Source organism: Panthera pardus, unplaced genomic scaffold (genome assembly GCF_024362965.1).
Source record: "Panthera pardus isolate Hobbes unplaced genomic scaffold, ASM2436296v1 HiC_scaffold_17, whole genome shotgun sequence".
In the NCBI taxonomy this organism is placed as follows: Eukaryota; Metazoa; Chordata; class Mammalia; order Carnivora; family Felidae; genus Panthera; species Panthera pardus.
This window is the reverse complement of record NW_026526732.1, coordinates 131,467,355-131,603,829: the sequence shown is the minus strand read 5'-3', so window position 1 is coordinate 131,603,829 and position 136,475 is coordinate 131,467,355. Positions and strand designations below refer to the sequence as shown.

At 41.6% G+C, this 136,475-nt stretch overlaps 4 protein-coding genes, 2 long non-coding RNA genes, 1 other non-coding gene and 1 pseudogene across 12 annotated transcripts; 6 read left to right on the top strand and 2 right to left on the bottom strand.

Annotated features, from left to right (window-relative positions):
- Nucleotides 1-25,246: 25,246 nt before the first annotated feature.
- On the top strand, nt 25,247-66,458 carry RIPK1 (receptor interacting serine/threonine kinase 1). 5 transcript variants are annotated; one of them, XM_019419887.2, is made up of 11 exons: nt 25,247-25,354; nt 39,047-39,267; nt 40,308-40,464; nt 43,792-43,929; nt 45,282-45,513; nt 47,544-47,693; nt 58,294-58,370; nt 59,740-59,830; nt 60,692-61,258; nt 62,665-62,817; nt 64,414-66,458. In XM_019419887.2, the coding sequence occupies exons 2-11, from the start codon at nt 39,116-39,118 to the stop codon at nt 64,698-64,700; spliced, it is 2,004 nt and encodes a 667-aa protein (XP_019275432.1). In that variant the 5' UTR covers nt 25,247-25,354; nt 39,047-39,115; the 3' UTR covers nt 64,701-66,458. The 5 variants fall into 5 exon arrangements, with proteins under 5 accessions (XP_019275432.1, XP_019275435.1, XP_019275433.1 ...); XM_019419890.2 differs by having other exon boundaries at nt 25,349-25,635; XM_019419888.2 differs by having other exon boundaries at nt 25,349-25,650.
- LOC109249467 (40S ribosomal protein S6-like) lies at nt 25,258-30,153 on the top strand (annotated as a pseudogene).
- A 3,452-nt stretch (nt 66,459-69,910) lies between the features above and the next one.
- On the top strand, nt 69,911-108,422 carry BPHL (biphenyl hydrolase like). 2 transcript variants are annotated; one of them, XM_019419886.2, is made up of 7 exons: nt 69,911-70,053; nt 77,733-77,836; nt 81,162-81,328; nt 82,636-82,789; nt 93,417-93,548; nt 97,047-97,170; nt 107,885-108,422. In XM_019419886.2, the coding sequence occupies exons 1-7, from the start codon at nt 69,947-69,949 to the stop codon at nt 107,970-107,972; spliced, it is 876 nt and encodes a 291-aa protein (XP_019275431.1). In that variant the 5' UTR covers nt 69,911-69,946; the 3' UTR covers nt 107,973-108,422. The 2 variants fall into 2 exon arrangements, with proteins under 2 accessions (XP_019275431.1, XP_053760917.1); XM_053904942.1 differs by lacking the exon at nt 69,911-70,053 and adding an exon at nt 70,217-70,383.
- On the top strand, nt 70,390-74,936 carry LOC128777728 (uncharacterized). Its single transcript, XR_008423065.1, has 2 exons — nt 70,390-73,352; nt 74,555-74,936. It is a non-coding gene; the product is annotated as an uncharacterized LOC128777728 (long non-coding RNA).
- On the top strand, nt 73,922-74,028 carry LOC128777853 (U6 spliceosomal RNA). Its single transcript, XR_008423171.1, has one exon. It is a non-coding gene; the product is annotated as a U6 spliceosomal RNA (small nuclear RNA).
- Nucleotides 108,423-109,095: 673 nt separating the features above from the next.
- Nucleotides 109,096-113,045, bottom strand: TUBB2A (tubulin beta 2A class IIa). The gene is made up of 4 exons (XM_019419883.2): nt 112,898-113,045; nt 111,505-111,613; nt 111,039-111,149; nt 109,096-110,352 (listed from the first exon to the last, which is right to left on the bottom strand). Exons 1-4 carry the CDS (start codon nt 112,952-112,954, stop codon nt 109,292-109,294), a joined length of 1,338 nt encoding a protein of 445 aa, XP_019275428.1. The 5' UTR covers nt 112,955-113,045; the 3' UTR covers nt 109,096-109,291.
- A 139-nt stretch (nt 113,046-113,184) lies between these two features.
- LOC109249463 (uncharacterized) lies at nt 113,185-116,642 on the top strand. Its single transcript, XR_002072591.2, has 3 exons — nt 113,185-113,447; nt 114,263-114,348; nt 114,918-116,642. It is a non-coding gene; the product is annotated as an uncharacterized LOC109249463 (long non-coding RNA).
- Nucleotides 116,643-124,497: 7,855 nt separating this feature from the next.
- On the bottom strand, nt 124,498-125,876 carry LOC109249396 (tubulin beta-4B chain-like). The gene is made up of 4 exons (XM_053905330.1): nt 125,774-125,876; nt 125,238-125,269; nt 124,987-125,134; nt 124,498-124,631 (listed from the first exon to the last, which is right to left on the bottom strand). Exons 1-4 carry the CDS (start codon nt 125,874-125,876, stop codon nt 124,513-124,515), a joined length of 402 nt encoding a protein of 133 aa, XP_053761305.1. The 3' UTR covers nt 124,498-124,512.
- Nucleotides 125,877-136,475: the final 10,599 nt, after the last annotated feature.

Below are 136,475 nucleotides of genomic sequence, written 5' to 3'. Positions count from 1 at the left end.
ACTGGTGTGAGGTGGTATCTCAATGTGGTTTTGATTTGTATTTCCCTGATAATGAGCAATATTGAGCATCTTTTCATGTGCCTGTTGGCCATCTGGATGTCTTCTTTGGAAAAGTGTCTATTCATGTTGACAGGGTCCTTGAGCAAACAGCTAAGAAAGAATTCTTGAGATGTCTTTGGTGCAAAAAGGTGATTTTATTAAAACTTGGGGACAGGACCCATGGGCAGAAAGAGCTGCACTGAGGTTGTGAGGAGTGACTGATTATATACTTTTACGTTAGTGGTGGTTAGGGATAGGGTAAGTCTCTAAGGAATTTGAAAGCAAGGCTTTTAGAACCTTAAGGGGCTAGATACTGTTAAGATAAGGTTACTTTTAGTCTTTAATGAAACAAAAACATTAAGGAAGTAAGGCAGCCATGAGTTTTTGAAGAAGGTCATGCTCTGCATGTTTCAGGTGTGTATCAGTGGGCTGCAAGCTGTAAAGAGATTTAATTTAAGCTACATTTCTCTTCCCTTTGTTTCCCTCATCAATATCGTCTGCCCATTTTTTACTGGATCATTTGTTTTTCGGGTGTTGAGTTTGGTAAGTTCTTTATAGATTTTTGATACTAACCCTTTATTTGATATGTCATTTGCAAATATCTTCTCCCATTCCATCAGTTGCCTTTTAGTTTTGTTGATTGTTTCTTTTGCCATGCAGAATCTTTTTTATCTTGATGAGGTCCTAATAGTTCATTTTTGCTTTTATTTCCCTTGCTTTCAGAGACAGGTCAAGTAAGAAGTTGCTGCAGCTGAGATAAAAGAGATTGCTGCCTGTTTTCTCCGGTAGCATTTTGATGGCTTCCTGTCTTAAATTTAGGCCTTTCATCCGTTTTTAACTTATTTTTGTGTATTGGGTATAAAAGCAGTCCGGTTTCATTCTTCTGCATGTTACCGTCCAGCTCTCTGCACCATTTTCTAAAGAGACTATTTTTTTCCATTGGATAATCTTTTCTGCTTTGACAAAAATTAGTTGGCCATATATATTTTTGGGTCCATTTCTGGGTTCTCTATTCTACTCTATTGGTCTATGTGTCTGTTTTTGTGCCAGTACCATACTGTTCTGATGATTACAACTTTGTAATACAGGCTAAAGTCCAGGATTGGGATGTCCCCAGCTTTGGTTTTCTTTTTCAACATTACTTTGGCTATTCAGGGTCTTAAATATAGATTTTAGGATTGTTTGTTCTAGCTCTATAAAGAATGCTGGCGCTATTTTGATTGGGACTGCACTGAATGTGTAGATTGCTTTAGGTAGTATTAACTTTTTAACAATATTTATTCTTCCAGTCCATGAGCATGGAATGTTTTTCCAATTCTTTGTGTCTTCTTCAATTTCTTTCATAGGCTTTTTATAGTTTTCAGCATATAGATCTTTTACCTCTTCGGTTAGGTATTCCTAGATATCTTATGTTTTTGGTGCAATTGTAAATGGGATCGATTCCTTGATTTCTATTTTTTCTGTTTCATTATTGGTGTATAGATATGCAACCGATTTCTGTACATTGATTTTATATCTTGCAACTTTGCTGAATTCATGGGTCAGTTCTAGTAGTTTTTTTGGTGGAGCCTTTTGGGTTTTCCATGTATTGTATCATGCCATCTTCAAAGAGTGAAAGTTTGACTTCTTCCTTGTCAATTTGGATGCCTTTTATTTCATTTTGTTTTCTGATTGCTGGGGCTATGACTTCCAATACCATGTTAAACAACAGTGATGAGAGTGGACATCCCTGTTGTGATCTCAGGGGAAAAAACTCTCAGTTTTTCCCCATTGAGTATGATCATTAAGTGTGGGCCTTTCAAATATGGCTCTTATGATGCTAAGTTATGTTCCTTCTATCCCAACTTTTTTGAGGGTTTTTATTAAGAAAGATGCTATATCTTGTCAAATACTTTTTCTGCATCCATTGACAGGATCATGTGGTTCTTATCCTTTCTTCTACTAATGTGATGTATCATGTTGATTGATTTGAACCAGGCCTACAGCCCTGTAATGAATCCCCTTGATCATGGTGAGTAATTCTTTTAATATACTGTTGAGTTAGATTTGCTAGTAACTTGTTGATAATTTTTGCATCCATGTTCATCAGGGATATTGGTCTGTAATTCCCCTTTTAAGTGGGGTCTTTGTCTTGTTTGGGAATCAAGGTAATGCTGGCTTCATAGAATAAGTCTGGAAGCTTTCCTTCCATTTCTGTTGTTTGGAACAGTCTGAGAAAAATGTTAACTGTGCTTTAAATGTCTGGTAGAATTCCCCTAGGAAGGCATCTTTCCCAGTACTCTTATTTGTTGAGAGATTTTTAATAAATGATTCAATTTCTTTGCTGGTTATGGGTCTGTTCAAATTTTCTATTTCTTCCCGTTTGAGTTTTGGTAGTGTCTGAGTGTCTAAGAATTTGTCCATTTCTTCCATATTGTCCAGTTTGTAGACATATAATTTTTCATAGCATTCTTTTTTTAAAAATTTTTAATGTTTATTTATTTTTTTGAGAGACAGTGAGTAAGTGGAGAGGGGCAGAAAGAGGGGGAGACACAGAATCTGAAGCAGCCTCCAGGCTCTGAGCTGTCATCACAGAGCCCGACGTGGGGCTTGAACTCAAAAACTGCAAGATCATGACCTGAGCCAAAGTCGGATGCTTAACTGACTGAGAAACCCAGGTGCCTCAATTTTTCATAGTATTCTTAATAACCATTTGTATTTCTGGTATTTCTATGGTGTTGGTTGTGACCTCTCTTTCATTTGCGATTTTATCTAATTGGGTCCTCTCTCTTTTCTTTTTGAGAAATCTGGCTAGGGGTTTATCAATTTGATTTACTCTTTCAAAAAACCGGCTCTTAGTTTCATTGATCTGTTCTACTATTTTTTGGATTCTATATTATTTATTTGTGCTCTAATCATTAATATTTCTCTTCTTCTCCTGGCTTTGGGCTTTCTTTGCTGCTGCCTTTCTAGTTCCTTTAGGTGTGGGGTTAGGTTGTGTATTTGGGATCTTTCTTGCTTCTTGAGATAGACCTGAATTGCAATGTATTTTCCTCTTAGGACTGCCTTTGCTGCATCCCAAAGGGCTTGGACTGTCATGTTTTCATTTTTATTTGCTTCAATATATTTTTTAATTTCTTCTTTAATTTCCTGGTTGACCCATTTATTCTTTAGTAGGATGTTCTTTCACCTCCATGTATTTGGGGGCTTTCCAAATTTTTTCTTGTGGTTGATTTCAAGATTCATAGCATTGTGATCTGAAAGTATGCATGCTATGATCTCAAACTTTTTATATTTGTCAAGGGCTGTTTTGTGACTTAGTATGTGATCTATTTTGGAGAATGTTCTATGTGCACTCAAGAATGTGTATTCTGCTACTTTTGGATGAAATGTTCTGAATATATCTGTTAAGTCCACCTGGTCCAATGTGTCATTCAGAGCCATTGTTTCCTTATTGATTTTCTGCCTAGATGATCTGTCCATTCCTGTAAGTGGAATATTAAAGTCCCCTACAATCACAGTATTATTAACTATATATTTATTTATGTTTGTGATTAATTCATTTACATATTTGGGTGCTCCACATTGGGGGCATAAACATTTACAATTGTTAGCACTTCTTGATGGATAGACCCCTAATTATATAATACCCTTCTTCATCTCTTCTTACAGTCTTTGTTTAAAAATGTAGTTTGTCTAATGTAAGTATGGCTACCCAGCTTTCTTTTGACATCTAGTAGCATGATAGATGGTTATCCATCCCCTCACTTTCAATCTTAAGGTTTCCTCAGGCTGTCTCTTGGAGGCAGCATACAGATGGATCTGTTTTTTTATCCATCCTGATACCCTATGTCTTTTGATTGGGGCATTTGGTCCATTTACATTCAGAGTGATTACTGAAAGATATGGATTTAGTGTCATTGTGTTAACTGTAGGTTTTGTGCTTGTGGTGATGTTCTTTGGTCCTTTGTAGTCTTTGCTGCTTTCCACTCAGAGTCCCCCTTAGGATCTTCTGCAGGGCTTGTTTAGTGGTCATTAACTCCTTTAGTTTTTGTTTGTCTCAGAAAGCCTTTAGCTCTCCTTCTATTCTGAATGACAGCCTTGCTGGATAAAGGATTCTTGGCTACACATTTTTCCTATTCAGCCCATTGAATATTTCCTTCCACTCCCTTCTGACCTGCCAAGTTTCAGTGGACATGTCTTTTATTGCTCTTATGTGTCTACCCTTGTAGGTTAAGGTCTGTTTGTACCTAGCTGCTTTCAGAATTCTCCCTTTATCTTTGTATTTTTCCGGTTTCACTATGATATGTCATGGTGTTAATCTGTTTTTGTTGATTCTGAAGGGACTTCTCTATGCCTCTTGGACTTGGATGCCTGTTTCCTTGCCCAGATTAAGGAAGTTCTCAGCTATAATTGTTCAAATAAAGCTTCTTCCCCTTTCTCTCCCTTCTTCTTCTTCTGGAACTCGTATGATATGCATATTATTTTGATTCATTGAATCTCTTAGGTCTCTAATTCTCCCCTCATGGTCTAGTAATTTCCTTTCCCACTTTTTTCAGCTTCATCATTTTCCATAATTTTGTCTTCTATTTCACCTATTCTCTCCTCTGCTTCTTCCATCCTCACTGTCACTGTATCTCGTTTATTTTGCACTCATTTATAACATTTCTTTATTCATTGTGACTATTTCTTAGGTCTTTGATCTCTGCAGCAATAGATTCTCTGCTGTCCTCTATGCTTTTTTCAAGCTCAGCTATTTGTCTTATGACTGTTATTCTAAATTTGTGTTCAGATATATTGTTTATATCTGTTTTGACCAATTCTCTGGCTGTAATTTCTTCATGGATTTTCTTTTGACGAGAATTCTTCTATTTCATCATTTTGGCTAGGTTTCTGTCTTTTATGTGTTTTAATAGCTTGTTATGTGTCCTTCACCTGCAAGAACTACTATACTAAAAAGCAGTCATATAATGTCCAGGGCCTGGCACATCAGGAAGTGTTTTTTGGAGTGTGTTGTAGGCACTCTGTTGTTGCATATTTGGCTGCACTAGCCCACTGGTTAGTGTTCTACAAAGCTTCTCCTTGCTCATATTGGTGGATTCTTTGGACCTTCCACCAAGAGTACTTTGACTTGTTTGTTGAAGTAACCCTGGAAAAAAAGGAAAGGGCAGGGCACCTGACACCATACAAAGAGAAAAATGAAAGGGGTGGGGAAAAAATGACCAAATAGAGAATCAAAGAAACTATAAGGATTAATCCAGAGAGACAGAGAGAGTGAAATGAAAATAAAGAAGAGGGAGATACAGAAAAGGTGTAAAAAGAATAGAGTAAAAATGCCTGATTAAACCAATAAACAAACAAAACAGAGAAAGAAAAACATATATACCAAAAATCAAATCAGAATCTATGAGCCTGATTCCAAAGGGGGAAGGAAAAAAAAGGAGGATAGAAAGAAAAAGAAGGGAAAAGAGAAGACAAGGAAAGGAGAGAGAGAGAGAGAGAGAGACACTAATATATAAAAAAACAAAACAAAACAAAACAAAACAAAAAACCACAGGACAGTTGTCTCTTGGTGCCTGGGACTGGTGGCTGTGCTGGTCTGGAGGAGAGGCTGTCTGGTTGGGTCAGTGACAGTCCCACTCCGGTAGATAAGCAGTTACCAGGCACAGAGGGGCTGGGGTTGGTGTAAGCGGTCCTGCCTCCACTGGGAGCTGCTGTCCTGTTCCCTGAACCCTGCCTTCTGTGTTGGTGATGGGGAGAAAATGGCGACAGCCCTATCTCTCCTCCCCTGACAAGTGTCTCAAACCATGTTGTTCAGGCCACCCTCACAGAATAGTGCTGGCGGTCAGTCTGCCCTGCTCCACAGTCTCCCAGTGCCTCCTAGACACTCAGCTGGGATTCAATACTGATGTGTTAAAGGATACCACACCTCACAGACCCGGATCTGGGGTAGCACCACTCTGTCCTGCCAATAAAGGACCACAATGGGCTGGTGCCTGTAGGGTCTTTTGTCCTTGTGGGGGCAATATACCCTTGTTCCACAGTACTCAAGGGAAGGGACTGTTCTCTCCCAGTGCCCCCCTGAGATTGTTATTGAGCCCTGGGCTCGTTCCCCTCCCTTCCAGGCATGTGCACAATGGTGGCTTCAGTCGGGAGAAAGTTGTGCACTTTTGAAAACTCCAATCTTGGCTCCTAAGGCTGTTTGCAAAGTAGAACTTGGCACTCTTCATATTTCTTGTTCTCCAGTCCATGGTCCGGAGAGTGTTTTCTCTTGTCCTAACACAATACTGCACTTCTACAGCCTCTCTTTCTCTCCCTTTTGTCTCTTCACAGAAGGGGTTTCCTCCCCTCTGTGCCTTCTGCCACCATTGTCTCCTCCAATTTGCATACATGCACCTCTGTCCCACCAAGCTGTTTCCCTCCACCTGTGGAGATTTTTCTATCATTCCTTAGACTGATTTCCTGGGTGTTCCAAGTGTTCTGACCTCAACACAGCTGTGTTTGAAGGACGATGGAAATTCACATCCCTCTACTTCTCTACCATCTTAACTTCCCCAAGAAAAAATGATTAAAAAAAATGAACACAGCCTCAGCAACACAACCACCTATGACACAATAACAAAAGGTCTAAGACTGGTGTCACTGGAGTCCCAGATGAAGAGGAGAATGAGTGCACTGCCAAAAAATATTTGGAGAGGGGCACCTGTGTGGCTCAGTCAGTTAGGCATCTGACTCTTGATCTCAGATCAGGTCTTGATCTCAGGGTTATGAATTCAAACCCCATGTTGGGCTCCATGCTGGGCATGGAGCCTACTTAAAAAAATTTTTTTAGAGAAATAATGACTGAAAACTTCCCAAATTTAGTGAAAGACATAATGCAACTAATTCAAAACCAAACAGCATACACTGCAATTCATACCCAGATATACCATAATGAAACCATTGAAAACTAAGGAGAAAAAAAAATCTTGAAAGCAGCCAACAGAAAAAAATGTATTACCTATAAGGGAAAACCATTTCAAATAATTGTAGATTTCTCACCAGGAAGCATTTATCTCAGTAATAGAACTAGAGTTTGAAAATCAGCAAGATGAAATAAATGCAAAATACATCAACCAACTAGATGTAATCTACACATATAACACTCCATCCAACAACAGCAGAATACATATTCTTTTTGAGTATACATGGAACATTAACTGAAATAGACCATATCCTGAGTCATAACAAATTTAAAATAATTGAGGGGCACCTGGGTAGCTCAGTCGGTTAAGCTTCTGACTTTGGCTTAGGTCATCATCTCATGGTTCATGGGATCAAGATCCGAGTCAGGCTCAGGCTCTGTGCTGGCAGCTTGGAGCCTGGAGTGTGCTTCAGATTCTGTGTCTCCCTCTTTCTCTCCCCCTCCCCCACTCATGCTCTGTCTCTGTCTCTCAAAAAAATGAATAAACGTTTAAAATTTTTTTTTAATTTTAAATAATTGAAATCGTACCAAAATATTCTCTGACCATAATGGAATTAACTAGAAATCAATGAGTCCCTAGGTGGCTCAGTCAGTTAAGTATCTGACTTTGGCTCACGTCATAATCTTAGGGTTCGTGAGTTGAAGCTCCAAGTTGGGCTCTGTGCTGACAGCTCAGAGCCTGGAGCCTGCTTCGGATTCTGTGTCTCCCTCTCTCTGCTCCTCCTCTGCTCATGCTCTGTCTCCCTTTCTCTCTCAAAAATAAATAAATGTTAAAAAAACTAGAAATCAATAGAAGAAAAAAATAATAAATCAATGCTTTGAAATTAAATAACGTTTATAAATGATTCATGATTCAAAGAGAAAGTCTTGAGAGAAATTAGAAACTATTTTGGACTGAGTGAAAATGAAAACACAACATATAAAAATGTGTGAGATTCAGTTACTGAAGTGCTTAGAGGGAAATTTTTAGCATTCAATTCTTATATTAAAAATTAAGAAAGGTCTTCAGTCAATAATCCAAGCTTCCACCTTAAGAAATAATAAAAAGAAGTACAAAATATACCCAACAGAATAGAAGGAAGAAAATAATAAAGATAAGAATAGAAATCTATGAAATTGAACACAGAAAATAATGGGAAAAATCAATTAAACTGCTTCTCATGAGGCAGAAAAGGAGAAGAAAAATCATTGATATAATTAGTAAAGAGGAGATATCACTACAAACCTGTAGCTATTAAAAACTAGTATAGCAATAACATACTACAAACACCTCTGCACGCATAAACTTTAAATGAAATGGCCCAATTGTTTGAAAATACAAACTACTAAAATGTGCCCAAACTGAAATAGACAACTTGAATAAAATTGAATTTATAGTTAAAAGTCTTCTGAAAAAGAAATCTCTAGGCCCATGTGATTTTACTGGTAAGTTCTACCAAGTATTTATATGATAAAAAAAAAAAAATCTCTCCATGTCTTTCTGTGACTTGATAGCTCATTTCTTCTTGCTACCAAACAATATTCTATTGCATGGGTATACCATCATTTATTCTTCACCTATTGAAGAGTATCTTGGCTGCTTCCAGTTTTGGGTAATTATGAATAAAGCTGCTATAAACATCCCATGAAGGTTTCTGTGTGTATATAAGTTTTTAATTCATTTGGGTAAATAAGTAGGAGAATGATTAATGAATCATAGGTGAGACTGTGGTTAGTTTTTTAAGACACTGCCAAAGATTTCAGTTGTTTACCAGTGAGTATCATTTTCATGTGGGCTTTTCATAAACACAGTTTATCATGTTGAGGAAGTTTCTTGCAATTTCTAATTTCTGGGTGTTTTTATCATGAATTGGTGCTGGACTTTTTCAAATGCCTTTTCTACATCTATTGATATGATTACGTGGTCAGTTCCCCCCATCTTTCATTCTATTAATGTGTTGTGTTCTGTTGATTAATTTTTAAAATATTGAACTATGCTTGCATTTCTGGGCAAAATACCACTTGGTCATGGTGTATAATCCTTTTAACATCCTGTTAGATTAGGCTTGCAAATATTTGTAATGATTTATGCATCAATAGGTATAATGATTTTGGTCTATAGTTTTCCTTTCTTGTGATATCTTTGTTTGGTTTGGTACCAAGGTAATCCTGGCCTTCTAGAATGAGTTAGAAAGTGTTCCTTCCTCCTCTATTTTCTGAAAGAGTATGAGAAAAATTGGTGTGTGTTTTTTAATATGTTTTAATTTTTTTTCTTTTTCAAGTTTTTATTTAAATTCCACTTAGTTAACATACAGTGTAATATTAGTTTCAGGTGTAGAATTTACCGATTCATTACTTACATACAACATTCAGTGTTCATCACAATATTTAATACCCATCACCCATTTAACCCATTGCCCTGCCCACCTCCCTCCCAGGAAACCTCAGTTTGTTATCGATACATAAGAGTCAATTTTCTGGTTTGCCTCTCCCCCCACCCCCATGTTCATCTGTTGAGTTTCTTAAATTCCACATATGAATGCAATCATATGGTATTTGTCTTTCTCTGATGGACTTGTTTTGCTTAGCATAATACACTAGCTTTATCCACGTCATTACAAATGGCAAGATTTCATTATTTTTTGTTGCCAAGTAGTATTTCATTATATATGTGTGTGTGTGTGTGTGTGTGTGTGTGTGTGTGTGTGTGTGTATACACATATTGAACCACCCCTTGCATCCCAGGAATAACCACCCCTTGCATCCCACTTGATCATGGTGGATGATTTTTTAATATACTGTTGGATTTGATTTGCTAGTATTTTATGGAGAATTTTTGCATCCATCTTCATCAGGGATATTGGCCTGTATTGGCCTGTAGTTATCTTTTTTAGTGGAGTCTGTGGTTTTGGAATCAGGGTAATTTTGGCCTCATAAACTGAGTTTGGAAATTTTCCTTCCATTTCTGTTTTTTGGAATAGTTTGAGAAAAATAGATATTAACCCTTTAAATGTTGGTAGAATTCCCCTGGGAAGCCATCTGGCCCTGGACTTTTGTTTGTTGGGAGATTTTTCATTGCTGATTCAATTTCTTTGCTGGTTATCAGTCTATTCAAGTTTTCTATTTCTTCTTGTTTCCATTTTGGTAGTTTATATGTTTCTAGGAATTTATCAATTTCTTCTATATTGTCCAATTTGTTAGCATATAATTTTTCATAATGTTCCCTCATAATTGTATATCTGTGATGTTGGTTGTGATTTCTCCTCTGTCATTTGTGATTTTATTTATTTGGGCTCTTTCTCTTTTTGATAAGTGTGGCTAGGAGTTTAACAATTTTATTAATTTTTTCAAAGAGCTGGTTTCACTGATCTGTTCTACTGCTTGTTTGTTTTTTAGTTTCTAGTTTCTGTGTCTTTTATCTCTGCTCTAACATTTATTATTTCCCTTATTCTGCTGACTTTAGTCTTTGTTGTTCTTTTTCTAGCTCCTTTAGAGGGAAGGTTAGTTTAGTTTTGTTTTGTTTTGAGATTTTTCTTGCTTCTTAAGGTAGACTTGTATTGCTATATACTTCCCTCTTATAAAAGTTTTCATGGCATTGTGGTCATAAAATATGCATGGTATGATCTCAGTCTTTTTCTACTGGTTGATGCCTGATTTGTGACCTAGTAAGTGATCTATTCTGGAGGATGTCCCATGTGCACTTGCAAAGAATGTGTATTTTACTGCTTTAGGATGAAATGCTTAAAAAATTTTTTTAAATGTTTTTAGTTATTTTTGAGACAGGGAGAGACAGAGCATGAGCAGGGGAGGGGCAGAGAGAGAGGGAGACACAGAATCCGTAGCAGGCTCCAGGCTCTGAGCTGTCAGCACAGAGCCTGATGTGGGGCTTGAACTCATGGATGTGAGATGATGACCTGAGCTGAAGTCGGACGCTCAACTGACTGAGCCACCTAGGATGAAATGTTTTAAATATATCTGGTCCAATGTGTCATTGAAAGCCATTGTTTCCTTGTTGATTTTCTACTTAGATGATCTGTCCATTGGTGTGTTACAGTCCCTTACTATTGTATTATTATCAATAAGTGATTTTATATTTGTTATTAGTTGTTTTATATATTTGGGTTCTTCTAAGTTGGGGACATAAATATTTACAATTGTTCAATCTTGTTGGGATAATCCCCTTTATTATGATATAGTGCCCTTCTTCATCTCTTTGGTCTAAAATCTAGTTTGTCTGATACAAGTATTGTTACTCCAGCTTTCTTTTGACATCCATTCGCATGATAAATGTTTCTCCATCCCCTCACTTTCTATCTGCAAGTGTCTTTAAGTCTAAAATGAATCTCCTGTAGGGAGCATACAGATGGGTCTTATTTGTTTATCCTTTCTGACACCCTATGTCTTTTTATTGAAGCGTTAAGCCCATTTACATTCAGAGCAATTATTGATAGATATTATGTAGTGCCACTTTATTACTTATGTTGTCATCATTTCTGGAGTTTTACTCTGTTCCTTTCTAGTCTTTGTCAGTTTTTGTCTTTCCTTCCCACTCAAAGTGTCCCCTTTAACATCTCTTGCAGGGCTGGCTTAGTGGTCACAAACTCCTTTAATTTTTGTTTCTCTGGGAAACTATCTCTCCTTTTATTCTGAATGGTAGCCTTGCTGGATAGTTTTCTTGGCTGCATATTTTTCCCATTCAGCATGTTGAATATATCATGTCACTCCTTTCTGGCTTGACAAGTTTCTGTGGAGAGATCTGCAGTAACTTTATAGGTCTTCCCTTGTAAGTTAGGGACTTCTTTTGTCTTATTGCTTATAGGATTTTTTTCTTTATCACTATATTTTGTACTTTTAACTACAGTATGTCTTCGGGTTGGCCTGTTTTTGTTGATTTTCATGGGAGCTCTCTGTGCCCAATGGATATGGATGTCTGTTTCTTACCCCAGATTAGGGAAGTTCTCAGCTATTATTTCCTCAAATAAACCTCCTTCCCTCTTTGCTCTCTCTTCTTCTTCTGCAACTCCCATGATATGAATGTTATTACTTTTGATGGTGTAACTGAATTCTCTAAACCTACTCTTGTGACCCATAATTCTTTCTCTCTTTTGTTCAGCTTCATTATTTTCCATTACTCTATCTTCTATAACACTTATTCGTTCCTCTGATTCTTCCATCCTTGTGATCATTACATTCAGTCTATTTCGAATCTCAGTTATTGCACTGTTTATTTCTGCCTGATTTTTTTTTTTTTTTTACTTCTTTCTGTCTGTGGTAAGGGTCTCCCTGATGTCTTCATTGCTTTTCTCAAACCCAGCAAGTATCCTTATGATTGTTGCTTTATTATTTATATCTGTTTCAAGTAGATCTTTGGCTGTGATCTTTTCTTGTTTATTTGGGATGAATTCCTCCATCTTGGATTTTGTCTAGGTCTATGTGTTAGAAAAGCCTGTTATGTCTCCTGCTCCTAAGAGTAATGGCTTTATGAAGAGGTCATATAGTCTCTAGGGTCTGGCATTTCAGGGAGTGTCTCATGTGTGCTGCATGCACTCTGCTGTTGTGTTTTGGCAGCTCTATCCCAGGTCAGTCATCCACAGAGGCTCTTCTTGCCTGCGGTGGACAGTGTTTAGACCTAGGCCAGAGTATGGTGAGTTTTAATTAGGTGTGCTCTGGTCTACTTGTTAAATGAGACTTGATGATACTTCCACTAGAACTGAAGCCTTGCAGAACTCTATGGTCGGTGGATGTGGTGCATGCAGGGTTTTTTGCTGGTTTTCTGGGGAAGGAACTCACTACTTCACTTGGTCTTAGGCACATTTGCCTAAGAAAAGAATTACAAGCAGAGTGCAAGGGGATGGGGCTTGGTGTAAGCAGGTTAGGAAGCCAGCGTGCTATTTACTGAAGTGGGTTTATACTGCAGGGTGGGGAAGAGACATGGCACCAGCCAGCTCCCTTGTCCCCAGAGAGGGGACTCCATGCTTGCTGCTCTCAAGGATCCACTCTCAGAAGAGGGAATCATTTCCCCTCATGCATCCCAGCATTTTTCAGATCACTGTTTTCATGCTGTCTCAAGGTTGCTTGCCTGCCTGGAGCAGTGCAGTGCTCTTTGGGCTCTATCCCAACCAAACTTGCTGACTTTTAAAACTCCAAATTTTAGGGACTTGATGTGGTGTGGACTTGCACTGGTCTTCTGGGGGAGAGTCTTGCCATGCAGGTTTGACCCAGAAAGGCAGTTGCACCAGAGCACAGGGGCATGGGACTTGGAGCATGGAATTTTGAGCAAAGCAGGCTAAACAGCCAATGTGCTGGTTAGCGACCCTCAAAAGGTGTCTCTACACCTATGCTGAGGAATGGGGGATGGAAATGGAGCTCACTGGCTCTTTTTTCCCTGGAGAGGCAGCTCTGTGAAAGCCATCTCTAATAGATGTGATCCAAGAAGAGTGAACAGTCTCTCTTCATGCAGCCTAGGTGATCCTCAGATCGTGCTGTCTGCCCCAGGTTTGTTTGTATGCCCTCTCTCCAGGAGTAGGGCAGTGCCCTCAGTTCACTATTCTAGCCAAGCCCACCATCCTCTAAAATTCCAGGCTTTGAGTCCTGCTCATTGCAAAAACTCATGAAAATCAGCCCCTCTCATCTTCCAAAGCCAATGTTCTCCTTGTGCATATCTCTGTGCACTCCAGTATCTCTCACCTTTCTCCAAGATCAGGTCTCCCTCCCCTCCATAGCACTCAAGATCTCTTTCTCCCCCAGACCATATATCTACATTTCTTACATATGGCCTTCTTAGAGAAGATATGGCCTCTTCTCTCCCTCTAGTTGTAGAGTTTGTTCTGACAGTCCTCAGGTTGATTTCTTGAGTATTTAGAATGATTTGACAGTGATCTAGCTGTTTAAGTGACAAGACACACCTAGGGTCCTCCTACTATGCCACCATCTTAGCTGCCCCTCATTAATCTTTTCTATCATTTTTTAAGTCTATTTCGTTTATTTATGCTCTGCTCTTTACTATTTTGTTCCTTCTACTAACCTTAGGTTTTATTTCTTCTTTTTTTTTTTTCTGGTTCCTTTGGATATAACGTTAGACTGTTTCAGATTTTTCTTATTTCTTGAGGTAAGCCTATATTAATATAAATTTCCCCCTTAGAACTGTTTTTGCTTTGTGCCAAAGATTTTGGACCATTGCATTCTCTTTTCTTCTTCTTTTTTAAAAAAAATATTTATTTAGGGGCGCCTGAGTGGCTCAGTTGGTTGAGCGTCCAGCTTCAGCTCAGGTCATGATCTCACGGTTTGTGAGTTCAAGCCCTGCATCGGGCTCTCTGCTGACAGCTCAGAGCCTGGAGCCTGCTTCGGATTCTGTCTCCTTGTCTCTCTGCCCCTCCCCACTTGTGCTCTGTCTCTCTGTCTCTCAAAAATAAATAAATGTAAAAAAAAATTTAAAAAAATATTTATTTCAGAGAGACAGACAGAGTGCAGGCAGACAGAGAGGGAGACACAGAATCCGAAGCAGGCTCCAGGCTCTGAGCTGTCAGCACAGAGCCCGACGTGGGGCTCGAACTCACAGACTGTGAGATCATGATCTGAGCTGAAGTCGATGCTTAACTGAGCCACCCAGGTGCCCCGTCGCAGCCCACTGCTGATGGAAAACACTTTTATCTGAAATTTAACTTCATTTTGTTAATTGTTTTCTGGTTGTTTTGGTAGTTTTCTGTTCCTTTCTTCTTCTCTTGCTCTTTTTCTTTATGATTGATGGCTTTCTGTAGTGTTAGGTGTGGCTTTCTTTCTCTTTATTTTTTGTGCATGTATTATAGGTTTTGGATTTGTGGTTACCATGAGGTTCATATATAACATTGTAAATAGGTAGCACTTTATACTTAGTCAATGGTCACTTAAGTTTGAACCTTTCAAGGTTTTCATTTTGTCTTTGTTTTTTACATTTGAATATTATATGTGTATGTGTAATTTTTGGAATTCTCTGAGCTTCCTGGATATGTGGTGTGGTGTATACAATTAACTTTGGAAATATTTCTGTCATTATTAGTGAAAATATTTCTTCTGATTTTTTCTCTCTTTTCCTTCTGGTGTTCCAATTCCATATATATTACAACTTTTATCATTGTTCCACAATTCTTAGATTTTTTTTTCATCTTTTTTTTTCCCTCTTTGCATTTCAGTTTGGAAAGTTTCTATTGATAGATCTTCAAGCTCACTTTCCTTGGTCATGTTCATTCTGATGAGCCTATCAAAGGCATTCTTCACTTGTTAGTGTTTTGATTTCTAACATTTGTCTTTGATTTTTTTCATAAAGTTTCCATTTCACTACTTAAATTACTCATCTGTTCTTGCAAGTTGTCTACTTTACCCATTAGATCCTGTAACATATTAAGCATAGTTATTTTAAATTCCCTGACCGATAATTCCAAAACGTTTTCATATCTGACTCTGGTCCTGCTGTTTGTTTTATCTCTTTGGACTGTCTTTATTTTTGACTTGTAGCATGCCTTACAATTTTTTATTCACAGTGCACATGATGGACCAGGCATAAATTATGGACAAGAGGAAATTATGTAATCAGGTCATTAGTAAGAGGTTTTATGTTAATCTATAAATTGGGCCATGTTTAATGCTTGCTATAGCTGTTAAGTTCGAGAGGCTTCAGTTTCCTCTAGTTTCCTTTTTTTCCCTTTCTTCTACTGATTTTGGGTTTCCCTAACTATTCCATCTCAAATTCACCAGTGAAGTCATTTGGGTGTGGTGTTTTCTTTGATTTTTAAAGATGCATTCAACTTATTCAACAGATATAGGACTATTCCAATGTTCTATTTCTTCTTAGATCAGTTTTGGCAAGTTGTGTTTTTCAAGAAATTTGTGCATTTCATCTACACTGTTGAATTAATGGCATATGGTGGTTAATAATAATCTGTTATTTTCTTTTTAATGCTTTAAAATTCTGTCTTGATGTCATCTTTTTTCATTTCTAATCTCTCTCTCTCTCTCTCTCTCTCTGTCTCCACTGGGTCAATCTTGCTCAGGGATTATTGATTTTAATCTTTATAAGGGATCAACTTTTTTCTTGATTTCCTCTTTTGTCGGTTTGTTTTTTTATTTCAATTATTTATTCTTTTATACATATTAGAACCTTACTATATTTTCTTTAATTTGCTGTTGTATTTTTCAGCTTTTTGAGATGAAACTCAAGTAATTGATTTTTAACCTTTCTTATTTTATAATGCACACATTTAGAGGCCAAAATAGTCCTCTTAGCACTGATTTATCTTCATCACATACATACAAAAATTTGTTGTATATATTTTTATTATTATTTAGTTCAAAACATTTTCCGATTGTTATTTTAATATTTTCTTGGTTCATTAGTGATTTAGAATTGTGATGCTTAATTTCTGAATATTTGGGGATTTTCTAGTTATCTTTCTGTTAATGATATCTAGTTTAAATTTTACTGTGGCCAGCAAATATATTCTATATGACTTCAATCCTTAGTAATTTGTTGGGACTTGATTTATCATGCAGGATATTGTCTGTTTTGGTAAATGTTTCATGTGAACTTAAAAGAATGGCTATTCTGAGGTTGTTTAGTTTTCTATATGTCAATTGGGTCAGTTTGTTTGGGTTATTTACATAGTTCTAGATCTTTACTGATCTTTTGGTCTGCTTTTTCTATCTATTACTGACAAGTTTGTTAAAATAACCAACTATTAATGTGGGTCCATTTCTTTTTTTTGTTCTGTTAATATCTTCTTATGTTTGTTAGGCACAGATTTAGAATTGTGATATAATCTCATGGAATTGACCATTTTATTGTTATGCAACATCTCTTGCCTTAAATTCTACTTTGCTTGGTATTAGAATAGTTAGGCCAACTTTTTTCTAGTTGGTATTTACACTACATATCTTTTCCATTATTCTACTTTCAGACTTTTATTCCATATATTTAAAATGTGGGTCTTTTAAACAATGTATAATTGGGTTTTGTATTTTTCTTCACATGGCATGTCTTTTAATTCCAGTGCTCTGTTTACACGTGATACTATTATTGACATAATTGAATATAAGTCTTTTACATTGTTATCAGCCATCTATTTGTCCCATCTGTCTTTGTTCCTTTATTTCTCCTTCCTTGCCTCATTTTGGATTAGTCAAAAGTTTTATATTATTGTATTTCCACCATAGTAATTTTTTTTTAAGATTTTATTTTTAAGTAATCTCTACACCCAACATGGGGCTTGAACTCACAACATTGAGATCAAAAGTCACATGCTCTTCTGACGCTCTTCTGACTGAGCCAGCCAGGCACCCCTCCACCATATTAGCTTTTTACTTATGCATTCTTTTTTTTATTATTATGTTTATTTATTTTTGAGAGAGAGTGATAGAGTGTGAGCAGGGAGGGGCAGAGAGAGAGGGAGACACAGAATTTGAAGAGGGTTACAGGCTCTGAGCTCTCAGCACAGAGCCTGACACGGGGCTTGAATTCATGGACTGTGAGATCTTGACCTGAGCTGAAGCTGGATTCTCAACTGACTGATACACCTAGGCACCCCTTTACTTATGCATTCTTATATTAATCTTGTAGGAATTAAACTATTTATTTTAGGGTATGTCTTCCAGAAATTAGATTTTTACCACTTCACAAACATTGCTAGAAATTAAGGAATCTACTCCTGAAATCGTTTCACTGTATGCTAATTTGGATGTAAATTTTAAAAAATAAAAAAATAAATTAAAAAAAGTTTAATTATATTTTCTGAAGTCTTGCCCTTTTGTACTAATTATCACATATTTTATCTCTACATAGATTTAAATTTTTTTAATTAATTAATTTTAAGAGTGAGAGCACAAGCAAGAGAGGGACAGAGGGAGATGGAGGGACAGAATCCTAAACAGGCTGTGCACTGTCAGCACAGAGCCTGACTTGGGGCACAGTCTCACAATTGTGAGATGCTGACCTGAGTCAAAATCAAGAGTAGGACTCTTAACTGAATGAGCCACCAGGCACCCCTCTACACAGATTTTAAAGCCCACAAGTAATCATCATAATTGTTTTTAACATTTAATATTTATTTATATTTATGCACAGTTATTTACCCTTTCCAGTGTGCTTTTTTCCTTTGTATCATTCTATGCTCCCTCTGAGATCATTTTCCTTCCTACAGAAATTCCTTTAGTATTTCTTGTAATGCAGTTCTCTGGCAAGAAATGCTCTAAGATTTAGTTGTCTGAAAAAAAATGTGTATTTTCTTTCATTTTTGAAGGACACTTTAGTTAGCTACAGAATTTTAGGATGGGATATAAATATTGTTTTCCTATCAACACATTTATTTATTGAAATTTATTGTCAAATTGGTTTCCATACAACACCCAGTGCTCATCCCAAAAGGTGCCCTCCTCAATACCCATCACCCACCCTGCCCTCTCTCCCACCCCCCATCAACTCTCAGTTTGTTCTCAGTTTTTAAGAGTCTCTTATGCTTTGGCTTTCTCCCACTCTAACCTCCTTTTTGTTTTTTTCCTTCCCCTCCCCCATGGGTTTCTGTTAAGTTTCTCAGGATCCACATAAGAGTGAAAACATATGGTATCTGTCTTTCTCTGTATGGCTTATTTCACTTAGCATAACACTCTCCAGTTCCATCCATGTTGCTACAAAGGGCCATATTTCATTCTTTCTCATTGCCATGTAGTACTCCATTGTGTATATAAACCACAATTTCTTTATCCATTCATCAATTGATGGACATTTAGTCTTTTTCCATAATTTGGCTATTGTTGAGAGTGCCTATCAGCGCATTTAATGTGTCCTCTTAAGAGGACAATTCACTGGCTTCAATTTCTGCCGAAAAACCAGCCATCTGTATAGCTGTTACTGTCTTTAACATGTCTTTTCTCTCTGGCTGCTTTTTTCTTTTATTTTCAGCTGACTGTTCTGTGTCTAGGTGTGGTTTTCTTTGTATTTATCTCGTATGGGTGTACAAAGTTCTTTGTTTGCTTGTTTTGTTATTAAAAAAATTTTTTTTAATGTTGATTTATTTTTGAGCGGGGGAGGGGTAGAGAGAGAGAGGGAGACAGAATCTGAAGCAGGCTCCAGGTTCTGAGCTGTGAGCACAGAGCCCGATGTGGGGCTCCAACTTGTGAACCATGCATGAGATCATGACCTTAAGTTAGATGCTTAACTGACTGAGCCACCCAGGCACCCCATTTACAAAGTTCTTTGAATGTGTTGTTTAATGCTTGGTATCAAATTTGGAAAATTTTTGGCCAGTAATTTTTCATATATTTTTCGTATCCCATTGTCTCTGGTATTTCAATAGCATAAATATTTGACATTGTCATCATGTTACATATATCTCTTGTACTCTCTTTTTAAAATTAAAAAAAAAAATTATGTTTATTCATTTCCTGAGAGAGAGAGAGAGAGAGACAGAATGTGAGCAGGGGAGGGGCAGAGAGAGAGGGAGACACAATCTGAAGCAAGCTCCAGGCTCTGAGCTGTCAGCATAGAGCCCGACGTGGGGCTCGAACTCATGAACTGCGAGGTCATGACCTAAGCCTAAATCGGACACTTAACTGACTGAATCACCCAGGTGCCCCCTCCCCCTGCCTTTTTTTTTTTTTTTTTAGTTCTATTTCTATCTATTTTTCCTTCTGTTCTTTACTCTGGATATTTTTTACTGCATTATCTTCCACCTCCCTTAATCCTTTGCTCTTATCTAATATCAAACCCATCGTTTGATTTCTTCAAGTATATTTTTTAGGTTCTAGAATCTCCATTTGGCTTTCTTTAAATAGCTTTCAGATTTTTCGTGAGATTCTTCATTTTTTCATCAATTCTGTTTAAAACATTCATCATCGTTTTTTTAAGTTTTTAAATTTATTTTGAAAGAGAGAGAGCAGAGGAAAGGCAGAAATAGAGAGAGAGAGAGAGAGAGAGAGAGAGAGAGAATTCCAAGTAGGCTCTGCATGGTCAGCATAGAGCCCTAAGTGGGACTTGATACCCATGAACCACAAAATCATGACCTGAGTCAAAAGCAAGAGCCAGACACTTAACCGGCTGAGCCACTCAGGCACCCCTCAGAATTATTTTAAGTCTCTGATTATTCAATATCTGAATCATCAATGATGCCATTTCTCTTGTGTTTTTTCCTGTTTTTTTGATAATTTCTATTACTTTTAAAGCATGTTTCATAAAATTTTATTAGATGCCAGATATTATGAAAGAGTGTAGAGGTACAGAATAGTGTTGTTTACCTTCAAAAAGTGTTGTTTCCTCTGTCAAGCACATAGTTTACCAGCAGATTCCTGTGGTCCAGTTTAGGTGGGTTAAAGCTGTGCTTTATTAGGGCTGGGTTATTATTTTTTTTAAGTTTATTTATTTTGAGAGAGAGAGAGAGAGAGAGAGAGAGAGAGAGAGAGAGAAAGAAATCCCAAGCAGGGTCTGCACTGACAGCAATGTGAGGCTCAGTCTCACAAACTTAGAGATCATGACCTGAGCCAAAATCAGGAGTTGGATGCTTAACCAACTGAGCCATCCAGGAGCCCCTAAGCTGGGTTATTTCAATTTTGACCTGATTCTTGGGTCATGTTCTTACTTCAAGGGCATTGCTATAGACTGAGTTGTATGTTCCCCACCCCAAATTCATATATTAAAGGCTTAACCCCCAATCTGATGGTATTTAGAGGTGGAGCTTTTGGGAAGTAATGAGGTTTAGATAGATCATGAGGATGGAATCTTCATGATGGGATGTGTTCCCTTATAAGAAGAGACACCATAGAGCTTGCTTTCTCTCCACATGTGCACAAAGAAGAGATCATGCAAGCACGCAGCCAAGATGATGCCCACAAACAAGGCAGGAAGAGAGATCTTTACCAGAAACTGACCATGGTGGCATCCTGATCTGACTTCCAACCTCCAGAACAGTGAGAAAATAAATGTGCATTGTTTCAGCTACCTGGTCTAGTTATAGCAATCTGAGCAGGCTAAGGCAAGCATAGCCTGACTCCTAGGGACTGTCCCTTCTAGGAGATATACCTAGGGTATTTTCTGAGGCCCAGTTTGGCAGAACTTGAACTCTAACCTCCACCTCCTTAATAGTTTTAAGTTGCTGAAAATCCTGCTCAGCTTTTTTGCCTCTGGTCTGCTCTTGCCTGTTGGGTTTCTTGGATTCTGTTCCTACATATGCATGGTTTAGTCATCAGCCAATCACTGGAGTGTAACATCTTTGGATAATTTTGGGGTCACTTTTTTTATAGTTCCCTCCTTTCTGAGACTTTGCTCTTCAAGTTCCAAACTCTGATGTCCTCAGCGAGACTGCTACTTTCTGCTTAGGTTCTATTATCCTTTGCACAAAATTAGAAATACCCTCAGTGAAAAAGGAAGGAAATTAACTCTCTAATACCTTAAGTCATTTTATATATTTTGCCCATTTTCCATTATTGTTTTCAATGGAAGGGTTCATTCTGGATGTTCTGTAAAAACCAGAATACAAAGTTCTGTACTCATATTTTGTGATTCAACCTAAATGTGACTTCCTTTGTGAAGTTTTTCCTGATTCTTTTGCTCTAGAGTAGAATTACACTCAAGTGGAATTTTCTCTGGTTGCCATAGAACCTGGCACATACCTCTATCATTACCCTTACTAGATAATGTTCCCATTTTTTATGTAACAGTTGTCTCTCTAAGGGACTACCCTATTAAGTTCATTACCTTTTTCTGAAAAATTCTTTAAAGACCTAACTATACTCAGTCTCTCATTTTTCTCTTCATCTCCTCCAACTCTTCCTTGAATCTACTCCAAACTTGCTTTTGCTCTCACACCATACCACTAAAACTTACATTATCGTGCCCATTGACAATTTCCATGTTTTCGAATCCAATGGTGAACACATCTTACTTGACTTATTAGCCACAACTAATGTGACTTAGCCACAAGTAACTAACTAATGTGACTCAGGCCACATCTTACTTGACTTATTAGCAGCAATTGGAACAACTGATCACTCTCTTAAGGATCCCCCCCTGACCTGGTTTCCCTCTACTTTCTTAGTGGCTCCTCTTCATCTCATCAACATCTAAAAATTGTAGGACCTCAGGGCTCATTCCTCAGATCTCTTCTCTTTTCTATCAACATTCCTTCCCTTGAAGATCTTGCCTTAGTTCTAGATACCATCCATGTGTTGATAACATTCTAATTTATATTTCCCATCTGTACTTCTTCCCTGAACTCCATACTCATATATCCACCTGCCTACTTGACATCTCACTTGGATGTTTAATAGACCATCTCAAATTTTAACATGTTTAGAGCTCCTCATATTTCCACAAATGTGCTTTGACACTACTCTTTCCCTTCTCCATCAGCAAATCTGTCCTTCCAATTACACTGAGAACAGAAAACTTCTGGTTTCTTCATTTCTTACATCCAGTTTCTGATCTACAAGCTAATCATCACTTCCACCTTCATATTTTACCCAGAATCTGACAATTCCTTGATATCCCCATTGCTATCACTCTCATTGAAGCCATCCTTACTTATCTTGTCAACATTGCTGTAATAACCTCCAAACTTGTCTTCCTACTTTGTTCTTGTTCCTTTTAGTGTATTTTCAACTCAGCATCCAAAATGATCCCAATATAAGATAATTTAGAACATGCTTCTCTTCTGCACAAAATCTTTCAATGACTCCCTAATTCGGAGTAAGAGGCAAACTTCTCTAAATCACCTACAAAGCCTCACATGATCTCCCTGCTCCCGCCTAACTTTTCTGACCTCATCCTCTATTACTACTTTCTTGCTCCTTCCACAGGCACCTCCTTGCCGTGCCCCCATCTCTGAGCCTTTGTCTTTGCTTTTCCCCAAAATACCTCATTGCTTCCTCTCCCCAAAATATCCTCATGGCTTCATCCCTCACTTCCTTTAGTTATTCACTCAAATATTACCTTTACAACCAGTCATCCATCTAATACTGTGATACACTCCCCATACATACATGCACATCTCCTATCTAACATCGGTGCTTTTTTCTCTTAGCACTTACCACCCACTAACATACTACATAGTTTCCGCATTCATTCATTCATCTTCCTCACTAGCATGTAAGCTCCACACGGGTAGGCATTTTTGATTTCTTCACAACTGAGTCTTTAGTGTCTGGAACAGGTGCTGTGCAAGTATTTATTGAATGAATGAGTGCCTTCACTAGCATGTAAGCTCCACATGGGTAGGTATTTTTGATTTATTCACAACTGAGTCTTTAGTGTCTGGAACAGGTGCTGTGCAAGTATTTATTGAATGAATGAGTGCCTATTTGTATCACTTGTATCTACCATCAGATATTTTTGTAGCTGGTACCTGCTTACCATACATTAGTCAGAAATGTTTGTGAATGAACAGGTACCCTGTATATATACATATTTTTAAAATAAAGAAAATTTTTTAACAGTTTTAGTTTCAAAGCAAAATTGAGTGGAAAGAGAATACTCTCACATATCCTACCTGCCTCCCAACCCCAAACACACAGCCTTTCCCACTATGAACATCCTGTACCAGTGCGGTACATTTGTTACAATCAACCAACACTGACACATTATCAAGCAAAGTCCCATTCACATCTGGTCTCACTCTTTGTGTTGCACATTTGTGGGTTTTGACAATGTATAATGTATTCATCATTACAACATTATACAGAATAGTTTCCCTGCCCTAAAAATCCTGTGCTCCACCTCCCTACAAATCTGACAACCACTGATTTTTTTTCCCACTGACTCCATACTTTTGCCATCTCCAGAATGTCACATAGTTGGAATCAGATGTAGCTTTTTCAGATTGGCTTTCACTTAGAAATAAATAATCATTTAAGGTTCTTCCATTCCTTTTCATGGCTTGACGGCTTTCTTTTTCTTTTTTTTTTTTTTTAGTGCTGAGTAACATTCCATTGTATAGATGGACCAGTGTTTTTGTACATTCACATACCAAGAAGAACATCTTGGTTGCCTTCAAGTTTTGGCAATTAGGAATAAATGTGCTATAAACATTCATGTCAGATTTTTGTGTAAATATAAGCATTCAACTTTTTTGGGTAAATACTAAGGTATGGGGTTTCTGGATCATATAATAGGATTATTTTCAGTTTTCTAATGCCCAACTTTCTTCCTAAGTGGCTCTACCAATTTGTGCTCACAGCAACAATGAATGAGGATTCCTGTTGCACCACATCCTCATCCACATGTATTCTCAGTGTTTTAGATTTTAGCCATTCCAATAGGTATGCAGTGGTATTTCATTGTTGTTTTAAATTTGCAATTCCCTAATGACCTACAATGTTGAGGACCTTTTCATGTGCTTATTTGCCATCTGTATGGTGAGGTGTCTGTTCAGATCTTTTGCCCATTTTCTAATGGGGTTACTCCTTTTATTGTTGAGTTTTTAGGATATTTTGGATAACAATCCTTTATCAGATGTTCTTTGCAAATACTTTCTCCCAATCTGTGACTTCCCGTTCTCTTGAAGAATGCATTTGACCCTTGAATGCAGAGGTTAGGGGCACCCCTAACCCCACAGTTGAAAATCCACATATAACTTTTGACTCCCCCCAAAACTTTACTAACAACCTACTGCTGACTAGACGCTTTACTAACAGTCTATTTAACATATATTTTACGTGTTATATATTGTATTCTTACAATAATCTAGGTAAATGTAAATGTTCAAAATATTAGGAAAATATTTACAGTACTCTATTGTATTTATTGGGGAAAAAAAATCCACCTATAAGCAGTACCCCCATAGTTCAAACTCCTGTTCTTCAACGGTCAACTGTGTATCTTTTTACAACATGTAATCATAGCTATGAATAATTGCTTTCTAATATAGCACTATAGCACTTCCCATTTTGCATGATCACCATTCTAAAAGTCTGCAAGATAAGTATCACATTTCTTCCACCACAGAGAAGATTTTATTATCCTCACTTCACGTGTGAAGGGAGATAAGAGAATGGTAATTTGCCTAAGGCTGTAGCGCCGATAACCCGCAGAGCTCAGAGTGGGAGTTGGAAGGAGCGGTGTAGCGCTTACCCCTAGGCCAAGGTGCCCCTTCCCGACCGCGGAGGTTTCTATGACTAGGTAACATTTCCTCTTTTGGCTTCCCACCGACTTTAAAAGCCAAGATTCTCAGGGTGACAACTCCGGGATTTAAAATCTGGGGGCAAGGCCAGTTGGCTGCGGGGCGGGCGCTCTCCTCCTACACGGCTTTGGAGCCCGCGGAGGCGGAGCGAGCAGTCCACGCCCTCTCGCCGGTCCCAGCGCACTTAAGTGACACGCAGAGGGCGCGGACACCGGACCTAGCCTGCAGGAGCACGCCGGTCCTGCCGGGCCTACATCTCCAGGTGCGCGAGCCCGCTGTCCCGCTGGGGCGAGGGAGCCGGGGCCGCGCGGCAAGACGCGCACTGACCAGCGGGACCCACGGCGCCGGGCGCGGCGAGCCACTCCGCGACCCGGCTTCCCCGAGTCTGACGGGCTTTGTCCCCGGTGACCACCTTTGTCAGGCTCGGGCGTCGGCTCCCTGCTCGCCCCGGCTAGACTGTCGCGACGTCGGAGTAATTCCGGAGTCTCCCACCGCCGCTTCTTCCCTTACCCAGGCCTCGGGAAATTTGCCGCGGAAACGAAAGTAAATTAAGTCTGGGTGCGTCTGCGCGGAAGGAGCGCCTGCCACATCCAGGTTCTTTGGTGAGAGAGGCTTGCAGGCGGGGGCGGGGCTTCCTGATTAGGCCGGCGGGCGGCGGGCGGAGTCGGCGTGCACAGGAAGTCGAACTGTGAGTGGGCCTGTCGGGTGGTGGGCGGAGCTCGCGGCTGTCGAGGAAGTAGAGCTGTTTGCAAGCCTTCCGTATTCCCTGAAATTGGGTGGTGGGCAGGGCCCGCGGAATTTTCTGGGGTCCTGTGCAGAATTGTCAAAGGCTCTGGACCTTTTTCATCAGATGTACTCGGTACAAGGGCGGAAACCTGCCCTCGGGCCAGGATGACGGTGTGGCGTTGCGTTGTTGCTATCATTTTGTAGCGTTGATGGGTTTTTATTGCAGTATCCTTAAGGTACAGTGGTGCATGCTCTGGTCACTATAGGATTACGTAGCTGTTCCAGGGTGGGACTGCTTACCAACCCTTTTACTCTTGCCCTTGGGGCTGCGCTGGTTGCAGAGATCATCAAAAGCATTTCCGAATAATCTTAGACGTGAGCTGGTAAATGGAAAAGAAGGGCCAACTGCCATAGCGACAAAAGGGACGAATATCATAACCTTAGGAGACCTCTTAGGTAGTCATGGCAAGTTTGCTTTTACGAAGTACTGCAGAATCTCTTCAGGATTTTGAAGAGGTTAAGCTACAACCTCCTTTCCTAAGCATTTGACAAAACCTCAGGGATTGGAGGAGGAGCAGTTATTTCTTTATTTCTTGCTGATCTTTGGCTCTTCCTTGTCCAGAGCTCCAGTTTATCTTGGGCAAAGCCTGAGGCTGTTACATTCAACCACTCTTCTGAAGTCCTTTGGTAAATAGATAGGTGACAGAGTAAGGAGGAAATTGTGATCAAGTAAAAATGTAGAGGGGCGCCTGGGTGGCTCAGTGGGTTAAGCATCCGACTTCTGCTCAGATCATGATCTCACAGTATGTGGGTGTGAGTCCCGCATTGGGTTCTGTGTTGACAGCTCAGAGCCTTGGAGCCTTCTTCAGATTCTGTGTCTCCCTCTCTCTCTACCCCTCCCCCGCTTGTGCTTTCTCTCTCTCTCTCTCTCTCTCTCTCTCAAAAATAAGTAATAAACATTAAAAAAAGTTTTTTTTAAAAAAAGTGAAAAATGGGGGAGCCTGGGTGGCGCAGTGGGTTAAGCATCCAACTCTTCATTTCCGCTCAGGTCATGATCTAAGAGTTGGTGAGATCCAGATCAAGCTCCTCTTGCCTTCCGCTATCCGACTCTGCAGTGACAGTGTGGAGCCTGCTTGGGATTTTCTCTGTCCCTCTCTTTCTGCCCCTCTTTCTGCTCCTGCTCTCCCTCTCTGAAAATAAATTAAAAAAAATTTTTTTTTAATGTTGAAAACCGCAGCTCTTCTAAACACAAAAAGTGAAGACCAGGTTTATTTAAAATTTAGGATGTGTCATTATTATTGCTAATAAAACAGCAATAGTGATTAACTTTAATTTTCATTTTCCTCTGTCTGTACTATATTGAGCACCAGAGATATGTTACACTTTTAAGAATGTGAATATTAATGAGGTTAAGAAAAATGCCTTAAATATCAACTTCCAAAATGGCAAACTATTATGTGGTGCTTATTAATCCATAATATATCAATACCACAAATATGATCTGGAATTTGAAAAAATATATGTGGATTCCTGTGCTTTGGTTGGATGTTGTACTCTGGCAAAAATGATTCCATCAGCCTGTAGAGTATTGATTTTGAATCACATATTTTATGTTCTAAAAATTTAATCTGTGTTTTCCCTATTTCTGACTGTAACATACTCATTTAATATAGGTGAACAAGGCTACAATATTAGGTTTTTGCATGGAATTTTAAGAAAGAGTATAGTTTACTATCTAGAGAAGTAGCATGTGTTAGTGAATTGATGGTGGAGGTTTGAATGAAGAAATGAAAGTTCAGTTCCAGGATCTGCCACTTTAGGTGAGTCATTTAACTCCAGATTTTAGTTTGTTTATTTCTAAATTGGAATGATAAGAATAAAACGTACTCATGGGGTCATAATGTGCTAATGTACGTGATAATACTTGGTTAAACACTTTCAGTCTTGTCCTTTGCTTTTCATTTGGTTCTTCCTTACTCAGGGCTTTTGTTTATCTGGGGCAAGACATTAAGCTGTTATAATTATAAGAACATTAGAGAAGTCCATGTTGGATACTTGAGTAAAATCAGAGTTCTATTAGCAGGGAAGAGGGGGGCAATGATAGGTAGGCAGCTGACATTTTCTGACTCTTTATGTATGGTCATCATTGAAAAATTTTTTAAAAATAGTCTTCTACCACTGAAAGGTAAATATGAGTATTTTTAAGTCTTTTTAAAACTTAAAAAAATTTTTTTAACGTTTTTTATTTATTTCTGAGAGACAGAGAATGAGCGGGGGAAGAAGCAGAAAGAAAGGGAGACACAGAATCTGAAGCAGGCTCCAGGCTCTGAGCTCTGAGCTGTCAGCATACAGCCCGATGCAGGGCTTAAACTCATGAATCCCCAGATCATGACCTGAGCCGAAGTCTGATGCTCAACCAACTGATCCACCAGGCGCCTCTTTTTAAAACTTTTTTTATTAAAGTGTAACATTAAATGTGAAGTGAACATTTCGTAACTGAACAGCTCTATGAAGTATCACAAAGTGAACATTACACAGATTAAGAAAAAGAACATTGCCAAGGCACCCTCACGATGAAGCTAAACATCTCTTTCCCAGCTATTGGCTGCCAGAAACTCATTGAGGTGGACGATGAATGCAGATTTCGTACCTTTTATGAGAAGTGAATGGCCACAGAAGTTGCTGCTGAGGCTTTAGGGGAAGAATGGAAGGGTTACATGGTCCAGATCAGTGGTGGCAATGACAAACAAGGCTTCCCCATGAAGCAGAGTGTTTTGACCCATGGCCGTGTCTGCCTGCTGCTGAGTAAGGGGCATTCCTGCTACCGACCACGGAGGACTGGAGAAAGAAAGCACAAATCTGTTCGGGGTTGCATTGTGGATGCCAATCTCAGTGTTCTCAACTTGAACATTGTGAAAAAAGGGGAGAAGGATATTCCTGGACTTACTGATACTACTGTGCCTCATCCCCTGGGGCCCAAGAGAGCTAGCAGAATCCGCAAGCTTTTCAATCTCTCGAAGGAAGATGATGTCTGCCAGTAGGTTGTGAGAAAGCCCCTAAACAAAGAAGGTAAGAAACTTCGAACCAAACACCCAAGGTTCAGTGTCTTGTTACTCCACATGTCCTTCAACACAAACGTCGGCGCATTGCTTTAAGAAAGAGTGCATGAAGAAAAACAAGGAAGAGGCTGCAGAATATGCTAAACTTTTGGCCAAGAGAATGAAGGAGGCCAAAGAAAAACACCAGGAACAGATTGCCAAGAGACCGAGGTTGACTTCTCTGAGAGCTTCTACCTCAAAGCCTGAGTCTAGTCAAAAATGAGATTGTTGTAAGAGGAACAAATAAATAAGATCAAACATCAAACCAAAAAAAAAAAAAAAGAACATTGCCATGATTCTGAAGTAAGAGGTTCACTGTCTCCTATCTTCTGTCATAGTGATCACTGTCCTGCCTGTTAATATCATGAATTAATTCTGCCTTTGTTTTTGGCATTATTATTTGTTATTTATTTGTATTTCCCCCAGTTTTAGTGAGGGACAAAATTGAGTACAGAATATGAGTATTTTCATATAAATATATATAGATTTATTTTGCTTTAGGAGAAATTTTAGAAATTTGTGAAATTCCTTGAAATTTTCAGTTAATCTCAGTGGACAAAATTTGCTTTCCTGAGTCCGTGAATTAACATCTGTTTATGAAAAAAACAGTAAGAAATTCCATTAAAATGGACATAATTACATTATTAGTTGAAATTAGTTATCATCAGGTGATGTAAGAGGGCAGTGTGCTTTCATTAGTTACTCTGTAGCATGGCCTTATAATGTGGTTTTCTACCTGCCTCCATTCAGTGTTTTTGTGACTCTTGGGTATCTAAACTACTCACAAGACCTTTCTAAGATATTCAGTGCTTATAAAGTTGAATTGTTCCATGGAAAAAAAGGAGGAAAAAAACCCAACAACAGTGAAAACAAAAGAAATGCCTGGAAACCATGCAAGAGGTGCACAGGATTAAGTAAGACCAGACCAAACCAACAAACTGCAAGACTGGAAGGAGAACTGACTTGGGTCTGGAGCCGGCCTCACAAAGGGCGGTGGAATCACCTGGAGGCCTCCTTCCCCTAAGATTCATCATGCTTGCAGGAGGCACTGCAAATCCTAGTTGGTTCTGGCAAATTTGAGGAGACAAGATCTTGGCTGAAGGAGAGAGAGCTAGTAGAACTCAAAAGAAGTTGAAATCTTATACCCAAATGGCATATTTCAGGGTTAATAATTCCTTCCTGTTTCTTTACTCTGTGAGCCTTTTTTAAAAAAAATTTTTTATTAAAAAAATTTTTTTTAACATTTATTTTTCAGAGACAGAGCGAGACAGAGCACAAAGTAGGGGAGGGGTGCAGGGTGGGGGGGGGGGGCAGGCAGGGGCACACAGAATCCAAAGCAGGCTCCAGGCTTTGAGCTGTCAGTACAGAGCCCGATATGGGGCTCGAACTCACCATGAGATCATGACTTGAGCCGAAGTCAGATGCTCAAATGACTGAGCCACCCAGGCACCCTGAGCCTGTTTTTTTTTTAAGGTTATTAAATATTCATATACATTATTTTTGAAAACTGCTAGATATATTTCAGAGTATGGATGTGCCATAATTTATTCTGTCTTCTGTGTGTGTAAATTGTTTTGTATGCTTTTGACATTCTATGTAATGTTGCCAGGAACATCCTTGTAAATAATCTATCTCAGCAGCTCTGATTTAATTAAAGAAATACTGAGTGAAGGAATTATTCTCTTTAAGAAATACATTTTATTGGGGGTGCCTGGGTGGCTCAGTTGGTTGAGTGTCTGACTTCTGCTCAGCTCATGATTTTACAGCCCATGAGTTCGAGCCCCACGTCGGGTTCTGTGCTGACAGCTCAGAGTCTGGAGCTTGCTTTGGATATGTGTGTGTGTCTCTCTTTCTTCCCCTCCCCTGCTCACACCCTCTGTCCCTCTCAAAAATAAATAAACACTAAAAAATTAAAAGAAATACATGTTGTTATAAATGTATTTCATGTTTATTGAAGGAAATTTGGAAAATGTAAGTGTACAGAAGAAAGTAAAAATCACCCTTCTATCCAGATATAATCCTTGCTAACATGTTGATGTCTTTTGTTGTCTTTTTTTTCTGTATGTGTATCTATATATCTATACATCTACCTGTATGTATAGATTTTTTATTTTTACCTGTAATTTTGAATGATTATATAATAGTCCATCTTATGAATGTCCTGTAATTCATTTAACTGTATCTTTTATTTTTGGACAATTAAATAGTTCTTTTTAAAAAATAATCATCCATTTAATGATCAACTGCCATATGCTAGGTTTTGTCCTAGACATTGCAGACGGTGTGCAAGGTAGTTTCCTGCCTTCTGTGAAATTAATTAGAAATAATTCTCAAATTAGAGCTGTCTTAACTGTTTCAAGGGAGAAGTAAAAGGTGCTGTGAAAATGTCTAATGGGAAGACCTAGGATGGCTTCCTTGAGGAAATGACATTTCATTGAGACCTGAAGGATGAATAGGATGAGCCAGGAGAAGAATACGCCCTAAGAGGGTTATAGGGGAGAGTGGAACAAATTACTCTGTCTCCTCCCACTCTACCATTCTTAAAGGGATGGGTCAGTAGAACACTGCTGAGCAGAGGATCTCAGCTGCACCCTGGCATTCTCAAAACCCACTGAAACGGGTTAAATATGGATAAATGTGGGTGGCTGGGCCAATCATAGCCAAAATCATAAAGTAGGAAATGTGTTTTCCTTTCAGAAATGAGGAAATTGAGGCTTATGTAAGTTACCCAAGTCACGGGACTAACAAATTTTAGAGCTAGAGTTCATACTCACAAGAGAAAGGTCTGTGTTCTTTCCACAGCATTTATGGCTCTGCTACCTCTCCTTCTATGCCTGCCCCAGCTCCATCACCACCCTCTACCCCTGGTCTTCATGCCCTTTATTTAGGTAGCCTCCCCCACTCCCTGTCTACCTGATAGATGTGCATCTTTCCAGAGGGTGCTTCCTCTTGTTTGGGGATGTCTTATGTTATAGAAATAGTGTTGTCTACTGTGCTGCTATGTGAGCTTTCTGGGGGTGGCATGGTCTACCCACAGCCTTTGTACAAGGTGTAGATGGTAACCTGAAGCAGATGACCACAGGCCACTATACAAGACCACTATCAGTCTAGGCATTTTCAGAAACACCTGAGGTAATTTTTTTTTTAAATTCTCTGCCTCACAATATTCTATTATGAAAAATTTCAAAGTGTAAAGTTAAAAAGATTTTACACCCACAGCTAACATAATATTCAATGGTGAAAAGCTGAAAGCTTTTTGTCTAAGATCAGGAATAGGACAAGGATGCCCAAACTTGCCACTTTTATTCAACATGATATTGGAAGCACTAGCCACAGCAATTAGGCAAGAAAAAGAAATAAAAGCATCCAAATTGGAAAGGAAAAAGCAAAGCTGTCACTATTTACAGAAGACATGATATTATCTATGGGAAACCATGAGGATTCCATAAAAAAACTGTTAGAAGTAATAAATGAATTCAGTAATGTTGTAGGATACAAAATCAATATAAAAAAATCTGTTGCATTTATAGACACTAATAATGAACTATCAAAGAGTAATTAAGAAAACAGTTCTGTTTTTCTTTTTTTTTTTTTTTAATTTTTTTTAACGTTTATTTATTTTTGAGACAGAGAGAGACAGAGCATGAACGGGGGAGGGGCAGAGAGAGAGGGAGACACAGAATCGGAAGCAGGCTCCAGGCTCTGAGCCATCAGCCCAGGGCCCGACACGGGGCTCGAACTCACGGACCGTGAGATCGTGACCTGAGCCGAAGTCGGACGCTCAACCGACTGAGCCACCCAGGTGCCCCAACAGTTCTGTTTTTCAATTGCATCAAAAAGAAAAAAAAGTGCCTAGGGGGGTCACCTGGGTGGCTCAGTTAAGTGTTCCACTTCCACTCAGGTTATGATCTCACGGTTTGTGAGTTCGAGATCCACATCAAGTTCTGTGTTGACAGCTTAAAGCCTGGAGCCTGCTTCAGATCCTGTGTCTCCCTCTCTCTCTGCCCCACCCCTACTTGTGCTCTGTTTCTCAAAAATGAATAGATGTTAAAAAAAAAATTAAAGAAAAAATGCCTAGGAATAAATTTAACTGAGGAGCTGAAAAATCTGTGTACTGAAAACTATAAGATATTTTGGAAAGAAAATGAAGAAGATATAAGTGGAGAGATGTTCCATGCTCATTGGAAGAACTAATAACGTTAAAATGTCTGTACTACCCAAAGTAATGTACAGATTTAATTCAATCTCTATTAAAATTCCAATGTTAGTTTTCACAGAAATAGAACAGGCAACCCTAAAATGTATATTGACTCACAAAAGACCCTGAATCAGCAAAGCAATCTCCAGAAAAAATAAAGCTGGAGGCATCGTGCTTCTGATTTCAGAGTCTATTACAAAGCCATAGTAATTAAAATAGTGTGGCATTGGCATAAAAAGAGACTGATCAATGGAACAGAATAGAAAACCCAGAAATAAACTCACACCTGTATGGCCAATTAATCTGCAACAAATGAGCCAAGAATATACAATGGGAAAAGGACAATCTGCTCAATAAATCATGCTGGGAAAATTGTATAGCCAAATACAAAAGAATGAAACTGACCACTATCTTATACATACAAAAAAATTAACTTGAAATGGATTAAAGACTTGAACATAACATCTGAAACCATACAACTTATAGAAGAAACCATAGGCAATAAGCTCCTTGACATAGGTCCTGGCAGTGACTTTTTGAATCTGACACAAGTAAAAGCAACAAAATCAAAAATAAACAACTTGGACTACATCAAACTAGAAGCCTTCTTCACAGCAAAGGAAAACTGTCAACAAAATGAAAAGGCAACCTACAGAATGGAAATCAATATTTGCAAATCATGTATCTTAAAAGCTTGATATCCCAAATATATAAAGAATGCATAGCAACTTCATAGCAAAAAAAAAAAAAAAAATTCCACTAAAACATGGGCAGAAGATCTGAATAGACATTTTTCCAAAGAAGACATACAGACAGACAACCAGTAAATGAAAGATCAACATCACTCATCATCAGGGAAATGCAAGTTAAAACCACAAAGGAATATAACCTCCTACCTGTTAGAACTGCTGTTACCATACAGACAAGATAACAAGTGTTGACAAGGATGTGGAGAAAAGGGAACCCTTGTGGACTGTTGGTGCGAATGTGACGTGTAGTCATTATGGAAAACAGTATGGAGCTTTCTCAAAAAATTAAAAACAGAACTACCATTTGATCCAGTAATTCCACTTCTGGGTATTTACTCAAAACAAAAACAAGGACACCAGGGTGGCTCAGTTGGTTAAATGTCTGACTTTGGCTCAGGTCATGATCTCATGGTTTGTGGGTTTGAGCCCCATGTTGGGCTCTGTGCTGACAGCTGAGACCCTGGAGCCTGCTTCAGATCCTGTGTCTCCCTTTCTCTCTACTCCTCCCCCACTCACACTCTGTTTCTCTCTCTGTTTCTCAAAAATAAACATTAAAAAATTAAAAAATAAAAGAAAACAAAAACACTAACTCAAAAAGACATATGCAGTCCCATGTTCATAGCAGCATCAATTGCAATAGCCAAGGTATAGAAATAGCCTAAAAGTCCATCAATAGATGAATGGATAAATAAGATGTGATATATATATATATATATCTTTTTCTTCTTATTCTCATCATTATTCAGTCATAAAAAAGAAGGAAATCCTGCCTTTTGTAACAACATGGATGGACCTTGAGGGCATTATGCTAAGTGAAGTGTCAGCAACACAAATACCGTATGATCTCACTTATATGTGGAATCTTAAAAAAGAAAAAAAAGAAGAAGAAGAAGAAGGAAAAGAAGATCATAGATACAGAGAACAGATTGGGGTTGCCAAAGGCAGGGGCTGGGAGAAATGGGTGAAGGGGGTCAAAAGATTTTTAAAAAATTAAAAAATCAAGAGCTACAAAAGGCAATGTGGTATTCTGGATTGGATCCTGGAACAGAAAAATGTCATTAGTTAAAAAAAAAAAAAAATGAGTTAATCAAGTAGGGTGTTTAGTTAATAGTAATGTACAAATTTGGTTTCGTAGTTTTGTTATCTGTACTATTAGAAACTGGGTGAGGAATATATGGGAAAAATTAGTAAAAATAGAAATGTAGAAACAAATTTAAAAAAATTTTACACTGAACTTTCGTGTGTCTACCATGAATATTATTTTATTCTGCCTGCGCTATCACAGACCAGCTATTTACCACTCTTTCTACCCACCAGTTTGTCTGCAAAGTAAATTGCAGATACCAGTACACTTTTTTCAGCATGCACTTCATTAACAAGATAGACTTCAGTATGTTTACAGATTTTTCTTTTGTTGTAAGATTTACCTAGAGTATATTTACTGAGTATTGACAAATGCTTATGCGTGTGTAACCCTAACCCCCAATGAGATGACAGAACATTACCATCACCCACAAAGTTTCCTCATGCCCCAAACCATTCAGTCCTCACCCTGCCCGTGGGCAACCAGTGTTCCCTTTCCAGTGTAGATTACCTTGTTCCAGAACTTAATATAGATGGAATTATACAGTATGTATTCTTTTGTACAAGGCTCCTTTTACTTACCATGTTTTGTGACTCATTCACATTGCTGTGTGTATTAGTAGTTCATTGCTTTTTATTACTGAGTAGTAATCCATAGTATGAATATACAATCCTTAAAAAAATTTTTTTTATCTTTATTTATTTTTGAGAGAGAGAGAGAGACAGAGTGTGAGCTGGGGAGGAGCAGAGAGAGAGGGAGACACGGAATCTGAAGCAGGCTCCAGGCTCTGAGCTGTCAGCACAGACAGAGCTGACGCAGGGCTCAAACTCACAAACCACAAGATCATGACCTGAGCCAAAGTTGGACGCTCAACTGACTGAGCCACCCAGGCACCCCTACAATCCTTTTTTAAAAATCCATTTCCTATTGATGCATAACCGTTTCCAGTTTGGGGATAACATGAATAAAGCTGCTGTGAACATCATACTAGTCTTTGGGGACATAGGACGCATCTTCATGTAGTGGAGAGAGAGAGAGTGAGAACTCTCATATCTTTTATAAGGACCCTGATGTCATTCATGAGGCCTCCACTTTAATGACCCAATTACCTCCCAAAGACCCCACCTCCTAATATTATCACAATGGAGTTAGAGCTTCAACAAATGAAGTTTGGGGCAGACACAAACATTCAGTCTGTAGCAGCCACCATGTGGGTCATTGCCCTGCGGCCAGTGCCCTGTTCTTTTTTAGTCCCTGGAGTTATTTTCCTTTCCATGGGCCTACCTATGCATTTGAGTGTATATTTGTGTTATGCTATCCAACACACATAGGTCTTTTGCAGCAGGACGGTTTTAAAATTTTTCTAGTCCTCCATGTTGCCAGAAATGGAAGTCTAAAGGAATACAAATTGTGGTTTTCACATGAAAAGATGCTCAACATCACTCATCCTCAGGGAAATGCAAATAAAAACCACAATGAGATACCACCTCACACCTGTCAGAATGGCTAAAATTAACAACTCAGGAAACAACAGATGTTGGCAGGGATGCAGAGAAAGGGGAACCCTTTTGTACTGCTGATGGGAATGCAAACTGGTACAGCCATGCTGGAAAACAGTACAGAGGTTCCTCAAAAAGTTAAAAATAGAACTACCCTATGAGCCAGCAATTGCACTACTAGGTATTTGTCCAGAGGATAAAATACAGATTCGAAGGGGAACATGCATGCATCCCAGTGTTTATAGCAGCACTATCAACAATAGCCTAATTATGGAAAAAGCCCAAATGTCCATCGACTGATGAATGGATAAAGAAGATGTGGTGTACACACACATATATATATATATATATATATATATATATATATATATATATATACACACACACACACACACACACACACAATGGTATATTACTTGGCCATCAAAAAGAATGAAATCTTGCCATTTACAACAACATGGATGGAACTAGAGTGTATTATGCTAAGTGAAGTAAGTCCATCAGAAAAAATATATGATTTCACTCATATGTGGAATTTAAGAAACAAAACAGATGAACATAGGGGAAGGGAAAGAAAAGAAAATAAGATACAGAGAGGGAGGCAGACCATAAGAGACTCTTTTTTCCCCCATATTTTTAATGTTTATTCAGTTTTTGAGAGATAGAGCATGAGTGGGGGAGGGGCAGAAAGAGAGGGAGGCAGAACCGAAGCAGGCTCCAGGCTCTGAGCTGTCAGCACAGAGCCTGACTCAGGGTTCAAACCCACGAACCTTGAAATCATGACCTGAGCTGAAGTCAGACGCTTAGTCACCTGAGCCACCCAGGTGCCCCAGGAGACTCTTACATATAGAGAGCAAACTGAGGAGCTGGAGGGTAGGTGGTTGGGGGGCTGGGCTAAATGGATGATGGGCATTAAAGAGGGCACTTGTTGGGATGAGCACTGGGTGTGTACATATGTTATGTGTAAATTCTAAAACCAATACTACACTATATGTTAACTAGAACTAAAAAAAAAAAAAAAAGTAAAGCTGGAAAATGAGATTGGTAGAATACCAGTAAGAGCTTTAAATGTGAGGGTGAGAATTCTATGCTTAATTTGGTAGACAGGGTTCAGTTATACAGGGCCACACAAACCTTGTAGGTCTAGAGTTTTTGAATTATATGACTAAATGTGAACTCTCATAAGATTAATCTGGCATCCTGTATGTTGGATGGCTAGGAGAGAAGGAGACTTATTAGAAGTTTTCTGTAAAAGTCTGGACAAGAGGCAATGAAAGTCTTTATTAGGAGAATGTCTGTGGGCATGGAAAGGAGTGGGTGAATCCAAAAATACGAACTGTCTGACTTGGTAAATGATTAGTTTTAGGTTGGAAAAATCAAAGAGGTAGCCAAAGGTAGAGTGGAGGAACAGATCACATTTGTACATTAGCTAAAGATTTAACCTTTTTAGATAAAGTTTATTTTAACTTCTGGGTGCTTTTTGGAGTGTTTATCATTTCAGAAAGGGCTCAGCAATGTTTAAAATAAGTTGGGGGTCCATTTAATCCATGTATCTATGCGTATGACCTTGTTCAGTTCAAACATGTTTATCGAGCATCTGTTATATCCTAAGCAGCCTTCAAGGCACTGGGGCTAAAATTCTGAAGGAAAATAGGCATGGTTCCTGCTCCTAAAAGCAATAGTGTTTTGAAATATAATAATAAATTAGTTATTGATTCAATATTAATATAAATATAAAGATGCATATTGTGTAATGAGTGTGTACTTGTTCCATCTCTGTTCTAAGTGGTGAAAATACAACAATGAGCAAAACAGACAAAAATTTCTACCTTCATGGAAGTTATATTACAGTAGAGGAGACTGACCCCTTGAAAGTAAACATATAAATGAGGTTATTTCAGATAATGATAATTGCTACAAAAGTGGAACTAGGTTAAAAAGTAAATATATATTGACAGAAGGGGCTTACTTTAGACCAGGAGGCCAGTGACGGACTTTTTGAGGAGAGAGCAAATCATGCAAAATATCCAGGGAAGAGCACTCCAACCAGAGGAAAGAGTAAATGCCAAGGTCCTCAGAAGAGAAAGAACATGGCAAGTTCAAGACACAGAAACAAAGCCAGTGTGGCCAGAGTCGAATAAGCAAGAGGAAGAGAGGTAGGCAGGGGCAGGCTCTTGGAGGGTTCTGTAGGTCATGGTAAGGAGTTTGGTCTTACCCTGAGTGTGTGGAGGGTTTTAGAAGTAACACAATTTAGTTTACATTTGTAAAAGGATCCTTCTGGCTGCTGTGCTGAGAGTAGAGGAATAGGGATAGAATCAGGGAGACCCATTAGGAGGCTATGGATACACATGTCTGTCCGTATATATGTCTCTTGTCTTTTAATGGCAAAACACAATGTTTCTCCCTTTACAAAAAGATAACCTATAATATAAAGACTTTGTCATCACTCATCATTTTTTGTTCCAATATTGGTCAATAAAGCAATCTTTTAAAGTAAAAAAATGTGGTTTTCTGTGATTCCACCGAACATATGGTAGAATTTCATATGTTTTTTGAATAATGATTTTGTGCACTAAGATGTCTTTTTGTCTTTCTTACAGGGCACATCTCCGAAGGGGGAAAAAGTGGTGCATTTTTGGACATTCTGAGGATTCACAAGGAAACCAGACATGTCCTTGGATGACATTAAGATGAAATCTAGTGACTTTTTGGAGAAGGAGCATCTTGACAGCGGGGGCTTTGGAAAGGTGTCTTTGTGTTTACACAGATCCCATGGACTCGTAATCCTGAAAAAGGTGTACACAGGCCCCAAGCGTACTGAGTGAGTTGGGATCAGAGGTGGGTGGGCCAAATTACAGGCTGGCCATGGGAAGAGTTACCGTGGAGGAGCAGGGCAAGGCAGTGGATATGCCATGGCCCAGGCTTTAGAATGAGACAGACTGTGGCATATCAGCGTGTGGGCTTTATGTCAGATAACCCTGAAAGCTGGTTATTATTATTCTCCCTGTGCTGCTGATGAGGATTCTGAGGCTGGTTAGCAAAAAGCTTGCAGTAATGATGAAAGACAAAGAGAAGGAAATAAAGAAGGGGAAGGAGATTAAGGGTAATGAGGGAGGCAATGAGAAGAAAATGGGGAGGGGTCCTTGAGATAGACTTAAATACTTGCTTCACCATTTTGGTAAGGACCAGCCCTAAGTCTGGGGGTGGGGGAAGTAGCCTATTAATTAGAAGTTCCAGAAGCCCTCTCTTTAAAGCAACTGGTGGACTTGTTTTACCTCCCTTTGTTCCTGCCAGAGTGGTTACCAAGAGAGGCTGCCTTATTTTTTTTAATGTTTATTTTTGAGAGAGAGAGAGAGACAGAACGTGAGTGGGGGGGAGACAGAAAGAGAGATGGAGACACAGAATCCGAAGCAGGTTCCAGGCTCTGAGCTATCAGCACGGAGCCTGACGCGGGGCTCTCATGAACCATGAGATCATGACCTGAGCCCAAGTCAGACGCTTAACTGAGCCACCCAGGCACCCCAAGAGAGGCTGCATTTTTAATTATCCTGTCCAACGCAGCCCTTTTCTCAGGCTGCTTCTCCTTGCTGCTCTTCATTTCCTCTGCATTCATTCGTTATTGACCTACTGCCTCTTGAGCACTCACTGCCTGTAACTGGGAAGGAGGAATATGAAGATGAGCAGGAAACGCCTCTGCCTCTGGAAGCTTGTAGCCTGGACCCAGAAGGGATCAGTACATGCACAAGTACCAACACAAGCCTATGTGATGTGATGCATTGGAGCCATATGCTGTGTTTCTTGGGGGAACAAGGACAAGGGCACTAACTGTGCCCATCTTAACAGCACCTTTCTCTCCTGCAGGTACAATGAGTCCCTCCTTGAGGAGGGCAGGATGATGCACAGGCTGAGACATAATCGGGTGGTGAAGCTCCTGGGTGTCATCTTAGAAGAAGGAAACTACTCCCTGGTGATGGAGTACATGGAAAAGGGCAACCTGATGCACGTTCTGAAAGCGGAGGTAAAGAGGGCTTTGCTGTGCACCGTACAGGCACAGCGGCTCGGGGGCTGCCTGTCTGTGATGGTTATTGCCACTGTGTTCTTTTGTAGCTTGTTGGTGTCAAATAACCCTTGTGTGAGTGGCTAGATACTTTGGATTTTCTGAAGTCAGTCCCCTTGTTAAAACATCCTCGACTTTCCCTGCCCCAGAAGGTGGTCTTGCCTTCCCGTCAATCCTTGCAGACAGCTGTCTGTACCCCTCACCTGGGGAGGTCCCCCCCACCCATGTCTTAGTCTTATAGTAGGCTTTTGTCAGCCACCCGAGCATCCACTGTTCAGGGACAAGCACTGTCTTCATGATGTGAAGTATATGCCTAATAGGTAACAGTAAACACTGACTGATTGGTTAAAGGATGTACACTCTCAATAACTGTGTGTGGAGATGGGATATTGATGATTGCCCTTTGATACCATTTAAGAAACTTACAGGCTAAATATAGAACACTAGAGGCAACAACACTGGATAAGTAGGACTTAAAATAGGAAAATAAAAATTGATTTATGAAAACCAAATCACGTTGATAAAACATTTTGTAGAGTTTATCTGTTAAAAAAATTTTTTTAATGTTTATTTATTTTTGAGAGAGAGAGACACAGAGCACTAGCAGGGGAGGGGCAGAGAGAGAGGCAGACACAGAATCCGAAGCAGGCTTCATCCACACTGTCAGCACAGAGCCCGACATGGGACTCAAACCCACAAGCCATGAGATCATGACCTGAGTCCAAATCCTGTGCTTAACCAACTGAGCCATCCAGGCACCCCATAGAGTTTATTTTTCTAAAGGTATTTCATTTTGTTTTGTTTTTGTTTGTTTTGAGAGAGAGCTCAGGGGAGAAGGGCAGTGGAAGAGGGAGGGAGGAAGGGAGGGGGAGAGAGAGAGAGAGAGAGAGAGAGAGAGAGAGAGAGAGAGAATCCCAAGCAGTCTTCACGCTGAACTTGATCTCACGACCATCAGATCATGACCTGAGGTGAAAACAAGAGTCAGACACTTAACCGACTGAGCCACCCAGGTGCCCTGAGTTTATCTAACTAGTAAGAGCAAGGTCTTGTGCTAGTTAATCAAGAAGCAATAGCAAATATGACACACATAAAAGGGACAGATAAGGAAGTGAACAGTATGGTGCAATTGTGTTTTGATAGACATCCTCCTAGTGTGCTGTGGGAACACAAAGGAGCAGCAGTCACTTTAGTGTGTGATAAATAGGAAGGGATTCCAGGAGGATGCTTGGGCCAAAGCCCGAATGACAAGCAGATAATTAGGGAATAAGGGTTCCAGGCAGAGACAATGGCATGTGCAAAGGAATGAGAGTATGCCATATCTGGGAAACTTACAAGTAACTGGATTTGGCCAAAGCGTAGATTGCATGAGACAGTGGTGGGATGTGGCTTTCTTTAGGGCAGATGTTCCCCCTTTTCCTGTCTTCTCCCCCCGACCCTACATCTGCCCCAAATTATGTCTGTTCTTCAATTCTTTTAAGTCCCAGACATCTCTCACAGATACCTGTGGGAAGGGGTAAGAGAGGTTCACCTATACACATTGTGTTGTAATTTGATCAGATTGCTCTTCTCCCCAAAACTGGGTAAGATCAGCTGCTGCATGAAGTAAATAGTCATTTTGATTGGGAGGTAAATCTTTTGGGACAAGGGGGCATTCTCCCGGATCAGGCAAAGATAAGGTAGACTAGTTTGGGCTCCAGAGGGAACTCAAGAGGACATGAGGGAGAAAATCAGGAGGGGGAATGAGAAGGTCTTTCCTTTCCTTGCTCAGAACTTTTTCCTAAGTCCAAAGGTATATCAAGGAAGAAAGGAAAATCTCTGGCTATTTTTTGTATGCTGGTGATCAGGTGACTAATTCATCTCCATTGTGGGTTTTAAATATGATTTGGGGGGTTGACTTGGGAATCTAACTTCCATCATTTAAATTTTTTTCCTGTTTACCAACAACCAACATATATCTAAATTTTTAGGAATCAGCCTAAACAGCCTTGTTTGTAAACTAGAGACAGTGCACATATACACGTACACACACATAGAAACAGTTTGCGTTTTTCAATGTTAAGCAAAACTAATGTTTAGCTGCCATAATAGAAATTGGAGTTGTCTGTATTAATGTTGATATTTATACAACTAGAATACAGTCATAAGTAAGAGTGACTTGAGAATTTACAAAGATCTAAAATAGATGATACCAAATCACCAAATAGATACTAAACCCACTTCAGCATTGTTTTAACATCATGTTATCCCATAGATTAGTCTTTACATATTTGTAATAAGTGTGAGCATGTTCTCTTATATTCTTTTTTTCTCAATGTTCATCTACACATTTCTGTGACACTGTTCACCTATTTAATATATAGTAGCACATAGTAATGTACTATAGAAAAATACTTGTTTTTTGTTTATTTATTTATCCATCATTCAACAAACATTCCAGGCACCATGCCAGATAGTCAGGAGCATTCTAGAATGATGATGATGATGGTGGTGGTGGTGGTGATGTTTTGCTCTCAAGGAGCTTAATTTTACAGCATTTTAGTATATTGCCATATTGGCATGAATGTTTTATTTTTACATGACAGAGCACAACATTAGTACCCTTAGCACCTGGGATGAGATCTTTCTTTAAAAGGGGACTTCTTTTAAAATGACAGCAGTGCTGAACAGCATAATAGAAGGAATCCTGGTAACTGCAGATGGTCCCCAACTTATGATAGTTGGACTTACCAATTTTTTGACTTTATGACAGTCAGAGCAATAGGAATTCATTGGAAATGATACTTTGAATTTTGAATTTGGATCTTTTCCTGGGCTAGTGACGCACAGTACCAGCCTGTCTTATGATGGTGGGCAGTGGCCATGAGCCGCACCTCCCAGTCAGCTATGTGATCACAAGTAAACAGCCGATATGCTCACAACCATTTGGTTAGTCACACAGCGATTCTGTTTCTCACTTGCCATTTCGTATTCAGTCAGTTACATGAGATGTTCAATGTTTTATTATAAGATGGGCTTTGTGTTCAAGATTTTGCCCAACGAGGGCTAATATAAGTGTTCTGAGCATTTTTAAGATAGGCTAGGCTAAGCTATGATGTTCACTAGGTTAGTTTAAACACATTCAATTTAACGATATTTTTAACTTATGATGGGTTTGGGATGTAACCCCATTATATGTCAAGGAAGATCTGTCTGTTCTAAGGTTCAGACCCCAGTACTCTTGAATAAAACAGTCGGTTTGGCCTGTTTGATTACCTTTCCATTTCATAGACTTAACTATCACTGTTTTAGATCAGTATCCCCCTTTCTGTAAAAGGAAGGATAATTATGGAAACCATTGAAGGAATGTGCTACTTACATGGAGAAGGAGTAATACACAAGGACCTAAAGCCTGAAAATATCCTCGTTGATGATGACTTTCACATTAAGGTAAATCATAATCTAAAGGTTTCTAGAAGATTGGGGTGATTTTAGTTTTAATTCTCCACTATAGATCCATTTTTTCACATGGTAGACCTTAAAGGAAGACCTCACTCAGCTTATAACTGGTGGTGGTGGTGCTGGAAGGTTCTGCCAAGGATTGAAAAGAAAGATACGGACTTGATGGAGTCCATATTATTTATTTATTATTTATTTATTTACTGACTTTAATCTATATTTTGTATCAGTTTGTTTGTTTTTTTAAATTCTAACTTTTTCCATTGTAGTAAAGGGAACAAAGGGAAAGGATTTTCCTTTTGTTCACTCAAGAGCAAGATTTAACTAGATGGAACATCACGTCTAATTGGCTTTGGCAACAGGAATCCAAGTGCGAGAATCTGAAAGGGGAAGCAGCTTTTGGGGGAGAACTCAGGAACTGCTTATGCAGGCATCCTTCTACTACAAGATTGTGCTTCTAACACTTCCTTCTAATCTTGGACAGATTTTTAATCCTACGACTTTAAAGGAAGGTTCCTTCTTTACAATAATAACTTACCTCTAATGTATCTCTTATGTTAGAATCTCTGGATTTTAGACAATCCCGTGCTGGAATTCATACCTATATGCTTGGATTCCTAGAGGCAAAAGTAAAACTGTCACCTTTGATTTCTTCTTAACCGTGTGGTTCTGTAATTTTATCCGGCCATCTCCCTCTTCGTTCTGTGTCTGACCTTTGTATTTTTCTCTTTGCTTTCTTGTCTGTTTTTCTCCTCCTTCCCATCCTGTCATCTCTTAGGTTCAGGCTACCAGCTCAAAACAAGTAACACTACCATCCTTTTCCTCAGTGTCTTTGGAATCCTTAGACTCTCGCATCCATGGGCTTTGGAACACCGTTGGGGAAAATTGAAGGTGCAGTACCTACTCACCATCTGCTCTACAAATCTGCTGGGAAGAAAATACCTTGTATTCCTAGCCCCAGAAGTCGTTGAAAAAAATATGCAGAGTAAATGAGGAATTAGAATAAACATGTTTTACTGTAGTTCATGTCAGAAATGACTTCTGCTTTTCCTCTTTCCTCCCCCTCCCCCAACCCTACTAGCAAATTCCCTGGGTTTATTGCATAAGAATTGAGATACCAGAATTTCACATGAACATTTCTTAGGGGAGATTTTCTTAGATGGCTGAAGAGACACAAAATTTCTGTGAGTCTATTCAGAAGTAGCTGTTTTAAACCTATCTAGTGTAACCACTTCAGGAAATTCACTATACCTTGCATCTATTAGATAAGCCCCAGAGTTAAAGACAAGTCTGATTTGCTTATAGCTTTCACAGAACACTCCCATTGGCTTGATCTCTTGCAGATAGCTGATCTTGGTGTGGCTTCCTTTAAGACGTGGAGTAAACTGACTAAAGAAGAAAATAATGAGCAGAGAAAAATGAATAATAGCGCCCCCGAGAAAAATGGTGGAACCCTCTGCTACATGGCCCCTGAGCATCTGAATGACATCAACGCAAAACCCTCAGAGAAGTCAGATGTATACAGCTTTGGCATAGTACTTTGGGCAATATTTGCGAATAAGGAGCCATATGAAAGTAAGATGTTTATAGAGGAGTAAAATCTGTGTGTTAATCAAAACTGCTGAGTGAAATAGTGGCCTTCAATGACATCAGTTAAGATTTATAACGTCTTTTTACCTACTAGACCATAAGCTATACCAGGGCTGGGATGGTATCTGAGTCAGTGCTATTTCCCCAGTCTCTACACACACAGTGCCTGGAACACAGTTGGTGTTCAGTACATTTGTGGTGAATGAATGATTAATCTCAGTTTAGGAATCAGGGATCACAGGAAAAATAGGAGCCTTGATGATGTATCTGAGCTTGGAAGGTATTGTAGAATTCCAGGATTTTTCCTGGACAGGAAAGCTTGCTTGCTTCTGCTTAGGAGACATATGCCTCATACTTTCATTCATTCGCTTGCTCCTTCACTCAAGAATTACTTCTTTTCGGGGCACCTGGGTGGCCCAGTTGGTTAAGCTTCTAACTCTGGAGATTCTACATCTCAGGTCATGATCTCATGATTCGTGAGATCCAGCCCTGTGTTGGGGCTCTGTGCTGTTAGGGATCCCTGATTGGGATTCTCTCTGTCCCTTCTCTCTCTGCCCCTCCCCTGTGTACACTCACACTCTAAATAAATAAATAGACAAACAAGCAAATAGATAAGAATTATATCTTTTCAGTACTTACTATGGGCACTTTAATTGGAATTAAGAATAAAAAGATGAGAAAGACATTCATGCAGGAGAAGATACAGTACTCATTCCTCAGTTTGTTAAGTGCCTAAATTACTGGACATTTCCTGGTCCCCTTTTCTTGGGTGATTATTGGCTCCTCTGGTTTAATGATCACCACTTTGCCAAGGCCTCTCAAATCTCTTATCTAGAGCCCTGGCCTGGATATCCACTTATCTGTTGTATCTATTACACATACCAGAGGAACCCCAAAGCAACATGCCCTCAAACAGATTCATCTACATGTTCTCTGTGTAGTCCACTTGGCTCTGCTCTTCTCATGTTCAGAAAATGGCATCACCCTCTCTCCTCCCACCCCCTGTACCCTACCTAGTTGTTGGGCCAGAAGCATTTCACGTCTAAGTCTTAGCTTTGCCTCTTGTCTCCCACATGCAATCCCACATTTAAACCTATGAACTCAAGATTATATGTGATTCAGGCTACATCTTGAATCCATCCACTTCTCTCTATCCCCACCAGACTCTATGTAGTTCAGACCCTCCGTATTTCTGCTGATGGCTGCTCATGCCATTCCCCATTCACACTTCAGCCACGCTGGTTGTCCTAAAAGGCAAGTATGACCATCTCACTCATATTTTTGAAATCTTTCCAAGGCTCACTGGGCCTTCAGGATAAAGTTCAAATTCTTCAGTATGGAATACAAAGCCCTCTCTGATTTAGCTTTTCCATCTTTCTCTAGCCTCATTCCTTACCTGTCTTTCTTTAGTCATTTTGCCCAGTTATGGTGAGCTACTCATAATTCCTGGGCTACATTATGATTTGGGGGACTTCCAGTCTATTCATATCCTGCTTCCCTAGCCCAGAATCCTCCTCTCTGAGTCCTCCTTCCTGATTCTTTACATGGATAAATCCCACTTATGTTTCTAGACTCAGCAAATCCTTCTCTGACCCTCTAGTCATGGTTGTGTTAGCAGAAACCTTTGTGCTTACTTTTTAAATAGCAATTATCACTCTATATTTTATGTTACTCTCAATAAACTGAGCTCCTTACAGGTAAGAGCCGTACCTTATTTGTCTTTATAGTAAAATCTGAAGTATGCCATTGGTTTTAGTCACATATTCTATTTGTTCTGCCAGGAGACCTCTTTGGTATGAATTCTGTCTTTCATCTCCAGAGGTTAAGATGTTGTTTGATCATCTGGGCGGTGGACCATGTCAGAGGGTCATTCTGCCCCTAAGGAATGAGACAGCCCTACTGAAAACACACCCCAGGCAGAGAGACATCCAGCCTTGTCCAAACCCTGTGATCTTCCTGCCTAAGACATTTAGGACCTGAGAAAAAGTCAACTTAAATCCCTCTTTGCTTTATAGATGCTATCTGTGAGCAGCAGTTGATAATCTGCATTAAATCTGGGAACAGACCAAATGTGGAAGACATCATTGAGTACTGCCCAGAGGAGATTATCAGCATCATGAAGCAATGCTGGGAGGCAGATCCAGAAGTTCGGCCAACATTTGCTGGTAAGAGCAGCTTTTATGGCTATATACATTGCCTACGAGGCCATTTTCTTAGTAAGACGTTATCAAAAAGTTGCTCTAAGTTTTTAAAAAACTGAGCTCTACTTGTGATTTCAGATTGCTTTTCTAGATTTCAAACATTTTGTTCAATTAAAAAGGCCTCTCAAAAAGCATGAAGGCATATAAGGCCCTCATTTCTTTTTTTTTCATAGAACTTTTTAAAAAATTATGTTAAAATATACATAACACATAATTTACCATTTCAACCTTCTCTAAGTGTACAGTTCAGTGGCATTAAGTACACTCACAGTGTTGTGCAGCCATCACCACCGTCCATCTCCAAAACTTTTTTGTCTTCCCAAACCAAAGCTCTGTACCCATTACATACCAACTCCCCATTCCCCTTCCCCCAGCCCTTGGCAACCAACCATTCTCACTTTCCATCTCTAGGAATTTGACCTCTCTGGGTATCTCATATAAGTGGAATCATACAGTATCTTTTTGTACGTGGCTTCTTTCAGCATAATGTCTTTAAGGTTCCTCCATGTTGTAGCACATGTCAGAATCTCCTTCCTTTTTCTTGCTGAATGGTATGTATATACCACATTTTATTTATCCATTCATCTGTTGGTGGATACCTGGGTTGCTTCCACTGGCCTTCTTATTTCGTAGCTTCTTTTCTTTCTTCTCCCTCCCCTTGTGTAGCTGACATATTTGAAGATGTATGTTGTCATTTTGATTGGGCCTGTAGTGGAGGGAGAGGGCAAGGGATATGGATGTTTGCCACATCTTGTACCTCCTCTCATACCCCTAGGTTACCTAGGATCTTGCTAAGATCCTAGAGGCAGAGGAAAAATGGAAATCAGAGGAAAGAAAATCAGGTGAGGACAAAATAAATAGTAAGAAGTCACTTAGGAGCCTACAAAGCATTTTACTTTCATATTTCTGCTATGAGGAAACAGAATTAAAGCCTCATCTACCACTACTACCAAGGATTAGAGTGGTACTTTAATTTACTTGCTTGTTTTCTTATTCTCTTAGTCAGCCTGAATTTTCTCCTGGCTTGGTCTCTTCTCTTCTTCCATGCCTTTTTCTTTTTTTTTTTTTAATTAAATTTCTTGAGGCAGCTCATTCTTTTAAGCATCCGACTCTTGACTTCAGCTCAGGTCGTGATCTCACGGTTTATGGGTTTGAGCCCTGCATTGGTCTCTGCATTGACAGTGTGGAGCCTGCTTGGGATTCTCCCCCTCCCCCCCTCTCTCTCTGCCTCCCCACCCTTAAAATAATTGAATAAACTTTAAAAGATGAAAATTAAATTATATTTCTTGTTTTGAGATAATTATAGATTTATGTGTGGTTGTAAGAAAAAGACAGAGGGGAGTCTGGCTTTCTCAGTTGGTAGAGTGTGCGACTCTTGATCTCGGGGTTGTAAGTTCAAGCCCCAGGTTGGGTGTAGAGATTACTTAAAAATCTCTTCTTTTTTTAATGTTTATTTTTTAGAGAGAGAGAGAAAAAAAAAAATCACACAAGCGGGGGAGGGGCAGAGAGAGGGGAACAGAGGATCTGAAATGGGCTCTGGTTTTGACAGGAATGAACCTGATGTGGGGCTTGAACTCATGAACTGAACCATGAGATCATGATATGAGCTGAAGTCAGATGCTCAACCTACTGAGCCACCCAGGTACCCCTACTTAACAATCTTAAAAAAAAAAAAAAAAAAAAGGAAGAACACAGAAACATCCCTTATGCCTTTTACCTAGTTTACCCCAATGATAGCATCTGGCCAAACTGTATATAGTATAGTATCACAACTAGGATACTGACATTGATACGGTCAGATATGGAACATCTCCATCACCATAAGGGTCCCTTATGTTGCCCTCTTATAGCCAACCCTACTCTCTCCCCAGCCCCACCCCTCTCCTTCACATTCTGGTGATCATGAATCTGTTCTCTATCATTTTGGTCATTTCACAAATATTACATGGATAGAATCATAAACTACTTTTTGGGATCCCTTTGGATTGGCTTTTTGCCACTCACCATAATTCCCTAGAGATTTATCCAAGTGGTTGTTTGAATCAATGATTTGTTCCTTTTTGTTGCTGAGTAGCATTCCATGGTGTGGATGTACAACAGTTTATTTATTCACTCCTCAAAGGAAATCTGGTTTGCTCCTAGTTTTTGGCTGTTATAACTAACAGTGCTGTAAATATTCATTGTTACATGTTTTTGTGTGGATATATGTCTTTATTTCTCTGGAATAATACCCAGGAATGAGATAGCTAGGTTGTATGGTAGTTTCATGATTGCTTTTTTGTGGGTTTTCTAATGGCTAAGGACATTGAATATTTTTTTATGTGCTTTGGTGCTTTATGTCTTTTGCCCATTTTCTCATTTGATTGCTTTGTTTTTTACTGTTGAATTTTGAGTGCTCCTTATATATTATATATAGTATTTCTTCATTGGATACGTGGTTTGCAAATATTTTCTTCCAACGTATAAGGGTTTCTTTATCCTCTTAGCAGCATCTTTCATAGAGTAAAAGTTTTTGAAGTCTAGTTTATTGATTTTTCCTTTTTATGGATTGTACTTTGATGTCAAGCCTAAGAACACTGTCAGTGTTAGATCTCAAAGATTTTCTCATGTGTTTTGTTCTAAAATTCTTACAGTTTTACATTTAATTCTGTGTTAAGTATATTTTTTTTCTATATATTTTTTTTCTAATTGTCCAGGAAAATTTTTAATTGCTAACCAAAGAACAGTAGCACAGAACTAAATATTTGGTTGTCCTTCTTGGCAGTTTTCAGTTTATATTTTATTGGAAAAATACCACATCCGTTTTGAATTAATTTTTGTATAAGGTACATGGCTTAGTTTGAAGTTCATTTTTTGCTTATGAATATCCACTTGTTCAGGCACCATTTGTTTGAAAGTCTATCTTTCCTCCATTGAATGGCTTTTTCTTCTTTGGCAGAAATCAGTTGGGATGTTTGTATGGGTATATTTCTGGGTTCTGTATTCTGGTGTATCTCTATTCCATGCATCTCCCCTCTGTCAGTACCCACAGTCTTAATTAATATAGTGATATAAGTCTTAAAATTTAGTAGAATTAAATAAATTCTTTATTTAAAAAATTCTTTCAGCTCCTCTAGTTCCTTTGTCTTTCCATATAAAATTTAGAAAAATCTTGTCTGTACCTACCAAAAAAAAAAATCTTACTAGAATTTTGGTAGAAATTGTGTTAAATCAGTATATCCATTTGGGGAGAACTGAGGTCTTTACTATATCAAGCCTTCAAATCCACAAACACAATATGTCTCTTTATTTATTTATATCTTCTTTGATTTATTTTATCAGGGTTGTATAGTTTTCAGCATGCGAGTTCTATATATTTTCTTTTTTGACAAATTATAGTTTGTATTTTATTAAAAAAAATTTTTTTTTTTTAACATTTATTTATTTTTGAGACAGAGACAGAGCATGAACGGGGGAGGGGCAGAGAGAGAGGGAGACACAGAATCGGAAGCAGGCTCCAGGCTCTGAGCCATCAGCTCAGAGCCCAACGTGGGGCTCAAACTCACGGGCCGCGAGATCATGACCTGACTTGAAGTTGGACACTCAACCGACTGAGCCACCCAGGCGCCCCTAAATAGTTTGTATTTTAAATTTAGGTGTCCATTTGCTCATTGCTAGAATATAGAAATATAGTTGATTTTTTTTTTGTATGTTAATCTTGTATCTTATGACTCTGTTGAACTCACTTATTAATTCCAGGAGTTTTTTAGAGATCTTTTTTTAGATTTTCATGTCATCTCCAAATAGGGACAGTTTTATTTCTTCCTTTCTGATCTATATGACTTTTATCTCCTTTTCTTACTTTATCATATTGTCTAGAATTTCTAGCATTATCTTAAATAAGAGCAGTGAAATCAGATATCCTCATCTTTTCTAAATATTTGGGGAAAGTATTTGGACTTTCACTATGAAGTATGATGTTAGTTATGGGTATTTAGTAGATACTCTTTATCAGTTGAGGAAGTTCACCATATTTGTTCTTATTTTTCTGAGAATTTATCATGAATGGGTTTTGAATTTTGTCAACTGCTTTTTCCGCATTGATTGATATGGTCATTATTTTGCTTCTTTAAACTGTTAGGATGGGGAATTAACACTGATTTTTGAGTACCAAACCAGCCTTGCGTCTCAGGAATAAAACCTATTCAGTAGTGGTGTATGATTCTTTTTATTTATTGCTAAATTCCATTTGCTAGTATTTTTTAAGACTTTTGCATGTATATTCATGAGGATATTGGTCTATACCTTTCTGGTTTTTATATTGTCTTTTTTTTTTTTTTTAATTTTTAAAATCTATTTATTTTGAGAAAGAAAGCACAAGTGGAGGAGGGCAGAAAGAAGGGGAGACAGAATCCCAAGCATGCTCCACACCATCAGCACAGAGCCCAGTATGGATCTTGAACTCATGAACTATGAGATCATAACCTGAGCTGAGATCAAGAGTCAGACGCTTAACTGACTATGCTACCCAGGTGCCCCCCTTTGTCTGGTTTTGCTATCAGGGTCAATATTGGCTTCATAAAATAAATTGACAAGTTTTTCCTCCTATTTTCTGGAAGAGAATGGATGTAATTGATGTCAATTCTTTAAAAGTTTGATAGAATTCTCCCATGAAACCATCTGGGCCTGGAAATTTCTTTTTTGGGAGTTAAAAAAATTTTTTTTAATGTTTATTCCTTTTTTGAGAGAGAGAAAGAGAAAGAGAGTCTGCATGTGCGTGTGTGGGGGAGGGACAGAGAGAGAGAGGGAGACACAGAATCTGAAGCAGGCTCCAGGCTCTGAGCTGTCAGCACAGAGCCCGATGTGGGACTTGAACACATGAACCATAAGATCATGGCCTGAGCCGAAGTGGATGCCCAACTGACTGAGCCACCCAGGCACCCCTCTTTTTTGAGAGTTTAAAATTGTGAAGTTAATTTCTTTAATAGTATAGGAGCTATCCAGATCTGTTTTACATCAGAGTAGTATGTTTTATATCAGAGTAGTATACCAAGTAGCTTGGTAGTTCTAGTTGTGATAGTCTGTATTTTTTGAGGAAATTATATATTTCATTTAAGCTGTCAAATTTATATATGTAAAGTTGTTTGTAGTATCCCTTATTAGTATTTAGATATCTGCAGTGTTTGTAGTGATATGCCCTGTTTCATTCCTGGTACTAGTTATTTATGTCTTCTGTTTTCCTTTGTCAGTCTTCCTAGAGGTTTATCAATTTATTGATCTTTTCAAACAACCAGCTTTGTGTTTCATTGATTTTCTCTATTGTTTTTATGTTTTCTAACAGACCCCTGTTCCTTATCATTTCCTTTCTCTACTTTTTGTTTGTTTTGTTCTTCTTTTTCTAGGTTCTTGAGATGGGAAGTTAAATTATTGATTTGGATTTGAGACCTTTTCTTTTTTCTAATATGTATGTAATGCCATAAATTTCCTTCTCGGCACTGCTTTAGTTATGTCCCCACAAGTTTTGATAAGTTCTTTTTTACTTTCATTTATTTAATTGCATTTAAAATTTTTCAAGACTTTCTCTTTGATCTATGCATTATTTAGAAGTATGTTGTTGGGGAGCCTGGATGGCTCAGTTGGTTAAGCGTCCAACTTTGGCTGAGGTCATGATCTCATGGTTTGTGCGTTCGAGCCCCACATTGGGCTCTGTGCTGACAGCTCAGAGCCTGGAGTCTGCTTTAGATCCTGTGTCTCCTTCTCTCTCTACCCCTCCCCTGCTCACACTGTCTATCTCTCACTCAAAAATAAATAAAGATTAAAAAAAAAAAAAAAGTATATTGTTTAGTTTCCAAGAGTTTGGAGATTGTCCTGTTATCTTTCAGTTATTGATCTTCGGCTTGATTTCATTATAGTCAGAGAACACATTCTGTGTGTTTCAACCTTTAAAATTTATTGAGGCTTATTTTATGTCCAGGATATGGTGTATCTTGGTATATGTTCTGTGGACACTTGAAAGAAATGGGTTATTCTGCTGTTGTTGGGTAGGGTATTCTGTAGATCTCAATTAGATCCTGTTGATAATGTTGAGTTCTTTTATACCTTGGCTGATGTTTTTTCTAGTACTTTAAATCGTTGAGAGAAATGTTCAAATCTCCAACTAGAATTGTGAATTTGTCTATTTCTGCTTTTCGTTTTATCATCTTTTGCTTTATAGATTTCACATCTCTGTTGTTTGGCACATGTATATTTAGGATCGCTGTGTCTTGATGGATTGATCCTTTATCATTATATAAATGTCCCTTTTTGTCTCCAGTAGTCATCTGTGCTCTGATGTCTACTTTTTTGGATATTAATATAGCCACCCTTCTTTCCTTTTATTAATGTTAACATGATACATCTTTCTCCATCTTTTTACTTTCAACTACCTATAATCAATTATATGTGAAGTGAGTTTTTTGTGACAGCATATACTTGGGTCATTTCTTTATTCTGCCAATGTCTGTCTTTTGATTGGTGTTTTTAGACCATATACATTTAATGTAATTATTGTTATGTTAGAGCTCATGTTTGCCATTTTGTCTTGTTTTCTGTTCTTTCTGTTTTTCATTTCTCTGTTTTCTTTTTGCTACGTTCCTGTGCATTCTTAAACATTTTTAGAATCCCATTTGAATTTACTGACAATATTTTTGAGCATAGTTTTCCTAATGGATACTCTAGGTGTTATACCATCTGTACATAATTTATTGCAGTCTACTAATGTTATTTTACCAGTTTAAATGAAGTATAAACACTTTACTTCCTTTACTTCTCTTTACTTTCCTCTGTATATAATTGCCTTAAATATTTCCTCTACATACATTTATAATACTTTGACATTGTTACAGTTCTTCTTCAACTATCAATCATAGTCTAGAAGATTCAAAAGGAGAAGGAAAGCCTATTGTATTTAGCCATATTTTTTATCACTGTGTTGTGGGGTATTTTTTGTAATACTAGTTCTGACACCAAATGAGTCACAACTGGGTACTCTAGAATTCAATTAAATTCTGACAGTGACTACCTGGAGTTATTGTCAGATTCCACAGGTTTAAGGGCTTAGTCCTGCTGTAAGATTGTCCCCACTTTATATACCAGATGCAGATAGGGTGCCCAGGCTACCCACATTTCTGCCCCATCAAATACAAATCTGAAGGTCCTCATACTACCCCCTGAGGTTCGGTAATTCACTAGAACAACTCATAAAACTCAGGAAACATTTTGCTTACATTTACTGGGTTATAATAAAGGATACAACTCAGGAACAGCCAAGGGAAGAGATTTCATTAAGCAAGTTATTGGTGGTGGGAGTGGTGTGCCATGAAGCTCTCATGCCCTCTTTGGGCATGCCCCTTTCCCAAAAATGTACCCACTCAATGTATTCACTAACCTGGAAGCTCTCCAAACCTTGTTGTTAACAGGTTTTCATGGAGGCTTAATTAGGTGGGCATTATTGATTAAATCATTGGTGGGCTCAATCTCCAGTCTCTGTCCGCTCACTGTAGGTCAGGGAGCTGTAATGAAAGCTCCAAGCCTGTAGTAATAGCTAGGTTTTTCTGGTGACCAGCTCCCATCCTGAAGCTATCTATCTTCTCCTCCCCATGCCTCCAGCCTGAAGCCATCTCATTAACATACAATTCTTACTGCCTAGAATATCTTAAGGATTTGAGGAAGTTCCCTGCCATGAACCGGCTGAAACTGGGAAAAAGAACACCTATTTATTTTTTAGTTATACCATATGTGTTCTTTCTTCCTGATATACCAAGTATCTTTTTTTTTTTTTTTTTTTAATCATTTCCTTCTTGTTTAGGAAGTTTCTTTAGCCATTCTTTTAGAGTGTGTCTGCTAGGGACAAATTACTGTAGTTTTTCTTCATTTGAGAATGTCTTGATCTTCCCTTCATTTCTGAAGGATATTTTTGCTGGGTGTAGGATTCTAGGTGGACAATTCTTCTCTTTCAGGACCTAATAAATACTGTGCCACTTCTTCTGGCCTCTGTGGTTTCAGTTAAGAAATCCTTTTTTTCTTTCTTTTCTTTTCTTTTTTTTTTTTTAACTTACAGGTAAGGTATTTTCTCTGACTGCTTTCATGATTTTTTCTTTATCTTTCAGAGGTTTAATTATTATTCGTTTTGGTATGAATTTCTCTGGGTTTATTCTGTTTGAGTTTTGTTTTGATTTTTGAATCTGTTAGGTCATGTGTCCCTTGCCAAATTGGAGAGGCTTTCAGCCATTATCTCTTAGAGTACTTTTTTCAGCCATGCTCTCTTTTTCCTTTCTTTCTGAGATTCTGTTAATAGAAATACTAGAACTTTTGTTAGAGTTCCACTTGTCACTGAGGTTTTGTACACTTTTTTCTCAGTTTATTTTCTCCCTCTTGATCCGATTAGTATATTTCTATCATTCTGGTCTTTCAGTTCACTGACTTTCCTGTGTCCCTTTTATTCTGCTGTTGAATTTATCCATTTTGGTTTATTACATTTTTCAGTTCAAAAATTTCATTGAAATTTATTTTATATCTTCTCTTTCTTTGTTGAAGCTGTTTTTTCATTTGTTTTTAACTTTGTAATTGCTTATTGAAGCATTTTTATCATGGCTGTTTAAAAATCCTTAAGCAGGTAATTCTAATATCTCTAATATCTTCGTGTTGGCATCTATTGATTATGTTTTTTCCTTCAGTTTGAGATATTCCTGGTTCTTAGTGTGATGAGTCATTTTTCTATTGAAACTTATACATTTTCTTACAATGTTATGAGATTCTGGATCTTCCTTAAGCCTTCTGTTTCAGCTAGCCTTTTCTGACATGGCTTTGGCAGTGGAAGGATGACTGTTACCTTTTTGTGACAGGTAGAGGGAAGTCCAGGTTTTCTATTGAGCCCTGTTGACACCTGGGGTGGGGGGTGCGGCTTCTTTTTACTGGTGAGGGTGGAAGTTCCAATGGAGTCCACCTGGTCTCCATGGACACTGCAATGGAAGTGAAAGTTCTGACTCCCACTAGCCCTTTTCTGACACTTCTCCATTGGAATGAATAGGGGCACCTTACAACTACAAAGTAAGGGTGCAAGTCCAGTCTGCCCTGGTAATCCATTGACACCACTGAGTGGAGTGCTCATTACCATCTGGCAAGAAGGAAAGTCCTGGCTTCCTTTTTGGCCTTCTCTGACATCACCCCGGTAGGGGTGTTGGTATACCCTGTTACTGTCTCATGAGGTTGGAAGTCTCAGCTACCTACCTGGCCTTTGCTGGTGAGGTTGGGAATGGAGCTACAGTATTTTCTGTGATGTTTGCCTGGAGAGTGGTTATTGACTAAAGGTCTTTTGTCTTGCTAGGATGCTCTTTGCTTAGTCCTTTGGCTCAAAGGATCAGGCTTTATTTAATTAGGATTTTTTTTTTTTTTCCATTGGGTTGCCAGCTTCTTTAAGCCCAAGTCTGGGATCTAAGAGGCAAAAAGAAATCCTAAATGAACACATTGTCATGTCTTTCCTCAGATCCCAAAGTCCCTAGTTTGTCAGCCTTTGTCTTTCCTTCTTTCAGACTCTTTTTATGTTTGTTTCATATGTGATATCTAGGGGTTCTTGTGCTTAGAGGGAGAAATAAGGAAAAGTATGCCTACTCCATCTTCCTGGAAGTGAAAGTTGCCTTTTTCTTTTAAGGCTGACAGCCTTTAACTTTTTATATCAAATCACTATTCTGAGTATTCTGTAATAATTTTTTTTAAGTGTATTTATTTTGAGAGAGAGAATGGCAGCAGGGGAGAGGCAGAGACAGAGGGAGAGAGAATCTCAAGCAGGTTCCACGCCGTCAGCGTGGAGCCCGATGTGGGGCTCAGATCCATGAACCATGAGATCGTGACCTGAGCTGAAATCATGAATCAAATGCTTAACTGACTGAGCCACCCAGGTGCCCCTATCCTAGAATTCTGATACCAGGGAGACAGAAACAAGGAGTCCACCCATCCTTGCTCACTTGGAGATTAATTTATACTAGATAGGGCTTTGTGCTGCAGTGAGAGAAACATGCTATTAGGCAATAGCCCTTGGTTTCTTTTTTTTTTTTTTTTTTTTTTTTTAAATTTTTTTTAATGTTTATTTATTTTTGAGATGGGAGCGACAGAGCATGAGAAGGGGAGGGACAGGGAGAGAGGGAGACACAGAATCAAAAGCAGGCTCCAGGTTCTGTGCTGTTAGTACAGAGCCTGATGCGGGGCTCGAACTCACAAACTGTGAGATCATGACCTGAGCTGAAGTCAGACGCTCAACCAACTGAGCCACCCAGGCACCCCAATAGCCCTTGGTTTCTCGTGTTACCCTGTTCCTTCTTCTTCCACCTAGTTATTAGTCTTGCTAGTCTCTTTGAGTAAGTCAGAGATTTGGCATTTAAATTTTTATTTTACTGCTTTGTCCACAGATTAAGATAAGTAATTCAAAGATAATAGATTACTAATACTCAAATTTTACTTTAGGGTTGGCGTTAGCTCAAGCAGTTATTTCGCATATGGTTATTACTGTAGAAAATACTTAAGAAATTTATAGTATTATTTCTTTATATAGGTATTGAAGAAAAATTTAGGCCTTTTTATGTAGATCAATTAGAAGAAAATGTAGAAGAGGATGTGACAAGTTTAAAGGTAGGTAATGCTCAAAACATTAACCTATCAAAGCATATATATTATCAATCTTGAAATTCAAAGCAGTATAACTTGTTACTAAGATTTGAAGTAGGCTAGCTTAGTTAGTAATCACATGAAACAAAATTAGCAATTTTATATAGATATCATCAAGTTGGCATACTGGACCCATTCCTCCATCGAAACTAATGAAATGAGAGAAATTATATATAGCAATATGAAAACAAAAGCACAGCATCACTGGAATAGAATGGAAAGTACCACAAGTGGATCAGTCGTTCTGAGGAATTCTTGAAAGATAGAAAGCCAACAGAATTAAATTTGCTAAGACATACAACAGAAAAAAACAAAAAACAAAAAACACTACCCCTAAACATAATGCTGAAAAAGTACTGGAGGAGCGAGCCTTGTGTCAACGTACCGAAGAAACAGCACGGTCACCTGTGACATCAACGATGAGATCTTTACTTGGGAACCGGGTTGTTGCAGTTTCAGAAGTTGGCTCCTCCCCCTGATAACCTTGTGCTAAGCAAAGGAGCAGCATCCACTTCAACCTGAAGCAATGAATTTGGTGTCTGGGCTATGACAAGGATTGTTACCAACAAGTAACCAAGGGAAACAAAGACCTTCCCTACATACACACCCTCAGGAAATAAGCTGCTAGCATAAGTCTAACAGCAACATACTATAATCATGAAGGCAAGACTACAGTAAAGAAAATAGGCAGGCATAAGGAGGTTTTAAGATAAAGATAAATTAAGAGAGTCAATATCCAGTGTTCCCCCATTGAATGGTCTTAGCACCCTTTGTGAAAATCAATTGCTCATACAAGGGTTTATTTCTGGGCTCTCTGTTATGTTCCATTGGTCTATGCTTATCCTTAGGCTAATACCACATTTTTTTTTTATTAAAAAAATTTTTTAATGTTTATTTTTGAGAGAGAGACAGCGTGAGCAGGGGAGGGGCAGAGAGAGAGAAGGAGACACAATCTGAAGCAGGTACCAGGCTCTGGCTGTTAGCACAGAGCCCAATGCGGGGCTTGAACCCACGGACGTTGGGATCATGACCTGAGCTGAAGTTGGATGCTTAACCGACTGAGCCACCCAGGTGTCTTGAATACCACATTGTTTTGATTTCTGTAGTCTTGTAGTGAGTTTTGAAATCAGGAAGTGTGAACCTTCCAAATTTGTTCTTTTTTTTTAAGATTTTATGGCTATTTGGGAAAAAAGATTATTTTTAAAAAATATTTATTCCTCGTAAGAGCTATATGAAATTTCTACCTTTTGAAAAGACTCATTTTTCTTATAATAATTTTCTGGAACTATTTTCTACTGTTTACTAAAGTGTGCATTTATGCTCTTAATTATAGAAAGAGTATCCAGACCAAAATTCATTTGTGAAGAGAATGCATTCTCTCCAGATTGACTGTATAGCAATACCTCCAAGCAGGTCAAATTCAGGTAACATACTATGATTGAAAGTACTTTATTCAGTCATTCATTCATTCATTCTATTTTCTAAAGTAACTATTCATGACCGTATAAGAAACAGAAGACGCTATAATATTTAACCCCTGCCATAAGGGAATTTATAATATATTTGGGAGGGAAAATACATGTATTTGAAATAGTAAGCAACCTTGCGTTCACCAAAATCATAAAGCATCTTGAACATATATCTGATAGGGAGAAAGTGACATCAGGACAAAGAGAGGACATACGTGGAAGCATAGTCCTTGAGAAGGTCAGGGATGATGGATTCAGAGAACAAGCAGGGAGGTTGGTCTCAGATTCAAGGAGGGTACTTTTTTCCATTATAACAAAAGGGAAAACAGACAATAGGATATTGAAACCACTTAATTGCTATCTATTCTGGGGCAAGTTAACCTCTTGTAAACTTCATCCATCAAATCATGATAATAATTGATCGTATTCTTACAGGGCTTTTAAAGAATAAAAGAATCCATGGAAAGTGCTTAGCACCAAGCTGTTAACTATTCCTTTTGTCCAGCCCTGCCTCATACCAAGGAGACACCCACCTTCTCTGTTGCAATACAAGTCCCTTTCTTCCTTGGTCATTCCTGTGACACTCATATTTCTGTTGCTTGTTAAAATTTCTCTAGTGCTCTCTCACCACCAGGCAGTGGCTTCATTTTATTACCTATATAACTTGTAGGAAGAGGACCATCAAGTAAATGCTTTTTGATTTGTTCTCAAAGTTTTCAGTATGTTCTGAGGTACATATTTATGATGGTGCTCAGGTTTTATTTTACTTCTTACTGCTTTATGAAACTCTTTCCAATGTTGATCTTTTGTTCTCAGCCCCAGAACAGCCCAGTTCTCTGCACAGTTCACAAGGACTTGGGATGGGCCCTGTGGAGGAATCCTGGTTTGCTCCCTCCGTAGAGTACCAGCAGGAGGAGAATGAGCTCAGCTTGCGGAGTAAACTCCAGGAGGAAGCCAACTACCATCTTTATGGCAGCCGCATGGACAGGCAGACAAAGCCGCTCAGACAGAATATGGCTTATAATAGAGAGGAGGAAAGGAGACGAAGGGTCTCCCATGACCCGTTTGCACAGCAGAAACCCTATGAGAATGTTCAGAACCCAGGAGTAAAAGGCATTCCTTATTCCAGTGCAACCGGTCATGGTAATGCAGTACACCAACCAACAGGGCTAACCAGCCAACCTCAAGTACTATACTGGAACAATGGATTGTACAATCTGTATGGTTTGGGAGCAAGACCGTTGGATCTGGGAACACCAAGTCCAAGAGTTTGGTATGGACCAAATCCAAGCCATATGCCAAGTGTGCATAAAACTCCAGTGCCTGAGACCAACCTACTGGGAAACACACCCACCATCCCATTCAGCTCTTTGCCATCAAGAGGTAAACAGTTTTTTCAGTTACAATCTAAACAATTAAAATTTCTGAAAATAAAGCAGCCATTAGCTCTGTTGTAGACTACCAGGTAACAAGGGTGAGTTGTTTGCAGTCTTCAGTTGCCAGATGCAGTTTGTAGCCATGGAATAGTCTCCATCAGACCACTTGACCTCAGTCTGGGTAGAATTCATTGCACCTGCCCACAGGTGTTGGGTTACAGGTCCTGATAACTGGTAGGCATCTTCTGCTCTAACGTTCATCACAGTGGTCCTATTATCCTAATCCCTGATGGAAGTGAAGGTCACTGCTTGTGTTCTTTTTCTTGCTTGCTGTTTTCTGAAGGTAAGAAGTCTTAGATATTTTTATTTCTTATCTTATATAGGCCAAAGACAACCATTTGTGGTGAAAACCATAGTGTTGGGCTACCATCACCACCATTTATCTCCACAACTCTTTTCATCTTCCCACACTGAAACTCTGTACTCATCAGGCACTAACTCCCCATTCCCTCCCACCCAGCCTCTGGCACCCACCATTCTACTTTCTTTCTCTATGAACTTAACCACTCTAGGTACTTCATATAAATGGAATCATACAGTATTTGTCCTTTTGTGACTGCCTTACTTCACTTAGCACAATGTCCTAAAGGTTCATGCATGTTGTAACCTGTGACAGAACTTCCTTCCTTTTTAAGGCTGAATAATATTCCATTGTCTGTATATAACACATTTTGTTTATTTGTTCATCTGTTGACAGACACTTGAGTGGCTGCTATAAACATGAGTGTGCAAACATGTTTGAGGCCCTGCTTTCGATTCCTTTGGGTATACTCCCAGAAGTGAAATTGCTGGATCATAGAGTAATTCTGTTTTTAATTTTTGAAGAACCTCCATACTGTTTACCACAGTGTCTGCACCATTTTATATTCCCACCAGCAGTACACCAGGGTTCCAGTTCATCCACATCCTTACAAACACTTGTTATTTTCTATTTTTTGTTTTTGTTAACAGTAGCCATCCTGATGGATGTGAGGTTGGTTCAGCTACATTTTAAAGAAGAAAATTTCAAAGAGTGGCATAGGATAAATAACTTATACATCTGGAGTAAAGCCCTGCCCTCTTACCATATTGTATCTATTTCTCTTGCTTGCTTTTTTTTTTAATGTTTATTTATTTTTGAGAGAGGGAGAGAGAGAGAGCGTGCGCGCCTGAGTGGGGGAGGGGCAGAGAGAGGGGTGGGGCAGAGGATCTGAAGTGGGCTCTGACTGTAGAGAGCCCAATGCAGGGCTGGAACTCATGAACTGTGAGATCACAATCAGAGCTGAAGTTGGACACTTAACCAACCAACCACGCAGGTGACCCTCTCTTGCTTTCAATCTAGATATACTTACCTGTATATTTCTCTCTATTCAGATGAGTCTATAAAATGTAACATATACAACAGCGCTGGCATTCAGGTTGGAGACCATAATTATATGGAGATTGGGGGATTGAATTCAGCACTACTGGAAAGCACACACGTGAACTTGAAAGAAGAGCCAGCTTCTAAGTACCAAGATATCTTTGGTAAGATGCCCTTAAGGATCCATTGCCTAGCAACCTTGAACTTTCTTCCTTGTTTAGAAGGATCTAATGGAATCCGGAAATTTCTCTGATTATTCTCTCTGAAAATTGCCCCGTGTTTTCTCTGTAATTTCCATATAATTCCTTTGTGATTTATTTATATTTAATATGGGGATGATTACAATATCTAACTCATGGATTTGTTATGAAAATTAAATGAGTCAATATGGATAAATAGCTTAGAACACTGCCTGGCACATAGCTAGGTCAAGTGTTAAATACATCATCATCAATATTACTACTCAGACCTAGGAGATAGCTCCTTCAGGTCTTCATCAAGAGGGATTCTGTAAAAGAAAGAAGACTATGCCTTCAATAGCACCTCTGTAATAAAAATAATAGGGCTTTCTCTTACAGCTTTCCACTATGCAGGCTCATAATATTAATCCCAAAACACAACCTGGGAAAAGGAGTCACAAGGCTAAAACAATGGGATTTAAGAACCTAGCTTAATGATTAACTCTAGGATTGGCAAAACTTTTCTATCAAGGGATAGATAGTAAATATTTTAGGCTTCACTGGTCCTGAGGTCTCTTTTGCAACTACTCAAGTGACACTGTAGTACAATAGCAGCCACAGATAATATGTACACGAACAGGTATGGCTGTGCTCTAATAATAGGAGGTTCCTAACTTTTGGGCTGACAGAGGTACCTTTGAGAATCTGATGAAACCCAGGATCCCTCTCCCAGAGAGGTATTGACAAAATTTGACAAATATCTTGGGAGGTTTTGGACTGCTGATGTCCAGGGATGATGACAGAAGCTGCATTGTGGGAAGCTGAGGAAAGAACGGGAGTTGAGGGGTAAAAAAATGAGATGTCTTTTCCCTTATGTTCAGCTTTTTGAGGTAGGGTGTGGATCAAGGAAAATGTGTGTGGTGGTTATTTTATATTTTAGCCTCCTTTTGTTATTTTTATGAAGGACAAGGGGAAAGAATGAGTAGAAAGAGAGGTTGTGGCTGTAGAAGAGAAGACAGACTTAGGGTAGAGGAGAAATGAGTCCCAAAATAGACCTTGAAAAGTAGATCCCTCATTCCTTAAAAGACCAGGGAAGTCACTGTAATTGAACGAATTCACACTTGATGGTCTGTGTCCTTAATAAGAGAAAAGTTAACTGTTGGGTGCAGGGGATTAGGAGTTGAATGACCTTAATTCTGGCCAAATGTAAGTGGAAAATGCCAAAAGGAACAAAAGTGGTGTTTTCCCTCGTTACATCAGGAAGGTCTGATATTAATATGGCCGCTGGCTAAAGTTGTATATTATAGCCTAGTAGCCAAGCAGGGGTTTCATTCCCAAAGCCATCAGCTGTGGCTCAGTGTTGCATGTGCTATGAGGAAGGGGTTCTCTATTGTATTCATATCAACACTCCAGATAGGCTTCCAGACATGGAAAGCATCACCCAATGAGTCAATAACTATATAATTTAGAAGTTATCTTTTTTTTTTTACTGTCTCCTGGGACTCTTTCTACAGGTTTTTGAAGCTAGAATGTTCCAAATGGGTTAAAGCTTTATGTCTTCTTCTCTTTTCTGTTTGGCAGATAATATCACTAGTCTGACTGATAAACATCTGGACCCAGTCAGGGAAAATCTGGGAAGGCAATGGAAAAACTGTGCACGTAAGCTGGGCTTCACTGAATCTCAGATTGATGAAATTGACCATGACTATGAGCGAGATGGACTAAAAGAAAAGGTTTACCAGATGCTCCAAAAGTGGCTGATGAGAGAAGGCAGTAAGGGAGCCACAGTAGGAAAGCTGGCCTATGCACTCTACCAGTGTTCAAGAATAGACCTTCTGAATTATTTGATACACATCAGCCAGAGCTAATTCCAGAAAAGGCTTTGGCAGCATAAGGTAATCTCACTTAGTGAGTAACACACTGAAAATGTGCTGCCTCAGAATGTTCAGAATTCTTTCCTTCCTGATAGAGGTTCTATGTCTGCATAAAATTCTCCTGCATCCCATAGCTGGAGCATGGGAAAGAAATCTACAGCAAACATCCCACTAACCAGGAAGACCTATTAATGGTCAAGCACCAACCCCCCCCCCCCTGCAAAAAAAAAGCCTAATTGGGTTTTGAAAGGGAGAGGAGAGGTATTTAAGGAAGATAATTTTCTTTCAGTATATTCCATAACCTTCAGTGATGCTATTCATTTCATTTCCTGGAGTTTTGTTTGAGAAGGAAAAACAAATTCAGAGAAATGTAAACTAAGTCAACTTTCTTACCTTATGCTTTCTTCTCCATGTAGGCTCCAATTATAACCAGAGTACAGTGAAATTGCGAGTTCTCTTCAAATAGTTTTTTTTTTTTTTTATTAAAACTACAGTTCATTCCAAAGCTATAAGGTCTGTTAACTTCAGTATCAAATGTTGTATCAGTCACTACAGGCTTTAAAAATTACATGCAATCACCACTCCATAAATTAGCTGAATGGATTTTAAGGAGTAAGGAGAAAAAAAAATAGAGAACAAAAATATCAGAATTTTCCAGTTGTTGCAAGGAATTGCTACTAATTGTGGTTAACTACAAAAATTCTTGACTAAGTTTTTAAGTTCTTTCCTAGCATTCTGATACCTTAGGTATTTTCCCAACCTCTGCCCTGAAGAGGGAGCATGTATGCTCTGACTGGAGCTTTGGGGCTGATCACTGTTGAGCAGCTTCCTCAGTTTACCCCAGGATTCTGTAGAAATTTCTTTTGTGTGTGTGAACTGTGATGTCAAAAAAGGACTGCTTCAAAGCTTGGTCACCGTGCCTTTAGCTAGCTTCATTCAAAGTCCTCCTGAAACTCAGGAATGAGTGAAGGAACCAGAAGACCAGAAGACTGAAGCCAACCAGGCCATCCAGTATCACTGTCTGCACTTTGATAAACAGAGAGGGTATGTCATTGTGCTTAGCCCTTCCAGGAGGGAGAGAAGGATGCAGCGTGGTGACTCCGGCTGTCAGAACAGATTCTAGGAACTGGTGATTGATAACAGTATTGTGGTTCTGGTTCTAAATCCCCTCTGGCCCTAAATGATATACATACACACACACACCCCTGAGGTGGGACTGTAAAACAGGATTTCTCAACTTCTGCACTATTGGGATCTTGGGCCAGGTAATTCTTTCTTGTGGGGGCTGCCCTGTGCATTGGAGGATTTGGATGTTTGAAAGTGCCCTCTACCTGCTAGAAGCCAATAGTGCTGTTCTCCCCTACTCTATCTTCAGTTGTGATAAGACACTGCCACATACATGTTCCCTGGAAGTGCAAAACCGCCCCCGGTTGAGAAGAGCAGTGCCATAAAGTAATGAACCTCAGCCCCTTATCCACAGGTATCCAGGCTCACTATTAGTTGCCACATAGCATTCGATCACATAGACCAAAAGGAAAATTGAATGGGGAAAGAGTCCCAGGCTTTGCTGGGGTGGGGGTGGGGGTGGGGTGGATCATTGCTTTTCTAAATGTATCCCTTGTACCTCTGTCCTCTAACAGTATTTAAATTCTCTAAATTCCCAAGAGATTGAATGATCAATGTTTTAAGAGGCAAAAATGGAATGTATTTTTAATGGCCTTCTAAAAATAAAATTTTGTACCTCAAATATAAGTAATTGAAATGATGTGTTTGTAAACGAAACTGTTTGGGCTTCTCCACGTAGGTTGACATTTCCTGTATGAACTCTCCTTTTCACCCTCCTGCTATTAGCAGGCAAGAGGAAGTGATGGTATAAAGGGGAAGCTTCTGGACAGCGCTATTTGTCTCTCAGGATGAAAACTTGCTGCCTTGAGAGCCTGCAGCATTGCTGTCCTTCAAACATGATTCAGAAGTCCTTCCTCCAGCCCCCACTCTGTCAGAACTGGGCTGAAAAGAGCCAAATTTGTATCTAAGGAGTTTCAATACAAGAAAATCAATTGGGTAGAAAATCACTTAAGTGAGATGACACAGACTACAAGATGAGAGAGAAGCCCATCCATACCTTTGTTCCAAAAAAGATATCCATACCCTAAGGTTACTACTGGTAAATAACACCTCCAGCTCTCACAGCTTTGTGATATCAGTATATTTTCCACTTGTTGCTGTGGTTTCAGTATTTGTTTTGGCTCCATAAAATGAAATTAGGTCTTCAGGAATAGTTCTTTCTTTCTCAGAAAATGGTTTAAATAATATTTTGATGTACATTTTAATGTGCACTACTTCTAAAAGTCTTTTTTTATAATAATATAAATAAAACTAGGTGTTTACTAAGATAAATGGCTTAGCCAATTTCAGATAAAAGTGTTTTCCATCAGAAGTGGGCTGTGACAGGGCACCTGGGTGGCTCAGTCGGTTGAGCATCCAACTTTGACTCAGGTCATGATCTCACGGTCTGCCAGTTCCAGCCCTGCGTTGCACTCTGTGCTGACAGCTCAGAGCCTGGAGCCTGCTTCGGATTCTGTGTCTCACTCTCTGCCCCTCCCCTGTTTATGCTCGCTCTCTCTCTCTCTCTTTCAAAAATGAATAAACATGAAAAAAAAAAGTGGGCTGTGACACTACAGTGGAAAACAAGCTCAAGCTGACTTTATGAATGGTAAAAATTTCCTTGCCACAATGTGCAAAAGTAGATGATATTAATTCTAATTTCTCTCGATACAAGGGTAACCATGTCAATGAGATCAATTCTTTTTGTCACATCTGTTGTAGGATAAAAAATATCTACTAACCGCCAAAACTGAATTTAATACAAAATCATGGTTTAATTTTTAAATTTACTTTATTTAGCCCATTGGGTTTTAATTTTTTAGGAGTAAGAAGTGAAATATTGATGGTTTTTGCCCATTGCAATCAGCCAGGGTTAATGTGCAGTTTCACTAAAAAGGACTAAAGTGAAACAAAACTAAACAAAACAGAACAAAATGAGGAGTAAGAAGTGAAATACTGATGGTTTTGCCCATTGGAATCAGCTAGGGTTAAAGTGCAATTTCACTGAAAAGGACCGAAGTGAAACAAAACAAAACAAAACACTAGGTGTTTATATGTTCAAGATCTTAGAAGCATCTGAAAGTGTTTTTATATTTTATTTTTACTTTTTGTATTATTATTTTTAAAGTAATCCAACCTGGGTCTTGAACTCCTGACTCCTAGATCAAGAGACCAAGAGTCTCAGGCTCTACCCACTGAGCTAGCCAGGCACCCCCAAAGAAGCATCTGGTTACAAAGAAATCATTGAAGGCCTAATGCTGTTACAGTGAATTCCACAACACATAACAATCCAAATACAGGTTCTGAAACCAAGCAGGCTTAAATTCTCCTCTGTACTGTAGCTATGTACTCAGGGCCTGCTTTCTAACCTCTCTTAATCTCAGTTTCCTCATTTTATAAATAGGCCAATAAGGTTGATGTGAGGATTAAAATAATGCATCATAAGGTGCCTGGCACAAAGTTACTCTTTAATCAAAACTGCACAATAGTGTTATACATAAAGGACTAGTTCTCAAGTGTACACTTAAAAACAAATTGTAACCAATAACTTAAATCTACCATTTTTCACAGTGCTACCATTTTTGCTGATTTATCAGTGGGATAACGTATTAAAAATTGTACAGACAACTATTTTTAACTCTCATGATCTCTGATAAATCCCAGTCAACCTCTCAGGAAAAAATAAGGAAACGTTGACCCACCAAAGATTTCTGAAAGTCAGATGATAACAGCTGAACTGTATTTCTCGTTCCTTCTATGCAGGAAATTGATGTAGTAGATTTATGTTGAGAGAAAATTTTTGCCCAAGAAACTCAAATGGGCCAGTGAGGATACTGCAGGTATCAGAACCCCCATGGCTGTAACATGTTACATAATGGTCTCAAAGTTCATATTATGGCATGTGTCAGAATTTTCATCTTTTTTTTTTTTTAATCTTTGAACGTTTATTTTTGAAAGGGGGAGGGGAGGGCAGAGAGGGAAGGAGACAGAATCTGAAGCAGGCTCCAGGTTCTGACGTAACAGCACAGAGCCCATGTGGGGCTGGAACTCACAAACCCTGAGATCGGGACCTGAGCCACAGTTGGTGGCTTACCCAACTGAGCCACCCAGGCGTCCCTCCATCTTCTTTAAAGAACAACATTCCATTACATGTATACACAGGTATAATAAACCTTCATCCCTCCATTGACATATGGGTTGCTTTCCAATTTTCCACTTTGGCTATTGTGAATAATGCTATGACCATAAATAGCTTTGAGACACTTATCAATTCTTTGGGGGTATATACCCACAGGTGGAATTGCTAGATCATATAATTGTACCTTTAATTTTTTTGAGCACCCGCCACGCTATTTTCCACCACCACTGCACTATTTTGTATTCCCACCAGCAGCACACAGGGTTCCAATTTCTCCACATACTCACCAACACTATTTTTTTTTTTTTTACAATAGCCATACCAAACAATGAGTATGAGGTAATATGAAGGAAAAAAAAAAATAATGCCATCATTCCTAGAAGCAAAGGCATTTCACTCCACCGACGGCAGCCAGTCTTGAAGCCTCCTTCTCCGTCCACAGGTCCGTCCACAGGTCCGTCCACAGGTCCCTCCTCACCACCCACTCCCTGAGAAGGGCGGGATGGGGGAGGGGTGCAGCCTCGCCTCTCTGGAGGGACTGGTCACCGCGGCGGTGGGAGGGCAAAGCCGACTGGGACGTACCCCTCGTGAGCCAGAGCTGGCAGCAGACGATCTGTGTTGCGGTACCACTGGGACTTCGAGCCCCGTTTCTGACAAGGGTCACAAAGAGCCCGGCGGGCTCTTAGCGGGTCCTAGCATCCCGGCGTGACAAGCCGAAGCGGGCGACAGGCTGTGGCCGGAAGTTCAGGAGCAGCGGGGTTCTGTCGGGGCAAGGCGGAGGGTGTTGAGGGCGGCCGCTAGACCTAGGCTCTTGGATGTTTCCTGGCGACGGGGCTTAGCGGGACGTAGTGGGGCGGGGCGCAGTCTTGTTCTCAGACGGTGCTGGCGGTGGGGTGTGCGGGGCGGGGGGGGGGGCGCGGGGTGGACGCGGGGCGGACGCGGGGCGGTCGGTGGAGCCGGCGCATGCGCGCTCCGGGGCTCAGCGGAGCCTGTGACCATGGCTGAAGTGCTGGGCGGCCGCGCAGTGCGGCAGGTGCGGCTACTCCTGTCGGTGCTGAAGCCAGGGAACCACGTCCCGTATGCTGGGCCTGCAGCCGCATTCGGGTAATGATGCCCTCTTCCCTCCGGGGGCCCCTGCGGCCAGGGTTGCGTGCTGGGGGGCAGTGGGAGGGCAACGCGCCAGCCAGGAGGCGGGCGGGCAGGGCGGTGCGGGCTGCTGCCGTGGGCGCAGCCTCGCTGCCCTCTCGCCCTTTGCTCCAAGACCCGAGCCTGTCCCACGTGGGTGCGCGGGAGGCGGTGGAAGTAACCACTTATGCTGCTCCTGGCCTTGGCACTGCAGCCGTGCGTCAGCTTCAGTTCTGTGACTCGAGAGCCCTAAAGGACTTGGGTGATGGAGTCCAAGCCCCTTGTTGTGTGGACGAGAGACCCAGGGAGGTAACGTAATTTGCCCATAGTCACAGACACACTCATGACCGAGACTCTCAAACCCTTCATTCTTGGCTGCTCTGCCCTGTGTCTTCACACCCTCAGGGCTCCAGTGTCTCCTGCTTCTTATATCAAAAACCAGCCTGAGAATCTCCTTAAGCTATGAGCTGTTGTAGTCAGGCCCAAGCCCCTGAGTCATCGTTATCACCTTCTTGTTCTCCTTCTTTTTTCTTTTTCTTTTTTCCCCCTTATTTTGAACTGTAATGTGCAAAAAAACCACCTTGGGAACCTGGGAAAATTCACAATCCTTGGCCTGACTCTCAGAGCTTATGGTGTAGGTGGAGAAAGCCAAGAATCTGCCTTTTTCTTTTCTGACCCTCCCTATCCCTCATGCATATTTCGAGATAAAACAACAAAAACAGCTAGATTAAGCTCTGACCTACCGTCTTTTAAAAAAATGTTTATTTATTTATTTTATTTATTTATTTTAAGGGAGAGAGGGAATCCCAAGCAGGCTCCACGCTCAGTGCAGAGCCCCACTTGGGGCTGGACCCCACAACCATGAGATCATGACCTGAGCCAAAACCAAGAGCCCCAGGCTTAACGAACTGAGCTATCCAGGCGCCCTCCCCCTTTTTTAAATGTCTGACCTACTGTCTTAAAAATGGGTGCCCTTGGCCCCAAGAGATACTAAGAAGAAAATGTAGTTAGAGCAGCATGAAACTTGCTTTACTTTATTCTCTCTACCTGTACACAAATGTACACAGGATATGTATGCAATTAACTGCTGATGGATCAGTTCCATTTATAGGAAAAGTCAAATGCTAGATGGGTACCTGGCATTCAGAATTTGAGTTGATCTGGGGCGCCTGGGTGGTTCAGACGGTTAAGCAACTGACTTAGGCTCAGGTTATGATCTCACGGTTTGTGAGTTCGAGCCCCACATTGGGCTCTGTGCTGACAGCTCAGAGCCTGGAGCCTGCTTTGGATTCTGTGTCTCCATCTGTCTCTGCCCCACCCCTGCTTGCACCCTGTCTCTCAAAAATGAATAAACGTTAAAAAAAAATTTAGAATTTGAGTTGATCTAATGTGGAAACTTCTCATTTGAAAGTTTGATTTGGAAGGAGAAGGGAAAAATCTGACCAGCTTTAAATTTTTATGTTGTGATTAACTAGTTCTTGAATTTCATATTTGATTTATTTAAATTCTTTTTAAATATTTTAGAACTTTTAGAAGACTTTTGGGACTATTTTAATACAGATGGAAAAATATGTCAATGTTCACAGCTGTATAAATCTACATGGAAAAATGGAAATTTATCCAGTTTCCAATTTGCAGAAAGAGATTGAAATAAGGTTACTATGTGCCAGTACCCAAGTTAAGATAGGTTATTTCATGGTTGCAGGAAGGCCCCATCCATTTAATGTTAATCGTTCTTCCTAAAACATCTCTGAAAAACCGGTTTCTCTGGATTTCAAACTGCCATTTCATAAATACACTTGCAAGTTGATATTACATGTAATCAGAGAAAACCAGCAGTGGTATTCGTTAATCCTGAAATGAGGCTGCAGCCCAATGTAAGCAGGTGAAAGCTCTGCTTTTAAAACCTTTGCCTCAGAACAGCCGGTGCCCAACCTACACTTGAGTTGTGTTCCAAAAGCTTGTTTTTGTAAGTCTGTTGTTTGGAACTCTCTTTTTTATTTTGTAGTCTGTAAAGTGGTTTGTTCCAGGACTGGGTAAGAAGGCTTTTCTACCTGCAGTTGTATGTTACGTACAGTTACAGTATTAGTAATTTATAGAACCTAATAACCTGTCGGAAGAAAACTGTTTTCTGAGTTCAACCTTGGGATGATCTGCCTGAGAATCAAAGACCCTCCTTTCCCTGGCACTGCCTTGTTCCTTCTGTCTGGCAGTCCGGGTGAGTGGCCCCAGGGCTAGAGCCCTGTTGGGGACTTTGTTCAGCTTCCAGGTTACAGAAAAAACAAGGCCTCTGGTGTTTACAAGGCTGCATTGCTACTTCCTAGCTGCACAAATGTAAGCAAGTTACTTAACCTCTCTGAGCCAAGTGCCTTGCACTTCTGAGGATTTGAGACAATAAATGTAAAAGTCCTGGGATATAATAATAATTCACTAATTAGTTGCTACAATTAATAATGATACAGATAAGAATATCTAATAATGCAGTGTGTAAAAGATGCAAAATAAGTCCTCAAAATTCATTTAATTCCAAGCCCTAGGGGGTAGCTAATTATTAGAGTTAATAGTTACTTTGGAAAAAATATACAACAGAAATAGCCGAACATAAGAGATACAGAGAACGTGTAGGACTTTCAAAGTGAGGATGTGTTTTATTAATTGACCCCATTTTTCTTTTTTTTTTTTTTAAATTTTTATAACATTTATTTATTTTTTTGAGAGACGGAAGGCGGGGGCAGAGAGAGAGGGAGACACAGAATCCGAAGTAAGCTCCAGGCTCCAAGCTGTCAGCACAGAGCCTGATGTGGGGCTCAGACTCACAAACTGTGAGATCATGACTTGAGCTGAAGTCAGATGTTTAGCCGATTGAGCCACCCATGTCTCCCTACCCCATTTTTGTTTCTAAGCAAAGGGCAAAATGCCAAAGGCTCTGATGTCATACACTCAGGTATAAATAACTAGTAATGTGACTGGGGCAAGTTGCCTAAACACTCCAATCTTCAGGTTCCTCAAAGGTAAAATTAGGGTAAATATAATGTAAGCTCTTAGTAGAGTTCATTATTTAGCTTAATAATGAAACTAAATGTGAGTTTTAGTTTATTTTCCGCAAGCTGTTAAATTCTTGCTTTCCACCACAGTAAACTTTCCTTCTTTGAAGGGAGCAGCTCAAGCCCCCTCAGTCCAGAAGATATTGTGTTGTATTGCTCCTGACCTCCTTCTAACCCTTTCACAAAATTGCCTATCCAGCCACCCAGAAAAAGAGAGTCAAGGACAAATATGAGGTAAGATATAGGCTATTCTAGGTGAGCGTGCCTTCCTATATAGGCTGTTTTCAATAGGGAGATAGGATTTTTTTTTTTCCTTCTACAAGAAATTAACTCAGTATAGTTGTTCTCAACCTTGGTTGCTTATTGGAATCTCTTGGGAAATTAAAAAAAAACACAGATGCTTGTATCCCACCACAGAGATTTTGATTTAGTACAGTCTGGGCATCTGGAGATTTAAATTTGCCAGATGATGCAAATCTAAGTTTGACCCTCACTGATGTAGTGGGAAGTTGGAAATATTCTCATAAAAAGGGGCTGATTAGCAGCTGTGTAGATGTTGGTTAAGGTGTGGGGAACTTAGTGTCTGATGTCTGCACCCTCAGAATCTCCTGTATCCCCCAACTTCTCTGTCATAATACTAGGCAAACTGCATAGTACCTGCTAGTTGCAGATTTAATTATCTGTCTTTCCTGCCAGCCTCTAAACTACATGGAGGGCCCAGAGCAATAGGAGTTTAGGAAGTACATGAATGAATGAATAAATAGTACAGTAGAGTTTTAGTGTTACTGACAGCACATGTCAGTGTGCTCACTGCAGCAGCACACATACTAAAATTGGACTGATACACAGAAGATTAGCATGGACCCTGTGCAATGATGACACGCAAATTTGTGAAACCTCTCATATTTAAAAAAATAATAGAGGGGCGCCTGGGTGGCTCAGTCGGTTAAGCGTCCGATGTCGGCTCAGGTCATGATCTCACGGTCCGTGAGTTCGAGCCCCGCGTCGGGCTCTGTGCTGACAGCTCAGAGCCTGGAGCCTGCTTTGGATTCTGTGTCTCCCTCTCTCTCTGACCTTCCCCCGTTCATGCTCTGTCTCTCTCTGTCTCAAAAATAAATAAACATTAAAAAAAAATAAATAAAAAAATAATAGAAAAAGGAAGCACCTGTCAGGGTTCTGCCCCAGTCATTGAGTGATAGTCTCTCCCAGGATTGTCCTAGGCAGTTTATATATATATATTTTAAATGTTTTATTTATTTTTTTGAGAGAGTGCAAGCAGGCGAGGGGCAGAGAGGATCCAGAGTGGGCTCTGCATTGACAGCAGCGAGCCTGAATTCCTGAACTGTGAGACCATGACCTGAGCCTAAGTCAGAGGTTCAGCCGACTGAGCCACCCAAGACACCCACTAGACAGTTAATGGTTTTAACTCTCCACAGGTGATTCCAATGAGCACACCTGCTTAAGAACACCTGGGTTAGAGAAGCAACGTGATTATTAGGGAGAAAGTGGTGGTAAAGATGGATTGACACCTGAAAGATTCATTTTTGGTCTTTATAAATTTTCTGAAGTTCTGTATCCTTTTTCCTATGTGAGAGTTTGATTGTGGCTCAAGTAATAAGCACATTTCAGGGCCATCAAAGGCCTGGTCTCTGCAGCCTGATTTTTCTTTTAACACACATAACGTGAGGCCTGAATTACTGTCCAAGAGCCCCTTGATAAGCTGGAGAAAAAATGCTTTACTCATTTCATTGGTCTTATATTTATGTGAAAATAAATCATTCAATAATTCTGTTTTTTAATAAAATGCTTTTTCTTGTATTTGTAATTGATTTGCTTTGATTTACTTTCATTCATAAACAGTTCTCTGCCCTGTTTCCTCCACCTGGAGATTGATAAAAGGTTTTTGGCAGCCTCCATTAACTCCAGTGGGTGGGCTGATGTGATAGTGGCATGTACCTCTGGTGTGGTGACATACAGGATGTTGATGACAAGGCACTAGGGGCATTTTCTTTCCCCTCAGCCTAGCTTCAAGCCCCCTTGGCATTTGGCCCCAACCTTTGCTCACTCTTTGCCCCCGTACCCCTGCCAGACTGAACACTGCCTTTCCCCTGACATATGTCCCTTGCTTCCGGGCCTTTGATCATGCTATTTCTTCTTCTAGGAGCACCCTCCCCACCACATTCTTTTTTTCAAAATTTTACTCCTCTTGGAAGTTAATTCAAATGCTACTTTTTCACTCCTCTTCAGATACCTCTATTCAACCCTGATAATGGTCTCTGTCTCCCTTCTTTTTTTTTTTAATTTTTTTTTAATGTTTGTTTATTTTTGAGAGAGAGACAGAGCATGAGCAGGGGAGAGGCAGAGAGAGAGGAGAGACAGAATCTGAAACAGGCTGCAGGCTCTGAGCTGTCAGCACAGAGCCCGACGCGGGGCTTGAACCCATGAACAGCGAGATCATGACCTGAGCCGAAGTCAGACGCTCAACCAACTGAGCCACCCAGATGCCCCTGTCTCCCTTCTAAAACCATCTTCTGCCTTAGTAAACCCTTCCCTGACATTGAGTTCCATTATGCCAAATCTAGACTACATGGTTTTTACATTCATCTTAGGCAACCAAAAGATGGGATGGGGTTAATTGAGAGGAAAAGTTTGGAACAGGGAATCCAAACACAGGTATAGCAAAATGCAAAGGGAATTTAGAGGTTTTTTGCAGAAGAGACTTCAGAATGATCATGAAAGCTGAAGGAAAGGAAGCCCCTGGAAGGCAGTGCCCTTGTGGGGGCCCCTGAACAGATGCACCTAGTGAGAGCACACCCAGCCATGAAAACTTGGACATTGAGAAAGATATTGTGCATAACCTCCTCATGGCACAAGATGATTCTTACAAGCATTCTTGAATACCACCAAGGAAGGGAGACCCTCAAAGATCTTTAGGGCCTGAGGTGTAATAAAGGTACATGTTATCACTAACATGAGCCATGCAAATGCTAGTCACCTCTAATTAGGGAGCTGCATCATTCCTGTGTGGTGAATATAGGAAACACTAATAACTTGTTCCAACCGGGCTCCTCGTGCTTCTTGTCTCAGTCATAACCTACGCCTCCCTGACAGATTGCAGAGCAAATCTCTTGTGTCTTTTATCTTCTCTCCTACTAGATTGTGGGCAAAACAGATGTGTCAATAAATGTTTGTGTAAATGAATCATTCTTACTAGAGTGTTATTTGCTTTTATCTGGATCCTAGAGCCATCTGAACAGTACAAATGAATGACTCAGAAGAATAGGACATTGATAAGTAACATGGCAGTGTCAGTATGACACCACGCTTGTTCAGTGGCTTTGTTACTGCTCCTCATAATTTTCCTATAGGTAATGAGCTTATGGTTATGTCCCGGCTTTATTACCACCCAATTCTGTCCTATTTGCAGAAGTTGTGTTAAGACTTGGTGTACCTGCATTCAGCACATCCGTTTCTGCATGCTCATTTTAAATGGGCGATGACATGAAACCCAAAGAGGAAAGAGCACCTCGTTTTGTAAAAAGTGCTTCATTTCAATAAGCATTTTAACTAACTGCAGAAATAGGAGTAAAGAGTATGTAAAAGAAAAAGAGAGGCAGCGGTTAATTTAAATTCCTTAATATTCTGTGTGGAGAAGAGGAGCACCTCCTTCTCGCATCTGTCTTGGCATACCAAAATGTCCCTTCCATGTGTCACTCAGCTGTTTGGGAAATTGGTGGGGAGGCTGTTAGGGCCTGATGCAGGAGCCATGTATGTGTTCCATTGCTATATATCCCTGCATAGTTGTTCTAGAGCTTCTGGAAGAGCAGGAGAGGACAGTTTCTTCAGAGAAGGACCCTTGGTAAGGTACACATGTGAGTCAGAACAGACCCTGGCCTTGATTCTGGCCCAAGGTGCACTCCTGTGCCAACATGTCCAGTTAGATCCTGTGTCGGAGGTTTTGGGCCAAGGAGGGTCCAGGGTACAGGGGAGGGCTCTTGGGATGGAAGCTTATGGACCTGGCTATTTAACAACACAAATATTTCAACATGTTAAAAACCGGTCCGGCCATAGCAGTGCAGACAGGCATTCCTGCTAAGAATGCTTCTGTGGCTGGCTAGAGAACATGAGAGGCCATACTCCTAAAGGACTGCCTGGAGACCCCTGAGACCATCTCACCTTTAGGAACTCTGTCGATGCAGCTGAAGTTCAGGTAATCCCTTTAGATCTGTTCTAAGGTCTGCCCTGTTGTTGCTGACCCTAATGTTCCATTGTGTGGAGCTCCTGTGTCAGCCTGCACACTGGCCCCCTGGCTTCCAGCTCACCAGGCCTGTGCCCATGGGACCTGTGTGGCCACTGGTTGCAGCAACATGTCAGTACTTTTGTAGGGTAAGTCCTGGGCTGGTGTTGTAGGATATTCACATATGAAGGCACAGTTCAGATCTGCAGTCTAGAAAGGTCCCTTTTCAGGTTGGAAAAACTTAAGCACACATCAGAGTAATCCAAGAAGCCTGAGGAGGGTCCTGGAGCTGACGCGGGTATGTAAAAGGACAATTTTGTCATATTAACATTTGTGCTAAGTAATTTTTCTTTGGGGATGGGATTTTTCTCTTCCAGCACCTCAGTAACCTCTGCCAAAGTGGCTGTGAATGGTGTCCACTTGCATTATCAGCGGACTGGAGAGGGAGAGCATGCGGTCCTGCTGCTTCCTGGAATGTTGGGTCTGGAAGTTTTTTCATGGAATTTGCATGCTGTGTAGTCTAGGATGCATTCACAATAGTAGATGCCAAATGTTGATTATTAACTTTAGTGCTTTGCTGAAATGCTTTAAGCGTTTTATTTATTTATTTGTGAGAGAGGGAGGGAGACGCAGAATCTGAAGCAGGCTCCAGGCTCTGAGCTGTTGGCACAGAGCCCGACACGGGGTTTGAACCCATGAACCATGAGATCATGACCCGAACCAAAGCCAAACGCTCAACTGATGAGCCCCCCAGGCACCCCTTAAATGCTTTAATATTTGCTACAAATTTAAGTGACTCAGAAAAGAAAGGCAACCTTCTACTCTATGTAGTCTTTATTCCTTTAAATACCTGGGTTTTTTTCTCCTACAGACATACTGTGTAGTTGCCTACAATTTGGGAAGATGATAGGAGTTGAGGAAAGGGGTGTGGGAAGAAGGGATAGATGAAGGTAGAAGATGAGCTAGTGACCAACCATCCCAGTGTGCCTGGAATTGAGGGGTTCCAGGATACAAGACTTCCAGTGCTAAAACATGGATTGCCCTGTTGCAGTTGATTATGTGCTCAATTAAAATAAGAGCTAAGAACAAGCTTAGTTTAAAGCCTTTTTGTAAATCAGAATTTAATTGGCATGAATGGAGCATGGTGAAGCCAACTGAATCTGTCTCATTTTCCAGATAAGTAATTTACATGTAGATAGTTTAGGGGGATAATTTCCAGCAATCCCAGGACATCTCAGATTTGGTTTTAAGGGCTTTAATATTGTTTTGACTTAAATAATCCCAATATATACTATTTCCTTATGACTTTTTTCTTCTAAAATAAAATGCTAAAATTTTCAATTACTTGATGGTTCCACTTGACTGAGCCTTAGCTGATTGTGGTACTATTGTAGCTATTGAAGCATCTTTGTCTAGATAGTATTTAGTATTTTTTTTTCCTCCTAAACTTTTGTAACAAAGGAGGAGATTTACTCTATTGACTGGTGTAGGTCTAAAGGTATCTGTAAAGTAGTGAACAAGTTACCGACTTAAATTTCCATTATTTCAGTATTGTGATCGTGATCCAGGTATAAAACACTTTCATAACTTAATTTCTTTATGTAAAACGTTAACCTGATCCCCAAATTAAAAACAGTGAGATTCTCTCTTCCAGTCCTCTGTCACCTAGCACCCAGTACCCTTCCCCACAGGCAACCAGTATTGTGTTTCCTTCTCAGGTATCATATACTGGTAACTATTCCTTAAAATAACTTTTTAAAGGTTTTAGTATTCTTTAGTATTTAGTATTTGGTATTCAGATGTATACCTGTGTGCCAGAAAAGAAGCGTCTCATCATTTCTGAAATTGGTCTTGAGATAAACTGTTCCCTTTTCCCACCTTCTCACCTCCTGCACCTCCTTCAGGGTGGTTCCCATGTGGAAGTCTCTTCAGTCCAGGGACCACAAGAGATGCTTTGTGTGTCAGAATAGTAGACATGCGCTTGAAATCCATTTATATTTTTGCCTTAGGTTTCCTGAATGATTTATTTACCTGATGGTGAGAAAGATAGATCTTTCCAGGAAGAATGGTAGTCCTATAATAATTAACATTATCCTGTAACAGAATCCTGTAACATCTTGAAAGACATTTTCTAATAGTAGCTTGTTTATCAAGCAAGATGTTCAGTATCCATGTGTGGCCTGAGCTACAAGTTCTTAGAAAGTAAGCAGACTTTAAAAATGAAATGCTGGGGCGCCTGGGTGGCTCAGTCAGTTAAGCGCCCGACTTCGGCTCAGGTCATGATCTCACGGCCGGTGAGTTCGAGCCCGACGGGGCTCTGTGCTGACGGCTCAGAGCCTGGAGCCTGCTTCGGATTCTGTGTCTCCCTCGCTCTCTGACCCTCCCCCATTCATGCTCTGTCTCTCTCTGTCTCAAAAATAAATAAACATTTAAAAAAAATTTAAATAAATAAATAAATAAATAAATAAATAAATAAAAATAAAAATGAAATGCTGACTGGTCCCTAGACTGGGCTCCTTGAGAGTCTGGCCTTCTGGGCCACATGCAGTAGGTGTGTGCACACAGTGGCCGTGACCTCGCAGGTGGGCTGGGAATTGCCAGTCAGGTCCACCACAGGCTCAAGAACATAGTTCTGCTGGTTAACGTTTGCTGCTGTTTTTTTGGGGTTTTTTTGTTTGTTTTGTTTTTAAATTTTTTTTTAACTTTTTATTTTTTTTATTTTTTTTATTTTTTATTTTTGAGACAGGGAGAGACAGAGCATGAACAGGGGAGGGTCAGAGAGAGGGAGACACAGAATCCGAAGCAGGCTCCAGGCTCCGAGCGGTCAGCACAGAGCCCAACGCAGGGCTCAAGCTCACTGACCGCGAGATCATGACCTGAGCCAAAGTCGGCCGCTTAACCGACTGAGCCACCCAGGCGCCCCGCATTTGCTGGTGTTTTAATGAAATAATTAATTTGATTTCCTCCCTCCACATCCTGCCCTCCCCCTGATGTCAGTGTCTTCGTTGAGTTTTCTGGTATTTATTTATAACCAGAAAATAAAATCTTCAGGGCTGTTCACATTTGCTTAGTAAAAAACACCTGGAAATTTAGAATTCTCCTTTGAATAACTTGTACCAAATCTCATACATTTGTTGACAGATAATATTGGGATCTCTCTCATTTATAAGTCATTTTTTTTAATGTTTATTTTTTTGAGAGAGAGAGAGAGAGAGCGAGCGTGCGTGCACACAAGTGGGGGAGGGGCAGAGAGCGAGGAAGACGCAGAATCTGAAGCAAGCTCTGAGCTGTCAGCACAGAACCTGATACAGGGCTCGAACCAACATATCGTGAGATCATGACCTGAGCCGAAGTTGGATGCTTAACTGCCTGAGCCACCCAGGTGCCCCTATAACAGCCAGTTTTTTAAAAGGAAAGAAAAAATAACCCAGAAACATATCATATCAATAAGTCAATTTCTATGCAATTTCATGAATTCCCTTTTTTTTTTTTTTTAAGGAAGATTAATTGAAAAAGTATCAAAAATGCTGAAATGATACAGGGCCAAGTGTATTGGAGCCTCTGTCCTCAAAGTAGCCACTGGGAGGAGACAAAAGGCAGGTCTGAACTCTACCAGGAAAGGAAGTCAGCCTTCCAGTAAATGGATTTCATCATCACAAGACTATTTTGCTGACTGCATCCCACTGTCTAACTTTGAGTAGAAACTAGTTACTTTGTTTTAAGATTGTAGTTGTTTCTGCTTTTACTGTAATGTGTTTGAAATAATGAAATCCTTCACCTGAGGGTAACCAAGTGGCTGTTTTTAGGAAGTGGAGAGACTGATTTTGGACCTCAGATTAAGAACCTCAATAAAAAGCTCTTCACGGTGGTTGCCTGGGATCCTCGAGGATATGGACATTCCAGACCCCCAGATCGAGATTTCCCATTGGACTTTTTTGAAAGGGATGCAAAAGATGCAGTTGATTTGATGAAGGTGGGTCTCTCAGGGAAGAGCCCAGAGGAGGGAGGATGACTGGGCCTGTCTTCATCTATTTTGTTTTTGTTTTTTATTTCTACAAGGGTGATGCCATGTGATTCTTATAGAAAATTCAAGTTCAATCAAATAGGTGTGAATGAGGAAGTAGAAATATCCCACAATCCAACTAGAGATATCATTGTTATGACTTTGAGACTCCCTTTCCAGCCAATCTTCTGACACATATAAATACACAGGATTGTATTGATGGCATCATACTATATCTAATGTTTTTCCAACTTACTCTTAGAACAGTTTGTCGAGGAAATACTTTCAGTTAATAAATATAAATTTACATAAATATTATAATAGTCATATAGTAGTCCATTGTAGGGATGTACTGTCTTATTTCATATATCTCTAATGGTAGATAAATAACTTAATTTTTAAGTTCCTTTTTTTGTGTGTGGTTATGAGCAGCAGGGCAGTGAACATTGTTTTGTCCATGGACGTTTTAGTTCCTTTATAAACACCGTTGGTGTGGACACCCTACACCTGTCTCCTGGTACACATGTGCAAAAGTTCCATACATATCTAGGGGATGATGCCGGGTTATAGAAGATGCAAATGTTCGTTGGACAGGATAGTGCCAAATTATTATCCATGCGACTTCTAGCAATTTATAGTCCCATCAGTATCTTGGACTGATATTTGTTAAATCTTTAATTTTCCAAGTCATTCTAGTTTTACTCCTAGGCAACATCTGTCAGATGTAATCTTTGTTCAGTTTCCTTGTCAAACACATTTTCAGAGCCTGGTTGATATAAGGACTAGCATAACCTCCTGTGACACCATTCTCCTCCAGCCTGTCTCCAGACACTTCTTCCCGCAGTTGCCCTCAGTGGTTTTATCAGATGCAGTGACTTCATTTCATCCAGTAAATATCAAGTTCCCCTGTCTAATCTACATTACTAGTCTCAAAATCTTTGCTGAGATGTGGGTGTGCATGCACATGTGATTTGTCATTTCTAAGGACAGCTGATCTCCACTGTTTCCAGAGATTTTATCCAAACAGAAGATGTCATTCTCTCATAATTCAAAACAATACTGTGTACTTAGATTTTTATGATACTTACATTTACACCAGAACTAAATGAGAAAAAAACATTTCTGTCATCAAATGCTGGCCTCTAGGACTTTTCTTTAATTATCAAGTGATGCTCCAAACCCCACACTGTACTGATTTGGATGATTGTTAATGATCAGATTCTTCTAGCAGAGAGGAGCAATCACCTGTGCTGTGCATTTCTCTGTATTTATCACAGACATTGAAGTTTAAGAAGGTATCCTTGTTGGGGTGGAGCGATGGTGGTATTACAGCACTCATAGCAGCTGCAAGATATCCATCTTACATCAATAAGATGGTGATCTGGGGAGCCAATGCCTATGTGACTGAGGAAGATGAAACCATTTATCAGGGTAGGTTTCACAAGCGGGCGATGTCGTGACAAGTAACATCTTTGCCCTCCCCCTCTCATGTCTTACTATGACGTGTACTAACAAGGCCTATGTCATCTGCTTCCACTTCTCAGCTCTGCAGTAGGAAGAGTAACAAATTCTTGGAAGTAATATGGTTTAACCAGTCTGTGTTTTGAATTTTTTTTTAAGGTTGTTTATTTTTGAGAGACAGAGTGTGAGCAGGGGAGGGCAGAGAGAGAGGGAGACACAGAATCCAAAGCAGGCTCCAGGCTCTGAGCTGTCAGCACAAAGGCTGTCGTGGGGCTCGAACTCACAAACTGTGAGATCATGACTTGAGCCGAAGTTGGACACTTAACCAACTGAGCCACCCAGGCACCTAACCAGTCTGTCTTTCAATGCTTTCTATTTCCAAAAGTAACACTTTCATGACTCTGGAAAAGGTTTTATAAAACTCAGTGTTCACATTTCCTGCACCTGATAGTGAACTTCAAGGAGGGAGGGGTTGATGTAAAGTCTCATTTAAAATAATGTGAGTGTAAAAATGCACATTGTATTCAAATATGAAACCTTATATTTTGATAAAGAATTTTTTTGCGATTCACATTTCATTAGGTTGTCCTTCAAGCTTATCTTTGAAGTTTTTAGAGGCAGAAGAACGGGGGCCAGCAAACCTGGCAGCCTGTGGGCCAAATCCGGCCCACCATCTGTTTTTGTAAGGCTGGGCACTGATCGAGAAGGCTAGCGCTTTAAGACCTGGAGATCAATCTGGGGTGTCCCCTCCATCCCTGTTTCCTCCTCCGCTCCCAGTGTTGCTACCCAGGGCCTGTGCTGGTGGCCATTTACACACTGGTGACTGTTGGCTATTACCAGGCACTCCGTGGTGGAATTTCAGTCAGCGACTCAGGAGCCTAGCCTCCAGCAAGCTGACCAAACTGAAACTGCTTAGCTCTCAGGAGAAGGGCACACTGGGATCTGGGGGTATCTGAGGCAAAAAGCAAAAATGACCTGGTCCCCACCAATGTCTGCCTGACCCACCAGGACCCTCTTCAGTCTGGTAGCTTTTTATCCTGAGTGTGTTTCCATTGGATCCCAGATGGCCCACCCCAGGCAGTCAGGGTCAAGCAGGTCAGAGGTTTCTCACCTTTAACCTACCTACCTGGTAACTGTGATTTTACCTCTTAGCTTGCAAAGCTAAAATAAGTTACTCTCTGGCCCTTGACAGAAAGCATTTGCAGACACAAGCCCTGGAATATCACAAGTCTGCTTTTATTCAGCTGTTCTGCAATTCACATGATTTAAGGAAGCTACTTCATGGCAGTGCTCTGTTGTAGAATCTTAGCCCTTACACTGTTTGGTAATGAACTATGAAACTTTTTTTTTAATGTTTACTTATTTTTGAGAGAGAGAGAGAGAGAGAGAGAGAGAGAGAACGTGCGAACACCAGCAGGGGAGGAGCAGAGAGAGAGGGGAACAGAGGATCCAAAGCAGGGTCTGTGCTGACAGCAGACAGCCTGATGCGGGTCTCTAAAACTCACGAACCTGACCTGAGCCAAAGTTGGACACTTAACCAACTGAGCCACCCAGGTGCCCCAGAACTATGAAACTCTTAAGTGATGAGTCTGATCTAGTGACCCATCCTAATTGACACTCTTGCCTGTCCTTGTTTTACCCCTACTGGGTTCAGAGGAGCAAAAATATTTTAAACTGAATGAAATGCATGTGATATTGCCTGCCCTGAGGTGTTTGTGTGATAATTCCAATATCTGGGTCATTTTGGGGGTCGGCATTTGTTGGCTGTCTTTTCGGTATCATCCTGTTAGAACTCTGAGAAATATTGTTTGTTTGTTTTGCTCGTTTTGTTTTTCCTTGGCATGCAGTCAACCTGGTTAGGTTCATACTACAAATTCTGTTTAGCCTTCTGCGGGTGGTAGTTCCAGCATCAGATCAGTTCTCAAAGCTTCTTCATGTCTGCCCCACACAAGCCCCACTCAGGCTATGCTGGGACTTAGGCGGCAGTTTATATGGTAGTTTAGTTCCTGAAGTTTATGCTGTATGCTTTTTTTTTTGCATCTTCCCCATGCATGCAGAGCCTAGGGGTGAATCACTTCATCGGTTCATATGCAGACTTAGAAACCCCCTTCAAAGCTCCTATGACCAGAAAGACAGATTTCTCTCATAAAGACAGGTTTTAGTAACCCCCTCCTCTGTTGTACAGTTCTGTGCATCTGGAACCGTCTTTAGGGCAAAGCGGCCAGAAAAAAGAGATGGACAAAATAATAGGGATTTCACCTACAGTCTTCAGATACAAGGGGTCCCTTTTTCTGGTACCTTTGGTCAAAGAGCCAGCCTTGTCTTGGGGTTTTAGGTAGCTGCCCCGACACTGTACTAGGAGTGCAGGCCCCTGGCTGTGTACTTTCACAGCTTGGACTAGGGTGAGAAGAAAGAGAGAAAGAAAAAGCAGTCTCCCTCATGCAGGGCAACCTGGTCCTTGTCCTCTGGCTACCTCTAAGGGTCTTCTTCAGTTTCTGTTTTTAATGCCTGCCATGCAGTTGTGTGATTCACCCCGTACCCCATATTTCAAAATTGGGACTCAAAGGAAGAAAAGGAAAATGAAACTCATCCCTTTTATGGGTCATTATTCAAGTTTTGGCTCCGTTCAATCTCTTACTCTTACACCTTGGCACAGTCCTCAGGTAGTTGCTTGTGGTGTATTCTACCTGGGGTCTAGTTGTAATCAGTGAGAGAGGAGCTGCTCCAGCTGAGCCAGCACCAAAGCCCAAGAGATCCGTACTCGAGCAGATGTCTTAGGGCTTCTGCTATGACTAGGGGGTGATATGTTCTAGACTCCTATTCAGCCAGACTCCCCCTGAGGCCTAGAGCCATATTTCTATCTACTTGCTGAGCACCTTCCTCTTGATAGCCTGGAAGTTAGTCATAACTAGTATGTCTACATTGAACTCATTGCCTCATGACTCTTCCCACACCCCAGCTCACAATCTCTGTCTCATGCAGTGGTCCACGGTCTACCAGGTCATCCCTGGAGCACTAAGCCCTCCTCTCTGCCCTCTTCATTTAGCTGTGAGTGGACTCTGATAATACCACATTCCTAAGACCTTTAAAGGTAACCCCTCCTCCTCTCTTCCTGCCCACTCTTTTCCTGCTTCAGACCCTTGGCCTCCTAGGACAGTTTGTCTTCCATATGAGTTTCCTTGCTAAGGCAAGAACCTGGTCATTTAATTCTGCTACTTAAAACCCGTCAGTAACCTCACAGTGATGTTCAAGCACCTGGGCTGGCCCGGGCAGCCTGGCCCTAGCCAGTCCTTGTAGCCAGCCCCTCCTTTCCCCTCAGCCTTTCTGTGTGTCCCCCACATTGAATAGCTGCCATTCCTGAAGCAAGCTTCCTCCTTTGTGCCTCTCTGCCTTGGCATCTGCTGATGTGCTCACCTGCACTGGCCCCCCTTCTAGCCCAGTGTCCTCACCAAACTCATCTTCATCTGCCATTCCCAGCTCCCACAGCACTGCCTTTGTCGGAGGTCCCTGAGTCCTTGGGGCTGGGGTTTGGTGCTAGAACACTTTGCACACACTTTCACGATGGCCGTGTGTCCTGGGCAATGCCACCTTTCACAGCTCACCTCAGTCAATACTGTGTGAACTCACCATGTTTGGTGACTCTGACTTCCCTTCCTTTTGTAGACACACCAAAAAGTCTCCCTCTTAACCCCATACTCCCCTTTACTTACTGTCTGCTATGTCTCGGCTCCGTTTCCCGGCCATCAGTCCCACCTCCTCATGCCCCACTCTCTCCCTAACTTGTGTCAAGGTGGCTTCCAACCCATCAACCCCATGAAAGCAGTGTCTTGTTGCTGCCAAGCCTGTCGGATGCTTTATTGCCCTTTGTATTCCTTGGTCATGCTGCAGCATGTGAAAATACACACGTGGGGCACCTGGGTGGCTCAGCCTCTTGATTTCGGCTCAGGTCATGATCTCCCAATTCGTGGGATCAAGCCCCACGTGGGGCTCCGCACAGACAGTGTGGAGCCTGCTTGGAATTCTCTCTTTCCCTCTCTGTGCCCCTCCCCTGTTCTTTCTCTCAAAAACAAACAAACAAACAAAAAACAAATAAACTGAAATAAATAAGCTTAAAAAAAGATATTTGAAGGGATGCCTGGGTGGCTCAGTTGGTTAAATGTTGGACTCTAGATTTCTGCTCAGGTCATGGTCTCATGGTTCATGAGTTGAGCCCTGCTGTCCGGTTCTGTGCTGATAACGTGGAGCCTGCTTGGGATTGTCTCTCTCCATCTCTCTCTGACCTTCCCACATGCATGCTCTCTCTCAAAATAAATAAGTAAACTTAAAAAAAATTTTTTTTTGTAATTTTAAATAAATAAGTAAACATAAAAAGAAAGAAAATGTACACATGATGTAAGATCAATCACACCCCTCTTCTTGAAGCTTTCTCTGCCTTGAAGTTCTTGCCCCCATGTTCTCAGCTTGCCCTCCTATCTCTGCTTGTTCTGTGGCTTAGACACATCCCCACTCTGCTGGGCCCTGTGATGTTGGGCTCCTCCGGACGCCATCCTTAGCTCTCTGTTCCTCTTCTCTTTCTTACACTTGAGGAACTTCTCACATGCCTTGGCTTCACCAGACTCCCAAATTCCAGATATTCAGCTTCTTACCTGGTTGCCCCACGTGCACCTTATGTTTACTATGCCTAAAGTCTAGCTCATAATCTTTCCTCTACACCCCTTATTCCTGCTACATTTCTCATTTTGGTAACTGATGCTCAGAAATATGCTATTTCTTCCACAAAATAATTTGTGATAAGTGAATCGATAGTTATGATTTATTGAACGCCTACTGTGAGCTAACACTGACATAGCCCTGTATGACTTCAACCCAGGGCACAGAGAAGTGAAGGAACCTGTCCTGATGGTACAGACGTGTGGTGGCTGTTCCCCTCTGCAGTCTAGTGATCCAGTCCCATGTTCTGCCTGCGCTCTGCCTTTGCTGTGCCTGGAATCCCTCCCAGCTTTTCCATTCCTCCTGCCAGGCCTCCATCTGTCCCCACTTAGATTGACCAGCACTTTCCAACCTGTCCTCTGTCTCAGCCTCCTTTCAGTGTGCTTTCCAGACTGCTTAGATTGGAGTTTGCTAAGATGTAAATCTCATTGTATCTTACTTTGAAGCCCTTCAAGGTCTCCCATAGCTTTCTAGGTAAGTAGAGTTCAAACTCCTCTGTTTCGCCTACAAAATTTGAGGAAACCAGGACCCCGGGCCTTTCTGGGTCCATCTCCTGCCACTTTTGTCTCCTCTACCCCCACACACCCATCGTTTTCTTCAGGTACCTGAAAACCCCTGAAGTTCCAGCAGTAGGGGGCACGGCTCGCTGTCTCTGCCAGTGTACTGCTCCCATACTTGCTTGCTGGCTTGTGTTCTCACGGACTCAGATCCTGCAGTGCATCCTCTGGGAAGCCCCCCACCACTGCCACTCCCGCTCATTGACCCCACCCCCTCCCCTGTCCTCCCCCAACTTCTCTAGGGACATTTATTCTATTCCACTCCTCTACAGAGGTCAGAGGTCGGTTACAACTCTCTAGACCATAAGGCCCTTGAGGGCAGAGACCTTATCTCATTCAGGTTTGTATCTGCTGTGACTGGCACTCAACAGGCTTCAGATAATGTTTACCAGAATAATTCACTAATTAGTGGTGAGCGAGTGAGTTTTCTTCTGGTGCTTAGCACAAATTATATGCTCAGAAAGAGAAATGTATCAGTTTTGGGGGGAATACAAATCATATCTGTTTTGCATCAGCAAACAGTTTGGTTCAAATGGTTTTTTTAGGAACTAAAACATAATTACTGCTTTTAAATTTTTTTTTGGTGGAAATTATGCTTTGGGGAAAAACTGGCTTCCTCTTGGAAAAAAATTAACAGAAGTAAGTAAATATACAGAATATTTTTGAATGTTTGTTACATGCTGGGTACTGTTGCTAGCACATTCCATGTCTGACTTATTTACTCTTTATCTCGGAGTGTTATTATAATTCTCATTTTTCAGATGAGGAAACCAGCCCAGAGGTTAAGGAACTTGCTCAGGGTGACACGGCTAGCAGGTTCAAGTGCTGGCATTCAGACCCAGCCAGCTTGACTTCTGAGCTGTGTGTTTAACCACAGTGTTTGATGTGAACATCTGGCTTGCCCCAGCTCAGCTGGATACCCCTGTCCCTCGATATTTCGGTAATATTTCCCATTAGAGTCTAAAGCCTTGCCCCAGATTTTACATGCTCATAGATGCCTCTTCAAATGCCTGGTTTTACTGAGTTAACTCACTTTGAGAATCTCTCACTATCCCAAGAGGAGGAATTTACATTTTAGCAAGAAAAACATCTACACATTAAACATTAGCCAACTTGGTTCTTAAAAGATCTTGTCCTTCCTGTCACAGAGGAATTTTTTTTTATTTTATAAAAATATAGATAATTTTATAAAATATATAACTTTAAAACATTACATTTAGAGTATATATTAATAACATAGTAAAAATATAGTAATAATAAAGTAATAATAATATATCACATCTTCAAATTAAACATTAAATATTTAAATATATTTATATATCTTATAAATATGTAACATAAATATCATGAATAATATATACTATATATTAAAGTATATGATATATATTTAAATTTTATTCTGTAATTATATATTTAAATTTTTAATTCAAATTTATTTAATTGTATAATATTTGGTACATATAATGCAATACATGTGGCACTGTGAATTATAGACACCCATGAGCCCACCATGGAACATAAGACTGATCACTGTTTGTACCCTCACTGTATGCATATGCTTCCTCCCCAGGCCTCCCCTACCTCTAGCCTGAGTCCTACAATCATCCTTATGCCTTTTTGAAAACATGCCTGTCACATATGTTTATATTCCTAAATAGTATATAATTTAATTCTATTTGGTTTTGAGCTGTACAAAGTGACTTCATACTATATACATCATCTTCTATGACTCACTTTTTTTCAGTGAACGTTGAATTTCTAAGATTCATTCATGATATTTCTGTATTATATTCCATTGGGCAAATGTATTTTATTTTTCCTCTCTTTTATCAATAAACTGTAGGTCTGTTTTCACTGTTGCCGTGAACATTCTTATAAATGTCTCCTGGGGCATCTGGGCAACAGTGTCTGTCTAGGGGTATATGCCCAAATGTGAAATTTGCTAAACATTGTGGTATGCAAATACACCATGTGACAGGTGACCAATTATTTTCCAACTAAATAAATTTGCGTTTCCACCACCAGTGTATAAGATTCCTTAACTTGCATCCTCAAAAAATACTTGAAATCATCAGATTTCTTAATCTTTCACCAGTCAAATGGGCAAGAAATGGTATCTTACTGGGGGACTTAATTTTCCTTTTCCTATTACTAGTAAGATTGAGAATCTTTTTTTATGTACTTATGCATCATTGGGGTTTCTTTTTTTGTATTGTACCTATTCATGTCTTTTCATTTCTTTTTGTTTTAAAACTTTTATGTAATATTTGATAAATATAAAACCTTGTGTTTAACAGGGATACCTTATGAAGTCTAGCAACAAAGCAAACACCCAAGGACTCTCCACCCGCTCAAGACTAGAACACTTCAGTGTTATTATGACGTTATTGATTTGCAGGGTTTTTGTTGTTTAATAATATGATGACTATCCCCTTGTGGTTAGTAATTGTGTCAGTCGTGGTACACAGCTTGTTGCTTGTCCTTTTGCTTTCTCTATAGACAGAACTAAATTTAATGTAAGAAAATGTTACAGTGTCTTATTTTCTCACTTGGAAAGTTTTGTTGGTTTTTGCATTTACAAACACATTCCTCAGTTTCTTTACTCACCTTTCCTTCTTTCGTCTCAGATATTCCTTCTAGGATCACTTCTCTTTCTCCTCAAGTTATTTTTTACGAGTTTTTTTTTTTTTTTTTTAAGTTTATTTATTTATTTTGAGAGAGAAAGCGTGAGCAGGAGGGGCAGAGAGAGAGATAGGGAGAGAGAGAATCCCAATCAGGCTCCATGCAGTGAGCACAGAGCCAGATGCAGGGCTGGAATCTCACCAACCGTGAGATCATGACCTGAGCTGAAATCAAGAGTCAGACACTTGACCGACTGAACCGCCCAGATGCTCCTGGAAGTTCTTTAAGGGGAGATCTGTTAAGAGTCAACTCAGTTTTTATTTCACTCTCATTCTTGAAAGATTGTTTGGCTAAGTACAGAAATATAAATGGGAAATTCTTTTCTCCACTGCACACTGTCTGCATTCCTTAACCACTGCTGTGAAGTTTTGCCAGCGAGCTTTCCTCCCTTTGGAGAGATGTGTCTTACCTCTGGCTGCTTTTCAGGTTTTTGCTTTCTCTTTGATTTACTGCTATTTTGCTCTTCTGTGTCTAGATGCAAATTCCTTTTTATTTATCCAGTTTGGGTTACACTTGAGTTTTGTCTGTGGACTTTTCTCTGATCAGTTCTGAAAACCTTTCTCAGCGGTTTCCTTCTTCCCATATTTCTTCTTCTGCATTCTCCTCCTCCTCCCCTCCTTCTTCGGGGACTGACTGGACTTTGTGGGCCTTGTCTTTCATTCTGCTCTGTCTCTTGTTCATCTTCTTGTCTCTCTGTGTGGTGGTCTGCATCATATCTTAAGCTTTCTCTTCCAATGTTCTAGCTTTTTCATTAGCTTTATAAAGATTCTGGTCGTTTTGTGATCTTTGATTAGGAGTGAAATTTGCTTACTCTCAATCTGAAAACCCACAAAAAAGACCGTGAACACAAATTGATAATGTTTTCCTTCAGAGAGGATTTACATTTGCTATTCTTGGGAGCCTGGGAGCCATGGGATAATCACAGCCTGGGGCCATTTTAATCTCAGTTTAATCTAGGAATCTCAGGTTCAGCTCTACCCACTGCCCCCAGCTAGTAGTTACATTTCCCCCAAAAGCAACCCTGCCTTTTGAGTAGTCTTACCACCCTTTGCTCTGTTTTCTGGTTCTCTTCCATCTTACACACACACACCCTAGTTTGCATTAATCACTGCAACTCCAGCAATGCAACAAATCATGTTTTGTGAAAGGTCTAGTCCTTCCACTGCAAGGGCACTTCGCAGAGGGTGCTGTCTACAATAGTGCCCAAAGTAGAAATGTCTACAGGGGATTTTTTTACTGACCATCTTCATGACATCTTACTGGCTCCTCTCTCCTTTCCTCTCTTCCAACTCTTTTTCTTCTTCCCAGATCTCCCTACCCTCTTAATTTCCAGACTTCTCTGCACCCCTCTGTGAAGTCTTTTCACTCCTATGCAGAGCAGGTCAGCTCTCCTCAGCTTCCATATGCACCTCTGGGCTTACGTATGCAGATTTGAACCAGTCCGGCAGTCTGCCATCCTTGGAAGGCAGTTGTAGTTGTAAATAGCAATTTTTCCTTCACTCTGTTATTTCTGTTCCCTGAGTACACACTGGGTGCCTGGCACTGTCCAGAGCACTGTGGAGGGGTTATTGTGCAATATGAGTTCATGTCATTAGTAATGTGTTGTCTTTGAGGTATATTGTGTACCAGAAGCACTGTGTTAAAAGCTGTCCATAAGCCATATATAATATGCTCAGAAACATTAGAATTATCAGTGTGTTTAAAGAAATATGGACACAACTGGGCTAAGTAATTGAATTTGTTCATGCATTTTATAAGTGGTTTTTAGCTATTATTTCCTAAGAGTGAATCATCTGTACTTGTTTCAAGTTCATAGTTAGCCTTTTACAGTCATATTTCATCAGTAACAGAAACTAGAATGAATAATTTGTGTTTTTCAGTGTACCTGAATGCAATTCAGAAAATATCTTCTCTCTTTTTTTAAATTTTTTTTTAAATGTTTATTTATTTTTGAGACAATGCGAGAGACAGAGTGCAAGCAGTGGAGGGGCCGACAGAGGGAGGCACAGAATCTGAAACAGGCTCCGGGCTCCGAGCTGTCAGCCCAGAGCCTGACACGGGGCTCAAACTCACAAACTGTGAGATCATGACCTGAGCCGAAGTCAGACGCTTAACCGACTGAGCCACCCAGGCGCCCGTAGAAGATACCTTCTCTTTAATAAATCATGTCAGTTTTACTCAGACAACCCTAATTTCAGGAATATCTTCTTATATCTTATACTTTTAACAGAAAGCATTAAATGCAGATCTAATTTCACTTAGTAAAAATTTATGTTGTGCCTCTTTTGTGCCAAGCTCTGGCCGAGGCTCTGGGCATAAGTGGGAGACAAAACAAAGCCAAGTCCCTTATCTGGAGCTTTCATCTTCCTGGGGAGACAGGCACTCAGCCATGGACACAGAAAATGCTACAAAGCACTGAAAGATGCAAAACAGAGTAGATGGAGGGGAGGGTGCTCTAAGAGGATGGTCGGGGAAGGCCTCACTGCCCTGGACAAAGTGAGGAGTAAGCCAGGTGGAAAGCTGGAGAAACATTTCAGGCAGACAGAAGAGCAAACAGGATGACTCTGGGGTGGACTATGTTTGCAATATTTAAAGATAAGCCTTAACATTAGACTAGACTTATTCTTGTCACTACTTCTGTTTTTCAGGTATCAGAGATGTTTCTAAATGGAGTGAGAGAACAAGAAAACCTCTAGAAACCTTATATGGGTATGACTACTTTACCAAAACCTGTGAGAAGTGGGTGGATGGCATAAAACAATTTAAACATCTTTCAGATGGTAGGTTGTGTGAACTGTTTTAGCTGTTCCTTTGCTGATCAGAGAGGCTGCTTGAGTTCCTCCCCTGGTGTTCCAGAATTCCCTGGTGATTAGCACATTCACCCACTGTTTTCATGCTGATGTGTGAACAGAGGATGCTAGTGACTGTACACAGTACAAGCCCTTGTATAATACATCTGCCTTAAACTGTACTAAATATATAGTTGTATCAAGGTTCACATAGTTAAGTCTTTAATAGAAGACTGTTCCTTTCTCCTTCTAATCCTTGTGTGTATGATGACAAAATAATTCTCTAGAAGCCTCAGATAGTGTATATGTTCTAATTCTGGAATGGATAATCAGAAAACAAGCCACCACACAGAGCATATTTTTTTTTTCATGTGTTACCTGCTACATACTCTGTTACTAAGACAAACAAGAAAGAAGGACCTTTTTGTCATGACCTTCAGCCCCAGCGAGCATGAGGAAGAGTGTTCAGTTCACTTCCCACCTTCAGAACTTAGTTAAATGACTATAGCTCCGTCTTTATCTGAAAATTTAACACGATTTCCAATAACAGTAAGAATTGATCTCTTTAAGAAAATTCTGAGTTAAAGTCTGTTTTTAAGTAGCTATTTACATTTATACTCTCTCACTCTTCTATTTTAACTGTAAAAGAATAGAGGGTAGCTAAGATCTAATCTGGGAGCACAATTCAGTTACAGAATGGCTGCAGTTGAAGGGCCAGTTTGATCTACTAGGTAATCATTTCCAGAGTGAGTCACCTATCAAAACTTTCACAATGAAAAGGGCATTTGAAAATGTTACTTTTTTGGTTTAAGTTCAAAACAGTAAATATATCCTGTTCAAATGAAGTACCCACCCATAGAAATAGGTCTTGGAAATGTGTTTCCCTCAGCTCTTAAAAATGCCATAAAAGATGTCTAAGACAGTTCTCCATTAAAGAAGGCAAACTTTTGAAATGTAAACTTTTTTGCTTTCCTGACAAGAGAGCTGAAGGGGTAGGAAGATTCGAAGGTAGAAGCAGAATTAAATCAGCAGTTCAAAACTATGCCCTGTGTTTGTTAAAATTTAAACCTTCCACTCTGCGAAAAACACCATCAAGAGAATAAAAAGACAAGCCACAGACCTGGAGAAAACATTTGCAAAAGACACATGTGATCAAGCACTGTTATCCAAATGTGCCAAGAACTCTTACAACTGAGCAATAAGAAAACAAACAACCTGATTAAAAAGATGAGCCAAATAACAGGATCCCACTGCTCACCTATTAGAATGGCCAGAACAGGATGTTGAGGGCAGTGAAAATACTCTGTGACACCATAACGATGGATGCATGTCGTTATACATTTGTTCAGACCCACAGAATGTACAACAACAGGAGTGGCCCCTAATGTAAACTCTGGACTCTATGGTGGGGGATGTTGATAGTAGGGGAAGCTGTGCATGTTGGGGGGGGGTGGGCAGGGGGACAAGGGAAATCCCTGTACCTTCCACTCAATTTCGCTGTAAACCTAAAACTAAAAAAAATTAAATACAGTTTTTAAAAAAAATGAAAGAGAAGGGAGGGGAAATGCCAAAATATAGAGGAGCTAGCAGTATGTAAATGATCTTATAGCAAGACCGTTAACAAACCACGTATCTCCCTTCCACACTCACTAATTTGACAGGAGCCCTTTTCTTCCTACTTGTATCCTCATGTTTATGGACGCTCAGTTTAGCAGAGGAGTTAACTGCACAGATTTGGAGTCAGATGGTGGCCTTGCCACTTGGCTTGCTGTTAGAATGAATTGGGCAGATTCATTCATTTGAGCTTCTCTCAAAGCTGCAGTTTCCGGGGCACCTGGGTGGCTCAGTCGGTTAAGCGGCCGACTTCGGCTCAGGTCATGATCTCGCGGTTCGTGAGTTCGAGCCCCGCGTCGGGCTCTGTGCTGACCGCTCAGAGCCTGGAGCCTGTTTCCGATTCTGTGTCTCCCTCTCTCTGACCCTCCCCTGTTCATGCTCTGTCTCTCCCTGTCTCAAAAATAAATTAAAAAAAAAAAAAAATTAAAGCTGCAGTTTCCTATCTGGGAACTGGAGATACTAACAACTACCTCATAAGGTTGTTGTGAGGATCCAACCAGGTTCTGTACGTTCAGCTTTGGTGCGGTACCAAATACAGAGTAAGTGCTTAATAAAAGGTTATTATTACTATCGTTAGAAAAGTGCTTGGTTTACAAATAATTGTATGTACTAAATGAGTTAAAACACGTGACGAAGTGTTCCATGGGCATCAAACCACTTGAACAGTTTCTGACACATAGTGCTCAGTAATAAGTGATTATACTATTGGTGGGTGTGTGTCATTTCAGGGGTAGGAGAGGGAAGCTTCTGAGACCTAGGGAAATACTTCCCTGGCCAACCCACCACCTTCTCATTTAGCAGGCAGTGACCCCCAAGTGAGGGGGAGGGACAGGCCAGGTGCCTGGACAGCTTTCTCAGAGCCCCAGCACTTTCTTCTCAACGCAGGCAGAGGCAGGGAGGAGGCAGGAGAGGAGGGAGCTCCCTTTATGGAGTACCTGCTGGGTGCCTAGAACCTTCAATATGACATCTCTCTTTAACCTCATGGTTAACCCCAGAGAACTATAACTATCCCTGTTTGACCAAGGAGGAGGCTAAAACTCATAACTAAGGAACCACCAAGATTTCATAGGCAGGCAACAGCAGGACAGGACCAGAACCAGGTTGTTCCACATTCACCTTAGAAATGTTGTTACAAATGGGGGTGAGGACCTCATAATCTCCGAAGTATGTCAGTCAGGAATGTCATGGAAGCAGGAGGGATGAAGAGAATCTGGTTTGCCATGTGTAAACTTTAACCTCACAGTAAGGTATGTAAGCTTTAAGGGCTAGCTGGAAGCCCAAGAACCATTTAAGACATTATTTCAAGGGAAAAGCTTTCACATGCCAAGCATCTACCATCACTTTGCAAATTGGAGACTGCTCTATATAATATAAAGAATTGTGGGGTTTTTTGTTTATTTTTCCTATTTTACATGAATTATGACTATAAATCAAGTGAACTTCTTGTTTACTAATAGAGGTTCCAAAGCAGAGGGGAAAAAAATAGAGAAACAGGAAGACACCTCAGACCCATCTTTTTTTTTTTTTTTAATGTTTATTTTTTTTTTTTGAGAGAGAGAAACAGAGTGGGAGCAGGAGAGGGAGACACAGAAACCAAAGAAGGCTCCAGGCTCTGAGCTCTCAGCACAGAGCCCGATGTGGGGCTCAAACCCATGAACAGTGAAATCATGACCTGAGCTGAAATCTGAGGCTTAACTGACTGGGCCATCCAGGGCCCCCACCTCAGACCCCATCTAAGGCAAACCACCACCTCTTCTACAGACAGGGACACTGAGGTCCAGAGAGAGGCATGATTTGTCTCAGTTCTCTGCTTTTCTGACTCACCTCCTGGGATGGTCCCGTTGAAGCAGATTATCCTTGCTATTTGTCTTTCAGGGAATATCTGTCGGCACTTGCTGCCCCTGGTTCAGTGCCCCACCTTAATCGTGCATGGGGAGAAGGATCCTCTGGTCCCACGTTTCCATGCCGACTTCATACACAAACATGTGAGAGGGTCACGGTAAGTCCAGTCTCTGCTTCAGCGCTCTGCCTCACCGCCTTAGGAAATGCGTGGAAGAAGCCTTGTAAGGAAAGGAAGCATGAAGATTGGGGTTTTTTAAGGTATTACCCGCCCCCTCATTTTGCCCATGTCAATAAATAGTACTGCTCTATTTAGGGTTCCAGGGAAACATGGCGTACACAGAGCCCTGATTTGTGGGTAACCAGTATCCGGAGGGAAAGAAATTCTTGGGTGGATTATTTTAATGTTGCCGCAAAGACATATCTGCTAATAGGTAGTAAGCCCTGTAACACTGCAGACAGTTTAGATTTATAGCAATCATTGTTAATTAAAACACTTTTATATATTTGGGAATTTTTAGGTTAGTTTATCATTATAAAGGTACTATCGACCCTAGGGAAACTATATTAATTCCAGAGATGCTGTCATTACTCTGGACTTCTTTGGAATTCTTTTGGAATTGGCTTTAGTAATGAGAAAATCCTCCCTCCCTTCCTCTTTGCCTCCCTCCCTCTTTGCCTCCCTCCCTCCCTCTTTGCCTCCCTCCTCTTCTTTCCCTCCATGAGCCTTGTTTGTTTGTTTTTTTTTTTTTTAATTTATTTATTTTTGAGAGAGAGACAGCATGAGCAGGGGAGGGGCAGAGACAGAGAAGGAGACACAGAATCTGAACAGGCTCCAGGCTCTGAGCTGTCAGCACAGAGCTGAACACGGGGCTCGAACTCAGGAATGGAGAGAATATGACCTGAACTGAAGTCAGACGCCCAACCAGCTGAGCCACCCAGGCTCCCCATCCATGAGCCGATTTCTGATGTCTACTGTGGACCAGCGCTGCTTGGCATGGTCCTTGCTGACCCCTGCCCTGGGTGCACACAACAGCCCATCAGGGAAAGCAGACTCAGAAACAGTTCCACAACTTCTTTTTTTAATTATTAATTTTTTTTGAATTCCAGGATAGTTAAATATTAGTCTCAGATGTACTGATTTAACTGTGCTAAATATTAGTTACAGGTGTACAATATTGTGATTCAACAATTCTACACATTACTCAGTGCTCATTATGACAAGTGTACTCTTAAACCCGTTCACCTATTTCACCCATTCCCTACCCACCTCCCCTCTGGAACCATCAGTCTGTTCTCTGTACTTAAGAGTCTGTTTCTTGATTTCTCTCTCTGTCTCTCTTTTTCCACTACTCGTTTCTTAAAAATCACATATGACTGAAACCATATGGTATTTGTTTTTCTCTGACTGGCTTATTTCACTTGGCATTATACTCTCTAGATCCATCTTGCAAATGACAAGATTTTGTTCTTTTTACAACTGAACAATACTCCATTGTGTATATATACCACCTCTTCTTTGTTCACCAGTCGATGGACTCGTGGGTTGCTTCTATGATTTGGCTATTGTAAATAATGCTACTATAAACATAAAATGCATGTATCTCTTTGAATGAGTGTTTTTGTATTCTTTGGGATAAATACCCTGTAGTGTGAATCCTAGGGTGGGGTAGTTCCATTTTTAACTTTTTGAGGAAACTCCATACTGTTTTCCAGAGTAGCTGTATCAGTTTGCATTTCCACCAACAGAGCAAGAGAACTCCCCTTTCTCTACATCCTCGCCAACACCTGTTGTTTCTTGAGTTGTTGGTTTTAGCCATTCTGACAGGTGTGAAGTGATATCTCCCTGTAATTTTTTGATTTGCATTTCCCTGATGGTGAGTGATGCATCTTTGCATGTCTGTTGGCCATCTGGATATCTTCTTTGGAGAAATGTCTGTTCATGTCTTCTGCCTTATTTTTTAATTGGATTATTTGTTTTTTGGATGCTGAGTTTATAAGTTCTTTACATATTTTGGATACTAACCCTTTATCAGATATATCACTTGCAAATGTCTTCTCTCATTCAGTAGATTGTCTTTTTGTTTTGTTGATCATTTCCTTTGCCGTACAGAAGCTTTTTAATTTTTTTTTTTTAACATTTATTATTATTGAGAGGCAGAGAGACACAGAGTGTGAGCAGGGGAGAGGTAGAGAGAGGGGGAGACACAGAATACGAAGTAGGTTTCAGGTTCTGAGCTGTCAGCACAGAGCCCGACGTGGGGCTCGAACTCATGATCTGTGAGATCATGACCTGAGCCGAAGTCAGTCGCCCAACCAACTGAGCCACCCAGGTGCCCCTGTGCAGAAGCTTTTTATCTAGATGTAGTCCCAATAGTTTATTTTTGCTTTTGTTCCCTTGCCTCAGGAGACATATTAGTAAGAAGTTGCTATGTCCATGTCAGAGAAATTACTGCCTGTGTTTTCTGCTAGGATTTTATAGTTTTAGGCCTCACATTTAGGTCCTTAATCCATTTTGAATTTATCTTTGTGTGTGGTGTAAGCCATCCACTACTTCTTTTTTTTTTTTTTAATGTTTATTTATTTTTGAAAGAGTGAACGTGGGGTAGGGGCAGAGGGAGGGGAACATAGGATCTGAAGTGGGCTCTGCCCTGACAGCAGAGAGCCCAATGTGGGGCTTGAACTCACAAACTGCAAGACCATGACCTGAGCCGAAGTCAGACGCTCAGGTGGCTGAGCCACCCAGGTGCAACAGCCATCCACTGCTTCTTAATCATATTATTCCATGATACATTTCAACAAACAGATTTCTTAAAGAATATTTAAATGTAGGGGACATGCTTCTTATTCTAAAATAACATATAATTATTATAAAACTGTATAATTTTTACATCCATATAGCATTATATATTTTAAAGGGCATTTTACATACAATATCTAATAACTCTTCATAACAAACTTATGAAAAAATATTGTCCCCATTTACAGATGAGAAAAATCAAGGCTAAGAGATGTTAAGCAATCTTCTAAGGTTGCATAGCTAGTAAATGACAAATCCTAGATTTTTTTTCCCCCTCCTAATATAGCACTTTTCCCCCACAGCACAGCTGCCTCTCATAAACATACTCTTATTTTAATATGATGGTAAGATGCCTGGATTATATACTTGCTGACCTGGTTAATTATCTTTTAGCTTCAGAAATGACAGGTTTTGCACACTGACGCTCATGGTAAATGCAGTGTGTTCCCTCAGAAAACCAGGTTCAATAAAAGTCTGCAAGAAAGTTTAATTTAGGAATTCTGTTCTAAACCCATCTCCTAGCAACAGAATACATCAATATGGGAAAAAATTTTTCCCTTCCCGTTCAGATGTTAATTATTTCAGTGGACTATTTTGTGAAAGATCATTTTTTTTAGAGCAGTATTCTTTGGAACAAGTGAGTTGAAGGTGAAGTGTTATTGGCAATGATTGTCTTCAACTGGTTTGCATTTTATACCTCTTACCTTCGTCTGCTAAAAGACCCCTTTATGTTGGACATGAATATGAACCCACCTGGAACACAGGTGGTTTATTTTGGACCCCACAAAAGGAAAATGGGTTCTTTGAGCACCAGAGTCCTTTGAGATTCAGCCATTTGACAACAGGGAAGCAGGTTAGAGTGGCAGGTTTCCAGTGAACTTAATATTTCATTATCTTGCTACGTACATTTATAATTAAATTTAAGGATACAGTCTATCCCTTCAGAGATTATATCAACAGGTATTACATATGAAACAAATGCCTTTCTCTCAGAAGGAGGCCAAATGGAGGGCGCTAGGTGGCTCAGTAGGTTAAGGGTCTGACTTCAGCTCAGGTAATGATCTCACAGTTTGTGAGTTCGAGCTCCGCATTGGGCTCTCTGCTTTCAGCAAAGAGCCTGCTTCAGATACTCTGTCCCCCTCTCTCTCTCTCTCTGCTTCCCCCCCAACCCTGCTCTCTTTCTCTCTCTCTCTCAAACATAAACATACATTTAAAAAAAAAAGGAGGCCAAAGGAAGGGCAGGATTGTTCAGCAGGCCCGCTTCCTATGTCAATTTGTCTCTCTTTTTGTGTATGTGTATGTGAGGAACAATGGTAGACTCTCTTGGAAGCGAAAAGGCCTTAAAGATCATTCAGGTTCAGTGGTTTTAAAATTTGTTTTTAGCTGAACCATTCCTCCTAATAAACTCTGGTGCAGGAGTCCAAGATACAAAACATAAATAAGAGCTATTCTGATAATAGCAGCGATGGGGAGCAGACCTGCCCCTTTGATTCTTCTTGTTCTGCCTCAGCCCCTGTGCATTCCCTGCTCATCCAGCCCTCCCTCCTAGACTGAAAAGCCCTGATGTCGCTCACCACCTCCCTGGCTAGCTAGCTTCTTCTTGGGCATCACCCTCAAGGTCAGCCCTGGCTCACTTTCGGAGGATTTGTGTTGAGCAGAGGTTGGCGCCCATCAGACCCTTTGGGGTTGCAGTGGATGGGCCCCAGGAGGCAGTGGGGCTGAGCCAGCTCAGAAGAGGATGTGACTACACAGCTGAGTGAGCTACATGTGTGCTTACAGTGTATACTGGTCAGCTGGGGCCGCTGTAACAAGTATCACACTGGGCGGCGTAAACAGTAGAAATCTATTCCGTCAGAGTTCTGGAGGCTGGAAATCTGAGATCAGGGTATCAGCAGGGTTGATTTCTTCTTATGCTTCTTTCCTTGGCTTATAGATAGTTCTTCTCCCTGTATCCTTACATGGTCTTCCCTCTGTGTATGTGCCTTCATCTCCTCTTACAAGGATACCAGTCACATTGGATTGGGGCCCACTCATGTGATCTCATTAATCGCTCTTTAAAGATCTTCTATCCAAATAGGTCACACTTTGAGGTCATGGGGGTTAGGACTTCAGCATATGGATTCGTAGAGGGTGCAGTTCAGGGCATAATCCTATGTTTCTGTGGAGGTGCTCCGATCTTGGGAATGAGAGGACCAGCGGAGACGAGGGTCTGGGTTTCAGACCCAGCTGCAGATGACCAGCACCTTGCCTGGAATCCCCTTCCAGCCCTCAGCCCCTTCTGTGGCCTGGCCAAGTGTGCTCATCCCTCAGGTAGCAACTCAGATGTATCCTCCTCCAATTACTTATCTTTTTGGGATCACCTGGTCCTTTTTTACCGCTGTTAGCGTGTAAATTTAATATTCCTCCTGCTGAGCATGTCAGCACCAGTCCCAGGATGTGGTCTAGTGCATTTTAAAGTGCTTAGTACACTTTGAAAGAAAGAGACCATGAGAGGCACACAAGGGCCATTGACTGGTGACTCAGTCCCAAAAAGTGTGGTGCAGAGTCCCAACTGCATGTTCTGAGACCAGGGCCAGAGAGCCAGGTCAGGTGGGAAAGAATGATGGGTAAAGTGTGCAAAGAGCTGGGGTTCAATGTCAACGAAAGGGGAGAGGTGGAAAATGGAGTCTTGCCTGGAGAGCAGAACTGGTGTGTTGGAGTCCTGGAACCCTTCATAGCAGTGGTTACATGCCCTGGCAGGGAAGGAGATGGACCCAGGTCTGAGTGCTGGCTCTGTCACTAAGTGTGTGCCCTTCAGCAGTGTGCATCTGTTTCTATACCTCTGTTTCCCTGTGTGTAAGATGGTGATGATACCTGTCATTTGTTTGTACATTTAAGATTTAATAGGAGCTCAGTATGCAGTAGCTGCCACTTCTGTGGGTGGAATGCTACTGTGGGTTCAGGTGATCAGGGGCCCGAGGAGACAGCTGGGGTGTGGCTTGTGAGTAGGTCAGTGGCAAGCTGCCCTTGACCCGATTTTCAGCACCATTGTCAGTACAGGTGTGTGGGTGTATTAGCGTTCTCCAGAGAAACAGAACCAATAGGATACACATAACACACACACACACAGGGGCTCCTGGGTGGCTCAGTTGGTTGGGCGTCTGACTTCAGCTCAGCTCATGATCTCACAGTCCGTGAGTTCGGGCCCCGTGTCAGGCTCTGTGCTGACAGCTCAGAGCCAGGAGCCTGCTTCGGGTTCTGTGTCTCCCTCTCTCTCTCTCTGCCCCTCCCCTGCTCATGCTCTGTCTCTCTCTCAAAAATAAATAAAAACATTTAAAAAAATTAAAAAAAATAACACACAGGTTGATTTACTGTATGGGATAGGAATTGGCTCGTGAAATTATGGAAGCTGAGAAGTCCAAGATCTTCAGTGGGCAAGCTGGAACATCTAGCAAACTGGAGACCTGAGAGAGCTAATGGTGTGTTTCCAGTGTGACCGAAGGCCTGAGAACCAGAAAGAGTCAGTGTTTCAGTTTGAGTCCAAAAGCAAGAAAAAGTTGATATCTCAGTTTGAAGGCAGTCAGGCAGGAAGCATTTCCTCTTAACTGGGGGAGGATCAGCCTTTTTCTTCTATTCAGACCTTCAGCTGATTGGATGTGGCCCACCTATATCAGGGAGGACAATCTACTTCACTGAATTCTAATGATTTAAATGTTAATCTCATCCAAAAACACCCTCACAAAAACACCTGGAACAATGTTTGATCAAATATCTGGGCATCCACAGCTCAGTCAAGTTTACACATAAAACCAACCATCACAGTGGGGAGGGCAAAGGTACAGGCATTCTCCACAGAGGTCTTGGCCTGTGGTAGGTTCACTGGAGGATGTGTCAGCAGGCTGGCAGTGAGGGTACACGTGATTAGGTTGTCTAGGCAGTGGGCCAGGTTCTGTCCTCTGACTCATGGAAGGGAAGAAGAGAGGAAGGGACTTCTCTCTGTAGCTTCCTGGGCTCTTCAAGTCTGGCCATCAGAGGTCAGATGGCCCCAGACCTCCAGTGCAGGCCAGGAGGAGATGCACATGAGCGGGGGTGAGATGAATTGACCTAGGTGACAGAGATTCATGCTGAGGACAAAGGTTTGTTTTTAGCTCTGTGGTAAAGTGAGCCAGGTTACTGGGAGTAGGTGGACAGTAAGCAGGGATGGCTGCCTTGGCTTCCACTTCTAGGCCAACCCCAAATTTGTGACAGGGGAGGGGAGATGTGCCCTCCCCTCTAACTGCCCCGGATGACTTTCTCTCTAGCTCTCCCCATCCCTTCCTCCTGCAGGTGCTCCCTCTAGTGCCTCATCTCTAACTGCTTGCTGCTGGGGTTGAAGGGAAAGCAATCAGCTCAAGATCCCACTTAGGGTCAGGTTACAAGATTAACTCCAAACAGGATTAGGCTCATCCTTACAAAGCTGAATCCTTTGCATTGTAGCGAGAGTGGGGTCTCATCCTTTCTAGACAAGACTTACCATGACATGTTGTAAAATCTCTCCAACTGGAGTGGATTGTATTAGCCAAATGTAAATAAATTATGCTCCCAAGTCAGAGCATTTCATTAATATGCCATACATAATTAGAACCTTTGTAAGGACTTTTGCACATTGTAAAGTACAATTCAATAAGAATAAGAAAATAATAGCAAACATTTATTGGTCACTGTGTGCCCAGAGATCCCGTACTATGAGCCTCATATACATTTTGTCATCAGAATAATCCTATGGGGGTAGATGCTGTTACTCATCCCCCTTTTCCAGATGAGGAATTGTGGTTTCAGGAGATGAAGTAACTTGCTAGTATAGATCCCATGTTGATTAGACTGGACATGTCCTGACCCCATACTGCCCATACCTTTAACCCTATGGTATCACCTCCAATAACATGCAGCTGTGACCCAAAGAAAGCTCTCAGTCCAGTCAGAAGGCCCCTACTTGGCCCTTGTAATCCCAATCCCCCAGGTTTGGCAAGGCTTGTGTCTCCACACACGAGTTACAAGCATCCATCTGGTAGACCCTGATAGCCCAGAGGGGTCTGTTCCTAGCTGTGGCATTACTAGAAAAACAGCCTCTGAGGAAGTTTTGTTTCTTTCTAATGCTTGAGACAAGGTTGCATTTGAGAGAAGAAACTTCTCAGCAAGACCTCTACTTCCACCTTTCCCAAACATCTACTTGGGCCTGGCCGCCCTCCGGCTGAGAGGAGAGAGCCTGCTGGGGAAGATGCAGGCTGGGAGGCCATGCTCTACACCCCTGCTTTACCAGCTTGAAGGGAATTATGGCCCATCCATTATCACCCTTTTCTTAGATGGGCTCTCTAAAAGGAACAGAGAGGGCGCCTGGGTGGCTCAGTCGGTTGAGCCTCTGACTTCGGCTCAGGTCATGATCTCATAGTTTGTGAGCTGGAGACCTGCATCAGGTTCACTGCTGTCAGCACAGAGCCTGCTTCGGATCCCTTGTTCTTCTCTCCCTGTGTCCCCCCCCATGCTCATGCTGTCTCTCTCAAAATAAAGAACATAATAAATAGATGGATAGATAGATCGATAGCAAGCAGAGAATAAAGAATTGAAAGGGGATGTTGTTGGCAGCCAGGTTTGGATGGCCTGGGGAGGAATGCCTGAAAGAGAGAAGGCCTCCCTGTGAGTCACATTGCTCTCCAGTTTTCATAGGGGAAGAGCTCCAGGTACAAAGAACGACTACTTTGGTTTTTGGTTAAAACAGAAATGCTCAGACTTAACTAACAACTTTATGGGTTCATATATAATGTAGAGGTTTATCATATCCAAAGTGAAGGAAAAAACTATAGTGCATTACTTATTGCCTGTTCCTGTCTGTAGCTCTCCGAGCTTAACTTGAAAGCTGTAGAAGGTTAGACTGAGGAAGGAGAGGTAATATAGTGGGGCCAGCATGTTTCTCCTTCGTCACCTCATCTGTGAAGAGCATCCTGGAAGGAGTGTTCTCAAGCAGAGGTAAAACCACCACTGAATTTACACTGTGGGATTAGACACATTTCTGTTGCTGAGAAGATCTAGAGTCACATCTCTTTTTCTAAAGGAGCCAAATGCAGGCAGGAGCCGGCCCCAGCAAGCAGGAGGCCCCTTCATTTCCAGCTGAGCCATGTGTTTGATTGTGGGGGACTTGCTACTGATTTTCCTGGAAAATGTGGTTGTTTGAAAACACAGAGCATGGGATTCGTTCCTTTTGTTATTTGGGTGAGAAGCTCCCTCAGCAGTACACTGCTACATTGCCTTGACATCTACATATTTATGCCTGTCCAGGTGACTGTTCCCAAAGAGGTACACTTGGTAAGTGTTAAGTGTAGTGAATCCTGTGTCAGACCTAAAGGCCAAGGATATACTAAGGATCTTGAAATGACCTCCAAAATGTATCAAGGAGAAGAGCAATTTTCTTCATAACCCCATCCATCCACCCACCTATCCACAGTCCAGTGCAGTTCTGAATGTAGATGCCTCAAAACAGGCCTCCACTATTTTTAATGAAGGGGACCTAGTTTTTCTTTACCTGAGACCTATAGAGATTACCAATGAATAGTGCAGGAGCACTGAGGCTAAAAAAAAGAAGAGATTCACAGTAGGTGTCTCTCCTTCCTTGGGAATCCTGAGAAAATTGTAGCAACAGGGCAGAGCATATGATAACCAGCTTGACTACCCACGAAGGAAAATGTCCAGCTTTGGCAGGTCGGGGTCCCTCTGCTTCAGAGTTCAGTTAGCATACATTCAGTTTAGCCTAGACATGTCCTTCTATGACCTTTCAGTATCCTTGCAGTTTGTTATTTTCTGCCTTCTAAAAATGGAGACCCTGAGCATCCCTGCAAGCCCTTGTTCCTTGTGTAGCACAACTGGGGTCCTGTCTTTGGGGTTGGTGCAGCTTATCCTTTATTTCCTGAACCACATTAAAATTGAATTTGGAGTGTTCTGGCTATTAATGGCATTATTAGCTTTCCCCATGGCCTCAGAAAGATGCCAACAATATATCCTTTTTCGAGTAGATTATCATGTGTATCTACATACACCTACCTCACACCCAGTGTGGTGGAGTTGCAGGGGGCCCAACATTGTCCAAGGACAGCTCTATTCCCCAGCTCCTTTTCCCTGCAAATCCTCCTTAGTGCTCACTGAAGTTCTTAGAGCTCTCAAACCCCAGTTGTTGAAAGGTCAGAGAATTAGGCAATGTAGTAACTGGCATTTTGCCCCAGTATGACCCTTTTAATGTCCCTATTGTTACTGTATATAAAATAGCTTGAACTTTTGCTTATATCCTAAAAGCTTTGTTTAAAACTTTTATTATTTCTGCGCTTTTATAGCCAATAAATGCAGAACTCAGAGAAGACTGCTTTTATTAAAGAAATTGCAACCAGCCACATTTGACCAAAAGCTTATTGAAAGAAGTCTCATGAGCACAGTGAGGTTTGCCACAAGACATGTTGTGACAGCTGCAGAACAAAGTGTTGCTGATGCCGCCTCCAGCTGCCCTCACAATCCTAAGGAACACTTAACTTGCCCTTTGTCTGGTGGCTTGTATCCAGACTTAGTCAATCCTCCAAAAATGACTGGGTGATTTTGAGCCTTAAACAACAGGCTGGTGGGGGCTGTGATTTCTGATTTGGGCTTTCACTGTAGGAAACCCCAAGAAGCTCACCTGTTCCAATCCAGTGGAGTCTGGACATTTCGTATTTTTATCATCTCCTCAACCTTCTCTCTTAAAGTCAACCTTATTAAAATGGATTTTTTTTCTCCCTAGGTAACGACCAAATCACATCCCCCACTCTCATCAGATTTAAAGTCAAACTCTTTGTTACAGGATACAGTTCCAAATTCCAGTTGCCATGTGTGAGCTCTGTTAAGTCAACGCCCAAGAAGCTTTCACCCTTAAGTCTATATTCGGAGAAAGTTTGTATTACGTATCTTATGTTTTCTCCCCAATAGTAGTCACGAAAAGAAGGGGCGGTTTTCCACTTCAGATTTTCATGAAATGTTAGAAAGGGTAAGAGTTTGACTAAATTGTGTGCCATTAATCATAAGTGCTTTTTTTTTTTTTTAGGTTGCATTTGATGCCAGAAGGCAAACACAACCTGCATCTACGTTTTGCAAATGAATTCAATAAGTTAGCAGAAGACTTCTTACAATAAAAATGCCCACTGCTGGGAGCTGGGCATTCCTTAGTGTGGGGCTTCAGCCTGTTGCCACCTGTGAAACACACCCGTCACACCTCACCTCCATGCTTTCTACTCCCTGCAAAGTACTCTCAGACATACACAAATAATGACCTATTAAAACGTCTTCTAGGGGCATCTGGGTGGCTCAGTGGATTAAGTGTGTGCTTCTGGATTTCAGCTCAGGTCACGATCTTGTGGTTCATGAGTTCGAGCCCTGCATCCTGCTCTGTGCTGACAGCTCAGAGCCTGCTTGGGATACTTTCTCTCTGCCCCTCCTCCCCTCATACTCCCTCTAAATAAATGAATAAACACAAACAAACTTAAAGTCTTGTAGCTATAAAGCCTACAAAAATTAGATCTGATTTTTTAAACATTAAGTTGTGAATTCTACCATTAGTTAAAATAAATTCTGGTTGTGATTTACTTTCTCTCGTATCTTAGGTGAAGCATTTGGAGTATTTATCACTGTTATTTCAGGGTACATTGAATCTTGAATTTATGCTGTACTTTTTATCTGAGAGGTACAAGTTTTCACTGGTCTTTTTACTTATGTTTATCACATTGTTCAAAGCAGAGAAACACGACCCTCCATACTACGTTTTCACAAGGGTTGCTGGAACTACAGCAAGTAAGGTAGGAAGGTTTGCTTTGTCCTTAAATCCCAATTCACTCCTGGACATGTTTACTGGATTCATTTACTTTAATACTTGGGGTCAGTGAAAATGAAAAATATGTCTTTATATCTGTCTTTATTAAAAGAGCAGAGAAGCCATTAACTTAAAAATACTTAACAAAAATCCAATTTTGTTAAGATGACTAAACCCAGAAGCATTTACTGGAAGGGCACCTGGTGGCTCAGTCATGAGCTCACTGTTCTGGGTGTTGAGCCTGGTATCCAGTTCTGCACTAACAGTGCAGAGCCTGCTTGGAATCCTCTCTCCCTCTCCCTCTGCCCCTCCACCACTTGTGCGCACGCTCTCTCTCAAATAAATATTAAAAAAGAAAAAAAAAAAAAGATAAGATATAGTGAGTTAAAAACCAAAAAAAGCATTTAGTGGAATAAAAATTACCTGAAAGGAAAAAAGAGACCACAAAGTTTTAGACACATGCTTTTTTATTAGTATAGATATCTTAGACAATACTGTAATTTTTAGGAGTTCCACATTATTACATCAACAGTGTGAATTTCTGACAGAGGCAAAACTGAGCACCATAGTATACAAATAGAAAGACCATGCTTGATTGAGGACAACAGAAGTTCACTAAAGATGCACGATGTATTTGAGAAGTCCTTAAGCCTCGTCCTCGCCCTCCTCCTCCTCGAACTCGCCCTGCTCGTCGGCCGTGGCGTCCTGGTACTGCTGGTACTCGGACACCAGGTCGTTCATGTTGCTCTCGGCCTCGGTGAACTCCATCTCATCCATGCCCTCGCCCGTGTACCAGTGCAGGAAGGCCTTGCGCCGGAACATGGCCGTGAACTGCTCCGAGATGCGCTTGAACAGCTCCTGGATGGCCGTGCTGTTGCCGATGAAGGTGGCCGACATCTTGAGGCCGCGCGGCGGGATGTCGCACACGGCCGTCTTCACGTTGTTGGGGATCCACTCGACGAAGTAGCTGCTGTTCTTGTTCTGCACGTTGAGCATCTGCTCGTCCACCTCCTTCATGGACATGCGGCCGCGGAAGATGGCAGCCACGGTCAGGTAGCGGCCGTGGCGCGGGTCGCACGCGGCCATCATGTTCTTGGAGTCGAACATCTGCTGGGTCAGCTCGGGCACCGTGAGCGCGCGGTACTGCTGGCTGCCCCGGCTGGTGAGCGGCGCGAAGCCGGGCATGAAGAAGTGCAGGCGCGGGAAGGGCACCATATTCACGGCCAGCTTGCGCAGGTCGGCGTTCAGCTGGCCCGGGAAGCGCAGGCAGGTGGTGACCCCGCTCATGGTGGCCGACACCAGGTGGTTGAGGTCGCCGTACGTGGGGGTGGTCAGTTTCAGGGTGCGGAAGCAGATGTCGTACAGCGCCTCGTTGTCAATGGAGTAGGTTTCATCTGTGTTCTCCACCAGCTGGTGCACCGACAGGGTGGCGTTGTAGGGCTCGACCACCGTATCTGACACCTTGGGCGAGGGCATGACGCTGAAGGTGTTCATGATGCGGTCGGGGTACTCCTCCCGGATCTTGCTGATGAGCAGGGTGCCCATCCCAGACCCTGTGCCGCCCCCCAGCGAGTGGGTCAGCTGGAAGCCCTGCAGACAGTCACAGCTTTCTGATTCCTTCCTCACCACGTCCAGGACCGAGTCGACCAGCTCAGCTCCCTCTGTGTAGTGGCCCTTTGCCCAGTTGTTTCCAGCACCGCTCTGGCCTGCCAGAGGGAAAGGAGAATATTAGACACTAAAACATAAGGATATCTGAATTCTTTCATTTTGACTATAGACTAATCTTGGAATTGCAGATTCTTCTCTTTTAGATATGCTTTCTTACAGAAAATTTTCTATACATCCATGATCTTCAAAAACACTGGAGATCATAAGCAAGTTTATTCATATGGAGTTATTAACTGATCAAGAAGACGGTTTAACAAAACCCAACTGGTTTTAAAATTAGGAACAGGAAGCTTCTGTGAATAGGTTTAATAAACAGGCAAGGGCAAGGGTACAATATGATCCAAAAAGAAGATGGGCTCCAAGCTGCTGTCTCCACTTCTGGTCACAACCTGTGCCTTTGGCCTTTGGCTTCCTGAAGTGGTTACCTGCTGTCTCAGGCCCTCTGACATTACCGGCAGCCTGTTAACCTTCCCGTTGGAAGGTTCACCACTGTTCAGTATTCTTTACTGCCACGGGCTGCTCTGTAGTAGGAGCACCATAGAAGCCCTCTGCAGGCTGACAGCTCTTTGAGCTGCCCAGAGAGGGGCCAGAGAAGTGGCCAGGACCCAAGGCTGTCCATGGACACACAATCTCCACCTTAGCATTCAGCACCAAGAACGATGATTTCCACAGTGTTGAGAAAGGAGACTCACTGAGCCATTTGCCATGGATCAGGACTACATACCGAACACGAAGTTGTCTGGCCTGAAGATCTGGCCAAATGGTCCAGACCTGACCGAGTCCATGGTGCCTGGCTCCAGATCCACCAGGATGGCCCGAGGTACGTATTTGTTACCTGTGGGGAACAGAGCCAGACTTAGACCTGCAGTGGGCAAGGGAATCACAGGCAAGACTGTGCTCTATGTGCCTTTCACGGCAGAATCATTGGAGAAAATTCTAGCATCTGAGGCAAAAGTGAGCAGAGGTGCTTTTCTGCTTTAAAAGAGATGATGGCATGCTTAGTCATGGCAAACATGCAGGAGTCGTAAGGAACCATAAAGTGTATTTTTGCCAGTTGACATTTAAAATGAATGCAAGAAGCATGTCTTTGGCATTTGTATGTTCCTAGCACATTCCGTCTGCCACGGTATGCAAAGCAAGGTTGACTGGGCAAAAAAACAAAACCAAACAAAAAACACTGAAATAATCACCAGCAGCTTCGTTGTAGTACACATTGATTCTCTCCAGCTGCAAGTCACTGTCTCCATGGTAACTGCCAGTGGGGTCGATCCCATGCTCATCACTGATGACCTCCCAAAACTGGGGAGAAAAAAAAAACCCACATGATGGCCTAGCATCCTAAACATCAAGAAGGATGGCCCTTTTCTCCCTGTCATGTCCTTGGAACAGTGGCCATTGTGGTCAGACAGTGGAGGAGTCCTATGGCCGCAAGCCCCTGTACCTCCAGCAGCTGCTGCAGAGGGGCTTGGAAATCTGCAGAGCATCGGCCATATTATGGCGACAGACTGCAAAGCTGGGAAGGGCACTGAACCAGGAGGGTGAGCCCAGCAGATCCCCTTCTAGGGAAAGCTATGGATGCTGGGGAGGCCATCACCCCCAGGCAGGGCTGAATGTCACAGCATCCCAGCTGATGGACGGGTCCTGCCAGCCAGGACCAAGGACCTCTTGGACCCCGCCCTGAGAGACTGCCTCCAGGGATCAATGTCTCCTGGCGCAAACCCCACCCAGCCCTCCAGGCAGCACAGTTTTCTACCACTGACATCCTGTGGCCTGTCGCCCCTGCCCCCAGCAGGGGATGGTTGGGGAAGGGCAGGCAGGAGGAATCTGGGAGCCCGATTGGGGACAGTGGCCAGAGCAGGGCACGCTGAGGGCACAGGCTCCATTGTGAATTTGCAGCAGGAAAGGGGGCGGGGAGGTTGGGGTGGGCAATATGGCGGTTCTGAAAGAGACCACGTCCTTGTCCAGGCGCCCGCCCACACCCTTGCACCACGCTGGCTCCTGCCTCGCCCACTGCGGTGGGAAGTCCCAGCCCCAGGACGGTCACCTGCCGCCTTCCAGACAGGAAGTCAGACTCTGACATTATGTATCATCACGTCCAGATGGTGCTCATATTAGGGAAATTATCTAACATCCTCGTCTTTGTAACCCGACAAGAAGTCTCTCTAGCTTGTCACCCCAATGACATTGCATTTTTTTCATTCAAACTATAGAGGAAAATAAACAAATTGAATTCCACATGAGGCCACTGGATTAATAAGACCTCTGCCCCTGCCCAAATTTCAGAGAGTAATACATCCAGGGTAATGTCGACAACGTCTGGCAGAAGGGCCGTGTCCGAGGAAATTTCAAAAGGCCTTGATTAAAGGCACACACAACTGCGTCGCCGCGCGCATCGTGGCAGGTTGTGTGGCTTCCTGGGCCCCACCCGGCGGCCGCGCCGAGAATGCGCCACCGGGCCGGCGGGCTACCGCCGCCTCCCCCCGGCCCCTGCCCTGCACCCTGGGGTCCCGCCGCCCCTGACCCGGGTCCGCACCCTCGGGGCCTGCCGCCCCCTGCCCAGCCCCTGCCGGGCGGTGCGCCCACCTTGGCGCCGATCTGGTTGCCGCACTGGCCCGCCTGGATGTGCACGATCTCGCGCATGGTGCCGGCTGCGGAGAGGGTGGAGGCGCTGGCCCTCGGAGCTGTGCACGGCGCGACCGGCGGACTCCGCAGCAGAGACCAGTCGCCGCCCCCCAGGCCAGCCTTTTATATGGGGGGACTGGTCCCCTCCCCGGTCTGGCCTGCGATGACGTAATGGAGGGCGGGGCTGGGGGCGGCGCCGCGGGGACTGCGGCACCGCGAGGGGGAGCTGGGGCGCGGTGCGAGGTGCGGGGGCGCTCCGGCCTGACTGCTGACTGCAGGGAGGGCGCCCGGCACCTTCGTCTGGCGGCCAAGGGCGGTGTCGCGGCATCGGGCCCAGCCAGCCGCGGTCGGCTCGATCCACGGACGCTGCCCCACCCTTGAACTGGGTCCTTCAGTAAACTGCATCCACACCCACCTTTCCATTCTGGATACCCGAGAGGGGCTGGAAACCTGGGTCGCGGAACCAGGGGGAGGGGCTGCCTCCAAAAGGGGTCCTCGCCTCCTCGGAAGGGTGAGAGGCAACGAGTACCCTTTGGAGTAGGGAGACTAGAAGTGATAGTGGGCTCTCGGTCTGTTCGCTAAGCTTTCCTGCCTGCCTCTCTAGGCAGGGTCCCAGAGTCCCGGCCGCGTTCTCTTTCTATTTAGGGTGGAATTCGCAGCTAGTCTAAACGAGGGGAGGGGGCGCAGGGTGGGGAAGAGTGAGGGGTTTCTCGGTGAGAGCAGATGGGAACTGTGTTCAAGGAAACCAAGGATGGCAGGGTGGCATTTTCCTTCTACTTGTGAGGAAGGTGGTTGGTTTGGGAGGGTGCTGGATTTGCCTCAGTCTGCTTTGGGTCTTCTTCATAAAAACCACTTAAATGTGGAAAATTCTGCGTGTGAGAGTGCGTGTCAGAGAGGGTATTCTAGCCACACATCAGCCCAGGTATGTGTGCCTTGCATTCAGTATGTCACCTGGAGCTCACCGCAGCCTTATAGAGCTGCCCAGTCTGGTTCAAAGGCCACCAGCCACGTGTGACTACTAAACACTTGAAATGTAGGTAGTTTAAATTGAGATGTGCTTTAAGTGTAAGTATTCACTGGATTTCGTGGACTGGGCACGTTAAAAGGCTGTAAAATATTCCATTACTACTTTTGTATATTGATTACATATCAAAATATTGTGGATCTATTTTTAAAATTAATTTCACTCATTTTTCTTTACCTTTTTAAATGACTGCTGCACTAGTAGTGACTACTGGAAAAATTTGTTACCTTTGTGACTCATGTGGTATTTCTATTGAACAGCCCTGTTCTAGAGTAAATGTAATGACTCTCCCAATTTCGCAGCTTGGAAAAGGAGGCTCAAAGAGCTGACTAGCTACAAAGCTAGTAAGTGAGGACATCTAGATTCCTTCTACAAAGACAAAGCCCAGGTGAGTTTTAAAGGCTTGGTCAGGTTGACGTAACACCCAATCTTAATTATTCTCAAAGATGATCCTGAACATTGGGCTAGGTGAGCAGGGACCTGGGGACTGTTTTTGTTTCCCTGCACATACTCCTTTTCCTCTCTGGGGCCAGTTTCTCCAACTATAAAATGATGATAATTATAGGTGCCCTGCAGCCAGCTTTGTGAGTAGGAAATTAGAAGCTCTATATGAAAGCAGGTCAAGTTTATGGAGCAAAACTGCCCCCCATAAAACCAAGCTGATGCTGTCGTTATAAGTAGGAAGCCTGCTTGCCATGTTAATAGTGGGCATATATCAGAGGCGGGCAGTGCCATGGCTTCATCACGCCTGCTTTAAGAAGCCAGTCCTTTGGGGTCCTCTCAGAACCAGTCAGGTGCCTGATGCCCTGTCTCAGAAGGGGATGGGTTTCCTAGGCTCTCTCCTCCCCTCCCTCCCCTTGCAGATGGGCCCCCAGTACACAGTCCATCCCACTGATGCTGTTGCCAGGTTCCTAAGGCCTGGCCTCCTACCTTCTCCCCATGTCTGCCTCCAGCTAGGACATCTTGGACTCTTCATGACCAGCCAAGCTTGGTCCCCTCCAGAGAATGGCCCTGCCCCAGGTAACTTCACCAATAGCACAGTGCCACAAAGATTTTCAGGAGATAATTGCCTCTGGCCTTGTTGTTGCCTTCAAGATGGGGACTTGGGGCCAAATAGCAGAAGATGTGACCTGATAGGACCTTACTGGGGACATGGGACCCTGACAGGGGTGCTTTTCCCTACCTGTGGAGGGCTAGATCACCCTCACGGATGGTGCCCCCTCTGCTTTGTTTTGGTTGGGTCCTTAAGCACATCACCTACCTTCTCTGAGCCTCTGTTACCATATCTGAAACATGGAAATCTGTTTTTGTTATGTTGTGTATGTGAGACACAATGTGAGCTGGACGTTTAGTGAACATGCAGTCAATAAATAAATGACAACATTGATTACAGCAGGCCCAGGTACATGAGGACTGCCCGTGGATTACTGGCAACAAATGTCCTTGGCCGAGGCTCCCTCCTCCCGCCACCCAGTCTGCACCCAGCCTGCTTTCTCCTCTGCTCACTCCTCCCCCAGTCCCCGCCCCTGTTGTCTGTTGGAATATAATCAAAGAAGCACACAGGCAGATTTTTAAATAATGCCTGCCCAGCCTCAGGTGACTCATCCGATGGCTGTGAGCTCCAACTCTCCTCCATGTGGGCGTCGCCAGCACCACCACATTGGCACACAGCAAAGCTATGCTGCACAGCACCCATGTAGATGATAACAGGGGGAAACGAGGCCCACTGATCCTCCCTTTCCCTGGAATAGGCTTTTGGCAAGCTTTGGGGAAAGGTGGTTTTCTCCCCTACGCTCCTGTATAAAAAGGAGCAGATCTTCTGGCTGTTGGGCAGGGTGGTGGGGGAGGAGAGCCAACATCCTCCTGCCACCTGTCATTTCCTGCTTTGGACTTGATGTCACTGTCGAGTGTTTGAGCCATCCCTGCCCTGAAGGCACTTTGGGGTGATGATGACAAAATTCAGACTGGAAAGGAAAGGAATGAATTCCCAGTAGAAGGCTGGGCCGGGCCTGCATTTTACAGAGGGACTCAGGATCTCACGTTTCGCTCTGCTGGGCTGTTCTTATTTCCTGCCTTCCATGAGAGGAGTCTTGTGAAAGCACCCTGGAGATGTGGGATGATGATGAACATTGCTCTCAGTGGATGCCATCTCTAACGCGACACATGTGATCTGGTTGAGAGAGATTTAATTGGGATTCTGAAATTTTGAGCATCAGTAGAATAATGAAAACCCAAGAGCCATTCCAGCAGTAAAGTTGTATGAATTATTCTGGAACAGCCTCACAGTCTATTTTGTTTGTGTCCTCAGAGGAGGTCCAGGGGACAAAGCACTTCCACTTCTCTTTCCTGTGAAACTTGTCTAAAATAGCCTTGCCTGCTATATGTGTGCTGTGAGCACACATCTTCAAGCTTTTGAATAAAAGCATTTCTTTATGAAGATGGAGGAAATTTACTTAAAGCACCTAAAGTGCTTCCTCTTTATAAAGACCACCTAGGTGTCAGTTGATCATCCTACTCTTGATTTTAGCTCAGGACATGATCCCAGGGTTGTGGGGTCCAGCTCTGCACCTAGTGTGGAGCCCACTTAAGATTCTCTCTCTCCCCCTGCCCCTCTCCCCTGCTCGTGCTCTCTCTCTCTAAAATAAAAATAAATAGGGGCACCTGGGTGTCTCAGTCGGTTAAGCATCTGACTCTTGGTTTCCTCTCAGGTTATGATCTCACGGTTTGTGAGTTTGAGCCCCGTGTCAGGCACCGCTCTGATAGCATGGAGCCTGCTTGGGATTCTCTCTCTCTCCCTCTCTCTCGTCCCTCCCCTGGTCACTCTCTCTCTCAAAATAAATAAATTTTTTAAAATTAGTAAAATAAAAATAAATAAAATAAATAAAGATAAAAAATTAAAAGACTGCTTAAAGTATAAATAGTCTGAGCCCCAATTTAACTTACTTTGAAAATGTCATTTCCACCACATTATAGTTTATAAATGTTTGCGCCAGATAATAATAATTTGGAGTAAATATATGGCAATGTTTTTTAGCCCCTCCTAGAATGTTTCATTCCCAGTATGTGTTACTTTTACTAGAATTGTCAATCTGGACCTTTCAAAATAGAAAACAACAAATATGTGTGTGTGTGTGTATGTATGTGTGTGTGTGTGTATAATATACACATACATTATATACACATATAGATTTTATTATGGTAAGAAAACTTATTTTACATATTCATATTTTCTGACTACAAAATTAGAAATTTTAGAAAATACTAAAGAACATTGAGTGTCTTTCTACCCTTCTCTGTATGTGCTTTTCTTCTTCCTTTTCCTGGTCATTCGGGTGTTTCTGTTTGTTCTTTTTTAACATCATTTCAGTTACGTTCCCCTTGGACATTAGAAATGAAGAAATACTATATTTTCTTATGCCACGACCTAAATCACAGTCTTACAAATTCTCAAACATATGTAACCTTCTCCCAACTGTTACCATTTTCCCCATAATCTAGAGCATCTGGAACATACCAGATTCTCCAAACAAACTCTGCTTCACACACCCAGGGCTGTTCACATGACTGGAATGAATTTCCCCCCATTCAGCCCACTCCCACATTGCCTGGATGGAATTAAGAGCACAGGCCCTGGATGGAGTGGGTGCAAATCCTTACTCTAACACTCATTAGCTGTGTGACTGAAAGTTACTTAACCTCTCTGTGCTTCAATTGCTTCATCAGTAAAGTGGTAATCATAATAGCACCTACTTCTTAGAGTTGCTACAAGGACCAAATGAATTAATATGTGAAAGCAATTAGAATACACCTGCCCCATAGTGTTATATAAATATTAGCTATTATAATTGGTATTATTTCCTTCCTTCCCTCTTTCCTTCCTTCCAGGGAGCTCCTGTCCATAAATCAGGGCTCACCTCCAAAGTCACTTTTTCTGTGATGCTCCTTCTTTTGTACCTCATAATATTGTGTACACACTTTCATGTTATCATCTTGACCATTAGTCCCTGAGATGAATTACAGCAAGGAAAAGTACTATTGCAGAAATAAACACACAGAAGGACTGGGCAAGCAGTGAGCTGAGGCACCATTCGAATGCTGTTTCCCTTCCCAAACCCCAAGAGCCTACAGGTCAACGGGTGTTACCACACCGTGCAGGAAGCTCTGAGCCTGAGCACCCCCACAGGACACTACCAGCTCCTAGAGGAGGCGTGGAACACAAGAGAACCTATTCTCATCATTTCCAACTTTCTGGCTCCCTCGCCACCTGTTTTCTGTATACAGACTTTTTTTCACACCAAAATCTGAGTTGCAAAGAATCTGGGCGAGGCCAGCCATGCTGACTCCCATGGGGCCAAGCCGGGTGCACAAAAGGTGCTGGTCATTTTCTTGGAAGCTCCAGGGCTCAAGTTGTGCTCTGTTTCACCATCAAGGCAAATGGTGATTACGGAAAGGTTGACATCAGCATTTTCCTCCCTGTGGTGAGAAAGCCATTAAGTTGTGCAGAGCCTAATAATTCTGCCTTCTGCTGAAAGCGTGCTAGGGAGAGGCTTCCAGAGCTCATAGGCGGGGAGTGCCAGGAGCTGTTGCCCTGGTGTCCTTGGCCCAGTGGCTGCAGCTCTGGCCGGGCTTTGCCGTCCTGGAAGGTGTTCCAGGCCTTCTCAGTGCCTCAACGCAAACTGCCAGTGTTTTAGCCCATAATGTAGGAATCACCCCCTCTCTGCCCACCACCAACATGGGCTGTACAGCTGTCTCAAGAATGGTCTCTGGGGGTGCTTGGGTGGTTCAGTCGGTTGAGCGTCTGACTCTTGATTTTGGCTCAGGGTATGATCCCAGGGTCATGAGATCGAATCCCACACAGGGCTCTGTGCTGGGCATGGAGCCTGCTTGGGATTCTCTCTCTCCCTTTCTCTGCCCCTCCCCCACTGTCTCTCAAAAAGATAAATAAATAAAACATTTATATATAAAATAAAACACTTCTAAAGAATGGTCTTTGCAAGCAACCGCCACCACTCAGAAAACACCTAGGGGGAGAATGCACTCAAAATACAAAGTGCCTTTTGTTTTTAACTATAATATTGAGGTACATTTTTTAAAAGCTTTATTGGACCTAGCGCATTTAAGTTACAGAATAGTATAGTCGCGCGGGGCCTCCTCCATCGTACAGCCAGGAGTCTTCAGAGAAAACTCTAAACTGTCTCTCATCATGATTTCCCAACTAATTCCCAGAAATACTTGCTATGACTGAGTAGAAATACTACTACTTTTTTGTAATCAGTTTTGTTTTGTTTTATTTTTACTGGAAGCCTGTATGTCCCACTCCCCATCTACCCTCTGACAACCATCAGTTTGTTCTCTGTATTTATAGGTCTGATTCTGTTTTTAATTTATTTGTCTTTTAGATTCTCCATATGAGTGAAATCATGTGGTATTTGTCTTTTTAGTCTGACTTATTTCACTTAGCACAATACCGTCTAGGTCCATCCATATTGTCACAAATTACATGAACTCATCCTTTTTATGGCTGCATAATATTCGTGTGTGTGTGTGTGTGTGTGTGTGTGTGTGTGTGTATGTATGTGTGTGTGTGTACCACACCTTCCTTATTCATTCACCTATGGATGGACACGGGGTTACTTCCATATCTTGGCTATTGTAAATAATACTGCAATAAACATAGGGGTGCATATATCTTTTAGAATCAGTATTTTCATTTTCTTTGAGTAAATACCTGGTAGTGGAATTATTGAATCATACAGTATTTCTATTTTTAATTTTTTGAGTATCCTTCATACTGTTTTCCACAGTGGCTGCCCCAATTTACATTCCCACCAACAACGCACAAGGGTTCCTTTTTCTCCACATATTTGCAAACATTTATTATTTCTTATCTTGTTGATTTTAGCCATTCTGACAGGTATAAGGTGATATCTCATTGTGGTTTTGATTCGCATTTCCCTGATGATGAGTGATGCTCATCTTTTCATGTACCTGTTGTCCATTTGTATGTCTTCTTTAGGAAAATGTCTATTCAAGTCCTCTGTCCATATTTTAATTGGATTGTTTGTTTGTTTGTGGTTTTTTTTTTTTTTTTGGTGTTGAGTTGTGTCAGTTCTTTATACATTGTGGATATTAACCCCTTATCAGATATATAATTTGCAAATATCTTCTGCCATTGAGTAGGTTGTCTTTTAGTTGATTTCCTTCACTGTGTAGAAGCTTTTCATTTTGATGAAGTCCCAATAATTTATTTTTGCTTTTGTTTCCCTTGCTTTAGGAGACAGTTCTAGAAAAACGTTGCTACAGCTGATGTCAGAGAAATTACTGCCTGTGCTCTCTTCTAGGAATTCTATGGTTTCAGGCCTCACATTTAGGTCTTTAATCCATTTTGAATTTATTTTTGTGTATGAAAGAAAATGGTCCAGTTTCATTCTTTTGCATGTAGCTGACCAATTTTCCCAATACCATTTATTGTCATGCTACAGGACTATACTGTCTTCGCCACTGTATACTCCTGTAATCAGTTATTCTTTATGCCTAATTGTCATGTAGTACAAAAATAGTAATAGGCAACATTTCAAATATGTGGTAGATGAAATTTGTTAAATTTATTATTTAACTATACCAAATTTTGTTGAACACTCATAGTCTGATGCTTGTGTAACATGCTACCAATAGTCTTTTGTTTTTCTTAATTATGAGGAATATTTGTTATTTCCACTCTTTTAATATTACCAGTAAAGCCAATTTTGCCCATTTTACAAGTTTACCACAATAAGTATAGCACTTACTAGTTTTCAAGACCTAAGAAAATGTTTGAGATGGGGTGGGGAGGAAAACTCCAAAATATAAAAAGAATACTACAATAGTAATATTCATAAATGTTTAATTGCATACCTACCAAACATAGCAGTCAATTAGTCAAATGTAACTTAACTTTTATATCATAACATAAAAATATTACAATTAGTGTAAACATGAAATAATTAGATTCTTTTGATAACCAGAAGAAAGAAGGAGGTATGGGGACAAATATGTTGGGAAAGGCATCCTCTGAGAGAGATTTAACAGAGCTGAGAATGTTGAAAGAGGAAAGGGAGGGGCACATTGTGTGCACAACTACCTTGGTGAAAATGAAAGGGGAGGAGAGGTCTTGGACCAGTCATTTCCCCTCACTGGCCAGCAGGAGGTGCACTGGCCAAGCACAGCTTTGTTGCTCTGTGTGTGTTGGGGGACTAGGGGAGGGTTAGGCCTTTGGGTGAGTTTTAGGATAGAGGAGCAATGTGCAACCAGACATAACTATGTACTGGGTGTTTAAGAGTCAAATTTCTGTTAACTCAGGGAATACTGTGTTGATTCACAGATGACTTTTAAGGTTGGATAGTTTTGCAATGAATGAGGCATTTGGATCCTGTTGAGATGCCAATACTGATATTGGAGAAATGAAGCTGAACATAGTGCACAGGCTGAGGCTTTCCATAGTGGGGAGAGCCCACTATACACAGAGTACAGGAATAGTAAGAGAGGGAAAAGGCCCAGCAAGATTAGGAGCTGAGTCAATAAATGAACTGTCAAGTCTGATGAGATATTAACGCTGGGACCAGAACCTGCTGTCCAATCTTATTTTGGAGTTGAAAGGAAGTGATGGAAAAGCAAGACAAGGAAAACAGGAAGTACATGTAGAAGGAAACTTAGAATGGGCCCTCAACCCTGCAGGGCTCCCTCAAAAAATCTTATGTTGCTACTCAGAGCCCAGCCTAAGCTAGCAATTTCCACTATAGCCACCTGTAGTTGCAAATTTAACTTACTGAATTGGGACCAGTCCTAAGTAAAATTGTAATGGTGGTTAAATTTCCCTTTTAATTCTTTTTATCACCTCTTGCTACTCTTCCTGAAATTTGAGCACACAAGCTCTATCCCCTTATGAAAATCTGTACCAAAAAAACAATATCAGTCAATTAAGGTCTTTTTTTTTTTTTTAATTTTTTTTTAACGTTTATTTATTTTTTTGAGACAGAGAGAGACAGAGCATGAACAGGGGAGGGGCAGAGAGAGAGGGAGACACAGAATCTGAAACAGGCTCCAGGCTCTGAGCTGTCAGCACAGAGCCTGACGCGGGGCTCGAACTCACGGACCGTGAGATCATGACCTGAGCTGAAGTCGGATGCTTAACCGACCAAGCCACCCAGGCGCCCCAATTAAGGTCTTATTTTGATAAGTATATTGGCTTTTCCAAGAACATTCACATTGATCCATAGACTTCTGTGGCCAAAGGGGATCTGAAAATCATATTTTCTAAAATTAAAAGAAATTCCAAAATAAATCTATCTTGGTCCCTGCCCCCTCTTTGCAGAATTCCTAGCAAGAAGTCATATAGCCTGTCCTTGAACACCTACCTGCCTTAGTAGGATGCTCACTGCAGCACCAACTGTTGCACTATTGTGTGACAAGTACTATACATATGTCATTTCATTTAATCCTTGCAATAACCCTCTGAAGTACATACTGTTATGATCACTTTCTGGAAAAAGAAGCTAAGGCTCAGAGAGAATGAATACTTGCCCAAGGCCATACAACTAGTAAGTAGAAACATCATTTACTCTGTGAACATAGATTCAAATGTCAGAACCAGACGTTTCAAAGACCATGTGCTTTCCATTCCCCAAACTGTCCATTTGGAGAGGGCAGAATTCTAACACAGCCCTGAGAGCCACCTGGCCCTGGGGTGTACACAACCTTTTCCCAGTTACTCAAACACTAATCTAGGTACTACTGTGAAGGGATTTTGCACATAAAATTAAGATTCCAGTCAGCTGACCTTAAAATAGGGAGATTATGTGGGTGGGCCTCCTCTAATCACATGAACTCCTTTAAAGCAAAGAATTTTTTCCAGCTGGTAGTAGAAGAAGACATCAGAATTTTGAAGCAGTAGAGACACTCTCCTGCTGGCCTTGAAGGAGCTGCTACCACATTGTGGAGATGTCCAGGTGGCAGGCAACATCAGGCAGCTTCTAAGATCAGAGAACGGTCTCTGATCAACAGCCAGCAAGCAAACAGGAACCTCAGACCTATGAGTGCGAGGAACTGGCTTTTGCCAATCACCCAAGGCCATGGAAGAGGGCCGTGGGTTCTAGATGGAGCTGCCCAGGATGGTCAGTTGAGGACATGAGCAGAGACCCATGACTCTTGCCCCCAGAAACTATAAGATGATTATGATGCTTTAAGCCACTGAGTTTGTGGTAACCTATCCCACAGCAATAAAAAACGACAGGATCTCCGCTTTGGTGAGTGTCTTAGGTCAGTCCCCCATAAGCCAACCTGAGACAAGGTTCTGAGTGAAGTTTACTAGGGAGGTGGTCCCAGGAAGCAGCAAGAGGGTAGTGAGGAACTGAACCAGGAAAGGGAAGTCCCCAAGCTGCATTTGCAAGCAGGTTACTGGGGTGGGCACAGGGCTCCACACTGGGGGATCTGTAAGGGACCAGAATTGTCACACCAAGAGCCAGGAAAGATGGCCTATTTTGCCTCTGGTCTGTCCTTTAACAGTCCTCCTTCCAAAGGGGCATTGTGGGCAGGACATGCAGTAGGGGTTCTGGGAAGAATGAGGGTCACAGGAACATGGCCTGGTACCAACAGTGTCTGCTACAAAGTTCCTTAGAAAGTTCCTTCCTATCTATTGACACATACCATTTAGCCATTGGTTCAGGTTTGGTTCGTCAGCTAAAGATGTGTATCTTCTCCACACTTTTCAGATATGCGCAGTTTTCATACTCCTAAGGTATTGCCTCACTGGCTAAACATTTCAAGTTCCTTCCTGGACTCCCTCCCCACAGCCCCATGAAACAGGATTTTGAGTTCAGAACTAGTTCGATTGTTCTTGACTATGAGCTATGAATGCAGCTCGGACCACATCAGCTTCTGGGCAGCCTCATCATACTGGTGACTCATATGAAGCTGTCCTGATTCTTTGCGGAGTTGCTAAGATCTCACTCTTCCTGTTCCTCTGCTGTTAGTATTTGGATTGCAGGGAAGGACATTTCATCTGCGGGTGATCTTGGGCACCATTAGGGGCTGATAAAGGCACCATGTTCATGACCAGTTTGTACAGGTCTGCATTCAGTATTTAATGTACTTAATGTAGGTACAATCAATAAACAAGCAAGGGCAAGGGTACAATATGATCCAAAAAGAAGATGGGCTCCAAGCTGCTGTCTCCACTTCTGGTCACAACCTGTGCCTTTGGCCTTTGGCTTCCTTAAGTGGTTACCTGCTGTCTCAGGCCCTCTGACATTACCGGCAGCCTGTTAACCTTCCCGTTGGAAGGTTCACCACTGTTCAGTATTCTTTACTGCCACGGGCTGCTCTGTAGTAGGAGCACCATAGAAGCCCTCTGCAGGCTGACAGCTCTTTGAGCTGCCCAGAGAGGGGCCAGAGAAGTGGCCAGGACCCAAGACTGTCCATGGGCACACAATCTCCACCTTAGCATTCAGCACCAAGAACGATGATTTCCACAGTGTTGAGAAAGGAGACTCACTGAGCCATTTGCCATGGATCAGGACTACATACCGAACACGAAGTTGTCTGGCCTGAAGATCTGGCCAAATGGTCCAGACCTGACCGAGTCCATGGTGCCTGGCTCCAGATCCACCAGGATGGCCCGAGGTACGTATTTGTTACCTGTGGGGAACAGAGCCAGACTTAGACCTGCAGTGGGCAAGGGAATCACAGGCAAGACTGTGCTCTATGTGCCTTTCACGGCAGAATCATTAGAGAAAATTCTAGCATCTGAGGCAAAAGTGAGCAGAGGTGCTTTTCTGCTTTAAAAGAGATGATGGCATGCTTAGTCATGGCAAACATGCAGGAGTCGTAAGGAACCATAAAGTGTATTTTTGCCAGTTGACATTTAAAATGAATGCAAGAAGCATGTCTTTGGCATTTGTATGTTCCTAGCACATTCCGTCTGCCACGGTATGCAAAGCAAGGTTGACTGGGCAAAAAAACAAAACCAAACAAAAAACACTGAAATAATCACCAGCAGCTTCGTTGTAGTACACATTGATTCTCTCCAGCTGCAAGTCACTGTCTCCATGGTAACTGCCAGTGGGGTCGATCCCATGCTCATCACTGATGACCTCCCAAAACTGGGGAGAAAAAAAAAACCCACATGATGGCCTAGCATCCTAAACATCAAGAAGGATGGCCCTGTTCTCCCTGTCATGTCCTTGGAACAGTGGCCATTGTGGTCAGACAGTGGAGGAGTCCTATGGCCGCAAGCCCCTGTACCTCCAGCAGCTGCTGCAGAGGGGCTTGGAAATCTGCAGAGCATCGGCCATATTATGGCGACAGACTGCAAAGCTGGGAAGGGCACTGAACCAGGAGGGTGAGCCCAGCAGATCCCCTTCTAGGGAAAGCTATGGATGCTGGGGAGGCCATCACCCCCAGGCAGGGCTGAATGTCACAGCATCCCAGCTGATGGACGGGTCCTGCCAGCCAGGACCAAGGACCTCTTGGACCCCGCCCTGAGAGACTGCCTCCAGGGATCAATGTCTCCTGGCGCAAACCCCACCCAGCCCTCCAGGCAGCACAGTTTTCTACCACTGACATCCTGTGGCCTGTCGCCCCTGCCCCCAGCAGGGGATGGTTGGGGAAGGGCAGGCAGGAGGAATCTGGGAGCCCGATTGGGGACAGTGGCCAGAGCAGGGCACGCTGAGGGCACAGGCTCCATTGTGAATTTGCAGCAGGAAAGGGGGCGGGGAGGTTGGGGTGGGCAATATGGCGGTTCTGAAAGAGACCACGTCCTTGTCCAGGCGCCCGCCCACACCCTTGCACCACGCTGGCTCCTGCCTCGCCCACTGCGGTGGGAAGTCCCAGCCCCAGGACGGTCACCTGCCGCCTTCCAGACAGGAAGTCAGACTCTGACATTATGTATCATCACGTCCAGATGGTGCTCACGTTAGGGAAATTATCTAACATTCTGATCTCAGAAAGTTGCAAGCATCCAATGTCCATCAGAACAGACTTGTCTTTTATAGGGGGGAGGTGGGCAGGATCAGCAGGGACTATGTAGGTGAGGAGGGAAGATGGTGGGGCTGCAGGTGTAAAATCAGGTTGTGCAGTGGGGAATATTTTTCTCCAAAGTCAGCAGATTCTCACACTGAACTGTTTGGGAGGTCGGTGTTCACCGGTGTGCTTGTTTAAACTTGGGGCAAGCCAAATTTATGGGTTGTAGGTAGGGGAAAGCCTGCATAAGTTTGGGTGAAGCAAAGTAGAGGGTAAGAAGTGGAAAATTGTGAACACTTGGTCATTTACTCCTTTTATTCATGCATACAATCTGCTCTGGGGGATGGAATAACAGTCATTGTGAGGTTGGTGTTAGTTCAGTTGGTTGTCAGAGGTGGGCTGGCTTCCATGTTCTTGCTGGCTCAGAAAGACTAGTTGTTATCATCTGCTGGGCATGTCCTTAGACTGACAGGTGTCAGAGGGTCTTTGAGATCAGGGGTGTCACAGAGGTATACTTTGGAATACACTAAAAGAATAATTATTAAGGATTAATTTAGGGAGTACAACCACAATTTGAAATTTGAAGGGAGTTAGCTGAGAAGGCTCTGAGATGTTGGACTTGAAGCATACTTAATGGCAGAAGGAAGATGACAGTGGCAATTTGATGGATTTCTGGGTGTGCAGTGAATATTTCTGGTGGTGGCATAGACGTTATGGGAATACATGCCCAGTAGTACTTCTGACCACTGCCCAGGCACACTTTTGGCAAGCCAGAATCCTGTCCAATGCCAGACAATTGTTAAGGACTATTCACTGGAGTTTCCCCTGGTTCTCTGGTGATGATGTTGGTGTCTTTGGTAAGATTGTCCATAGTTCTGGTCATTTCCTGTAGCAGAACATGGAACATGTAGGAGTTCTGGCACACTTGTCATTGGCCCACACAGCTGCAGCTCCAGGTGCAAAAATCTTCCCTGTGTGATCTGCTGTGACAGTCAAACCTTCTGAGAGTCCTTCAATCCCCTAGACTCTTGTTCTAAGGCTTCTTCATAACCTGGCAAGGAAGGAAGGTAAAGCCTCTTTGTCTGGGACTGGGATTCCACATCTAGGCTTGTAGATATAACATGCTTTTGTAAACCTTTTTGATCAATTAGTGCCTCAAGAACTGAAATCAAAATTTTATGGTGATGAAAGCAGGCAGTCTAGCTAAAGATTTGATATGGGTTAATAAGATTAGCTCAATAACAGGATCTATTCCAATTATGGGCATTCTTTTCTTCCTTCCTCCCTCCTTTCTTTCTTCCTTTTTCTTTCTTTCTTTCTTTCTTTCTTTCTTTCTTTCTCTCTCTCTTTCATTCTTCCTTTCTTTCTTTCATTCTTCATTTCTTCCTTTCTGCCATGCACCTCCCCATGGGAGACACTTGTAGAACCAAGAGGTCATATCCACCCAAAGCTTGCACCCCTCTTTTGGATCATGTCCCAAATCCCAGAATGTCTGAAATTCCTGCCCAAATTGCTCTGAGCCCACTTGTAGTACATGTATAAGTCTCTCTCCCTTTGTCTCCCTGAGGGCAGGCCATGCCTTCAGTGTGCACCCTTAGGACCAAGGGGAGACTGCATGTAAAAAGGGGATGATGGGGTTTGGATGTGTGGGCTGAGACATCCACATGCACATGAGGCACAATAAAAACTCTGAACACTGAGGCTCAGGTGAGCTTCCCTAGTGGGAAGTACCCCTTGCATATTGTTGCACATCAATGCAGTGAGAGTGACATGTCCTCATTCCATAGAAGGACAACAGAAACTCTGTGTATAGTTCTCCTCTGGACTCTTCCCTTTGTGCTCTTCTCTTGCTTAATTTTAATCTGTATCTTTTATAGACTCCCTTTAAAAACAAATCTCTAACTGTGCGTATAACAGCTTTCAGTGAATTCTGTGAGTCCTCCTAGTGAATAATCAAACCTAAGGGTAATCTTGGAGACTGTTGACCTTGCAGCTTGTGTCAGAAGGAAGGATGTTTTTGGAGACTGTTCCCTCTGACTTCACAGTTGGCCCAAATGCTTCCCTGTTTGTGTCAGAAGTGGGATTCACTAGCCTGACCCTGACTCATGGAAACATTGTTCAAGAAAGAAGAATGAATGGGTGGGGGGTGGTGAGGCTTTGATTCCTGGGTAGCCACGGGGTCACCTAGGATACAGAACTGGAGCTGTGCCACAATTTGTTACTGGAGGTAAAAGTTACCAAAAGAATTTAGAAATTTGGCTCCAGCTCCTGGAGAAGTTGTCTCACTGGATGCATAAGGAAGTGCAAAGTAACAAGAAACAAGCAAATATCACTCCCTTGGTTGTTGTTATCTGTAATAACCAAAATGAAAGGTAGAGTGTTGGGATGGATCTTGATGCTGAGCCAAACTTTGGAATCAGTCTGTTCTGTCTGTCACCAAAGGAAATAGTTAAACTGAAGCCACAGATAGTTAAGATTTGCAAGATAATGGGGGGAAAAGACAAAAGGGAGAGTCTAGAAACCCATCCCAGGAAGATAGAAACCTTTAAACAGTTACTGGATAAATAAAGCAGACATAGATGGGACCAAAATAAAGGTCTTACTGCAGCAATCTCAGAAACTGGACAGACTGATAAGAGCCACTGCAGGACCCCACACTGAAAGGCCTTACACAAATCTGCTTTATTCACCCTAGTTTGAAAGAACTTCAAAAGTTGGATGGCAAAGATGAAAATGGGAAAGTCTCCCTAGAATTTCTTGAGGTGATGGTTCCACAACCTAATCAAGTTAATGATTGGCAAAAGGGCCCAAGGGTTTGTGCACATGAGTGGGTAAAATAGCTGAGGAGTCTAAGAATGATGTTTCTGGGACTCCTTGACATGGGAGCCCTGTGCACCATGATGCCAAAGCTTGAAAGTAAAGTTCTGACAGTGGCTACTGTTAGATTGGGTAGAGATGAGAATGAAATAGTGGGATTCAGGTGAAAAGTTGGATGAATGTTTGAACAGACTATGAGAAGTGGTTGTGTCTCTGTTACTTGAATATATTATGGGGGTGAATATTGTGTCTAATTGAGGCATGCTTCCCCTACCTAGTATCATCATACAGAAGTCATGTAAAGCCTCCTTTCAGCCATTATTAATAAGACAGCTAAATGGGAGTCAAAAACATTGCCTGAGCCCACACAGATTGTTAATTCGACTGGGGTGCTGGTACAGACAGATTATCTGTACAATAACCCTATGTTGGGTGCAGACTGGGGCTAATGGCAAAAGCCTGTGAGTGCCACCCAGCAATGACCACTGGGATTTCCATTTGAAAATTCCAGAACATTCCCATTTGAAAGACAATTACTAGCTTGCTATTTGACATGAGTTGAAATTGTTCCTATGACTGAAAGACATAGAATAATATTGAAATACCTATAATGTCTTGGATAATGTCCTAAAAATATTATAATGGAGAGGGGAGTGCTCAAAAGAGTTCCATAATAAAAAATAAATTATTTATATAGGAAATGGTGCTAAGGGAAAACAAGGAGATATATTCCTGGGCAGGGAGCTTCTTTTTCTCTGGGTCTGACTTTGTAACCACCTGAGGCGCTGCTAGCCCCTATGTCTACTTGAGTAGACATTGACCACTCTCTATTGACCAACTCTCTATTGACCAACAAAAAGCCTCTTGGTTTATGGATAAGAATTCCAAAGTGAACAGTTCCAAGCCATTCTTATTGAAGAAAAGAAAAACAATTCAGCTCAGTGGGCTGGAATGCCTGCTATTTGCCTCTGTGTTTGGGTTTTTACTGACTCATGGTGGTGGCCAATGGCCTGGCTGTGGGGTCAGGCAGATAGACAATGGAAAGCTGGCCTATTAAAGGGATATCCATATGGGGTACAGCCTTATGAAAATCATTATGGGAATTTTTATTATTTTAAAACTTTATTATTATTTATTTATTATTTATTATGATTTTATTATAATAATTATTATAGTAATAATAATTATTATTATTAATTTTGTTGTTTAAGTAGTCTTCATGCCTAGTGTGGAGCCCAGCACAGGGCTTGAGCTCATGACCCTGAAATCAAGACCTGAGCTGAGATCAAGAGTCAGACACTTAACCAACTGAGACACCCAGGCACAACAAGAGGTACATTAAAGTAGGACATGTCAATGCCTATGAGAAGAACCTTCTCCTGGTATCAGGAAGTAGCTGGAATTGGCCAGTGGCAATCCTTGTGCACTCACTTGAGGTGGCCTCCTGTGTTGTCCTATAGCAATTCAGAGATGGGCTAAATTTAGACATATTCCTCCTGCACCCTATGAAGCACAAAATACCAACTGTACAGTCTGCCCACAAGAAAGAGAGAGGCTGCAGATGGCTCTGGGGCAGTCTCCAAGGGGAAGGCCATGCACATAGCTGTCAAATCTAGCTGATGCTCCTAGAGATTACAACTAGGTTCCTGCCATAGTAGACACTTGCTCTGGATTAGGTTTTGCATACCTAGTGATAGAGGTGAATGTTCAAAATACTATGAAAGGACTGAACTAGAAGATATTGTACCAAGTTGTGCCATCAAGTCACATGTCTTCAGCTCAAGGAACATAACTTTGATCCTGATAGTTTGATAGATGACTAGAACAGTCAATGATTAAGGCATGAAGGGCTGGCTTACATGCCTTCATGAGTATGTGCTCACACTCAACATAAAGAGGGCCAATGAAGTGTACCCATCAGGCAGATTTCTCCATTTTTCTATGAGATCTGGGGAATGAGGTAGGAGGGGATGCTATTACTCTACAATTCTTCCCCATATAACCTCAACTTTCTTTTTTCCTACCTAATACAGTGGTACTGGGAACAGAGCAACGACCACAGGTGCCAGTAGGAGGGATGATCCCTAAGCAAGAAACTGTCACCATAATTTTGAATCTTATGTCAGAATTACTAAGGGTCTGATGGAGTGGGTGGTGCCTTTATCTCATCTTGCAAACAGTGAATGCAGCTACACTATCTAGAGGTCAAGAAAGTCCTATCTTACATGAATGAGAGGATTGAGGGAGAGGTACTTGCTAGATTAGTATTGCTGCTGGCAATCTAGACCAATACAGTAGCCAAACATAACATCCTTTCCAAAAAAGAAGGTGGAAATGCTTGGTAAAATTAAAATGGTAAATGTGGAGAAGGAGGAATGGTGAGGATAAAAGGTGAGGATAAAAGGAATGAATAAATGGTTTACACAATGAAGGAAATGCACTATTATATTGGGGCCTTGAGAGAGACTTGGACAAGAGATGGTATTGTCTCTTAGCCCAATTACACCAGATGCCTGAAAGGGTGGAGCCATACACTTTGGTGGACTACTCTTGCCTTTGGAACCTTGACACAGTCAAATGGAAGCCTACAAACCGAGTGACATGACTCAGAGAAAAATCATAAGATTCGATGATGGACTGGACTAATTGATAATGACTCAGTGGGGCTCTGGTAATGTGGCAGATCTTTTGACTCTTATTTTTCAGGTTGCTGTGCAACCTGATATGGTGATATGGTGTAACACTGGCCTTGTTGATCAGAGTTAACCACCTTAAGTAAACAGGTCTTATGGTAATACTGATATTGATAATCAAATATATTGAGAAAATGATTAAGGCCTCATCAGGATTAATAAAATGACTGGCTTGAGGAACAACTGGATTTAACTAACCATCACCTAATTTTTATGCTAAACAGTTCTGTACAAGATTATCATAAAGTACAAATAGCATACATTGAGAAGGGAAAAGAGTAATCAACCCAGTACAATAATATGAACATGTATGTCATGGCTTTATAGGGTGAGTTACTATTGCTTTGTGTAGTAAATACTATATTAATTATAGATGCCCAGACAAAGGTAATTGTTTTGCTGTAACAGAGTCTTGGCCAAAAGCTTGGGGGGTGACCTGTATAGTGAAAACTTATTCTTTTTTTTTTTTTTTAATTTTTTTTTTAACGTTTATTTATTTTTGAGACAGAGAGAGACACAGCATGAACGGGGGAGGGGCAGAGAGAGAGGGAGACACAGAATCGGAAGCAGGCTCCAGGGTCTGAGCCATCAGCCCAGAGCCCGACGCGGGGCTCGAACTCGCAGACCGCGAGATCGTGACCTGAGCTGAAGTCGGACGCTTAACTGACTGAGCCACCCAGGCGCCCCGTGAAAACTTATTCTTATCCAAGGAGAGGTCTGGCCTTTGCTCTTGGCTCCTGGGAAGTGATTTCTAGGGCCCTGGAATGTCTAATAGGAGCGTTTTTATTTGCTTGAGGGCTTTAGCCACCAGTCTGTCAATGTGCTTTATGATAAGGGCTTTGGTACTAGTTTAGATCTCCCAGGAACTAGAGACTGAAGGTATCAGAAGGGGCTGGAGACTAAATGTTGGCCATATGAAGAGTATGTGTCCCTGATGGCAGGAGATAAAAGCCCCAACAAAAATTCTGGACCCCACAGGCTCAGGTGAACTTCCTTGGTTGTGTGTGTTTCATACACATATCCTAGGGATTAACATTGTCCTTGATTCCATGGGGACAAGATGACTGGAATCTCTACATTTGGACCCTTTAGGACTCTTCCCCAAGTTTCTCCTGTCTTGGTTGATTTAAAAAAATATATTTTTTAATGTTTGTTTATTTTTGAGAGAGAGACGGACAGAGCGTGAGTGGGGGAGGGACAGAGACAGAAGGAGACACAGAATCTGAAGCAGGCTCCAGGCTCTGAGCTGTCAGCACAGAGCCTGATAGCTTGATGCAGGGCTAGAAACCACGAACCGTGAGATCATGACCTGAGCCAAAGGCAGATGCTTAAACTGACTAGGCTGATTTTAACCTATATGCTTTCTCCATAACAAACCATAACCATGAACATAACAGCTTTCAGTGAGTTCTGTGAATCCTTCTGGCAAATTACTAAAACTGAGTGTGTTTCTGGGGGCCCCTTGAACTTGCACTTGTTGTTAGAAGTGAGGGTAGTCTCCTGTGTGAACACCTTATGTCCTCTAAAACTTCATAGTTGGCCATACTTTATTCAGGGGACTAAATGAATATTTACATTATGAATGCTCAAAACTGAGCCTTCTACTCATCAGTTGGAATGCTGGCAGCCAGGCAGAAGAAGCAGGGTATTGGTGGGGATAATCTGAGCCATATGATCATTTTAAGAAGAAAGACGTAATAATAATGATTATATATGCTATCTTTCGCTGCATAAAGATCCACCACCAAATTTCGTGGGTTAAGACAAAATATTTACTACTAATTATAGGCTTGAGGGTTGGCTGAGTGGTTTTGTTATGGGCCAGTTCATTTAGGGCTTGATGTTCTAGGGTAGCTTCACTCACATATCTATTGGTTGGCAGGCTTGTTGGTCTAGTGAGGGACTCACTGTCATGTTTGGCAGTTGGCTTGATGTCAGCTGGAAAAACCATGTGTCTTTTGTCATCCATCAGGTTGATCCTGCTTGTTTATGTGGTGGCAAAATGGTCCCCAGTGGCAGGAGAGGGCAAGCCCCAATCCATAAGCCCTTTTCCTACCCTTCCTTGTATCACGCTTTTTAATGTCCCGTTGGCAAAAGCAAATCATGTGGCCACATCCAGATTCAAGAGGTGGAGAAATAGACTCCACTTCTTGATTGGTGGAGTAGCAAAATCATATGGTAAAGGAGTATGTATCAGTCAGTTTCTCTAGAAACAGAACCAAGAAAGCCTGAAATCTGCAGGGCTGGCCCACATGCTGGAAACTCAGGCAGGGTTTCTATGTGACAGTCTGGAAGGGATTCATCTCTGGGAAACCTCAGTTTTTATTCTTAAGGACTTCAACCATTGGATGAGGCTCATCCATATTATAAAGGGTAATCTGTTAATAAAACAGTAAATTGGTTGAAATGTGAATCATGTCTACAAAATACCTTCACAGCAACATCTCGACTATTGTTTGCCTGAACAGCTGGGTTCCATAGTTCAGCTAAGTTGACACACAAAATTTCACTATCAAAGAGCAAATATTCAGCTATTGTCCAATTTGTACACTGCCACTGACAGTTCTCCAAGCAAACAACAGGACAGATCACCCATAATTCACCTAATGAATCTTATGCTCAAAACGCTCTACCCATGGGCTCGGAGGTCCCAATTAGCTTCTTAGTGATTCTGTCTTAAAAATGAGCACACAGGGGGCCTGGGTGGCTCAGTCAGTTAAGCATACAATTCTTGATTTCAGCTCAGGTCATGATCTCGCTGTTCATGAGCTTAAGCCCCATGTTGGGCTCTGTGTTGACAGTGAGGAGCCTGCTTGCGATTCTCTCTCTCTCTCTCTCTCTCTCTCTCTCTCTGCCCCTCCCCTGCTTGTGCTCTCTGTCTATGAAAAAAATAAATAAATAAACTTTTAAAAAATGAGCATACAACTAAAGATTACCAGATACTTATAAAAAGCTTCTATCATGAAAGACAGAGGCTCAAACAAGTAAACAAGGATTAAAAAGAAAGAAAGAAACATGGAGAAAATTACGAAGGGAAAAGAAAACGTCTTTTAAAAGTTTCATGAATCTCCTCAGAGAAGGGATGATATAGTGTATCCATGAAATAAGAATAGAACACATATAAGGTAAAATTAAAGAATTGAGAAAAATTCTTAAAAATTAGAAAATATAAGAACATAATTGAAAACTCAGTTGAGACCCTGGAAGATATAAGTCAAGCAAATCTAAAAGGGGTAGGGGTATGGAAAATAGGAGAGAATTTGCTGAAAAAAATTAGAGGGCTAGCCAGAGGCCCAACATCAGATGAATAGCAACTCCACAGAGAAGCAGCTGAAGAAAAAAAAAAACTGGGGAGAAATATGATCGTATAAATATATGAAGAAAATGACAGAAGAATGTGAGTTTCCAGATATAATTCTGTATGGTAGAGTCTATCACCTCCTTACAATCTGGATACATGATCTAGTTAATTGAAAATTACTTGTCTCCCAACAGTCCCTCGGGAAACAGACTTGGAGAGATTTGTCCAAGAAGCATATTGGAGTCCCAGGGGATGCCCTGGAGATGATCCTTCAGGGATGTCCCAAACTGAGGCAAGGGGGCTAAACCTTCATGCCCTCTTCAACATGCAACATGTCCCTGAGGAAGGGACCATGCGTGTGGGTGAGGCAGCTTTCTAGCTGAAGGCACTCGAAGACAGGGGCTCAGCTAAGTTTCCACTGGTGGACCAACTTCCAGGAGCCTCGGAGTCCCGAAGGGGGAATTCATTTCCTTAATTCAATTGGAAACGTCTAGTTTTAACTCCTTTGAAGTCCTTAAGGCCCACATGGTCCGCAACCTCTAATTACACTGCGTTGCTTGGATGGTGGTCTGCCTGCCGGGAGAGGGTGCTGTGGGCGGCCTGCACCAGGAGGTGAGGAGGCCCATCCCTGACGGGGGGTGCTAACTCGGGGAGGGGCCACAGCCTGGGGTGGGAATGTGAAGTCTTTCCAATTCTAAGGAGCAGCATCAAAAGGCCCATTGTTGTTGCTTGGTCAGTACTATGGGTTTTATCGGTAATAATGCTGCCATTTCGCCATTGATATTATGTCCAACTCCTCCAGCCGTCTCTCATTTGGTCTGAATTCATGCAGAGCAAAAAAAAGGGAGTGCTATTTATGAGGCTCATCAAACCCCTACTAATTGCAGCTGTATTGGCTTAAGGAGCATCTAAAACATTACGTTTTCAAACTTTCAAATTAATAAAGGCGATAAACTAGAAGTAGTTGCATTTCAAATGATCTTTCAATTTACAAAAGATTTACCACCTAACACCAAAACTAAAATTTCTTATCAAGTGTTAAGTATCATTCCAATTACAGAAACTGAATTAATGTCTCGTTCGTTACCAAAACTGTTTCTATATCAGATCTCTATCCCATTTATTCAGTGGTGCCTACTGAGTGCAACATGTTTGTGAGGTGAGTGGGAAAGAAGGGAGATCCACGCTGAGCTCCTTCTGTGTTCTAGTGTCAGTTCAGGCACTTGCACACACACACACACACACACACACACGCACATGCACACATGAGGTAGAGATGATCTCCTCCTGGTGCAGGATGAAACTGTTCAGAGGGGTTAAGAAAATGGCCTGGCATCGTGTCACGCCAGTAGAAAATTCAGCAGTTGCATCTCCTGCCGCCTGACAGCACATTTTCTGGAGTTTCACATCCACAGTTGCCTAGGTAACCACTACACAGCCTCCAGGACTGTCGGCATGAAAGGGAAAAAGTGGGGGGGTAGCCATCTACTCTTCCCTTCACTTCCTGCATCAACAATGCTGCAGCCCTTTGTCAGGGTGTTAATGTGGCGAAAACAGAAAGCCCAAAAGCCTGCCCATGGGATTACACTTCAATGAGATATTTCTACTCACTGAAGGACCAGATTCACTGAGAATCTTGCCTGCCAGAGCATTGAGCCTGTTTCTATTTTTATTCACTCCTAGGCTTTTTCCTTTTCTCTTGGGCTTTTT

What these genes read in the sequence shown, in the direction of transcription:
- RIPK1 (XM_019419887.2), top strand. Translation starts at nt 39,116, where the DNA reads ATGTCCTTGGATGACATTAAGATGAAATCTAGTGACTTTTTGGAGAAG. An exon ending in ATGATGACTTTCACATTAAG is followed by an intron (nt 43,930 to 45,281) that starts GTAAATCATAAT and finishes GATCTCTTGCAG; the next exon opens with ATAGCTGATCTTGGTGTGGC. An exon ending in AGGATGTGACAAGTTTAAAG is followed by an intron (nt 58,371 to 59,739) that starts GTAGGTAATGCT and finishes TCTTAATTATAG; the next exon opens with AAAGAGTATCCAGACCAAAA.
- BPHL (XM_019419886.2), top strand. Translation starts at nt 69,947, where the DNA reads ATGGCTGAAGTGCTGGGCGGCCGCGCAGTGCGGCAGGTGCGGCTACTC. An exon ending in AGATGAAACCATTTATCAGG is followed by an intron (nt 82,790 to 93,416) that starts GTAGGTTTCACA and finishes TCTGTTTTTCAG; the next exon opens with GTATCAGAGATGTTTCTAAA. An exon ending in AAACATGTGAGAGGGTCACG is followed by an intron (nt 97,171 to 107,884) that starts GTAAGTCCAGTC and finishes TTTTTTTTTTAG; the next exon opens with GTTGCATTTGATGCCAGAAG.
- TUBB2A (XM_019419883.2), bottom strand. Translation starts at nt 112,954, where the DNA reads ATGCGCGAGATCGTGCACATCCAGGCGGGCCAGTGCGGCAACCAGATC. An exon ending in GTACTACAACGAAGCTGCTG is followed by an intron (nt 111,150 to 111,504) that starts GTGATTATTTCA and finishes TGTTCCCCACAG; the next exon opens with GTAACAAATACGTACCTCGG. An exon ending in GCCAGACAACTTCGTGTTCG is followed by an intron (nt 110,353 to 111,038) that starts GTATGTAGTCCT and finishes TCCCTCTGGCAG; the next exon opens with GCCAGAGCGGTGCTGGAAAC.
- LOC109249396 (XM_053905330.1), bottom strand. Translation starts at nt 125,876, where the DNA reads ATGTCAGAGTCTGACTTCCTGTCTGGAAGGCGGCAGGTGACCGTCCTG. An exon ending in AGCCAGCGTGGTGCAAGGGT is followed by an intron (nt 125,270 to 125,773) that starts GTGGGCGGGCGC and finishes GATGCTCTGCAG; the next exon opens with ATTTCCAAGCCCCTCTGCAG. An exon ending in CTCTGCAGCAGCTGCTGGAG is followed by an intron (nt 125,135 to 125,237) that starts GTACAGGGGCTT and finishes CTTGATGTTTAG; the next exon opens with GATGCTAGGCCATCATGTGG.